Here is a 144,179-nt window from a genome sequence, read left to right as displayed (position 1 = left end):
TTGCCTGGATTGCAGTATCTAGAATACGGAGAAAGATTGAGTAGACTGGGTCTTTATTCATTGGAGCGTGGGAGGTTGAGGGGGTATTTGATAGAGGTATTTAAAATTATAAGGGGGATAGATAGAGTAGATTTGAATAGGGTAGGTGAGCTTGGAACGAGGGGTCATAAGTTAAGGGTTAGGGGGCAAAAGTTTAGAAGTAACATGAGAGGGAGTTTCTTCACTCAGAGAGTGGAATGACCTTCTGGAAGAGGTGGTTGCAGCAGGGTCAATTTTGTCATTTAAGAGAAGATTGGATAGTGCATGGATGTGAGGGGACTGGAGGGTTATGGACAGGGAGCAGATAGGTGGAAATGGAGGAAATCACTTAAATCGGTGCGGACTAGAGCCTGTTTCCGTTTTGTCATTGTTATATGGTTATATAGGAATAGCACGTGAATATGATTCTTTATACCTTAAATGCAGACATTTTTAGCTCTTGGAAGAGGAAGTTTGATAGGTCATTTGGGTAGGCATTTTGTTATTTCTGATTGTGATTAAACCTTAAGACTAAAAGTTTGATAAACCAAGTTTGGTGTGTAAAGCCAATGAGATTTTTATAATAAATGCACAGGTCCTGAAATGCCCATAGGAGGCTAAGACATATCTCTGCTTCCTGTGGGCGCTGCAGTACCTGCCACGTATCTCCAGGACTTCCGTGCACCTACTACACAAGAGGAAACATCTTTTCCCTATTCCTTCCATCAAACCCTTCTATTTAGATCTAATTTCCCCTCTCACTTCTATGTCCTGCGGATACAAGAGTCACACAGGACATTGCAGATGTGGAATGGGGAGCAACAGATTGTCTGTGGCTGCAGTGGAGACAGGCCTGCTCAACTCTTTTCTTCATGAGGCCACTCACCCTGACTAGGTGACGTAAAGACCCCAACAGAGGAAGGTGAATCTTACTTTCTGATCATATCTGCTGGCCAGGGGACGTAAAAATACCGGCCTGCCTTGTTAACAAGTCGTTCCTTTTCTAACAAGGTACACAAAATATTTATTTTAAATCAGTGCATCACTGCTACAATCTTGAGCCAGATTCTTTTACAAGGAGAGAATTTTTTAAAACAATCAACATCCTCCATAAAGTGAAGGAAATCAAGAAAGTGAAAAGTTGATTTTCTACTTTACGTATCTGTCGATTGACCAGAACATTCGGTAAATCATTTAATTCGTGAGATACACTTCCTGTTTGTTGCTAATAAGCCAGCTGCCCAGTCAGTTTTCACCTCTATAAATGTCCCAATTTCTTTCTCAATATGTATTTCACCACTTTTTTTTAGCCCAAGGATATAGCTGTATTCAATAGGACGCTGACTTTAAAAAAAAAATCGTTGATAGCTGATAGTTATTGGAATAGTTGTCTGGAAGCAGCTGCTTTTAATGAACAATAATCTACTGTGCTGAGCAACAGCTTCACGACTTATTTCTAATTTTACTGAGTACGAGACGAGTATAGTGATGTTTTTCACTAACTGGAAACAGCTTTTATTTCCATCAAATCATTACATAGGAGGGGTTTTCAGGAATATTTTTGAGAGGAATAGAATATAATTGTGATTTTTTTTAAATGCGTTTTTAGCTCTGGAAGTTTGATAGGTAGTTTGGATATGATTAGGATTAAACTAAATGTTTGATAAATCGCTGTTACAACAAAGCTCCAAAGTTTGGGGTGCAAAGCAAGTGAGATTTTTATAACAAATACGCAAAAGTGAAGAAATTCAGCAGGTGCCCCAGTGTCCACAAGAAGCAAAGAAACGTCTCTGCCTCCCCTCTGGATGCTGGTGTGACCCGCTGAGTTTCTCCAGCACTTTTGCGTATTTACTCCAATCACAGTGTCTGCAGACCTTCTTGCTTTCACTGGAACTTTTATAATTTCTCTTTCCAATTCAAAACTTATTTTAATTTTAATTTAGACATACAGCACGGTAACAGGCCCTTTTAGCCCATGAGCCCGTGCCGCCCAATTACACCCAATTGACCTACAACCCCAGTAGCTTCTGAATAATGGGAGGAAACGGGAGCCCCCGTGCAGACACAGGGAGAACATACAAGATCCTTACAGACTGCATCGGATTTGTCCCCAGGTCACTGGCGCTGTAACAGCGTTGCGTTAACCACTACACTAGCCATGCTGGCTTGAAACACTATCGAACTTTAAAATGGCACATTGAAGACTTAATGAAGCATTTTCCACTGATCAAAGCCTCAAATTTAATGTGATGAACTGTTTAATATTTTCTCGACATTTAAATTGTCAGGTCTCTTGTGACCCCATTGAGTCAGTGTCATAGAAGAACAGGCCTATTGAGTCTGCACTGATCATTCATAAATTCACAAGGCAAAACTTGCTCACCTGGGAGCAGAAATTCGACAACATTTTGCCCTGCAAACAGTCAGCAGCTCCTCTTGCCAGTAATCAAGAATTTCTCTTTAATTCTCAAGCCTCACAGAAAATGAACGACGATTTTTTTGTTTAGTATTCGAAAGCACTAAGCCAGGCTGAGTTAGTCTGATTCTTCAGTCGAAGAAGCTGTGAAAAGAGGGAAAAGCATCAGCAAATCTCACTCCACATGTATCAAAGCGGAGCCTGGGCTCCTCTAATTTAAGAGGGAGGACTGAAAGATAAGAATGTGAATGATTTCCACCGGGAGAAATAAATTCATGCAGGTTACTGCTTCTGATGTTTTGAGTTTGAGTCCATATGTTGTTTTTCCTTAACATTTCCATAATTGTCCTACTCACTCTTGAGACACTGAGGGAAAACTGAAAGATTCATGATGGATTTGGATATTTTTATTTTGCAATACATTGTAAGAACTGGGTTAAAATGACCTTGTTTTCTTCTGCAGTCAATCCACATAACACTCTTCAAATGTTAATTGCAGAGAGTACCATGACCGTAATTCAACTGCATTTCCAGTAAAGTCCCTTGCTATGTGGAATTCAAGCAACCGGCAGCCTCAAGCCATGGAGCATAAATAGGGAAGTTTAAAACTGGCACCCGTCGCAGTCAGTTCGCCAATCACACAACACACAATCTCAAGCGACTGGCAAATGCCAATCCCCGTAGGAGTTGCCGAATACTGGGGGAGGATAGTGGGGGGGGGGGGGGTTCCTACTGTATTTACTTCACCTCTACATTTTCTGAGCTGGATAAATCTCAAACTGAGGGTGAAGATAATACTGAGTTACCAAGAAGTGATAAAAAGGTGAAACAAAAAAAAATGTATTGGAAGGACTCGACAGATCAGTGGGAGGAATGGAATGGTCGATGTTTGTGGTTAGAATCCTCTATCAAGACTCTCATTGATTCTCCTCACCCCACTGAATTCCTCCAGCAAATTGTTTTTTGCTTCCTTTCTTTGTTGCTCAAGGCTCCTAATTTGCGGTCTCTCCCGTGTCTCTGAAAAGAGAAGGTTTGGATGCGGATGTTGAATGCCGACAGGCACACTGCCATTGAGAATACCAAATAGGAATTGTAAAAGGAGCCATCCCAATGAGACACGGTGAATAACTATCGGGTGTGGTGCTGTCACTATGTGTATAGATCTATATATGTGCTGTATGGGCTGGCCCACCCCATGAACCTGTGATTCCTCTCTCCCAGATATCCCAAACCTCTCCCTCAAGTGCTGACACTTTAAAGTGATTAAAATCTATTGATCACGATAGTGGTTGATTGGTAGTTCAATTTAATCACCTTAATTTTAGATCATAGAGAAGGTAGTATGGGCGGATAGATTAGATGCCGACCCCAAGGATCCGGAGGCCTCGACTAAATTCGACCAATGGACGCGTTCATGAGGCGCGGAGCGAAGGAGACAAGAGGGAAGTGCCCTTTGCTTAAGCCGGCCACCGGGTTTTCCAAGCAATAAGAGACTTTGCTACTTACTCTGAAGCGACAGAGTTCCTGCAGAAGGAGTACCAGGCCCCGACGAACGTCGGGGCAGCCGAAAACAAGCACCAGGCGACTGCCATTGTGCGTGCCAAATAGGAATTGTAAAAGGAGCCATCCCAATGGGAGATGGTGAATAACTATCAGGAAAGAGATGAAAGTGAGCAGCCTACAATAGCACCCCATTATCTGAGACCACAGAGCAGCAACAGTGGTGCTTGCTGTGGAACGACTAAAGTGTACTTGAGGCACAAAAAAGACTCAATGAATATATTCCGATATTGGTGGCAACAAGTCTGAAGTGTTCTAAGCTCTCATTCCCAGCTGAGATTTTCCACTGACTCTCCTGTCCTATCTTGCAGAAAGGGAGTAAACACACTGCAACGACATTTTGATGGAAATATGAGGAATGTGCCATTTCCTATTCAAAGGAGATCATCATTGTATATGACTGAGCAAACGTGGATGAAAGGGAGAGAGGAAACAACAATAAAATCCCAAATGAGAAACTTTCCTCTGTGTGTGGATGTGAATATAAGTTGACTTGCCAGAAGTGCACTTATCACAACTGAGTTCCTGAATGTCTGGTGTCAAAGTTACTGGAGGTGTTTCTAAAATGAAGCAGTGCCACTCTGTATCATAAATTCAATTCCCGAAGACACCAGGGCTGGAAATTTGTGGAGCTTGCATTTATTTGAGGTCATTGATGTGCCCACAGGTGAAGCAATTTCAATGAACCTCATCGATGCTTCACTTAACCAGAATTTCCAGGCTGTTTGTAAATTAGAAGTGAGCGATTTCTGTTGCTTGGAGTAAATTGACACTGATGCTGCGTCCCACGAGGATGTCTTGGTGGGAGGCCGGGGGGTGGGGGGGTGGGGGGGGAGGAAGTAGGCAGCATACTTACCTCCTGTGTCCTGATCAATATTTTTCTTTCACTCAGTATTTCTGGAAGTGTTTCCCTGATCATTATCACATTACTCTTTGTTAGACCTTGACCACGCGCCCACCACCCCCGTCCCCGCCCACCACCACCCACCACGCTGCCCAACTCTATTTCCTTCACTAAAATGGTGACAATGCTTACTGGCTGGAAAATATTTTGGAAAATATTGAAATAGAAGTACAAAAGAAACACAAATTCAAATCTTTCTTTAGGTTATCTCTGCGCTAAGATTCCACAGAAGAAGCCATCTGTGCTTTGCAGGGAAGCTTTTTTCTTTTATCTGAGCTGGCAACAGGCCAATCTGCAACCCATGTCTGTATCCAAATCAGCCAATTCTAATTGTAAAGCTATCTCCACATTAATCAGAAAATCAAAGCCAAGCCTTCCTACTAAACATTTTGTCTCACTGCTCTCTAGCTATTTTACTCTATTATTTCATCCTTTTTATGACATATAACAATTGCAGGCCATCTTGGCCCTTCTTGTCTGTACTGATTTAAGAGATCTCCTCTAGTCCCACTTACCTGCTCCCTGCCCATAACCCTCCCTCATATTCCCTCACATCCTTGCACTTATCCAATCTTTTCTCAAATTACAAAACTGACCCTGCTGCAACCACTTCTTCCAGAAGATCATTCCACTCAGCCACCACTCTCTGAGTGAAGAAATTCCCTCTCAAGTTACTTCTACACCTTTGCCCCCCAACCCTTAACTTATGACCCCTCATTCCAATCTCACCTACCCTCAAGGGGAAGAGCCTATTCACATCTACTCTATCTATCCCCCTCATAATTTTAAATACCTCTATCAAATTCCCCCTCAACCTTCTACGCTCCAATGAATAAAGACCCAGTCTACTCAATCTTTCTTTGTCTTCTAGATACTGCAATCCAGGCAACATTTTGTAAATCTTCTCTGCACCCTCTCTATTTATTGATATCCTTCCTATAATTTGGGGACCAGAACTGCATACAGTATTCCGAATTCGGCCTCACCAATGCCTTGAATAGTCTCAACATCTCCAAAAAAAATAAACAAACAGATGATAACACTGGACAACAATTTTTTTGAAAAGGTTTGCTTCCTTAAAAATGTTTTTGGGATTATGATAGAGAACTTCAAGATGAACACAAAGACCATTTCAGGATTGCTGTACCCCTTAGGAAGTTGGAGAAACATTAAATTAATTTTTATTACACTAGTTCAACTGACCTAAAAATGTTTTATCGCTGATTTTTTGTTTGTACTCAGCATCTGATGCCTCCTGTGTCGGTGTCCAACAATAGTCGGCCAGCATTGATGGATTCTAGTTGCTGTAATACTGCTTTTCCATGGTCACAATGTCCTGGTGGAACCTTTCACTTTGTAGGTCACTTATGTATTCTTTTTATTAAAAATTCCCATTTACACATGTTATGTAAAAAGCTCAGAACCGGAATGTGGGTGTCATTCTGGATCCATCTTTTTTCCTCTTAGACCCCTTATCATTTTCCTGGAGTGCCTGCAGTATAAACTGCACTGCAGACATTCCGGGACCAACTGGCTAGTAAATACAACGTTGATGAAGGTGACCAGCGATATCAGCGCAGAGGTGTTGCACGTCCCATGTACATTTATATGCCTCAGTCGACATCGACGCAGTTGCACGTCCGCCTCTTTATTTACCGCACTGCCGGTACGCTGTCTAAAATCGTGGACAGAAACGGAGATTTGCAGTTTTGGTCATTCCCGTGTGAATGCCGGCACATCAGAGGCTCCTCCCGCGAAGTCTATGTAAAAAACATAAAAGACGGCACCAAGATCAGTGGGGAAGACGTCCAAGGGCGAATGCAGTAAATGAAGTTTCAATGACACGTTGCAGTTTGTGGTTTCAAAGGCTTTGAAGCAGTTTGTCAATCAGTTGGATGTCGTTTGGTGCTCAGTAGTTGGCAAGAAATTTCTCAGAAACATCTTTAAATGCCTTCCATGGTATTTTCTCCAGCTTCATTAGCACCATTCTGAACCTGCCTGCAGTGAGTACATGCTCAACCGTGCTTGGACTGACCAAAACAGCAGCTTTCTGGGTGATATACTGGAGTAGATTTAAAATATGTCAGGAAATTACAAAAGTAGGTTGATCAAAAAAAATGGAATGTGATTGGAAAAATGTTAAGGAGATTTTTATGATCAACAACTCACAATCCATAAAATACACCCAGAAGTGTTCAGGAAGCAAAATTTTCACTGTCCATTGTAATGAGGGTTTATTGTCATACATATTTCCAAATACAACTTAGGATGTGGCTGTGCCTTCTCTATGGTTACCTCAATGTACTGGGCCCAGAGGAGAGGTTGTCCAATATGTAGATAGGTCAGGTAATTACAAACATAGGTTTATCTAAAAAAAACAGAACATGATAGGAAAATGTTAAGGTGATTTGTTGCCCAGGAACTTGAAGGTACGGATACCATTTACAGTTAGATCCCGTTTTACGAATACTCGCTTCACGGAAATTTGGTTTCGCAAAAGAAACTTGCGTTCGCTTTTATGCAAGGGTTTGACTGGGTTTTCATCTCTTTTGAAAATGGCTTCCAAAAGCATTTTGGCTTACGAAAGGTTTTGTAGGAACTATCTCATTTTGTAAAACGGCCATCCTGCCTCACCCACAGGAAAAAGAATCTCAGGGTTGTGCGTGATGTCGTATATGTACTCTGACAATAAATCAGAAATCTAAAAATAAATCTGAAATTTTGATCTCCCCTGAAGGCTAAGAGATGAAATAAACATCATAAGAGTATTCCAGCATTTAGTGGAGCCCATTTAGCAGGCATCCCTTCTTTGCTCTTGAGCCATAATCACTCGTTTTTTTTTTACATACATTGCCTTCGGGTCCACCAGTTCTCCTACAAATGCACAGCTCGAAAGAAGTTAGATAAGCCTTTTACTTCCTCAGCAGGCTGGAAACGTTTAGCATTTCAGGTCAATGAATTTTCATTCGTGTACACATACTCATGATGTGGATGTCCAGGTTGTTTAGGAGAAGTAATAATGATTTACTCTAACTGTGAACCACATTCCAGAATTAGCATCAACAGACTATTATTTTTGATTGTTTATTTAACAACAGGATACACAGGAATTTCAAGTCCAAAGTTCGCCCCCCCCCCCCCCAATGGTTTCAATGAATATAAAACCAGATTTTCAACATTATCACCACATGTTGGATTCTTAAAAGAAACATCAGAAAGTTTTAAAATCAGTCCTGGCATCAAGCAGAACAGGTTTTTAAAAAAAAATCATTAATTTTTCCGGATGCAGGAGATGGCTAGCAATGCCATCTTTTATTGTCTGTTCCTAAACGGTGCTGAGCTACCGTTTCGGAATACCGAACCTGCTTGAAGGTGGTGCCAGTAAACTTATGAGGAGAGAGCTGTAGGATTTAGATGTAGCGAAGGTGATGTACCTCCAAGGCAGGATTGTGCCCAACGTGGAGGGGATCATGCGGGGAGCAGTGTTCCCATGGACCTGCAGATCCATGGGGATGGTGGTGGGAGAGACAATCAAGTGGGTGGCTTTGTCCTGCTTTATGGAGGCATGCAACATTTAGGGTTTTACAGTAATTTGTTTGTATCTAGTCTAACTCAATGAAAGAAGAGATAGTCGACAGAAAGAGGGGGCTTGAAGGGAGAGAAGAGAAGAGGGATGAGTGCTGATGGCCAAGTCAAGTCAACTTTATTTATCATTCATCCCAGCTCGCACGGCAGGACGAGAGAATGTTTCTCCAGGACCACACAGCGTATTTACATAGATACAAGTTAGGCAAGTAGTTAACACATTAAAAAATTGGTTCTCAACCTTTTTCTTTCCACTCACATACCATTTTGAGTAATCCCTATGCCATTGGTGCTCTGTGATTAGTAAGGGATTGCTTAAGGTGGTGTGTGAGTGGGAAGGGAAAGGATGAGAATCACTGCTCTAGACTCAATTGTCACTGAAATATTTTGCTTGAGGAAAAATTGTCAATGGCCCATTTCCTTTGGAGTTATGAAACCGTAAACATAATGAGTCAATTAGGTACGATTAAAATAGTGGTTTTCAAATTTTTTCTTTCCACCCACATACCACCTTAAGCAATCCCTTACTAATCACAGAGCACTGATGGCATAGTGAATACTTAAAGTGGTATGTGAGTGGAAAGAAAAAGGTTGAGAATCACTACATTAAATATTAAATGTATAGAGATGTATACACTGAAAGTCCACGGCACATTATCCACATCTGTACTGGGAGTTCACCTAGCTTTGGGGAAAAAGTTATTTCCCACTCTGGAGGTAAGGGCCCAAGTGCTACGGTACCTCCTGCCAGATGGCAGAAGGGAGAACAATTTACATGTAGAATGTGTGGAGTCTTTCACAGTGTTTTATTGCTTTCCGCCTGCATCGAGTGTAGTGGATGTCCTTCATGCAAGGAAAAGGTTTCCCAGTGGTCTTTTCCACTGACTTCACTCTCCTCTGCAGGGTCTTGTGCTCGGAGGTGGTACAGCTTCCAAACCAGGCAGATATAGAGTTGCACAGGATGCTCTCAATACATCCCCTGTAGAATGTAGTGAGGATGGAGGGTGGGAGATGAACTCTCCTCTGCCTTCGCAGGAAGTAGAGGCGCTGCTGGGCTTTCTTAGCTATGGAGCTGGTGTTAAGGGACCAGGTGAGATTCTCTGCCAAGTGCAATCTGAGGAACTTGATACTCTTGATGACCTCAATGGTCGAGCCATCAATGGTTAGTGGAGCGCGATCTCCCCGGGCCCTCCTGAAGTCGACAGCCATCTCTTTTGTTTTTTTTAAACATTCAGATATAGGTTGTTTGCTTAATTGTCCGTGCAGACAAGGTGGTTCAAAGGCTCAGCTTCTATCTGTATGACTAACATCTTAGTCGGGGCAAGCGAGTTCTTTGTTTAAGTCCTCATCAACATTCATTTGCCAAGGGTGGAGGACTCCAAAGCTTCAATTTGACCTTTTGATTGTCAGAACATTGAAGAAAGGAAGTTCATTGCCACCTTTTCATTGAACTTCTGGGATTGAGCATTAAATGCTGCTCTCACCTACATCTCAAGAATAAAAACAAAAATTGAAAATTGAGGCCACTGAAGTAGGTTATTTAAGAGGGAACTAGATAAGAATCTGAAAAATGTAAAACATAATATTAAAGTAATATATAATGAAGAAATGGCAGTTCTGCCAGAGCTGCGATAACAGCAGCACAGCCACTGGTATGGACCCACAGAGAGCGGAGACACAGTGCTCCCCTACAGGGTCCATTCGCCCAGCCCAATTGCCATCAGTTCTGTACAGGCTTTAACGGCCTGTTAAAGGAGCCAACGGTGATTTAATTGTAAAACACCACAACCGCAAGGTCTGGGCCCGCGATGGCAATGCCTATGTTTGGCAGCGACCTTGAGGGCCTGCAAGACTCCTGGCAAGTGGGGGACTGGTGCAGGGCATGGGAAAACGGGGAGACCACCCTCTGTTTTAAAAGGAGAGGTAGAGGAGATGACCCATGGGACGGTGATCACAGCGGTTCTGAGGCTGAAGAGCATAGCCGGCAGGCTCCTGGTGACTCAAGGTGAGGAACCTATGGCAGCTGCGGGCTGCTGGCGACTGCGGTCCAATGACTCACACCAGGCCACAGACTGCTGCAGACCGGCTCAAGGGGTATCAGAACTGAGATGCGAGACAGAGCTGAGGCTGCCTGATCTTGTCAGAGATGTGCATCTGGAGCTCGGGTGGCCTATGGTTTGGACTGAAGGGTGTGTGGCTTCAGAGGCTGCGGGAGCGCTGGAGGCAAAGCCATGGACATTCTGTGACTGTAGGTGAACTCCTGCTTTTTTTTCCCTCTGGCTGCTAGGGACACTATGAAATTTCTGCTAATCTTAATCTGCTTTATGTAGTCTAGGGCACTACCAGTAACCACCAAGACTAGACTGAGGGAACGATAGGCTTTAATAAACAGAAGAACCTTGTTGGCCCGGAACCAGATATAGGAATGGAGGGAAGGGAGAGGTGGCTCGATCTTTATGGCCCAAGACCACAGGGGAGGAGTCATAGGGTATGAGTCATCAGTGGGCGGGCCAGCTCCCTATATACAGTAGCCAACAATAACTATATACAATGGAGGAAACATATCACCACAAGTAGTCTAAATGAAATTTTGTGTAATGACACATTTTCTGTTTTATTACATGACAATAAAATAATCTTGAATCTAATGGAATAACAAAACCAGGATATGCTAGAACTCTCTACTTCTGCGTTGTAATTTCAAAGACTCCAGTTTTCCAAAGTATTAAGTTGGAGTTGGATTCTCAGCTGTTAATTCTACAGGACATTGGCCTTGTTCTACATACCTGGCACATGGAAAGGCACATCAAAGATACTATCTCCTTGCCAACAACTGCCACTCCCATCCTATCGACCCATGGGAAATAATTAGACGTGTGAATTTTTCATATTACTCAGAGTAATAAACATGTTAAAAAGTACAGCAGTTGGAAAGTTAACCAAAAGGCCAAATCTCCTTGCCAACCACAGCTTAAGTAAGTTCCAATTAAAATTCCGAATGAAACGAGTTTGGATATAATGAATCAGGGCATCTTTGATATTCCTAGGGTCCGATCATGTGAATCTTGAACTATAATTTAAACATTTATGACATACTGACAAGAAGTTAAAAATTAAGAAAGAGAACTTGAATATTTTCTTCACCTTGAGGTAAAAGCCATGTCCAACCCAAAGAAACAACCTGTTCAGTTTCGATTCTGTTGGCCCATCCTACATAAAGCCACATTCTAGGTGTGGTTGAAAACAATGATTCCAGTTTCTGGCTGAGGGAGGCACCTGCATATGAAAAATATAATAAATCATCATCAAAAATGCCAAGAATCTGTTGGAACCAGGTGTCTTTTCAATGGAAAATACAAATTACATAATATTTCTTACTGTTCATTTCCTCAACACCACCTTCTTTACAAAGTGAAAGAGGAAATGCAGAGAAAATATGAAAGTTTGTTATCTTCTTTACATAAATATACAGCTTTGTTGTTGAATATCTGTGTACGGTAACGTTTCTCATATGATTGTATTCAATCTTTGAGCATTCCTAACCTTTTCGGTTACCTTGTGGTGGAATCAGGAATTGGTGAGAAATTATTCTGAGTGTCTGGCATGGATCCCTGGTTATGGGACAAAACAACAAAACTCAGCTCGTGTCTGGAAGAATCTGTGAGCATTTTTTTTTCTAATGAGACTGAACTCAAGAAGGTCTGACTCGATATTCAGGAAAGCTCACTGAAGCAGTTGGCGCTTCGGTTGGCTCGTGTAAAGGTTGTTGCTGAATTTACCAGATCGGTAAGGAAAGCTAACATTTCGCATTCACAACGTCACTAATTCCCAAAAATACAAGACTTTCAAGGTGATGTAAATACACAATGCTAGAGAAACTCAGCAGGTCAATCAATGTACTTTATATAGCAAGGATAAAAGGTACATCACCAACGTTTCAGGCTTGAGCCCTTCATCAAGGTATAGAAAAAATGTCAGCAGATGCCCAAACAAATTATTTCAAGGTGAAAGACTTTCAAAGTGACATGTTTCATGGAAAGTTACTGAAAACTTTCCATGAAACTGAAAAAACTCACAAAGATTAGTGTATACAGAGCCGTTGTCATACCCACACTCCTGTTCGGCTCCGAATCATGGGTCCTCTACCGGCATCACCTACGGCTCCTAGAACGCTTCCACCAGCGTTGTCTCCGCTCCATCCTCAACATTCATTGGAGCGACTTCATCTCCAACATCGAAGTACTCGAGATGGCAGAGGCCGACAGCATCGAATCCACGCTGCTGAAGATCCAACTGCGCTGGGTAGGTCACATCTCCAGAATGGAGGACCATCGCCTTCCCAAGATCGTGTTATGTGGCGAGCTCTCCACTGGCCACTGAGACAGAGGTGCACCGAAGAAGAGGTACAAGGACTGCCTAAAGAAAGCTCTTGATGCCTGCCCCAATGACCATCGCCAGTGGGCTGATCTCGCCTCAAACCGTGCATCTTGGCGCCTCACAGTTCAGCGGGCAGCAACCTCCTTTGAAGAAGGCCGCAGAGCCCACCTCACTGTCAAAAGACAACGGAGGAAAAACCCAACACCTAACCCCAACCCACCAATTTTCCCCTGCAACCGCTGCAACCGTGTCTGCCTGTCCCGCATCAGACTTGTCAGCCACAAACGAGCCTGCAGCTGACGTGGACATTTACCCCTCCATAAATCTTCGTCCGCGAAGCCAAGCCAAAGAAAGAAAGAAACATGTAAGCTCACATGACTTTTTGATGACCAGGGCTTCATTAACTGACGGTTAATTGCCATCCTGGTCAGCCAACTGCGCGTGAATCACCTACTGGTAATAGAGATGAGACTCCCATCTGCTTAAAGAAGCTGCGCATCAACTCATGGGAGCGGCAATCGTTTCTCGTGTGGTGAAGCTGCTGAGACTGAATGCAGTCACAGATGATCGTGTCGCTTCCTTCATTGGGTATCCAGGCCTTAATAACGAGGATTAAGTTACTATAAATGCCAGGCAAATGAACAGCAAGTAGTTGACATGTATATTTGTGAGGTCCATAATGTAGTCATAGTGTCATTTAATCTGATTATCTACAGAGAGTGTTTGAAACCTTGCCAGAACTCTTTAGATCCAATCTCATAAACGTTTTCAGTTGTCCTTTAAGGTCTCGTGAAATCTGACGCGAGCATATTCCTAAAGGCATTTTAATTTAAACAGCAGTGCAGGTTTAATGGTATAAATAAAGCAAGCAAGTATTAGTTTCTTTAATAGTCTTTGAATAACCTGCATGCTCTTGATTTTAATTTCTCAGTGATTTAAAATAGTGCATTCCAAATGCAGAAATACAATATTATCAAAGGACTGTCTTAAGTTTCTCATACAGTCAAAAATGATGATGAATGGTTTCTTTTAATGGACAGAAGTTAAATTCCCACATTTTTGTTGCTTACGTTAACTCAATGAATGCGACCTTTAAGCCCAGGAAAAGGAGGTTATTCAGCTTCTCAACCCCATCCCATTGTTCAATCAGACCATGACTGATCTGTCTTGACCCTATTCCATCTTATGACATTGTACCACAAGTATTAGCAGAGCTCGATCCACTTCTGTACCTCCACTGATAGGTACCTGTCAGATCCATGCATTTACTCAGTTATCTTATTTCATATTTCACCAGACAACCCTGATGCACTGCCAATATTTAACTTTCCACGATGCAATTGTAAATTAAGCTGAAAATAATGTTGTTAAACAGCTTGAAGTTCAGGTCATTTAATTACACTGTGTAATAGTTCAGCAGGTATTTCATGGCTGCATATCTCAATATGAGCAGTCAAGGGAAGATATATCTTCGGTCAGATAATGCAGATTAAATTGGTTAATGCACATAAATGGGGTTCGTGATTAGGATACACAATTAACCTGCACCCATTTGGCCAGGAGTCGTGATGTACAAAACCATGACACTTACTTATTATAATGATTTTAGTATGCAGCTAGCATTAATAACTTGTCTTATTACCTCAGCAAGGTTTCAATTCAAGCTATCCTATGTTGCTTCAGGTTCAGATTTATTGTCAGAGTATGTACTTTACGTCACATACAACCCTGAGATTCTTTTTCCTGTGGGCAAGGCAGAATTGATGGTGCAAAAAACTGTACTCAATGGACATGTAAACAAACAAAGAAATGCAAACAAATTTACTGTGCAATACAGAGATAGAAAATAAAATCAATAAAGTGCAAGAGTCCTTAAATAAGTCTCTGGTTGAGTTTGTTGTTGAGGAGTCTGATGGGGGAGGGGTAGCAGCTGTTCCCGAACCTGATGATGCGAGTCTGGTGGCACCTAGACCTCTTTCCTGATGGTAGAAGCAAGAACAGAGCGTGCACTTGGTGGTGTTGTTCCTTGATGATCGCTGCTTCTCTCCGACGGCAGCGTTTCCTGTAGATCAGTTGTTCTCAACCTTTTTCTTTCCACTCATATCCCACTTTAAGTAATCCCTATGCCATCATTGCTCTGTGATTAATAAAGAATTGCTTAAAGTGGGATGTGAGTGGAAAGGGAAGGTTGAGAATCACTGCTCTTGACCCAATTGTTAATGGAATATTTGGCTTGAGAAAATTTGTCATTGGCCCATTTCCTTCGGAGTTATGAAACAGTGCACATAACGAGTCAATGAGGTATGATTTAAATAGAGGTTTTCAATGTTTTTCTTTCCACCCACAGACCACCTTAAGCACTAATCACAGAGCACCTATGGCATAGGGCAGGGGAGTCAAACTCAAATTCACGGAGGACCAAAATTAAAAACTTGGACTAAGTCGAGGGCCGAACTAAATATTTATTGAAAATTTTCAACAACATCTGCATGTTTTCTCTTCTTTCAACATATGTAATGTTAAACTTTTTCTTATTAAAATAAATGTTTAATAATAGTTTTGGATAAACTCTTTCCAGAAGCATTAACAAATGAGAAATAAAATATTCAATAAATAATATTTCTCTATAGGATTTGTCAAATGTTGCTAGTGTGCTGTCGAATAGTAAAATCTGAGGGCTATTGAGAATGTGGGAGAATAACATGATTCCTGAAACAATCAAATGGGCATGAACTCTAGCAGGGTTATTTGCCATGCCCTTTTTCCATTGGTACAGATATCCTTTGATTTACACACTTTTCAAGTTTTATGCCTAATGAACTTGTATCCAGGTGCAGGACCATTTTTAACCAGGAATATATTTATCACTGTGACATGAAACTATTGGAATATCGTTTTATCCTGAGATTAAAGTTCATAATACTTACTCAGGCCTGTGTGCGGGAGGGCGGGGATTTGCGGGCGATCGGGTTGGACAACGACAGTGCGGGGACATCGGTTCTCGCTGCAGGGCGGCACCTCGGCGGATCAGCGGCCCCGTCACCGTGAGTCACGGGTCGGCCTGCGGCAGGGAGGGGGAGTGGGCAACGGTCCAGGCGAGGTCAGGCCCGAGACCTCCGGTTCCGGGTGCTGGGAAGTGGCCTTGGCTTCCCCTGACACCAGCCAGGCCCCAAAACCAGAGTCCACGGTGAGACCCTGCAACGTAAACAGAGGAGGTGGGGGCGATTAGCGGGCTGACGCCAATACATTCTGGGATTTGTTGTATTACTGTGCATGCGCTATACTGGTGCGGCGGCCAGCGGGCCACCTCTAGTACATTTTTGAAATGATCTTGCGGGCCAAATATAATTATATCGCGGGCCAAATTTGGCCTGCGGGCCAGAGTTTGACATGTGTGGCATAGGGAATACTTAAAGTGGAATGAGAGTTGAAAGAAAAAGGTGAGAACCTCTGATGTAGATGGTCTCGATGGTGGGGAGGATTTTGCCTGTGATGTCCTGAGCTGTGTCCACCACCTTTTGCAGGGCTTTATGCACAGGGGTATTGGTGTCCATATACCAGACTGTGATGCAGCCAGTCAGCACACTTTCCACCACACCTCTGTGAACATTTGCCAGGATTTTCAATGTCATTCCAAACTCCTGAGGAAGTAGACGCACTGTCGTGCTTTCTTTAACAGGAAGTGTAACTGCAGCAACACTTGGAAGTCATTGAGGAGGGTATCCGAAATTCTCAGACCTTCATGAAGCAGAGCATTATAGTACTTTGATTCAGGGGGGAAGGAGAAGATACAGAAAGAGAACATTCTGGAAAAAACTCAGCAAATCAGTATCTATGAACAGAGTAACAGAGTTGATGATTTTAAGTCAATTACCTTTCCTCAGAATTCCTGCAGGATTCAGTCTTAAATCTCACTGTTGGCAAATGCTGTCAAATATGAAATGCACCACACCGAAAACACACACTGATGCACATCCCCATCACTTGCAGGAAAAGGTGACCAGCAGCTAACCAATGAGGCACAAGCATGGCTATATCATTCTCATGACCCCTACCCTTTCAGAGGAGAAAGAGTCCATCAGCATTAAAACAGTCCTTCAATCATGACAGAGCCTGCGGCTTGGGAAGAACTTGAGACAATAGTTGATAGTATACTCACTGGTAACCCTCCTCACTTCCCACTTCCTCTTAATTCCACTATCTTTTGACAATTTAAATACTGCTGACACCGCCAACACTACACATTTTGCAAATACATGTTGGCCGTCTTATTATCTGTAGCACTCAATACACAGTAGAAGTTTGCAGCCCAAGACATGCTAGGAATTGAAAATCCATTTCTTGAGATGCAAATACAAACTTTGTAAAGCAGTTGTAATAATCTATTAATGAACCAAATGATTGACATTAATGTTGGAGAAAGCTCCCGCTTTCAAAGGTTGGTGAAATATTACCCAACAGATTTTGGCTGAAATAGAAACCATTTTTTTGGATTTCTACGGTCTAATAAACCAGCTACCTATCGTGCTGCTAGATCGCAGAACATAGAACATTATAACACAATGCAGGCCATTCAGCCCATGATGTTGTGCTGAACTACATGTACCGACCCCAAAAAGTTAAACCCTCCCTACCTCATAGCCCTCTAATTTTCTTTCATCTATCTGCCTGCCAAAGGGTCTCTTTAATGCCCTGATTGCTCCAGCCTCCACCAGCAACCTTGGCATGCACCCACAACTCTCTTGATATCTCCCATAGAATCATTACAGCACAGAAAACTGGCCATTTGGCCCTTCTAGTCTGTGCCAACCATTTTTCAGCTAGTCCCAATAGCCTGCTCCCATTCCATAACCCTCCAGACCTCTCCCATCCATGTATCTATCCAATTAATTCTTAAAACACAAGAGCAAATCCCCACCCAGCACATCAAATGGCAGCTCATTCCACACTGCCACCCCTCTCTCTAAACCTTTCCCCTTTCATTCTAAAGCATGTCTTCTCATACTTATCTCTCCCAATCTCAATTGAAAGAGCCTACTCGCATTTTGTCTATAGCCCTCATAAGTTTGTAAACCTCTATCAAATCTCCCCTTATTCTTCTTCACCCAAGGAATAGTCCTAACCTGATTAATCTTTCCCTGTAATTCAACTCCTGAAGACCTGCCAATATGTCATTGAAATCCTTCCTGTAGCTAGGTGACCAGATCTGCGCACAATATTCCAGATTTGACCTCACCAATGTCTTAAATAACTTCAACATAACATCCCAACTCCTATACTCAATATTTTGATTTATAAATGCAAAGATGCCAAAAGCTTTCTTTACAACACTGTCCTCCTGCGACGCCACTTTCAGGGAACAATTTATCTGTATCCCCAGTTCTCTTTGCTCTTCTGCGCTCCTCAGTGTATATCCTTCCTTGATTTGCTCTTCCAAGATGTAATACCTCACACTTGCCTGCATTAAACTCCATCCAAGATTACCTCTCCCACAGAATCTCCTATCTGTCCCCCTAAATATCAAATCCCCAATCACTACTGCACTCATTTCCTCCTTCTTAAGGGTCCAGATTAGGAGAGATAAATACATGAGGACGTGGCTTTAGGGTGAAAGGGGTAAGGATTAGGAGGATCATCTTCACTCAGAGAGTAGTGGGAGTGTGGAATGTTGTGGGTGCAGATTCAATCTTGAGTTTTAAGAGACGTGACCACTGCAACTTCCCCCTGGTAGGTTGCCCCAGCAACAGTATCCAAAACAGTATGCCTATTGTTGATGGGAACAGCCATAGAGGTTCTCCACTCCTTCTGCCTCTTCCCCTTGCCTCTCCTGACAGTCACTCAGCTGCCTGCCTCTTGACTCTCAGGGCTAAATACCTCTGCCTCCCAAATGATCCAAAGTTCATCGAACTGCAGCTTCAGTTTCCTAACTCGGTTTATCAGGAGCTGCAGCTGGATGCGCCTCTTGCAGGTGTAGTCATCAACAACAAATGTGTTATCCCTGACTTCCTACATCCTGCAATCAGATCACTAGACTGCCCTAACTGTTGCCTCCATTACCCAATTCCTCAGTTAATTAACTAGCTTAATTAAAGAAACTTACTACTCTTACCTTACATGGAGCAAACTCCACCTCAGTCTCTAATCCTTGTCTGTAGCTATGCTAAAGCTTAGGGAGTTGTGATCACTATTACCGAAATGCTCCCCTTCTGAGAGGTCTGTCACCTGACCAGATTAATTTCCTAGTCCTAGATCCACTATGGCCTTTCCTCTGGTTGGATGGTCTACATACTGTGTCAGGAATCCTTCTTAGACACACCTGATAAATTTTGCCCCATTGCAGTAAGGACGTGCCAATCAATATTTGGGAAGTTGAAGTCTCCCATAACCACAACCCTGTAATTTCTGCACCATTCCAAAATCCATTCTTATCTGTTCCTCAGTGTCTGGAGGTCTATTTGGGGGCTTATAGACTACTCTCAGTACAGTAATTGCTCCCTTCCTGTTTTTGACTTCCACCCACACCAGTAAACAAAAAGTGCTATTTGGATTACTCCATTATCTCACCTGGAGATTGTAAAACTTTTAAAAGAAGGAAGAAATGATAACTAAAGGATTACCACAATTATTGATAATAATGAATATATTTTCAAAAGATTGAGGAACTTAATTTTTAATAACTAGAAATAATCTTCATGCTCTCACAATGCACCCTTGAGGGTATGCATCTTTTTCTATTCACCCAATCAAGGCACAAGTATTTAAATAGGTTCATTTTTTTTTTAGGTTTTAATTCATTCAATATTTTCATCTGGTATGACACCTTTCATTTATCTCCTGGACAATATCATAGAGTGATCTAACAAAGCACATAGGAATGCTTTACATTACAGAATAAATGTAATACTGTCACCTACTGTATTAAATCCCAGGGAAATTGAAGTTAGAGGCACTGTTCCCTCTAAGCTGTGCATGTGTGTGCGTGCATATGCATTTTGCAACCAGCGAACAAAGGAAATTAATGTGCCACAAAAGGTTAGTGACCTAAAAAATGTAGTAATTAATAATTATACTTAGTGAAAATAATCTCTTAGCTAACTGTTTCTGTTAACTAGTTAGCCGGTTTTTAAAATTATATTAAAACGTGCCAGTACAGTTTTATTAGCAATGAAAGATGGGCTGTGCCAGAATGATCTTGAAACAATTTCAAGTTTACATTTGCACAGGCATTCAGTGCGCACATACTTTTGTCGCAGGAAAAAAATGTGCAGCACATAAGATTTTTGCGCACACTGATGACTAAAAATTAGAGGGGACATTAGTTAGAGGACCAACATATCCAACTGTTGTGAATGCACAAGTTGTCCTATCACCTTTAAATGAAGCCAAGTGCAGGGCGAAGTTGATATGTTTTTGTTTCCTAAAAGGACAATGGGGGGAGCAGTTCCAAGAGTGAGCAGAATAAGCATGTATTTATGAATGGAAAATCACATCTGACTGATCACCAGGAGCACTTTGAGCATATGATTCATTGAGTAAATAAGAGGAGGGTGGTGATTTTGCATTTTTGGAAGGCTTTTGAGAAGATTCCAAGCAGGATGTTCTCAACACATTTGGAGTACATGGAATTGGGAGTAATGCTCTGTGATCAGGCAGAGAAGAAAGGATGGATATAAACAGGTCTTTCTCAGATGGCAGGTTATGACAAAGAAGGTGCTGTAATGGTCCCTGGCCTTGGTGATTCAAACTCTATATCAATATTAGAGTATTCAATGATAATGGATTAGCATTCTTGTTAGCAAGGGATATGTAAACAGGAAAATGTCATCAAGGTGGCACACAGCCATGATTTTGATGTATGGTGCTGCAGGTTGAAGATTTCTTATGCCAAAACGTACTGGTTAGTTGGTCAATTGACCACTGTAAATTGCACTGAGTGTAAGTGGGTATCAGGAGAACAGCCAGGCTGCAGGTGTTTATCGGGAAGCTGGAGGAAAATAGCGTCTGTAAATTGATGGTAAACACAGGCATCACAGGTGATGGGGCTGCTTCCATGGTGTATGTCTTCATGATTCCATGATGGAAAGACATTACTGAGCACATGGAGAAAAAAATCTCAAATCTTAAAATGGTCTCTGAGTCTCACAATCACTCAAGGTGAAGCAGGAGCATTTAGGCGAGGAACTCACATGGTGAAAGGAGAGCAGCATCTCACAAACTACTCACTACTGCATACTTGTTAAGACCATAAGGCATAGGAGCAGAAAGAGGCTATTCTTCCCATCAAGTCTGCCCCACCATTTAATCATGAGCTGATCCATTTTCCCACTCAGCCCCACTGCCTGACCTTTTCCCTTTAATCTTTGATGCCCTGGCTAACCAAGAAATAATCTCTGTCTTAAATGCATCCAATGACCTGGCCTGCACAACCACCTGTGGCATCAAATTCCACAGATATACCACCCTCTGGCTGAAGAAATTCCTACGCATTGCTGTTCTAAGCAGACACCCTTCAATCCTGAAGTTGTGCCCTCTTGTCCTGTACTCTCCGATCATGGGAAACAACCTTTCTACATCTACTCTGTCCACGCCTTTCAACATTCAAAATGTTTCAATGAGATCCCCACTCATACAGGCCAAGAGCTGTCAAATGCTCCCGTATGCTAACCCTTTCATTCCCAGAATCATCCTAGTGAACCTCCCTTTAACCCTCTCCAACATCAGCACATCTTTTCTTAAATGAAGTACCCAAAACTGCTCACAACGCGCCAAATGTAGTCTCATCAGTACTTTAAGAAGTCTCAACATTGCATCCATGCTCTTCTATTCCTCATGAACTGAATGACAGTTTTGGTTTTGCCTTCTTCATTGCTATCTCAACAAGCAAGTCTACCTTCAGGCTATCCTGCACGAGGACTCCCAGGTCCCTTTACATCGGTATTTTCAATCTTCTGCCCATTTATTTTTTTCTAACAAAGTTCATGACCGTACATTTTCCAATATTATATTTCATTTGCACTATTTGTGGAATAGTATCCAGCATGGTCTCTTCAACCACTCCAGGACCGACAGACTGGAATGGAAAATGAGTGATCCTCTGTTCTGATGAAGGGAGAGAAGGAAAACTTTTTCCAATAATATTAGTCTGAGGATCTATTAATTATTCAGTCTATCCTTTATTTTTTATTATCATGTTATTCTAACCTGTTCTCCAAAACCAGCCAGGGAGGATTGAGAGATAATGGGTAGAGACCCTGCATGTTTTTTTAAAAATCTTTGTTGCCCTTAACAACCTTGGATACCCTTGTCCAAGTTGTGATTTATCCAGATAAATACCAGAATTGGATTGATATTGAAGCTGGAGGGAGTCTCCAGGTCCATGGAGAGAAATGGACAAACAAGTTTGAGACCCTCTATCGAGACAGATAAATTGTCTGAGAAAGGGTCATGACCCAAAACATTGACTGTCCTTGTTGCTCTGTGGATGCTGCCTGAGCAACTTCTTAGTGGCTCATCAACTTTTAAAGATGCTTAACTTCTCAACATTACTTCAATTAGGTTAATTACATCCAGTATTTCTTCACCATTTTAACCACAATCCTTGTGCTGTCCTCTTTGTGAAGACAAACTGAAAGCGTTAATTTACAACCACACCCACGTTTTTAAACCTCAATAGACCAGTTTGGTCTCTAATTAGCCTGACCCTTCTCATGTCCCTTAGGCGTTTTCGAAGCATTTTTGATTTTACCAGTCTGGAATTTTTCTTGCGCTATTTGGTAGTTAATTTTTTTTAAAATTCCTCTGAGTTTTAAATTTATTTTAGGCATACAGCACAGTAACAGGCCCTTCCGGCCCACAAGTCCGTGCTGCTCAATCACACCCAATTAACCTATACCACTGGTATGTTTTCAACAGTGGGAGGAAACAGGAGCACCCAGAGGAAACCCACGTAGACATGAGGAGAACGTTCAGGCAGTGACACTTATGAACCCCAATCTCTGGTGCTAACCTTTACTCTAACAGGGCCACTCTGTGGCCCTTGATGGTTGACCTTGATGGTTTTCTTTTTGCCTTATCTTGCCCTGCATGTACCTCAGTATAAGTGGTTACAGGTTAGGTCCCTTCCTTGGCTACTCATTTGCCTGCGCTATTCACTGTGTAAATTAATAACTCCTGACCTCCCCATGGAAGGATCTGTGACTTTGGAAGATGAACACAAGGAAAGATGCTGGCTCTGGGTTTGGGGGGGCGGGGGGATGTTGGGGGATTTGGAAATCCTCTGGACTCTCAATAGGGTTTTTTTCCCCCAGTTCACTCTTGTTACATCTCAAACTGGTAACAATCTTAAAGGTTGCATTGGAAATTTTTGCACTTTGAATAGACTAATGGATGTTATGATGTTGTATGTTTAGACTGCTGTAAGAATTTATGACAGACAATCTTTGCCATCAGTGAAAAATAAAAATGAAAGTTGTAATATTGTATATCTCACTGCTCAAGCCTTTTGAAGAAATATGAAGATTTTGAACCTTAATTTAAATCTATAAATCATACTAATCTATTCTGAATCTCTGAAAGCCAACTCTTCTGTGAAATAATTTCTAGAATAACTAATTATCAGACAACTCAATAGGATGTACAATGGTCTGTTATAATTTACTGTGCTCATGTTGACTTCCCTGAGGAATTCATTTCTGCATTAAAATGTAAGTCATTAAAATAGGTTTGTTTTTGTGGTTATGTTAATGCTCTAAAATATCATTAATACATAATTAACTGCAAATTTAAAGAATTGAACAACCGTGTTGTACTAATCTTCTTTCTTTTAAGGACAACAGACAGTGCATAGAGAATTCTAATAAAGCAGTTAACATTTCCTTTAAAATTTAAATGTAATTATTTTTTTTAAGTAACTATTAACATTATATGAGAAGGTGTCTTGTTAACCAGGCCTTAGGACTTCACTTGGCCTTCTTGTGGTGCAATCCTGGCTCAATGAAAGCAAAAGGTGAATTTACCTTTTTATGGAGAAGGCCTTTACGGCTGATCCAGCATGGCCTCCATAGAGCAGCGTTGGGAGTTGTCTTCCAGAGCTGAGAGGTGCAGTAGCGCCGCTCATCACCGTGTTGTCATCCATACGCGCCGGCAAGTGAAAAATTAATAGAGACATTCCCTCCCACCCAAAAGGACAAAAAAACTTTCGCCATCACTAATATGAACTGAGTGATTGATGTAAGTAATAAGTATCTGAACACATTGAGTGCATTAAAATTCACGCTCCATGGTCACGGGCTGACGATGTCATCTCAACGTCAACGGCCCACCCCAGTGCAGCCGCTTTCAGCGGCATTGGCTTTCTGGAGGAAGTGGAGAGAGTCGTCCCACCTCTGAGTGAACCCCTCTAGACGGATCGGAGCTCACCTGCTGAATCTGCCCTCGGAGCTTTTATGAATGCAAGCGAAGCCTTTACATTCGCTTTTATTTTCCACTATATTCTGATGCTGTTTCTAATGAGTTGGTAGGCAATACGTGAGGCTGTCCTGTGGTCTTCTTCAGAGATTTGTAATGCGAAGATTCTCATCCATATTTCAATGTTCTGCATCATAATATTTAGGAGCTACTTCAGCTGTCAAACACAACAGCTATAATTAAAATGCATGCTGTATCAGAGGTCAAGTTCTTGACTTTGATGTTTTTCATTGGATTGTAGGACAGATATATCTGCCATTTGGCCCATTTTAACTCATTCTTCCAGACTACCTTGTGACATTTTATTAGGGCTTTTATCAAATACCTGAATGGACAATGACTGGGTTTCACATGTTGTTGGCAGATCAACATATCTGTGGAAAGCCATATTGACTCAATTCTTCCACTCCTCATATGGGGAATGTGACCATCAGGGGTCAAGCCAAATTCACACATCTTTGAATCATTAAGTAAGTTGAGCTCCTCCCCTGTCTGCCTACCAAGGGGCCTGCTCCCTCTGTGACTCCCTCGTCCACCTCTCCCTTCTCTCCAATCACCCCCTTGGAACCTACCCCCCTCCCTCCCGTGACCACAGGAGATCCTCCACTTGCGCCCACACCTCCTCCCTCACCACTATTCGGGGCCCCAAACAGCCCTTCCAAGTAAAGCAACCCTTCTCTTGTGAATCTGCAGGAGTCATCTACTGCATCTGGTGGTCAGAGAAACTGGGCGCAGGCTGAGAGGTAGCTTTGTTGAGCACCTCGGCTTTGTCCACTGCAATAGTGTGGATCTCCCAGCTCTCCCAGTGGCAACTCATTTCAATTCCCCGCCCAATCCCAGTGGCAACCCATTTCAATTCCCCGCTCCATTCCTTTGCCAACATGTCTGCCCATGGTCTCATGCATGCACACTGCCGGGCTGTGTCAAATTATCACCTTTTGTCTGTTGGTCTGCGCTCCTCTCCATACCTTTTCTTCCCTTCTCCCCTGCCTTTTACTTCAGGCATCCGCCTAATTTTTACTCATACCTTGAAGAAGGACTCAGGCCATAAACACTGGTCCTATAGACGCTGAGTTCCCCTAACATTTCTGTGTTTTTACTTCAACCAATTGTCAAGCGAATATAAACTTAATAATTTCAGTCAAGTTTACAGAGTTTGTCTCAATCAGATTTCACTGAGCCCAAAGCAACTTAAAAAAAAATACTGAGAAAGATACCAAGCAAAAACTAAAACTGCAGATGATGGAAATCTTAAATAAATATGGAACGTGCTGGAGGGACTACAGTGACAGCAACACCGGGCAGAGTTAAAAGTTTAGGTTGATGATCTGTTCTCAGGAAATCCATCAGCCTGAAATATTAACTGCGTCTGTCTGCGCAGCCATGAATTTCCAACATTTTATGTTTTTCTAAAAGCCCATGGCACAGGAAGCCATTGAGCTTGGAAAGGGAGTTCAAATGGCAGAAGCTAGCAGCTAAGAGATTTTAATGTCAGTTTCCAACAGAATTGTCTTTTGGCGGAGGTGGGGAGATAATAAAAAACTGAGATTAGCTTTGAAGCTCTCCAGTGAATGAATGAGTGTGAAAGATGGGACATTCATTGTAAAAAAAATTGGTATAGTCCAACTTACTGTGCATTATTTGAAGATTCCAAAAAGATAGGAGAAAGTAAATGGCAATATTTTAGTCTGATGTTAGTCTGATGAAATCAGTCTTGGTAGAATTGAATATCTATGTATTTGCTTTCACTCTTTATTTTCACACTTCATCTTCATTCTTTATTTTTAATTTATAGGTACAGCACTGTAACAGACGCTCCAGCCCATGACACCGTGCTGCTCACAAGTGTTTTAAAGTGTGTGTGTATGTGACCTACTCTAACAAACCTCCCAATTTATCTCCCAAACACCTCTATATACTCTGTCACACACCCATGTGACTACTTAACCTATTGGCCAGGTACGGCTTTGGAACGTGGGAGGAAACTGGGGCACCCGCAGGAAACCCACGCAGACATAGAAACATAGAAAATAGGTGTAGGAGGAGGCCATTTGGCCCTTCAAGCCTGCACCACCATTCATTTTGATCATGGCTGATCATCCACTCAGTACCCTGTTCCAGCTCTCTCTCCATACCCCCTGATCCCCCTAGTCACAAGTACTAAGTCTTCTTTTCTTTGGCTTGGCTTCGCAGACGAAGATTTATGGAGGGGAAAATGTCCACGTCAGCTGCAGGCTCATTTGTGGCTGACAAGTCCGATGCGGGGCAGGCAGACACGGTTGCAGCGGTTGCAGGGGAAAATTGGTTGGTTGGGGTTGGGTGTTGAGTTTTTCCTCCTTTGTCTTTTGTCAGTGAGGTGGGCTCTGTCTTAAATAATAGCTATGGAACCGGCCTCAATCACTTCCTGTGGCAGAGAATTCCATAAATTCTTACTCATCTCAGTCCTAAAGGACTTCCCCTTAAACTGTGACCCCCCTGGTTCTAGACTTGCTCAACATTGGGAACAATCTTCCTGCATCTAGCCTGTCAAATCCCTTAAGAATTTTGAATGTTTCTATTAAATCTCCTCTTAATCGTCTGAACTCCAGCGAGTACAAGCCCAGTCATTCTAACATTTCTTCATATGCAAGTCCCACCATCCCTGGGAACACAGAGAGATCGTACGAACTACTTACACAGCAGCAGATTCTAATTCGGGTCGCTGGCACTGTAATAGCGTTGTGCTGACCATTACATTAGCCATGCCGTCCTGAGATCATTTGTTCCCGATCATGAAACTTTCAGGGAAGTGCCACGCTGTGGCAGCACCGGCGCCGGGGGTTCAAATCCAGCACTGTCCGTGAGGAGCTTGTACACTGCGTGGGTTCGCTCGGTGTGCTTTGGATTCCTCCCACCGTTCAAAATGTACCGGGGTTGTAGATTAATTGGGAGTTGTCTACATTTTTTAAAAATAAAATCTAAAATTAAAATTTAACTGACAGGGTCAAACATAATGCAGGATGCTACTAATGGAATAATTCGCAAAATTGAACTGTTTTTTTTAATTTAGTCTTTGACCTAAAGATTTGATTCCAGACAAAGGGTTTTCTAAAATTAAAATTCTCATATGGTAGAAGCTTCAGATGAGGAATGGGGAGGGTTTTTCTTATACACTTGTGCGATACATACTAACTTTTTTATTGCCATTGATTATAACACAGTCAAGGGAGGAGGTACGCAGACCAGTGTATTGAAGATGACGATAACTCCTGGAGACAGGAAATAAACAGCAATAGCTTTAGGATTTTATTTGGCACAAGAAAAGCTCACTTGTTTTTCAGCAAACATTTATTTTTGGAACGAGCACAACAATACAAAAGCAGTTGATCTCCCAAGCCTCTTCTCAGTTAAATCCTGCCAGTCAGCATCAGTACACAATGGCAAGATCTCACAACTCAGCATCAACCGTTGACAGCAGCAATTCTAATCTTGGCCGCGGAATAAATGTAAACTAGTGAGGACATTATCAACGGCCACCACCTAACCTTTTGTTGCTTGTGCATTGAAAAGACATTGAGGCACTAGATACAAGTGACAGGCTCTGCCAGAAATATAATAGCTTCTCAGTGCTAACGAATGACTAGTTATGGAGGTTGCAAGACATTTAAAACCAAATGTTACTGCACTTGTGGAAAAAGTTACCCTTTGCATTAGAGGCCTGGAGCTACCGAACGTGCAGTCCTTAATAAAGAATTTCAGCTTTGAATTTTACATTGTAACATTATGAATTAATTTCTCCCAGTGACTAAGCTAGATTGTGAGATCCACCTAACTTGGAATTGTAGCTCTGTAGAATCGGAGAATCTAATTAAGTGACTCTACCTGATGCATTCGTGTCAAAGTAGGTTTAAATATGTGAGGCAAAATAGAGGCAAAAGGCATGTAGTTCTAGTTTCTGTTGACAACCAGAGATTCTTGTAGACAACTACTTTCACAGGACCTGCACATGACCAGAGGCAAACTAAATTTCAAAGGAAATATCTGACTAGTAGAACCCTGTAGAATGATTAGAATGTTAATGGATGATGTGCACATCATTTTGCACAATGGCATGGCTAATTCCTTAAGAAAAATAACTTAACAATTGACTGCAAAATATCTTGAAACAGCTATGTAAACTCACCACGTAAATATTTATTTCACTAGAATTCACAACTGAAAACCCAAATGGATGTAGTTTTAAAGGATTCAAAAGATTCATCCGCCAGATCACGTGTTATTATTGGTTCCTCAGTTGAAATCTTCCAGTTCATAAGGAAATTGAGCTGAGGAAAGGCAGAAAAATGTCCCAAAGAGCTTTACTGCCCAAGAATTAATCTAAAAGTCCATTATATTTTAATGCAATGCTTCTGTGTACATCATGTGATATGTGAGGAGATAAAGTTGAGTTACTGTTTGCAGAATAAATTATATTTAGAATGTCAAGAGGTCCCCATTTCTTTTTCAGATGATGCCTTGGAATTTATGCCTATCTGAGAGGTTTACAATTTAACAACTCATCTAAGAGCCTCCATTCCCCGTGTCTCTTTGGAATAGAGGTCTGAATCCACAGATTTTGAATATAGAGACATAAAGGACTATTGTAAACCAAGTCAGCATAATGTTAACTACCTTGACTGGAGGGCTCGAATCACTTTTCTTTCGGAAAGAAACAAAGAGTGTGTGCCCATTTAATTTTATGGTGTTTGATAGAATATGATGCTATAAAGTCTGTCCTGATTATGTCGGGCTTGGATGTACCTGAAATGGTATTTCTTGAATGCAATCGACATTTAGCTTGTCTCAATCATACAGATGTGGAGTGGAGATTAAATGTTTACTTTCTGTCTCTTGTTGTGTCCAAACCTTGAGACTACTATTATATCCTACAGTCTGGGTCTGGCAGCGATTATTTCACTTCAACATACAAAGCAAGATATTTTCTCTTCTAGGTTGAGGTCTCAGGGCATTATGAGACGTGATTTTTTTAAATAGCAAATTTCGGCCCACAAGTCCGTGCTGCCCAATTTCCAACTAATTAACCTACACCCCCCAGTACATTTTGAACAGTGGGAGGAAACTGGAGCCCCCGGAGGAAACCCACACAGACAGTGCGGGATTTGAACCTGGGTCCCGGTCATTAGCACTGTAAAGGTGTTGCACTAACCGCTACATCAACTGTACCACCACGATGGAGTGCGATTTCCACCCAGAGACCAATCTCAACTTAACAAATGTGCCAAATCCTTTGAATGAGATATTTGGATAAAGGATCTTTCATCAAGCAGAGGTGGTGGGGGCAAAGGGAGGAGCAGTTGTAAGAATAGAACCTGATGATATTTTCCCTCTGTCAATAAGTTGGTCCTGCACCAGGCAATCCTTTGACAATAGAATAGTGTTGCACTTTTCAAAATCAGACCATGTTGATGATCTTCGAGGAACCTATTACTGAGCATATTTACAATGGAATTATCTGAGCCAGTGACATAACCGAACACATTTCCTCAAATCCCCAACCCCACCACCAAGGAAGTATTTTCAACTTGCATGACTGTCCACGCAGAGGGCTGGAGAACTTAGAGCTTTAATCTATTCAGGCTATTAGTTATTTTTTTTCCTCTCCAGACACTGGTTATAGGCCCCCGTACTTCGTTCCACACAAATCACCTCATTCAAATCATCTTAATTTTCTAGCCACATTCCCAGTCACCAGTGTGATATTCAGCACACCTCAATGGATATTTAATCAAATGAAAATGTATACCTACTTATTGCATTATGATGTTCATGTAAGAAAATGGAATATAGCACGAAATGATCCTGGTTTAGAGCTGTTAGGAAGATCCTTATCAAAGACAGATGCTCCCAGCACTCATATTTTCTTCTATAAGAAGCTGATTAGATTTCTGTGGCCTCAAAGTTTGCTTCCATTAATCGCAAGAATGTAAATTGGGCATTAAAATATTAGAAAGGAATGCAATTAGAAAATTCTAAAACCTTTGAAAATTGTGCAAGGATATAATGCATTAGATATTTCATCTCCTTGCCATTGTTTTCTTAATTTAGACTGAAAGCAATCCCTAACTATTTGGAACGGAAATTGGGACACCAAATGGAGAAGTGGGAGTGTGGATTTCTGGCCTGTGGGAATCATGTAGAAGGCTCTCTTTCCTCCCGTGATTTCACAGAGGAATTAGTTGACATCTGGAGATTGCTGATCATTGTGAAGTTTAGATTATTAACAGAAAAGAGCAAGAAGTAATCTAAACTTTTGCATTTGGAGGAGGCTTAACTTCCATGGTAGAAAATGGAACCCAAGATTTTTATAAAAGCTAAAACCTTAACAGTACAATAGATGACTTTGAAATAGATGTTTCAAGTGGAGACAAGGTACATTTTCAAAGGTATGTTTGATAAGGTATTGTGCATGAGACGGTAAACAAGATAGGAGGCCATTGTATTTTGGGAAAGGTGCTTGCATGGATAAAAAATTGCTGACTGGCAGAAGGCAAAGATTAAGAATAAAGGGAGCCTTTCTGGTGTTCCACAGGGGTCAGAGTTGGCCCCACTACTTTTCACATTGTATGTAAATGATTGAGATGACAGCTAATATACAAGGGAACCTAATAGTTTTCGGTGGTGAAATAAGCACATGTAGGTCATAAGAAATGTGGTGGGTTCGATCTGGGGCCGATCATGAGAGATCCATTTATAAGTCTGATGACAATAATAAATTGCCTTGAATCTGGAGTTGAAATTTTTCAAACTCATTTATCTTCTGCCAAATGGAAGAATGGAGGTGGGGGGGGGGGGGGGTGGGTGGGGGAGGTGGTAAAAGGGAAAAGAGAATGCAGCCAGGATGGGATGTGCTTTCCTGAGGCTGTAGATGGTGAAGGTAAAAGTCGACGGAGGAGAGGTTGGTGTGCAAGCTAATTTTTTTTATAATGTGATGTCAAAGGAAAGAAGATCATACTGAGAAAATGGCATTGTCCTGAGCTGTTCAAGAATAGATGAACCAATATGTACACATTCACAGAGAATGCAAATGCAGGAAGTTTATATTAAACCTTAAAAACCATTGATTGGATTTCAATTGGAGCATTGTATCAAATGCTTTGCGGGGGGGGGGGGGGGAGGTGAAGACCCTAGAAAGGGTGCAGGAAATCTTTGCTGAACTAGAAGGGATGTCAGTCACTGCAGTGAACTGGGATTCGCTGACCGTGTGGAGTTCAGATGGCTGGCTCCTACCTTGGCTCCACCCTCACCTACCCCAATATAAACCCTGGTTTTGCCGCCTTACCTCAGATTCACCTGAGGACTATTATATATACCGGCCATTGATTGTAAGCTGCATAAAAAGGGTGAGTATTTCCGAGGTGATGATTTTAATGGAAATCAGAGCATATTTAAAATGTGGGTCCTGCTTTGTATGTGTCCCTGTTACAGCAACAGTAACGCACCAAATAAAAACAAGCCCTGATGCTAGCAGTTATAGTTTCAAATCAACCAGAATCCAGAGTGAAATTCTTTGAAAGAGGAGCAGCGGAGTGCTTCTTGTCAGACTTTCATTCTTGCTTGATCCTCCATCAAATTTAGCAGAGAGCAAGTTTGTGGCCATTTCACCCCAAAGGTAGATGGGCAGAATTCACCAGACAAGTAGTGTAGTGATTACAAACCAAGACTAATATCCAAAGGCCTGGGACACCAGTTCAGGTCTCAAAGGGGATTTAGATGGATAATTCAGGTTCAAATTTAGGAATTATGAATGAGTAACAATGACAAATGACCAAGGAAATACGTAAAAGTCTAAAATTGCTGATGCTTTGTGGGAAAGGAACCCTGCCACCCTTACCTGTCCCCCTGGCCTTTAGGTGTCTCTGGACCCACCCATGAATGCAGTCTTAACCCATTCCTTGATGTAGGGCAATAATATTCTGGCAATGACAGATCCCATTCATAAATTGAAAAAAGATAAAACATTTCAGGAAAAGAAAGTGAGTTTTGGCTGTGGAACAAAGGGCAGTAAAACGTAAGTAACAAAGTAATGAAATAATCCAAAAAGAAAATCAAATGATCAATCAATTTTAGAAGGGACCCTGAAATAAAAGGGGAAGAAAACTGTACGAAAATGAACAAGGTTTTTAATCCTCTCAAAGATCAGGCTTCGGTGAAAGATTAATGATAAGATCAATTGATTCTGTAAGTGGGAAGAGAAAGAAATGGGATTTCTACTAACACGAGCCCATTATTAAATGGAGTCTGTGCACAAGGAGAAAACATGCTGCTCTCAAATTGATCTGTTCCCATTTGAGGGTTATCTGAGACCCATTTGAACTGATTTGCATTGGCAGTAAAAGAAAGCTTTCGACGTCCACAATGCCTTTCAACTTGATTGAAATGTGGCCACTGTAGTTCTGAAGGTTTTAGAGAAAGGAAAGTGCTTTCAAAAGCATCTTCTTTGAGACCAAGGATGTACCTCCTGATCAAAAAGTTGGCAGAGTTCGTGGGTCCAAAACTGGTCTTATAATTCTGGATTGGAAACAAGTCACTTTCATCTCAAGGGATTACTTATGAATTAAGAGCAGGGGTTGATGAACTGGAATACAAAGTCATGGTAACCTACATCACAAAGCAACAATTGGGTCAAGATGAGTGGAAAAAAAAAATTTTTTTTTAAAAATATAATGGACTTTTAGATTTTAAACATTCATGTTTAATGAAGATATTTTGTCCAACTGGCAGTGAGTGTTGAGTATTTAGGTCCTGTGATATATTTGAGACTAAAAGCTTTGTGTCCATACCTCTGGTAGAAACTTAAATTCATTCTCCATGAATGTTTTTATTTTCATTCAATCTTGCTCTACTGAGGCAAAACTCAATCATATTGTCCTTCTGGCATTTCAGAAATTCTGCTCCAAATAAATGGGTCTTTGACATAAATTTCATAGACATACAATATGCACAGCTGATCCCAACTGCAAATGAACAGACCTGTAGTCTTAGTCATTTTTCTCAATGCACAATGCACTCCAATTAACAGGACAATACTGTGACATGCCTAGGAGGAAAAACCCAACACCCAACCCCAACCAACCAATTTTCCCCTGCAACCGCTGCAACCGTGTCTGCCTGTCCCGCATCGGACTTGTCAGCCACAAACGAGCCTGCAGCTGACGTGGACATTTACCCCCTCCATAAACCTTCGTCCACGAAGCCAAGCCAAAGAGAGAGAGAGAGAGAGAGAGAGAGAGAGAGACTGTGACATGCCTACTCATACAATGCATGTACGAACAGGTCACTGCTTCATAACCTCATGAAGAGCAATTACAATGGAATGTATGTGTTGACAAGCTGTCATATACCATAAGTAATCAGGATTTTGCTACAGGGCACATGGGCAAGGAGAGAACAATGAAAATCTGGGAGTGGCTTTCGAATGTCATGTTAATTAAAGATAGGATTACTAGGTAAACTAGGGTTGGGTGACATTTATGCTTCCTCCTTTTCCCCCTTTATGTGAGAATTGGAAAAGGACCACAGAGATAATGTTGAATGAAAGTTGGAACCAGAATCAATAGTGAAACCCTTTGTATCCAATTAACCCATCAATAGATCACTTCTCTTGGTTCACAAGCCGAGACTTGGTGTTATGGAAGGTTATGAAAATGGCTCATGGAGCCAGTTCCACGTTCAAGATACACCATCAAAAACTATGCTGAACCCATTCATAACTCCAATTACTTGTTACAAAGACAGAGGATGCTGGAAATTTTCAATTATGATTTTATTGAAAATGGATGAATATGAGTTTATGTAATGCCACATTCATGTTAACAGGACCTGCTACTGCATTGCAACGATTCTTTAGTTAATGCTTTGATGATTGATGATGGATGATGAGTTTTCTGTAAAATGGAAAACACTAATGCAATTTGGGAAAGCCTATCTATTTCAGTCCAATGCTGGACCACTTACAACATTCTGCAGAAGTTGAAAATATTGTGGGAAGGCTCTGAGCATCGAGTAACGTCAAGCGAGTGAGAAAGAGGGAAAAAAAGACAAAGGAGAAAGAAGAGAGAAGAAAGAGAAAGGGAAGCAAAAGAGAAAAGGGAGAGAGAAAAAGAGTTAAGAGATACGAGGAGAGGATAAAAGAATGGTGTCAAAGTGACCTACTGAATGTAAAGGCAAATGAAGAGAAAAGACGAGAGCAATTTACAGCATTTCTTACATGGAAGGGAATGAACATTGAAGTGCAGGCAGGAGGTACATTCATACTTCCTTTTGGATAGCTAATTTTTTTAATGTCCCATTACCACCTTTTTTACTTTGTATTACACTGGACAACAATCTCTTTCAAAAGGTTTGCTTCATGAAAAAAAATTGGCGATTGTGATAGACAACTTCAATGTGCACACAAAAGATCATTTCAGATTTGCTGTATCACGTGGGAAGTTGGAGAAACATTAAATTAACTTTTATTTAATTTAGCATGTTTAATCACATAATGAAACTGAGTGTTGACACATTGCGTTAGCTCAACTGACCTAAAATTGTGTTTGCCGCTGATTTTCATTTGTACTCAGCATCTGATGCCTCTCATACCAGTGCCCAACAATAGTTGTCTAGCACTGATGGATTCCCGTTGCCCGGATACCACTTTTCCATGGATGCAATGCCTTGGTGAAACCTTTCACCATGCTCATCGCTTGACTGCACCAAGACCAGCGGGGAAAAAGCCCCAAGTGCGAATAAAGAAAATGAATTTTCAATGACGTGCTGCCCTTCAGCTTGAGGTAGACTTAAACTATGACAGGAAATCACAAAAAGAGATTATAGCTAACTTATGGGATGTGATAAGAAAATTTTAAGGTGATTTTCGTGATCAGCAGATCAAAATCCACATTCAGGAAGCAAATTCTTTGTTGTCCAGTGCTATTGTCCTTCTCTTTGTTCCTACCTCCCTTGCCCCCTTCCTTGCATTTTCACTCCTTAGGTGATGTCTGAATCATCAAGTAATACAGCACTTTTGTCATATTTATGCTGAAACACTCAGCTGTGGAGGAGACAGCCCTTTCAGCTTCTCTGCGAAACCCCCCCACCACCACCACTGGAAGAATGAAAAGATGTTTCAGCACTCAGGTCAAGCTCATCATAAAATGATCACACAGCTTCATCCCACTGGAGCAGGCCTGGCGCTGACTGTCGCAGGAAGCTTAGGTTCCCCGTAAAGTCAACTTTGATTTTCCCTTCAGATGCTATTGAACTGAAGAGGTGCCTTATTGGCAAGTTATAGACAAATAGTGAATCTAATGAGGAACTGCTCAATAAGTATTTCTGACACATGAAGAAATTCCAGAACTGTCTTCATAAAGGTCATTCATAAATTACTGCTGCAGATGGAAATCCAACCATTACCTCAAGCGATAAATCCCTGCACAAAGGATGAGCCCATTAACCCTGAGGTAAACATTCTATTTGAACTCTGGTACCAATCATGTAAATATTATATTGCGACAAGACAACGTGAAAAGTGGAGATTAACTGCTCAGCTGATGTCCTGCCACTGCCGCTGGTGCAGACCCGTGGGGAGCAAAAGAGCAACACTCCCGCGGGGTCCAGTTGACTGCTGTCGCCTCTGCACGGGCTTTGGTCGGCCTGTTGAGGGAGCAGAAGGTGGTTTTAGTTGAAATCCCATGACTGCGGGTCTGCACCCAAGATGGCAGCGCCTATTAATCGGCAGCAGCCACGGGTGGGGGGGGGGGGGGAGGGAGGTGCTGCAGACTCCGGGGAAGTGGAGCAGGGCACTAGAAGATCATTCAGCATCTGAGGAGGAGAAGTAGAGGAGATGACCCGCGGCGGACCAGTGAGGCTGATGAACCAGTGCATCTGGAAGGCTCCTGGCGACTCGAGCCAAGGACCCCGTGGAAGCTGTGGGCTGCTGAAGACTCGCGCCGGGCGGTGGACTGCTGGAGACTGGCTCGAACTGGCTGGAGGGGTACCAGGTATCAGAAGCAGGATGCAAGGAGGTGCCGAGGGCACTGAAGGGTTTCTGACTGTGTAAGAGGTTCGGATCTGGAGCTTGGGTTGCCAATGGTTTGAACTGGACTCTGGGCGGCTGTGGAGGCTGGGGGAGCGCTGGAGGAAAATCTACGGTCCCTTGGTGACTCTGGGGGGCTCTCTTTTGCTCCTCTCTCTCTGGCTGTGAGACTGATTGTAAGACAGACTGTATGAGGTGCTTAGGCAATTCCTGCCAGTGGCAAATCTGCCTTGCAGCAGGCAAAAAAAATTTCATGTAACGGGACACTGTTTTATTACTATGATAATAAATTGAATCTTAAATATTGAATCTTTGTAGCAGAAGGCTTTCTGATGAGACACACAACTGTCGAAAACCTGTCCTGCTCTTTTTCTTTATGCTAATTTACACATATCAAATTTTTGACGTGTTCCTGAAATTCAGTTTCTATTGGAGGTTCTAAACAACTAATGTGGTAAGGCGGAGAGATGTACAAAGTGCTGGAGGATCTCAATGGGTCAGGCAGCATCGCTGGAAGGAAATGGATAGTCAAAGTTTCGGGTGAAGCCTCGAAAATCTTTTGCCTTCCGTGGATGCTGTCTGACCCCCAGAGTTCCTCCAGTATCTTGCGTGCTGCTCCATGTTTTCCAGCGTCTGCAGTTTCTTTTGTTTACCAGGGTGGTAAAGTGTGAGGAGCACTTGACTCGAAAGTTCCAATTCTTTAAAGTCAATGGAATTGAATTTCAGAAGCAACTTTAATGCGCGTATGTTACTACTGCACACACGATCAAAGATGAATTCCTATTAACGGGACACAACTTGGTCCCCGGCACTGTTACTTTCCATAGCTCTGGGTAGTTCTGCAACTGGATCAGAAGCAAATCCTCCAATACTAGGTGATGAAGGCACAGTTTGACAAAAGGGAATTTTAGTTCTTTATGTCACTTCTTTATAAGGACGACGAATGCAAAGTCTCCTAATGGATAAAAATTGCAAATGTGCACAACATTCTCTATCAATCTACAAAAGTTTAGTGCAAACACGGGTGTAATGCTAAAAGAATGGGAAGATTATATTTGGTGTGCATTTGTTAGAGTTCTATATAGAGTTTGTTTTAAAAGGCAATATCCAAAGTTACTGTCATACATTTTTTACTTCACAACACAAAAATTATCACTGCCATCAATCTTTCCTACAGTCCCTGTAGAGATCCAGTTCTCAATACAAACAGCCCACATCTCCCTTAGCAACACAGCTTCACAGACATTCAAACACTTGGTTAATCTTCCTCTTCATTAGTTCCTTTCCACAAAAAGCCAACACAGCGACAGTCAATCTGCAATCATAAATTAAGCAACAGCTCCCTGGACTCAGAAATCACCAGTATGAAGGCCGAGGTTCCAGGAAAAAAAAGCGCCTTGGATACCGACCTTGGACTTGGCAACAATCCTGTTGCTTCCGTGCCAGTTACTGTACAAAATGCAGAATAAATACAAATAATTTTGCGTCTGTTCGTCACATTACTGAGCAGCTTTTAGCACGGTCCTTTCTGATCTCGGAATCATCCAGCAAGTCTGTCCTTGGAGGCATTTGCGATACCCTCTTTAATCCCCTCTTGGAATTACTGCGCTTCAGATTCTTTTGCATCTTATTCACAGAAGCCAGGGTTGTTACGTGAAATACATCGCGGACACTGTTCTCAGAGGCTTTAGATGAACATTCCACATAGGCTGTTGCTCCTATCTGCCGAGCCACCGTACTACCCTACAAGAAAAAGGGAGGAGGGTGGGGGAGAGGGATAAAAGTCATAATGTTAACCCTAACAGCATAAAGGAAAGTATGAAATGTGCACTTCACATCCCTCCATATTCTGTTGTCCAATACAAGTAACTTCATCACAGCTGGAAGCAGCGTTATTTCAAAAGCATGTCAAGATAGCTAAAGTAAAGCTAAGCTTCGCTGCATTTTAAGCACTGCTTTTGGAACTAGATAACCTTTGAGGGATTTTTTTCAAGAGAACAGAAGCTCATTTGTGAGAAATGTATTATTGTGAAAATTCGAAGTGAATCTTTCTCTCCAATCAGCCTCTTGTTCCGATTTCTCTGTCCCCTTCAAGAAATGTCCATGCAAACTAGAGTATCATTAAGGAACCATTTGACTTTCATGTGTGATGTAGTTCCATACTTGGGAGCTGCGGGGCATTGACAAAGAGGGAGGAGGACTTTGCGACATTGAACATCTCATTAATCTCACCACTGCCTTTTGCAATAGATTGGGCAATATTTCAAAGGTTGCACTTCAAAATGGATTCTCTCATGACAAATGAAAATTATTTATGTTTAAATATTTGAATAATTTATTTAGACCTACAGCATGGTTACAGGCCCTATCAGCCTACGAACCCGTGCCACCCAATTCTGCCCAATTGGCCTACAACCCTGGAACACCTAGAGGAAAACCACGCAGACACGGGCTCCTTAAAGACAGCTCTGGATTTGAACCCCAGTCACTGGTGCTGCGAGAGCATTGTAATTACTGCTATGCTAATGTAGAGCTCGTCGAAAGAATCAAAGACTTGTTGATCCAAACCAAGGCTTTTATTAGCAAAAGACAGGAGCTCTTCATAGGTGGCCGACCAGTCCGGAATGATCCGACCTGGCTAGGGACACAACCCTTTAAGGCCCAGACAATAGGCGTGGCTTAGCTCTCAGCCAATCGCTGTAAGCACAGTCTAGATACTGTAACTATATACACTATGTACATTGGTGATAGATCTGTACTATCACAGCTAAACATGCCACCCTGTCTCTTCAATAGATTACACTGAAGTTCTATTCATTCGACACATTTTACATCGAATTATTGATCGAATCCTTTGTGAATTCCATGACTGCTAAGAGAACAGCTATTTAATTTCATTCTGATCTGCTGACTTTAATCCAAGTATTAGTTTGTGAACAGCAGTCTGGTTTACAAAGAACCCCCAGCAACTGTGAAAAGAGATTTGGTGCCCAGTCTAACAACATTAGTATAATTAAAGACAACGTCCACCTGTGGACTATCAGGTACAGTTGCAGCTGTTCAACTAAGTAGATGGAATGTAATATAGCCACATGCTTTGTTAATTATATAACATGATAGAACCAGTTCTGCAGTCACAATGTTTTGTGAAGTTTAACAAGGAGATATGAAGCAGTGTGATAAAAGATGGACCTAATGAATTCCAAAGAGACTCACCATTACACATGGTTTGGGACTTTAAAAGTGACAGCAATTAATACAGATGATAAATCTATTTTCCAGAAACTTGATGGCGATTAGCATTCAGTAAATTTGCGGTCATCAATTAAATCTTTCGTTGATGTTATAAATAATACCTTTCATGTAAATAGCCCTGACTCCAGATTTGGCTGGAGTGTAAGAATTGATGACGATTCATAATCCCACCAGAAATTATTGCAAATGCATAATTTAATCTAATATGGTCATTTGTGGCTCATTCCGCAAATCTGGTTGCTGCAAGGGAAGTGGTATGGGCGAGGTGAAGAGAGCCAAATGATCTGTGTGAGGGCTATTGCAGTCGTCCTGTCCTGCAGGGTTTGTGAAGCCAGCCGTGTCATTGTGGTTTCTCAGATCAATGAAAGCAGGGACGTAGCCAGAATATATGGCAATACTTCAAGCGTCCTGAAGCATTTCAGCTTTAGATGCCCAACTCCATCAAAAAAAGTGACCAGACAACCAATGTAAACAAACAATAAGGTAAAGAATTGATTGAAATGTCTGCCCATGACAGATTAGCTCCAGGTACTCAAGGTACTTTCAGTTTTTCCTTCAGCAGTTGAACTGAGTAGTTTAAAACTTTTTAAATTACACCAGATTCTCAGCACTTCCCCATGGGCTCCATTCCCCCCGACTGACTGCTGTCGGCTCTGTACAGGCTTTAAATGACCTGTTAAAGGAGCTGATGGTGGTTTATTTTAAAATATGCTAATAAACTTTAAACTTTTACTGGGTCATTTGCTTTTAAAATATTGTGACAGCTTCACTCCACTGGTCAGTGGTTGGTACAGGACGATTGGGGCAGTAAGCTCTCAGCAGTACAGCTCAAAAGCTACATTTTAAGTGGAAATTCTGAGGTCATCTGCTCACCAATCATCCTTATATGCCAACATATGTGGTATGTTGGCGTCTACAGAATCAAGGAGGGCTTCAGTGTTAAGAAACGTATAATGTCGTCAGCACTGCCCAGTTACTTGCTCATCTCATCCATCTTCTCTTAAATATGTCCCTACCAACAGGATACAAATCTTAGCCTCATTGCCATTCCAGTTATAATAATTAATGTATATTTTTTTACTAAATAAAACTCACTTTTAACACCAGTATATTCCTCAAAATTCAGCCACTTCAAGTGAAAAAAGAGAAAGAATCTAGTGAGGAATTATGGTTTATCCTGCTGCCTCCACACCTTCAGGCACCCCTGCCACCCCAGTATCTGCAGGACCAGGTCTAGAGACTTGGCTCCATCCTGACTTTGGGTGCTGAGTGGAGTTTTCACCTTCACCCTATGAAGGTGAAGGCTCAGGAGGATGGGGGAGTGGGGGGGGGAGTAATCTCATGAATGTATCCACCAACACTCAGTGACTCTGAAAGGAACTCTCTTTTGCTTCTCCTTCTGTCATATTGCAAGGGGTGCCAGGCTAAACAAAGAGGAACTCTGTCTGCCTTACGGCAGGAAAAAATTAAAGTATATCAGGTATGTTACATTCTTAACGCATTATTGCATGACAATAAAAGGAACCTTGAACCTTGAGACCTAACCTGGAACCAATGATCTGAGTGGTCTCCTTTTGTATCATCATCGATACATACCTGTTCGTGTGTAACTGGAATAAGCCTCTGCTTGGAGAGTTCCCTCAGGACATTCAGATCTGTCCTCATGTCGATCTTACACCCAACCACCAACACTTTGGCACTGGGGCAGAATTCCTGGGTCTCACTTTGCCACTGAAAGGAAAAAGAAACAAAATGTTCCTCAGACCATTTGAGGGGGCAATGAAATAACAAATCTTCAAACTCTTCACAAGCAAACCCCAAAAAACCTTACAAGTGATGTGGTAATTTTCAATCTCTTTCAAAATGGGAAGGGGGCACGTGATCAAGGTCACGTCCCAACCTTCCTGATTCTGAATATGAGGCACACTTAGAACAGATTCTATAATGTAAATCAGCGATTCCATATCTTGTGTTTACATAGAGTTGGCAGTCTTGATGAAAACGTTTCATTGTCTGGTTCAGTTAACATGAACTGTGTTTCAACTTTTTTTTGTAAAATTTTATTTATCATTTTAATATATTTAACAATCAACAATCATACCAAATGTAAAACATCAAGAAAACCCCTCCACTTCCTTCCCCTCTCCTAATAAACAGAGAAAGAATGAAGAAAAAGAAAATAAATCATCCCATTGTCAGTGTGTACAGTAAAACACATGGAGACACACTATAACCACGGTGTTAAAATCTTTACAGAGGTCTACTGGCAGGCCAGTAGTAATCGTAACTCTATATTGGCACCAGTGAGGTACATATATGCTCTAAATAAGGCTGCCAGATTTTTAGGAAGGTGTTGTATGCCTTTTTGAGATTGTATGTGACCTTTTCAAGTGGAATGCAGTTATTCATCTCTGAAGACCACCTATCCATGGGTGGATGGGAGACAGATGGCCTGTTTCCATACTGTAATTGTTATATGGTTATATTCTGAAGGATTTTGGCTGAAGGTATTTTATTATACAGTAAAACTCCTGGTATCCGGCAACTATGGGGATTCATAGATGCCAGATAAGTGAATTTTCTGGTTGCACAATTGGCAAACTAACGGCAGAGCAGGCCAATTTTAGACTTCCATATTTTTAACCTATATTTTCCACAATTTTTAAAAAATCGGTTGCTTGAGGCTGCTGGTTGTTTGATAACACAGGGGTTTTACTACATATCACAGGCTAATGAGTGTATGTTGCCATATACCACATAACATTGAGGGGTGGGGGAGGTGAGAGGACTCATCCTTGGGGAGTACTGCTGTGATCATGGAGGAAATGTTGTTGCCCATCTTCAATGACTGTGGTATGTTGGACTGGAGGTCAAGGATGCAGTTGCAGTGAGGACACTGAGGCCTAAATCCTGAAGTTTGGGAAAAAGTTTGCTGTGGTATAGAAGGCAGAACTGTGGTCTATAAACAGTAGCCTAAAGCAAGAGTCCTTGCCCTCCAGATATTCTCAGACCAAGTAGAGACAGAGGGAGATGATATCCACTGGTGGATCTGTTTATATGTGTCCTTTGACTATTTATGGTAAAACTCATGCTCAGATTTCAGATCTTTTCAATGGCCACTTCCAGAACAAGGGAGGCCACAGTCTCAGGGTAAGGAGTAAGGACTGAGATGAGGAGAAATGTCTTTATTCAGAGAGCAGTGAACTAGTGCAACTCCCTTTTACAGAAAATTGTTGAGGGAATTGCATTAGCCTGCTTGCATTTACCATATCTAAACCCATCCTAATTTAGTATGCCTGTATCAAATCTCCCCTTGTTCTCTAACACTCCAGGGAACAAAGTCCTAACCTATTCAACTTTTCCCTTTAACTTATCTCTTCAAGCCCAGACTGCTTGGTCTGGATTTTCAGATTTTCTGGATTCTCTAGTAGTACATTTTAAAATTCAAATTTAAGGAGGAATAAAGAATTTATGAACAGGTAAATCCTGAAACCTTATTCATTGGCAAATACAGCATGCTTCATTTTTCAAAACGAGCAGTCTTAAAGAAGAATAAAATGGTCGCTTGTTGCCGCTGTGCATCTGTGGCCCTTACGCACACAAAAGCCCGCTAAATTTTAAAAGTTTGAGAGTTTTTGAAAAGTCCAGATTCTCAGGTGGTCCGGATTTCTGGCATCCAGATTTTTGGAATTCTACTATATCCTTATAAAATTTTCTCAGCACTCTTTTAATCTTATATGATATTTTCCCGACAGGTAGCCAACCAAAACTGCATGGAAATTTGGCCTCACCAAAGTCTTTTAAATTTAGACATACAGCACGGTAACAGGCTCTTCTGGCCCAGGATTCTGTACCGCCCAATTACACTCAATTGACCTACAACCCCTGTTCGTTTTGATGGGTGGGATGAAACCTGAACGCGCAGTGGAAACTCACGCAGTCTTGAGGAGAATGCACAAACTCCTTACAGACAGCACCTTATACAACTTCAACATGACATCCCAATTCCTGTACACAATGCTTTGATTTATGAAGGTCTCTGTAATGTGTGCAGGGCCATGAACTTGCTGCTCTTTTACCTCACTTCTATAGACTTCGTTTGTCCCCTTAGTGAATACAGATGTAAAACACACACACAAGATCTCCCGCATCTCTTTTGGCTCCATGCATAAATGACTACTCTGGTCTTCGAAAGGACCAATGCTATCCCCTACTATCCTTTTGCTCTGAATACATCTATGGAAGCCCTTGGGATTTTCCTTCACCTTATCTGCCAAACCCACCTCTTGCCTTCTTTGAGCCCTCCTGATTTTCACCTGAAACGTTTTCTTGCATTTCTTATACTCCCCAAGTACCTAATTTGTTCCTCACTGGCTCCACATGCTCTTCTCCTCTTTCTTGTGAATCTGGGCCTCATTATCTCTCATAAACCAATATGGGTCAGGGGGGAAGCTGGAGGCTAAGAAGAGGAATTCAGAATCATCTCCCTCATTAATATACTGTTCTGCGGCCAATGTACACCTCTCTTATTTCTCATCTTGAAGGAGCAATTCAACTCATGGAATTAATATGACAGGTTCAGGACTGAAGAAGCTACTCTGTTACACATGTTCTGGTCTTGCATTTTTCATACCTTATCTTTAGTCCTTAATGTAAATTTGAGACCAAATCCCTTAATTACCCTATTTGGATTAACTAAGATAACTGACTTGAGTTTAACAGTCTCTCAGTCCCATGTAAACTCCTTTGCTTCCCTTATTGCTAAACGTTCAATACTGATGAGATGGAAAGATGCTGTCCCTTCCACTCATACTCAATGGCTACCCAATATTGATGGCATGTTTAACTTTGGAAAACATCAGATGCTCTACCAATGTAACGGGTTTGAATTATTTTAATTTATGGGGTCCTTTATCAACTATTTTCATAATTTATAAGATGATTCAGATATTGTTTTGTGATTTTAGACTTCTCTATATGCTAGTAAATTATTTGCAACTACCAACAACTTTGGAAGGGAACGGGGTAGATTTTGTAGAACAGTATCTTCTCAAGCTCACTTTCATACACAGCGTCTTCTGTTCCAACTCAATCTTTACTGGGTCCACAGCATTTTGGAGATTCGTGATTTTTTTTTCATAATTTGAAACAAACAAGTGCCTGAGCTACAGGCTGTCTTTTGTGTCTTAAAGTTCTCCTTTCACCTTGGGTCCCTGTGTTAAAGAATGAGCATCCACTTGAAGGCTTGAAGTGCTAAGAAGCAAGTTCAACCAAGGAGAGAGGTTTTAAATCTCAAGATAACAATACAAAAACGTGCTGGAGAAACTCAGCATCTGTAGGAAGTAATTGGTAATCAACCTTTTGGGCCTGAGCCCTTTGATTACCCCTTACCTCTACATGCTACATAATCAGTTGAGTTTCTCGAGAGTATTTGTGCATGGCACTTGACCCCAGCATCTGTAGACTGTCTTGTTTAAGACCAAGATAACAATATCTTTTTTAGTGGTAGTCTTTTTTAATTAGCTATTTTATGTTTGTTTAAGTGTGTAATATACTTTTTTTGTCTTTCTTTTAATCTGTTTGTTCAAGTACTTTGTTTATATATAATTTGTTTATTATCCACATATAATTACTACACCTGTATATTCCTTTTTTATGTGCTTACTCTGTTTAATGGCTTTTACGTTCATTATTATTGAAAATTTAATAAAAAATATTGAAAAAGAAAAGAACGCCATTCACTTCCATTACCCCACTTTCCTCCATGTAGCCTATTCTCTCTCATGTACCCATCAATTCTTCCCAATTTTTCAGACATGCACTTACTCTGGGACAACTTACAGTGGCCAATTAAACTACCAGCGTGTCTTTAGGATGAAGGAGGAAAGTACCACGTCATCACAGGGAGAGCACAAATTCCATACACAGACAGTCCCAGATGTCAGTATCTGGAACTAACTCCCCACCCATTGTTATCTTGGTCTTAAACAAGACAGTCTGCAGATGCTGGGGTCAAGTGCCATGCACAAATACTCTCGAGAAACTCAACTGATTATGTAGCATGTAGAGGTAAGGGGTAATCAAAGGGCTCAGGCCCAAAAGGTTGATTACCAATTACTTCCTACAGATGCTGAGTTTCTCCAGCACATTTTTGTATTGTTATCTTGGGATTTAAAACCTCTCTCCTTGGTTGAACTTGCTTCTTAGCACTTCAAGCCCAAGTGGATGCTCATTCTTTAACACAGGGACGCAAGGTGAAAGAAGAACTTTAAGACACAAAAGACAGCCTGTAGCTCAGGCACTTGTTTGTTTCAAATTATGAAAAAAAATCACGAATCTCCAAAATGCTGTGGACCCAGTAAAAATCGAGCTGGAACAGAAGACGCTGTGTATGAAAGTGAGCTTGAGAAGCAGCCCGCAGCTCATTTGCGATTCCAGAGAATCAAGCCAGAGCGGTTGAGGGCACCATTCACAGTTGCACTGGAAAACCAGGTCAAATGTTATCGTCTAGTCCACAGTACAGTTCTGATGCAAATAGGACAAGGCTCATTTACTTGCAACCAGAAGGTTGAACTAAAGTGATTTAGGGATCAGAGGGAAAGGATATGGAGAACAAATCTAACCATTGTCTGTTTCTGGTCTGCTTGATCACAAGGGGAAGTAGAGCAATAGCCTCATTACAGAGCTCAGGCTAAATCTAGAAAGCAAGCACCAGCTGTAAAGGAGATTAACACGGAGGGAAAGGTGATTCACGATTGCCAAACCAGAGAGTTGGGAAAATATACGTCCGCTGCTCATTTGTGACCTTTTCCCCTTGCTTAGACAAAGTCGAAACTCCTAATCGAACCAATCCTCAGAAGACTCCAACAAACCAACCCAGCCATGGGAAAGCAACTTTCTGACCACACACTGGCTTGCACTGTTGGTGGGAATTGTGCTTCACACACAGTTACCCGAGCAACAGTTTAAGCCCATGTTTATGTATTGCCTTTGCTGAGCATTATGGGGATATGCAAAGCCTGAAAGGGATGTGCTGGATTTAGAATGGAGAATATTATTTGCAGTAAGCCCTTATTATGCTTTCAGTGTGAAGTTCTGGCACAAATGAAAAGAGGTGTCAGGGTACTTGGAGATTTCTGTGGCATAATTACTCTGAATGAGCTGAAGCCAACAAATGATCTGCAAGTGACAGTGAAGTGCAGTCAAGTTAGTGAGAAAAGCAAAAACAAAACAACTCAAAAGGTCTGAGAAAATGCTAATTTTACAACAGCGAGCCAGTGCACTTGGTTTTAGATCTTAGTCGTGAAAATTAATCAAATAAAACTTTCTTCTCATTGCTTCCCTTAGAGACTGGAGACTCAGAGCGGAGCCTGTAACACTGCAAGGTCTCCAAGCAGCAATACACTTGAGCGTGGACAGAGCTTTGTAGGCAAGAGACATCTGGAGCAGCCTGTAGAGCAACTTTACGATGCATTTCAGACTTGTTTGTGGGGTGATAATTACTCTGTGCTTATTGCAATAGAACTGTTAAATATTTTCCCAATATGCCAGTCTTTTCCTTGTAAGGTTAGCTTCATGATTGGAAATGCAGGTAAAGAGGGTTTCCCAGGTGGGTTTCATGTGTTTAGATGGGGGATATAATCCTATTTATTATTTGCCATGTTATTAAAATTGACCACCTCAAGTGGTGAGCAGGGGTCAGTACTGGGCTCGCAACTATTCAAGATATATATAACCATGTTTGCTGACGACACTAAATTGAGTGGAAAAGTAATTTAGTACCATCACCACTAATCTCCGCAGGAGGGATATAGATAGGATAAGTGAGTGGGCAAGGGTCGGGCATTTGGAGTGTTGGTACATGGGAGCTTATCCACTTGGGAAAGAAAAATGCAAGATCAGATTATTATTTAAATGGAAAGTGATTGGAGCATGGTGCCGTGCAGAAGGACTCGTGCATGAATCGCAAAAGGTTAGTTTTGAATCAGCAGGCAATCAAGAAGGCAAATGGATAGAGGGATTGAATTTAGGAGCGGGGAGGTTATGCTGCATCTGTACAAGGTAGTGGTGAGACCATTTCTGAAGTACACTGCCTGCAGTTCTGGCCTCCTTACTTGCAGAGGAGGTTCACCAGGTTGATTTCAGAGATGAAGGGTTTAGCTTATGAGGAGAGATTGAGTCAATCTGGGACTGTTCTCACTGGAATTTAGAGGAATGAGAGGGGATCTTATAGAAATGTATAAAATTATGAAAGGCACAGATAAGAGAGGGAGGTAAGTTGTTTCCATTGGTGGGGGAGACTAGAACTGGGGGACATAGCTTCAAGACTCAGGGTAATAGATTTATGACAGAGAGGAAGAGGAACTTCTTTTCCCAGAAAGGAAATGGAATTTTCTACCCAATGAAGCAGTGGAGGCGACCTCAGTAAATACAGGATTGGATAGATTTTTACATAGTAGGGAAATTAAGAGATATGGGGAAAAAGCACGTAGTTGGAGATGAGCCTATCATCAGATCAGCCATGATCACATTGAATGGCAGAGCAGGCTCGACGGGCCAGGTGGCCAACTCCTGATCCTATTTCTTATGATGGGCTTCGGGAATTTTAGAATGGCACATTCCAGAAATGCAAAAGGACTTTTTTCACTGAAGAAGCACACTACAGAAGCAGCTGATACCGTTTGTAGATCCAATTTTCAACAGGGACCAAGGCTTTACCTGAATCTCCAAACAACATCTGCCCAGGGTAGAAGGTATCAAAAACTCATTACTGGCAAAACTTACATAAAAAGGTCATAAACGCACTCAATCCTCAGCACTGCTCGTACCAGCTGGGAATTTCAAGTTCATAATATTTTTTTTCATGTTTCTAGACACATTTAATGGGTATAAAATCTTACTACAAATGACAGGGAGGAAAAGGTCCTCTGCCCATCCAACCTGTCCCACATAATTGGAATGCCTTCAGCATTGCAATAATTGCACTCTCCACTGCACACTAAAGCAATAGATATTTTGGCAAGAAATGGTAATCCATGGGAATTGTTGGAGGTGGAGACAAAGAGGATAGATTTAAAACCTCCACTGCGACCTCCTTGACCAATCAAAACCAGGGCAGAAGATCAGTCAGGGCCAGATCAATACACGAATGGGTTTTTGCAGTTTTAAAACATGAACAATTAAAACAGTGGCAAAACCTTCCTCACCATTGAGAACACCTCCAGGAAACGTGGCCATCAGAAAACAGCAACAATCGTCAAGGATGAACACCAGCCAGCACATGCTCTGTTCTCGCTGCTGCCATCAGGAAAGAGGTCGAGGTGCCACAAGACTCGCCCCACCAGGTTCAGGAACAGTTGCTCCCCCTCCACCCTCAGACTCTTCAATGACAAACTCAGTCAGGGACTCTTTTAAGGACTCTTGCTTTTGTACTCTATTGATTTTTTTCTCTGTATTGCACAGTCAGTTTGTTTACATTTCTTTTTTAACATGTGTACATTGAGTACAGTTTTTTTTTGCACTACCAATAAGTGGTAATTCTGCCTGGCCCACAGGAAAAAGAATCTCAGGTTGTATGTGATGTCAAGTATGTACACTAACAATAAATATGAAATCTGAGAGCTTCATTGCAAAGAACTGCTCCTCACTGCTGACGAGACAAAGCATTTGGAACATCCTGAGTTAATACAATGCAATTCTTCCTGTCTGTAAGGAGTTTGAATGTTCTCCCCATGTCTGCATGATTTTCTCTGGGGGTTCTGGTTTCTACCCACTGTTCAAAAACTTACCAGGAATATACATTAATGGGGTGTTAATTGTGCGGCATGGACATGTGGGCCGAAATGGCTTGTTAATGCATTTAGGTTTAAATGCAATTTTTTAAAATTTAATTTAAAAAATTTTAAATGTAAAAAAATGTTCATCCAGAGGTTACAAGTCTGATTCAACCAACATAGGAAAGCCCCAGCAATTTGCTCAATACCAGTAGGTGCTTGGATGGGGTTATGGAAATGGAATTGTGGGATGGGGAATGCCATCCACATCTGATATGCAAATGGGTACCCTTTGCAATTTGGGGTTTCTGGACCTCTCACAGAATCAAGAAACCTGGCCATTTTCCACCATTGACATCCCAATCCCCCACCACCATCTTCATCTCCGATACCTGAAAATCTTCAGATGCTGCATTAGGCTAACAGTAGAGTGAATCTCTGACAATCAGGTGCCATTTGGAATTTGCTGGGGCTGCACTAACAGATTTTTTTTGGGCTGTTGGATGTTGTCTCCACCAACACACCTTAATTCACCTTCGTTAGATGTCACTTCATACTACAATAAATCATCAATGAACCAGGCATGTTTAAAGAGAATGAAACACAAAAGTCTGCAGATGCTGTGATTGCAGTAAAAACACACAGAAATGCTGGAGGAACCCAGCTGTCTCTCAGCGTCCATATTACTGATGTTTCGGGCCCGAACCCTTCTTCAAGGAATAAGCAGAGAACAGGAAAGGATAAGAATAAAGACAAGAGGGGGGGAAAGAGGTTTAACAGAAACGGAGGGCACCCAATTTCCAGGTGGTCTCAGTCTGAGAAGAGAGAGAGCATAGGAACTAGGAAAAGGGAACTGAGTCTTTGATCTAAACCATTAGCTCGATTTCCCTTCCCACAGATGTGGCTTGATATGCTGAGTATTTCTAATATTTTCAGTTTTTATATAAGGGAAGTGGGGCTCTGGTGAGTAGAAAGGGAGCAAGGAAAACAGTGAGCCAGATGGGATTTTTTGATGTTCATCTTACAGGGGTTTTACTAGCATCTCTGTCATGGCTAATTTTTGTCAGGTCTGAGATCAGACTTGTGCCCCGTACAATGCCACTTAACCCAATATATTTTCCTTCAAGCATTTGCAACAAATTTTCATTGCATGAAATGAAATAGTCGATTGGCTTCAGAGCAACTTTATATATTCACTAGTTTTTGCAAATTTAGTGTATTAGTACCGTGCTAACATTTTAAAATCAAGATTTAATTAGAATTTCTGCAGCAAGAAACAATGGCTTTCATTTTTAGTATGATGGTACTAACATCACCAGTGGAACCTGGAAAGACTGCCAAGATTTCTTTTCTCATCAATTTCAATGGGAGCAAAAGCCCTTTCAAATTCAAACCATCCTGACCATCAGTGCAGCTGGCATTTACAATAGAAATTCTCAGTAAACACTGGCACCATTTTCAAAGGGGAGATGAAGGAGGTAGCTTGGGTGTTTTTTATCCGCTGGAGAGATGACTGATTTGATGTTGTTCATATACACACAATCAAACAAACACATCCCACTGTATCCCCCACCTCACCCAGCCCCATCAATGAAAGAACACAACTTCCAAACACCTCAATAAAACAACTCCTCATTAGTGACAAAAGGAAGTTACAGGAAATGTGGTATAATATCATCGACATATTCATGATGTACTGGAAAGTGAAATGCACAGTTATCACCACATTAAGTTATAGGCTCACTTCAAACTCAATGCTTGCTGATTTTTCCTCAAATTTCTCATCAAACACTTTGCTGTCTGAAGCTTAAAAATTCTTTAGGTAAGCCTTTTTGCATCTACTGAATTCTGACTGTACAATGCAGTTAAACTCACATTAGCGGGACTTCCTGGCAAGTTATCTGAATTAATCTGACTTCAGTATTGCGTCTTGAAAGACTGGAAAACATTGCACTCTTCCTGTTCAAACAATTCCACTTAGATAAGGTGGCTGTAAGACATGATTTTTCAACATATTTCAACATCCATATTTTTAGAATATTCACAAAGGATGTTAGCACTGTGGCATTTACAGTGATTTTAGATTAATGCAGGTTCTGAGACCATCAAATGTTAACACGCTATGTCATTACTGTGCTGTCAAAATTTCACTAAAGAGCAAGATAATCTTCAGGGAAAAATGAATTTCATAAAAAGCAGGAAGATATTCTAGACATAAGATAATGAGCCAATATTATAAGAAAAAAAATGTGTTCTCAGATTTTGGTTGTGTAAGGAAGTCTACCACAACTCAAACTATTAATCCTAAAATGCCTATCACAAGGGAGTTGTATTCTCTCATGTTTGAAGCATACATCATTGATCCGAACACTCTTTGTCTGCTGCTTAATATCACAGTTTTTGTTTGTAAAACACAGTACAGCTGGAATGATTGGGCAAGAAGGATTTTCTACCGATTTAGCTGGCAGGATTAACTATCAAGATTCTGAAAAGCAGAATATGGGTTGATTTGGATTCCATGCTTTGCACTTAAATGCAAGGTATTTCCTAATATACAAAAAGTTCCTTTTCATTTTTTTTTAAATCTGAAGCGTCCACTATCTCTGCAGCTATTTCCCTTAAAGCCATTGGGCTCAGAGATTTGCCTGTCATTAGTCTCAAGAATTTTTCTAATAATACTGATGACAAAGATTTTGCTTCCGGAACACTTTTGGGTATAGTTTATGAATTTTTGGCTGCTGACCACCATAAAATTCTCCTATCATGTACTGATTGTTAATATTTTGTGATTTCTGTCATATTATAAATCTATTTCAAGCATACAATTTGAATCATGGTGCAACATAGATGTCTTTCCTGCCGATCTTAGTGCAGTCAGTGACGAACATGATGAAAAGTTTCACCAGGACACTGCGGCCATGGAAAAATGCTATCAGGACAATTGGAATCCATCAGTGCTGGCCAACTGTTTTGGGCACTATATCACAAGAGGCATCAGATGCTGAGTACAAATTTTAAAAATGTTTTTAGGTCAGTTGAACTAACATAATGTGCCAGCATCATTATTTGATTAAACATGCTAAATTCAATAAAAGTTAATTTAATGTTTCTCCATCTTCCCACATGATACAGAAAATCTGAAATTATCTTTGTGTTCAGCTTGACGTTGTCTATCGTAATCCTCAATTTTTTTTTCAGGAAGCAAACCTTTTGAAAAAAAATTTGTAACTTATCCCTTGTAATTGGGATTTTTACTAAGTCCTCTATGATATTTGGAATTATCCCATCTCGTCTTGTCCCCCAACTCTTCTGCCAGATTGGGTGATGGGATGTCTTACTGCCAGATGGTGCCTTATTTCCACATCTCCTGAAATTGACACTCCCTCAGGCAGACACTGGGGCATCTGCACAAAAACTGTGCTTCAGTCTACAATCTTCCCACTGAGAAGCAGAAGGCAAGATTAATATCAATAAGCAAAAGCTCATTTCTATGCCTGACTCTTTCTTCTGCCCTGTAACAAACCATTTGATGACTTAAGAAGGTTTAAAAAAGGAGATCATATTTCCGATGAAAACAAAAAGAACCAGAAATCCACAGATGAGTGCACATCTGTACGAAGAGAAATTAACATTTCTAATCTGACCTTTATCAGAACGCAGCATTTTCTGGTTTCTAGCCTTGGAGTTTTTACCCTTATTAAAGTGGTGACTGACACATTTGAATGCCAAGGAAATCATGGACCAGAATCAGAGAGTATTACAAAAAGCTTACAACATGATCCTATAAAAACGTCATTGTTAGAGCAGAGTTTGAATTTTGCTTTGGAATGTGTCATTTGTCATTCCTTTTCACCAGTTATCAATTTTTATCTGTCTTCTCCTGTGAAATACATTTAAATATTAATTTTCTTGTCTTATTTTATTATCTCGTCTAAATGACAGCAGCTCAGACAATGCTGCACTGCCTCAGGCCAACACAGGATTTAATTTATGGGGCTGTTCAAAATTAACATTTCAACTTTTCATTAAAATGTAAAGATTTGGCTTCAAAATAAGTTTGGGCATATTTGGGCATCATGGGTACTTACATTATGTTTGATGGGTTCCACAATTATATTGTAAAATTTACTTCCACTTCACACATGCAACGTTTCTCTCAGAAAAGATGATACTTTTAAGTTTGAAATGTTGTTTAAAAGATTCTAAATGTTAACTGCAGAAAAATTGAAGTAGCAGTTACCAGTCTCTTCATTCACTGACATGTCTAACCACACACACACACACACACACACACACACACACACACACACACACACACACACACACACACACACACACACAATTAATGTGCGCGCTGAAGGTTAATTACCTAAAATAATGTCGTAGTTAATAATCATACTTATTAAAAATAATCTCTTAGCTATCACACTTGTATTATATTAAAGCTTGCCAGAACAGTTTTATTAACCATGAGAGATGGGCTGTGCCAAAATGATCTTGAAACAATTTCAAGTTTACATTTGCACAAGCATTCAGTGCACACATGCTTTTGTCACAAGAAAAGAAATTTGCACAACATAAGGTTTTTGCGCACACTGACTACTGAAAATTAGAGGGGATATTGCCTGAAAGGAGGAAGTTATTTTCTTTTATGTCCAACTTTTCGCTTGTCATTTGTCTGGATATGAATGTGCTTCTGTGTTGGTCATTAGTGAAAAACAGTAAAATCCCTAGTATCTGGCACCTATGGGGATTGGTAATGATGGATAAGTGTATTTTTCTGGTTACTTGAGACCTACTGTTACAATGTCTAATACTTCCGCATTAAGACAAAAAGGTTTTTAAAATAAACAAATATTGAACTTAATTTGTACTGAACTGAACGCAACTCAAATTGTACTTACATTAACAAACTTCACTTGCATGAATATGTCAGTCACATTCTTTGAAAACATTAAACCATCACTGCATCTGCAGGTTCCTCCCCCTCCACGGAGCCACCCAAAAGATAAACCATAACTTTATAGATAATTACCCCCTCCTCCAAAGTTTACAGATAAAGCCTCTGACCGGGGCGACTCTTATAAGCAATGGAGACACTTTAAGAGAGTCTCTCCAACGGTGAGCGGCATCAACCAGCTCTTCATCCTAGGCGATGCCAGTTTCTTCATACACAACTTTATTCAAACAGGTGCTATGAGAAAAGCATGACCAAGGCCCTCCGCTGGCTGAATACTTGCTCCCATCTTCACCAAACGTTTATACTGTATTACAAAGAACATTTACTTTTACAATTTTAAACTTGTGTATTTTTTACTTATTCTTTTTTTTTCTCCTTTATTTTTGCTCGTTGCTTGCTTGAATCCTCAATACCAGGGGTTTTATTGTACTCTAATATTTGCGGAAACTGCCAAAATGTTTGGCCTGGAAGTCAGCCTGAAGAAAACTGAGGTCCTCCATCAGCCAGCTCCCCACCATGACTACCAGCCCCCCCACATCTCCATCGGGCACACAAAACTCAAAACGGTCAACCAGTTTACCTATCTCGGCTGCACCATTTCATCAGATGCAAGGATCGACAATGAGATAGACAACAGACTCGCCAAGGCAAATAGCGCCTTTGGAAGACTACACAAAAGAGTCTGGAAAAACAACCAACTGAAAAACCTCACAAAGATAAGCGTATACAGAGCCGTTGTCATACCCACACTCCTGTTCGGCTCCGAATCATGGGTCCTCTACCGGCACCACCTACGGCTCCTAGAACGCTTCCACCAGCGTTGTCTCTGCTCCATCCTCAACATCCATTGGAGCGCTTACATCCCTAACGTCGAAGTACTCGAGATGGCAGAGGTCGACAGCATCGAGTCCACGCTGCTGAAGATCCAGCTGCGCTGGATGGGTCACGTCTCCAGAATGGAGGACCATCGCCTTCCCAAGATCGTGTAATATGGCGAGCTCTCCACTGGCCACCATGACAGAGGTGCACCAAAGAAAAGGTACAAGGACTGCCTAAAGAAATCTCTTGGTGCCTGCCACATTGACCACCGCCAGTGGGCTGATAACGCCTCAAACCGTGCATCTTGGCGCCTCACAGTTTGGCGGGCAGCAACCTCCTTTGAAGAAGACCGCAGAGCCCACCTCACTGACAAAAGGCAAAGGAGGAAAAACCCAATACCCAACCCCAACCAACCAATTTTCCCCTGCAACCGCTGCAATCGTGTCTGCCTATCCCGCATCGGACTTGTCAGCCACCAACGAGCCTGCAGCTGACGTGGACTTTTTACCCCCTCCATAAATCTTCGTCCACGAAGCCAAGCCAAAGAAAGAATATTAATTAACATTTTCAAAGCTTAAAATTATTAGAAAGAGACTGCACAAAAGTAATACATTAAAGATTACTCTGCAGGAATTAATTGGCTCCTTGTTTGATTAGGTGTTCATTATCTTAAGGATGTTGTCAGTGAACATTAAGAGGTAGCAAATCCAGAAATTTCACCCAAGTGTATAAATCAATGTTGCTAAAGCATATACAGATGGTCATTTCTGCCTTTGAGCAGGGCTAATACCTTTTCTTTCAACTCCTTTAAAATACAATCCAGCGTCTACTTCCATCAAACAACCAGATACCAACCTTCTTTAAAACGCTGTCTAGAGTCTCTGGACGACTGATGTCAAAGCAGATTAGCACTGCATCTGAGTCAGGGTAGGCCAATGGGCGAACATTGTCATAATATGTCGATCCTGGAAGGGACACAACAAAAAGCAAAGCTGTCAAAATAGGATGGTGAAAGCAAGTTATTTTATGCAGGCTCTGTCATGACAAATTTATATTCTGTTTCTTAATAAAACAGATTTTTTTCCACCCACCGCAGGACATAAACATCACCAAAGCAGAGAAATGCTGGACATAGAATTTGTAACAAAGCTTTATACTTTGGGTGAGTACACATGTAAAAGCACCAAGTGAGGTTGCATTAGATGGGCTGGCTAATAGATGCAATTGTTTATAAGAGAGAGTTTGAATAATAAGAAAGTGAAATAAAATCTACAGTGTGGTGGATGAAGTTTGTGCTCATACGTCATCATGTTGAAATAACGAGACCATGCCTAAAGAGACAAGCGTTTATTACAGTGTTAGTAGACCAGGGCATCTCAGTAGACCTAGGGGTACTGCTGATTCACTGTGCCTCATGGCTGTAGTGGCTAGATGCCAGTAGATAGGAGGCTGTTGTGTCTGGCTGTCAAGCTGTTAGCGCTGGTACTGCCCACTCCCTCCAAGCGTATGGCTACAACAGGATCAAATCATTATTCATTTTCTACCATTCATCACAGCAGCTCCAGTGAAGTCGTGTTATTGAAGACCTACAAAAGTTCTGCTCCAAGGACCATCTCTGTGGATTCAGTAGCTCATCGAATTCGCTCTGAACTAGACCAAGGTAAATTAAAGGGTGATTGGGTTGTGGTAGAGGGGAAAGTAGCCCAAGAAGTTGAAGGCTCTTGAAAAGAGAACCAGGGACTGGGAGAGATCAGATCCTGCACAAAGCTGTGCATCAGTGATCCAAACATCCGAGATCACTGAAGTGATGTCAGAGAATGTGTGACATGCCTCTGCATCTCCTTGAGCATCTCTGAAGCAGGGTACACCTGGAAACATAACACCTTCTCTCTGTACCTAATGTTTTGTTGAATCTGATGCTACATTATCCAACTTCCAAATGCAGTGACCAGATCCAAGTCCTGCTGCTGTAAACAGTAATATTTTGAACCTTAGGAAAACTAGAATCAATTTCAAATAAACCAAACACATCATCTCTTCAAGGACAGAGGCAATTAAAATGTCTTTCAATCTCCAGCCGAGAGATTAAAGATGCCAGATACAGGTGGGCCATCCACATTAACAGGTATTTTGTAAACAATAAGGGGGGGGGGGGTCTTTCCATTAGGAAAACAAATGTTTCTCCATTGGTGAACCACAACCTTGTCAATGTCCCTTGGCTTTATACCACTCAGAAAATGACACCAGCCACATTCTGGTGGGTTCCCGTTGCTGTGGTGACGAGATCTCTCCATCAGGAGTGCGTAGGTTGACATCATTGCCACATCATGCTCTTTTACAAGTACCGCAAGGGAATTTGGGCCACATTGTCCCACAAGGAGTCATCAGTGGATGCTCCTGGGATGCTGAGGTCTTGGCAGGACAAAATTAAATGGGAGGGGCTGTCAGGTTAATGGAATGATTAATGACTGGTATTGCCGGCCACAGAATATTGATCCAATTTGAAAGATGCTGTACTCTGAAGGTGAAAGGGACATTCATTCCCTTAAAGAAAGGATTGGTAGTCCCAAAAAATATGGGTGAGCAGTAGAACCTGCCATAATTGATGGAAATGCAGAGAGAATAAAACAGGATAAGGGAAAAACTAGTGTAAATGAGTGCTCGATAATCGGTGCAGGCTTGATGGGCAGAAGCGCCTGCTTCCATACTATGTCTCAATGGCTCGAACTATTAGAACCTAAAAGTAGAAGCCAATAACTGGAGATGACAACATTTTCTGCTCATCTGCACTAAAGATTAATCTAGTTCTATGGTTCAATGTTAGCAACATTCCCCGGTGTTCTCAAGTACAAATAATTCATAAATTGGCATTCAGTGGAAATGGATGAATGTACTGCAACATAAATAATTTGAATGCAAGATGAATGTACTGCAATGTAAACAGCCCTATCAAAGCTGCTCAGAATCCTTCCACTGATCAAATGCGACCACCAAAAAAAAATGAAGCTGAAGCTGATATTGAAAAGATGACCCTAGTGTTATCAGGGGCTCACGCGATATCTTGACAATGAAGTACTACAGTGCATCCCTCTTCCCAGCACCAATGGATTAAAATAATTCTGCAATTTTAAATTATAGATACCAAAAATTCTTGTTTACTTACAACTTTATGAAATTAGAAAGGAGATCTTTTTTTAAAAAAACCAACATACACAGTATTTCCTTGCACAAAAAAGAAACCTTGATACCTTTAAAATGAAAAAGTAAAAAACAATGCTGTGTTATTCTTGTTCAAGGTTATTTTTGACCATCGCCAGGGAAGGCTGCAGCAAAAAAGGCCAAGTTCCAGGCAACTTGCTATTTACAAAGAATTACTGGATATTGGAAATCTTCTCAAAAGAAATCTTGTCTGTATTTAACTCTGACACCCACTTTGATGAGTAAACTGACATACGAATGATTCCAGTAAAACAAAATTAGATCAAATTTTATGAGGTTCCTTCCACAGGAGATTGAGGTTGGGCAACTAAATAGATAACACTGGAGAGACACATCTTTGACATATCTTCAAGTAACTTTAGACATATCTATCTGAGCTGTCTCACCAACTGGACGGAAAAGTCAAAAGAGATTTTAAACCTTCTTGCATAATCTAAAAATTAAATGGAAGGTGAATTGACTAATTTGGGGAAATAATCTGAGTTGTTCCCTTGCAGAAAGGATAGAGAATAATAAAAATACATAATAATTTACAATAAAAACAGAAAATGCCAGAAACAGATCAAACAATATCTGAGGGGAGGAAAAGAGATGATGACTCTACAGCAGAATGCTTTTGTTTGTAATATATAATGTTAATATATAAGAAAAGTGCAGAGAACAAAACAAAGGACTCTACATCACCTTTGTTGACCTCACCAAAGCCTTCGACACCGTGAGCAGGAAAGGGCTTTGGCAAATACTAGAGCGCATCGGATGTCCCCCAAAGTTCCTCAACATGATTATCCAACTGCACGAAAACCAACAAGGTCGGGTCAGATACAGCAATGAGCTCTCTGAACCCTTCTCCATTAACAATGGCGTGAAGCAAGGCTGTGTTCTCGCACCAACCCTCTTTTCAATCTTCTTCAGCATGATGCTGAACCAAGCCATGAAAGACCCCAACAATGAAGACGCTGTTTACATCCGGTACCGCACGGATGGCAGTCTCTTCAATCTGAGGCGCCTGCAAGCTCACACCAAGACACAAGAGAAACTTGTCCGTGAACTACTCTTTGCAGACGATGCCGCTTTAGTTGCCCATTCAGAGCCAGCTCTTCAGCGCTTGACGTCCTGCTTTGCGGAAACTGCCAAAATGTTTGGCCTGGAAGTCAGCCTGAAGAAAACTGAGGTCCTCCATCAGCCAGCTCCCCACCATGACTACCAGCCCCCCCACATCTCCATCGGGCACACAAAACTCAAAACGGTCAACCAGTTTACCTATCTCGGCTGCACCATTTCATCAGATGCAAGGATCGACAATGAGATAGACAACAGACTCGCCAAGGCAAATAGCGCCTTTGGAAGACTACACAAAAGAGTCTGGAAAAACAACCAACTGAAAAACCTCACAAAGATAAGCGTATACAGAGCCGTTGTCATACCCACACTCCTGTTCGGCTCCGAATCATGGGTCCTCTACCGGCACCACCTACGGCTCCTAGAACGCTTCCACCAGCGTTGTCTCCGCTCCATCCTCAACATCCATTGGAGCGCTTACATCCCTAACGTCGAAGTACTCGAGATGGCAGAGGTCGACAGCATCGAGTCCACGCTGCTGAAGATCCAGCTGCGCTGGATGGGTCACGTCTCCAGAATGGAGGACCATCGCCTTCCCAAGATCGTGTTATATGGCGAGCTCTCCACTGGCCACCGTGACAGAGGTGCACCAAAGAAAAGGTACAAGGACTGCCTAAAGAAATCTCTTGGTGCCTGCCACATTGACCACCGCCAGTGGGCTGATAACGCCTCAAACCGTGCATCTTGGCGCCTCACAGTTTGGCGGGCAGCAACCTCCTTTGAAGAAGACCGCAGAGCCCACCTCACTGACAAAAGGCAAAGGAGGAAAAACCTAACACCCAACCCCAACCAACCAATTTTCCCCTGCAATCACTGCAATCATGTCTGCCTGTCCCGCATCGGACTTGTCAGCCACAAACGAGCCTGCAGCTGACGTGGACTTTTTACCCCCTCCATAAATCTTCGTCCGCGAAGCCAAGCCAAAGAAGAAGAAGAAGATAATGTTCATAATAACACACAGACAGTGAGAACACTGAACAACCAAAGGAACTGCTCACTCTAGCCATCCGAGACGCTCATATTCATGAAACAATATGTTGTTATTTATTTATTTGTGTAGAGGAATACTTGTCCTGCATATCTATCGTTTGGCTGTATGCGTGTTATGTCAGGTTGTGTGTCTGCATGTTTTGCACCAAGGGCCAGAGCGCACAGTTTCGTCGGGTTATATTCGTGCAATCAACAAGCATCATTGATAAATCTGAAAGCATCATGCAACTTGCACAGAGCATTTAAGACAGCATTGATTTATTAACTTTTTATACACTTTGGCTCTTGGGGAATGATTTTTGCTTTTGCTGCCTGGGTCTTGGTTGGAAAGAGCAAATCGGCTTTGCATACTGCATTAAATGGAGGGAATGCACTCTGGCTGTTTAAAGTCTTAATTTTTTTAAATATTTAGACACACAGCACATTAGCAGGCCATTCTAGCCCATGAGTCCATGACTGGCCAAATAATCAACATCTTTGGAGTGTAAGAGGCAACTGGAACACCCAGAGGAAATCCACAGGTTCACGGGGAGAGGTACAAACTCATTACAGGCAGCACTGGATTCTAACCCGGGTCGCTAATGCTGAGATAGCATTACGCTCACCTTGCCAACCTTGTTAGGGATTCCAAGACTTTGCTTAAGAATTTACATACCACACTGCCATCAGAATAGAGACAAAAGCCTATTTATCAAGTCTGACCATTGGAATCTCAGGACTTCATAGTTCAGAGTCATAAATGCAGCAACAAAATATTTGTGAGACCCAACAATGGTATTTGGAAGAAATCACGTTAAAGATAAGGATTCTAACACAAAACCAAATGCAAGACAAGGGCAGAACTAAAGTTGTGCGGTGGAACCACATATCAGGGCAGCATCAGTCAGGGTGACATATCATAAATTATCCATTTATTCACCTTCACTGAAACTAAAGTCTCTGCACTGACATGGTAGGTTACTGGGCATTCAGCCAAGATTTCACGTGCAGGGTGGGTGCAGAAGAAGGACAATGATTAATTTCACAGCAGCCACTAAAATATACATACTGGATACCCAAATGTTCTCTTTCCAGTTCAAAATCCTGGAGGAACTGGTTCTTTAAAAAGGTCAATAACACTGGACAATGACGAATTTGCTTCCTGAACACTTTTGGGTGTATTTTATAGATTTGGGGCTGATGATCGCGAAAACCACCTTAAAATGTTCATACCATATACCATTTTTCTTGGATACAACCTAATTTGTGATTTCCTGTCATATTTTAAGTCTACTAGTATATTGCCCACAAAGCAAGCTATTTTGATCAGTCCAAGCATGCCTGGGCAGGCACTCAGTACAGGTACTATGCAAATGTTGTCTTAGGCCTGAGCATGCTTAGTCAGGATAGATGCAATAAAACAGCACACATATACAGATGCTGTGCATTACATTGATATAGATTGAACACAATGTTAATGCGCATGTTCTTCAGGCAATAGCATAGTCAGTGCAGCATTTATTGCCTTCAGGAAGATTCAATGTATCAGAACTGTTTTAACAATGTCGCCACAGCTGCGATACATTCCGTTACGTTTGTGGCTTAATGTTAAATTCAAAAGTTAATTTAATGTTTCTCCAACTTTCTACTTGATACAGCAAATGTGACATTATCTTTGTGTTCAGCTTGAAGTTGTCTATCTTATCCCCATTTTTTTTTTCCCCAGGTAGCAAACCTTTTGGAAAAAAGTTGTTGTCCAGAGTAATTTGTCTTTTAAGAGAGAGGAAGCATCAGAATATGTTATGACTGTATTAAAGCTCAAAGTTATTTCCATCTTAAATAATTTTTAAAATGTTATACCTCAATAAAATAAACAGGACATTATGGCATTAGCTATTTGTCATGGTTTTAATGGCAATAGAGCTTAGGAATTTGCTATAAAACTTAAAAATGATTGAGTTCCAAAATGTAATGCATGGAAGGAATTGATAACTAATGGAAATCTTGCTTGAGAGGCAGTAAAATATACAAGGGACAATGAAATAATTCCAGTCCAAGATAGTAGCAGCTAATAATTTGATGGTGTTTTAGTTTGTAAACCACCAGTGGAAATATACTTACTAACAGTCGATTTAATTTCAATTAATCCTTAAATATTCTATTTTTCTGCATTAGCAGGAATTTAACAAAAGCTAACGTTGATTGAATTAACCCATTCAAAATAGATGAGTTTGCATTTTTAAAACAAACACAAGAGGTTCCTAAATCTGTTGGGTGGCGAGATTAAGAAATGCTGCCCCATACTAGATTTATTTTTATTTACAGAGGGAAATCGCTATTACAGAGGAATGCAAAGCGCTGAGATATTGTGCGTACATATAATTATATAAAACAAGAACTGTTAACAAATCTTTACTCAACTATTCCAACAATAATGGTAGAAATGGCTGCCAGTTAAATGGCTGTTATCAGTGTCATCTCTGTATCAATTTTCTTTCTCCCTTGGACCTATGAAAGTCTCCGTGAAAGGAATGGAGTGAGAAAATGAAGTGAACAAAAGAATTCAAAATGTGGCATTGTTGAGTGTAATTTTTTTTCCCCCCTATTCTGTTAACGATTGAACAAATGCACAATTTTCTACATATTATGCTTCAGATTTCAATAGTTATTCATAATATGCTAATGGAAAAAGGAGCTAATGTTAGCCGTGTTGCAGCATCTGCCCCATGGTTTTCATTCTATTGTTAATCTTCTTATAGAAGGAATCATTGCTGAACATCGTCACTGGATGGAAAGAAGTAAATAATTATTGGCATTTCTATAGAATCCTTGATAAACTCAGCACATCTGAAAGCATTTTATAAATCAAAGAACAGCAACATTACGAGATAATCTGTTTCTGGTGACAATTAAGGGATTAATTTAGGTTAGGGCACCAGCAGTAGCTCCACTGTTGTCTTACAAATGCCACCATGGGATTTTTTTCTTAGAGCAGATAAAGATTCAAGTATGTGTGATGCCCCTCTGACAGGACAGAACTCCTTTCAAAACTAATGTGCATGAGTGGGACTGAAATCATTAACCCTCTGGTAAAATCATCGTACTTTGCAAAAGTGAAAGGGGAGTTCTACCTGCCACACAACTCTTAGGTGACTTTTTTTCAAAACCCTGAACTTCCCCCCCCAAATGCTTCCCTTACATCTTACTCCGCCAGGCAGAGATTAAACTCTGGCTGACCCCACAGTTCTATTTGCACAGTTCCTTGTAGTGGGTACCCAAGGTGTGGTCTCAAAGAAACTGAGCAGGTTATCGGTTAAATAACAGCAAGCCACGAATCACCTGCTGTACCCCAAGATGAAAGGTTTGTGTACAAATCCTCCACCTTGCTGGGGAGCTGCTTGAAGTTCATCTTTACAGTGTCAACCACCCTGTGCAGCAACGCTGGAGGTCCTGGAGGGACTAGATTGGAATGTTAATAGTTTTTTCCATTCTTCAGTGGGCAGCACTTTAAGGCGTGGCCATTTCTCACTCATTGCATGTCGAATTTATACTCTTTACCCAAGCTGCAGAAAAAGCCAGTCAGCACCAGGTAGATTTTTCCTGGAACAAAACAAATCTTAGAACCTTTACCACCATAACTAAAGGATGGAAGAAATACTGCGCAGTCCAGCAAAACACATGGTTGGTTGACAGCAATTTTGCTGATGTATTGTGTATTTTCATTGTTCCCCTGGCTTTGTTGAATGGATCCAATTGTCTGTATTGTTATTCACAGATGGCTTCAGACTGGAGAAGTTTTCTTGATTGTTTACATCTAAATGTAGGATCGATAAGGTAGAATCCTATCCTCTGTAGTAACTTTTTTGACATTCCCATTGATTTCAAAGGAAACAAATTTTGAAAGCTAAGCACAATGTACGTTGTATATTTGGAGCAAATAACAAAGAATGAATTTCTTCCTTCCCTTTCATGGAGGTTAAAAAGCTGTGTACCCAATACTGGATAGTGAATGAAGAACATTTCATTACAAAATAATTGCAGTGGAAAATTTGGGAAAAGATAAAGAAAATTTCATGGCAAGCAGCCTATAATACAAAACATATGTAAATAAAATTAAGAGCATTAATTACACAGAAAATTAAATCCTTTAATATTTAATTTCCATGCATTTAGGTCTCTATGATTATTGAGCTCTCCACTGGCCACCGTGACAGAGGTGCACCAAAGAAGAGGTACAAGGACTGCCTAAAGAAATCTCTTGGTGCCTGCCATATTGACCACCGCCAGGGGCTGATCTCGCCTCAAACCATGCATCTTGGCGCCTCACAGTTCGGCGGGCAGCAACCTCCTTTGAAGAAGACCGCAGAGCCCACCTCACTGACAAAAACCAATTTTCCCCTGCAACCGCTGAAACCGTGTCTGCCTGTCCCGCATCGGACTTGTCAGCCACCAACGAGCCTGCAGCTGACGTGGACATTTACCCCTCCGTAAATCTTCGTCCGCGAAGCCAAGCCAAAGAAAGAAGAATTAGACATTGAAAGCGAGAAATCAGGGACAAACAGTACGAGGTTATGTACATTTATAACGTGGACTATATACTAGAAATATCATTCAGTGTGGGCGATCATGTCTCTCCATCAGTCACAATCTATGTAGTTGTTGCCTCCCTGTTCTCCTTCGATGAAGGCTCCATCTTTGAGCTGAGATCGTAGTCGACGTTGAGTTCAGGATTATACAAGGGAAAAATATTGAAGTGGTTTCCCATTGCCTTCTTCAGTTGCAGTGTCCATACATGGACGGGTAACCTTAGCCATTGATTCATCTGCCCAGCGTTTTTTGTTTTACAATCATAAATTCCAATTTGTAGAAACTGCCTGTAGAAACCACCCCCCATGGCTTCATGTGACCCTGATTGGGAGGCTAAACAGGTACTACACCTTGCCCAAGGGTGACTGGTAGGCTATTGGACAGAAGGAGCAATTGCACAGAACCAACACTGACAGCAAATTATTGTAAACAAGGACATTGGGATGATCAAAAATTTAGGTATCCATTTAGATGATCAATGGCACCCATGAACACAAATCATTAAAAGCCTGTAAACTACGTACATATACTGTAGTAATCAAAGACTAATGAAATGTTGCCCTTTACCTCAAGGGATTTGGAATCCAACAATCAATAAAGAATCACATTAATCCCTTAGAAACAGGGTCAGACACCTTTGAAGTATTGTGTTCCACTTTGGGTGGGGAACTTTGGGTTGGATGCATTGGCTTTGGAGAAGATAAACCACAGACACCAAACCATTATCTCTGGAGCATCAAGGGTTAAGTTATGAACCCCAGTTGTTCTCCCTTGAGTTTAGAGGGGTGAATGCAATAAAGTTTGGTGAAATGTTCACATTCTGGTTGGGCAAGAAATAATTGTTGCCTCTGACAGCGATTCTAGAACAAGAGAGTATAGGCCCACTCAGAATTCAAAAACAGAAACACCAATAGAAATCAAAGACCTCACTGTGGATATCATGTCCATTAAAATATCAGAGAAAGCATTTTACAGATTGGAGGACTTCTTATTCAAGGTGCTGGAAAAATGTGAGGCTCGGTCCAACTTTTATTAAATTGGATAAGGGCATTGTACCACGTGCCCAAGGCAACCAATGGGTAAATTTCTTCAGCCTTCCCACTGTCAAGAACCAGTAGGCAAGGTTGTCCATTATCTCCAGCTCTAGCTGGAGTACTAGCTATGGAGCCATTGGCCCAGGCCATTTGCCAAAATCCAGACATCAAGGGACTTAGGGCAGGCCAGGAGGAACACAAATCAATCTTCTTGCTGATGGTGTGCTGACATATCTGACAGACCCAGTAAACGCGCTGGCCAGGCTCCACTCTACTCTGGAAGACTGCGGAGAGGTCTCTGAGTACAAGATCAATTGGAATAAGAGCAAAGTCAGGCCACTTACTAAGGGGGATTATTGCCAATATCGAGAGAATAGTCATTTGAATTGGCCGCAAAACAGGATCAAACATCTTGGAGTTAGGGTGGGCAATAACCTAAATAATTTATATAAGCTCAACTATAGCCCTTTGCTCAGGAGAATCAAGGAGGACTTAAATAGGTCCATGGCCCTGCCTATCACACTGGTGGGCAGGGTCAACTATGTTAAAATGAAGGTCTTGCCGAGACTTGTGCCTCTTCCAGACTTTGCCTGTGGCGCTGCCCTGGGGATTCTTTCAGAACTTACATGTTAGAAGGTTTTTGTGGAAGGCAGCCAGGGTCTCTATGGAAAAACTAACCTGGGAATTTAGTCTGGGTGGCTTAAGCTTACCAGACTTTAAGAAATATTATTGGGCAACCCAGTCGAGGTACATCGCCTCACTATTTGAGGGGGGAGGTGTACCAACCTGGTACAAATTGGTCTGCACATGGTGGGTGAGATGGTAACAGGAGACTGTTTACAAGTGGGACATTAAATTATTATCTGGTAAAAAAGACCACCCCATATTAAAACACAATTTCTTCCTGGAACAAAATTAATCAATACATAGGGTCTAAAGTGGGGATGTGCCCACAAACACCCCCGACTCTGAATAGATTAATTACATTGACAATAGACAACAAGATCCTGGACACCTGGTGCCGAAAGAGGGTCAGGTGCATCAAGGATTGTTATGAGTAGGACAAATAATGTAATTTGAGTGACTCAACATGGCTTGTCAAATAAGATGTTCTTCTGCTACCTTCAGATAAGATCTATCTTGAGGGACAAATTAGGTCCATCCATGACTTTACCAATATGCAGTGACAAAGAGACCCTGATTTGAAAGGGGAACACAGGGGAGTTCATCTTGGTGATGCATTTTTTACTCCAAAGGGAAGGTCCTAAACCAGGACTTCATAAATCAAAGCAAAGGTGGGAGTCAAAAATGATTGATGGGCAGTGCTGGTCAGATCTGTATCGGAACAACATGACGATGATTATTAACAGCGCTATAGAGGCTGGTGACAGTATAACTTTATTCACCAGCAACTTTTGACACCGCAAAAAATTGAATAAAACTAAACCAGAAATTTCAGACCAATGCTTTAAATGTGGCATTGCAACAGGAACCTTTGTGCACACAATCTGGATTGTGTGCACACCCCTTCTGGGTGGAACTAAGCCAAGCCCTAGAGAAGAAAAAAAAATCATAGGTAAAGAATTCCCACAGAACCCAGAACTGTTCCTATTGGGAAATAGGAAGGCTGAAGATGAAGCCGTCCAAATTCCAAATCCAATTTGTAATGATTGCATTGGCAGTGGACAGGAAATGCAAGGAGGTTACCTGGAAATCTGACTCTCCTTTGGGCACGGTGTGCTGAAAATCACCTATAACTTAAGGGAAAATAATAACCTTTTTCTAAAAGTTTGGCAACCATATTTAAATTTTAAAGGAGCACAGTTATAGTGTGGACCTGCATATCTCACCACCCTGCCTTCCCCCACCCATCCTTCTACTGAGGGAGGGGTCCGTTCCAGCCCTAACAAGTAAAATGCAACAGCCTCGGTGCCGGCCGTCAGGCTGTGACAAATTCCTGATGTGCTCCCGACCTTTGTCGTGGGGGTCTTGAATGTTGTGCGTAATTGTGCTCTGAGTGGGGGAGGGGGATATGGCTCAGACTCAACCGTGAATTTTGTTTATGATGGACAACTGTGATTTGTGATTGATTGCTTGAGTTTGAAAATCTAGAAATAAAATATTCAACAAAATAGTCAAAATATATTTAAGTCTGTTTTTAGTGACTAGGGAGCAAAGGGAACTAAACTGCAGATTAATCATGGTTTAACCAACGGTGAACAACTACAGGGAGTTGAATGGCTCAATGCACTTCTTTCATCATTGAATTTTCTCTCGCAACTGCAGATCATTGCTGCGTTACACTGGAATACCAGCAATAGTGGTTAACCCCCAAGACCTCCCCTCGTACTGAGGGGCAACATTCTGTTAGTCAGCATTTTCTGTACCACTAAGGATCGCACCACACTGTAACATTGAACTTCATTAACCATTGCCCAGAAATACAAATGCCTCTCATGCTGCGTTAATCAGTTACCACGTGGCACTGCAGAGATGGTTAAGCCTGGGGTCTACCACTTGCAAGTTCAGTATTCTCTGAGCACCAGTTCAGGAAGGAAGCACATGTAGGAAAACACATCGTGGCTAGGGTAGAATCTGACAGATGGGAGGCAAGGGAAGAGAGGCAGGGATACAAAGGAGAAGGTGTGGTTGGTGAGAGAAGATGTTAGTGGATCGACAAGGCTGATGGAGGGAAAGGGACTTGTTCAAAGCATCAATTTTCAGACATGCACTTCAATATATCTGGAGTCATGAGAGGGTCCGTAGATATCAGAAACAGGAATCCTAATGCAATGCGACACCAGGTGCAGGAGATCCAAGCATCACAAGACAATTAGGGCACCATGCAGACAAAAGAGACTGCAAATGCTGGAATCTGGAACATTAAAAACACGATGTTGGGATAACTCAGTGGGTGAGGCAGCATCTGTGGAGTCAAAAGTTGTAAGGTGATGCTTCTGGTCAAGTCCCTGCACGTGGATCATGTTTAGCAGAGCTGTCAAAGTTTGTCAAAGGCCAATGGTAAGATATGCAGCACCAACACCAATTTGTCAAAAACTAAGTCCAGGTCTACCTTCCATCAACTAGTGCTAGAGCCTTTTCTTTTAAACGATTCCATTTACCAACCCATATCTCATTGAAATTTACCTTTACAATAATGAAAGGTTTCTTCTTTTCCCTTGAATTAAGAGAAGTAACATTTATTTCACCATGATGGTGAGAAATGTTTGCTAGTTTATAACATTATTTGGGAATGTTTGTACCACTTTGCAATGAAAGTGAAGCCATGTCAGTGACATACTGCAGATCCAAGTAGTCTCTCCCAAAACAGTGACTGAGTGGAATCATTTTAATCTACTGTACCAGTTAGAGCTAAACTATTCCGTGAGAACAGCGTCTGAAGTTGATCCAGCATAAAATAAATACCCAGCACTCCAGTCACAGACCAATGACACAAACCAATAGAGAGAGAGAGAGAGAGAGAGAGAGAGAGAGAGAGAGAGAGAGAGAGAGAGAGAGAGAGAGAGAGAGAGAGAGGAGATAAAAAGAAAACAGAGAGGGGGTTAAAAGAGGGGGAAGAGAGAGAGGTGCGGAAGAGAGAGGGGGAAAGAGAGAAGGGAGAAAAGAGAGGGGAAGGAAAGAGAGGAAGGAAGAAAGAAGGAAAAGAGAGGGGGGAGGGAAGAGGGGGAAGAGGGAAAGGAAAGAAAAAAGGAAAAGAGAAAAAGAGAGAGAGGGAGGGATAAGGTGGAGAAAATGTTTTTTAATCAGTGAATATCTCTGCAAATTCATGAGTTTACCAACTTCCAATAATTAAATTAAGCACATATGACCTATTATCATTGCTGAGAGAGAGCTGGTCTGCTTTGAGTTACTGGACTTATTCTACGGCATACCATAGCAACGCTCCTTCCACCGTATAATAATGTCTCAAATTGTTCCTTTGTGGGAAGATAGTCATGAATAACGGAAGAGGCTGGGCAGAATGGAAAATAAGCCAACATCCAGTGAGGCCATTCAGCTGAATAATGGCAAAGTATTAGCAACCAATCGCCATAATGTCACAAGACACTGCACAAGCAGTTGGACCCCACTTACCAAAGGAAGTGCGTTAATATTATAGATTGGTATTTAGCTTTAAAACATTTACCATTGTGGCGAGCTCCTTGCCATCCCCAAATGAAATCCAGACACTGGCAGATTTCACCAAAGTTTCCATTTCTGATGCTTTTTCTGATGAACTTTTCGGAAGCTGAGCTATGATTTCCCCCTCCTTAACCTCTCGATTCACAAGCTCTCCCTCCTCCTTGGGTCATTTCCTCACCCAAACGATTATCGGCTCTTGGATTGTACTCACTGGAGTACTTGCTGGAAAGATGAGGGGGGGGGGATCCTCATAGAAACATTTTGAAAGGCCTGGACAGAGTAGATGTGGCAGGGATGCTTCCCATGGGAGGGGGTACTCAGACAAGAGAGCCCCCTAGAGTGGCATGGTTCGCGTAGCAGTTAGCGCAATGCCTTTACGGTGCCAGCAGTCGGGATTGGAGTTCGAATCCCGGTCTGTCTGTAAGGAATTATGATGTTCTCCCTGTGTCTGTGTGGGTTTTCCCCGGGGGTTCTAGTTTCCTCCCACTGTTCAAAATGTACCGGGGGTATAGGGTAATTGGACTGCACAGACTCGTAGGCTGAAATGGCCTGTAATCGTGCTGTAAGTCTAAATTTAAAAAAAAAACATTATAACATTTTAAATTTAAAATTGGACATAACTTCAGAATAAGAGGGCATCAATTTAAAGCAGATATGTGGAAAGATTTCTGTCATAAGTCTAGAGAACTTATTCTCACAGCCAGCTATGGAAGCGAGGTCAGTGGGTGTATTTAAGGCAGAAATTGAGAGGTATTCGATTAGTCAGGTTATCAAGGGTAACGGGGAGAAAGCCAGGGAGTGGGGCTGAGTGGGAGGATAGATCAGCTCATGATTAGAATGGCAGAGCAGACTCGATGGGCCTACCTGCTCTTTTATCTTGTGTTCTCCCTAATATCAAGATTTTGCACAAAAAAAGACTTTGGGACAGGCTTTTATGCAACAAACTCGCGTTACTGATGCAATTTGTTGCTGCAGCAGTCCACTGATTGGGGTGAAATTAACAAAAGCAGGCCAGTTCCCACACCCAGACGAGAGTTGCACTTCCCACATCGATGCTTGAGGCTGGATTCTCCTTCATTCTACTGGCCAGAATTAGACAGTCCAGCACTGAGATGTGGAAATGGAGTGGTGAGCCAGTGTCTGCTCCTCAATACAAGAGGCAGAGAATTTTTCTCTCGAACTTTTGCCCTTGCCTGTGTTGCTTTATTAAATCAACATGGAAGCAGGGCCTGGGAAACTGGACTCATTCTGTTGCCTCTTGGCTCAACCTCTGCTGCCTCCTCAGGGACTCCAAGGAGGAGAGACACTGGAGCAAAAATCACAGTGTCTCAGCCTGGCAGTTCCTTTCCCTTCACTGGTGCTGTGTCCAGCCTGCTGAGCTCCTCCAGCAGATTGTTTTTACTCTCCAGAACAAGAGAGGGTGTTTGTCGGAATGGAAGGACTACATCGCTTCTTCTGCTCAGGTTCTTCATCTTCGGCTGGCTCGGAGAACCTCCACGATGAGGAATCGCCCTGCTTCTTTTAAACAAATAAAAAATCTAGCTGCTTTTATTTTTTCCCCCCAAAGTAAACTTTATTCTTAATAAATGGAAAAATTGCTACCAAGGATCTTTGCATCCTTAGTGTCCTTCGCTCTAGACCAATGGTTCTCCACCTTGTTCTTTCCACTCACATTAAGTAATCCCTATGCCATAGATGCTCTGTGATTATTAAGGGATTGCTTAAGGTGGGATGCACGTGGAAAGAAAACTACTGTTTTAATCGTACCTCATTGACTCGTTATGTGCTCGTTTTCAGAACTCCAAAGGAAATGGGCCAATGACAATTTTTCGCAAGCAAAATATTTCAGTAACAATTGGGTCTAGGGCGGTGATTCTCAACCTTACCTTCCCACTCACATCCCACCTTAAGCAATCCCTTGTGCCCTCTTCACTCTGCTACCATCAGGAAAGTGGCACGGGGAGCCGGAAGGCGAGCACCCACCGGCACAAGGCCAGCTTCTTCCCCTCTGCCATCAGATTCCTGAATGGACAATAAACCACAGTCAACACCTCACTTTCTCCTACTTTCCTGCACTATTTATTTATTTTGATGTGTCATTTATCGCAATACTTGCACTCCGACGCCGCCACAAAACATTGCGCTTCATGACGTTCATGATTCTGATGATGTTCTGAATTCCAGAATGTTCTGGTTCTGATTCGGAGACACCCACACAGATGCATTGAACATAAAAATAGATAAGTACATCAGGGAGCAAGAAATGGGAAGATAAGGTGCCAGGTTAGAATGCGGAAGATTGTGAGAAGGTAGACATGGATTAACTGGGCCAAATGATCATTTTCTACTATAAATTCTTTGCAAATTACTTGAACCCTAGAGTACAATATTTCTCCTTTCTTGAATGCATTAATTTTGTCCTGCAATTCCATGGTTTCTGAACACTACCTACCATCACCAGTAACCATATCGAAAGAGTCTTGGAAGGCAATTTCAACCCACGTGCCATTGCAGCTAAGAATGATGCAATGCTTCAGGGACTCTTCAGCAGGAATCAAAGCTACTGATAATTTCACCCCATTCTGGAGAAGAAACCATATGCACGCAACAGTAATAGCAGAGTCTCTTTTTGCACCCCTCACTAAGATCAACAACTCAGTGCCAACCAGGTGACTCACCCGGATACATTCATTGCAAAATTCAGACAATTTAAATCACTCATTAAAACAAAAGAGTTCGTCCCAGCCTGCCAGTTTTATTCAAATAAGGCAGTCACAGCTGAGACATGATTTAATACATCATCAACAAACTCATTTCTTGAACGAAATTAATGTTAAAAATTATTTTAGAGCTGTGAAATACAAAATATAGAAATTCCCCATTTTTAATCATTTCAAAGCCTGCTTTCATTACTGCAAAAACTCACCCCTCCCTTCACCTAGTGAACGACAAGATAAAAAGCATTACTCTGAACAAACCTGAAAATTACATGTCTTGGCGGAAAAGTCCTATCTGTCACTCGGCAAAGTTGCAAATTGCACTGAATGACAGAGAGACAAGTTTTTTTAAAAAAAAATCACAGACTAATTACAATACGATTGAACAGTCACACCAGAACTTGTCTTAAAACTAAATGCGTAAGGTGTATCCATCTTGAGTGTGCGCACATATTTGCATTGGTGTGGGGAAGAAATAAATAATAATTCAAATAATCTTTAAATTTGGCAATTGTCCAAAAAGCATGATTCAATTTGGCTCTTGTTATCAGTCCCTAATGGAACCAGAGTGTGTGCTGGGAAAGCAAGGCATCCACCTGAACATTGTGAGAAAACACAGTCTTGATGGAGAAAGCTATGGCATCTAGTAGCTCCCCAACAGCCAAAGCATTGGGATTTTTTTTTTAAATACCAAATAAGGTGAGCTGGTAAAAGAAAATATCGAGATACATTTAAGCTATTATTATGATGGGGATTTTAATCAAAAGCAAACTGCAGTGTTCCCTGAGTGTATCAACAGTGTGTTTATGGTATAAAATTATGAGAAATGTAAATAAATATTCGGTCTTTTTCCCTCCCAGTCGAAATGTTGAATACTAGAGGCCATAGCTTTAAAATGAGAGGGGAAAGTTTAAAGATTTATGAGGGGGTGCAGAGAAGATTCACTAGACTGATAGCAGGGATGGAAGGTCTTGCGTATGAAGAAAGGTTGGATTGACAAGGCTTGGATTCTCTGGAATTTAGAAGATCGAGGGGGGATATTATAGAAACATATAAAAGTCTTAAGGGTTTAGACAGACTAGATGCAGGTAGGTTGTTTCCAATGCTGGGAAAAACCAGAACCAGGGGTCACAGTTTAAGGATAAGGGGGAAGTTGTTTAAGACTGAGATGAAGAAAGATTTCTTCTCTCAGAAGGTGGTGGATCTGTAGAATTCTTTTCCACAGGAAGTAGTTGAGGTCGGTTCCTTGTCAATATTTAAGAGTAGGTTAGATTTGGCCCTTGTGGCTAAAGGGATCAAGGGGAATTGGGGAGAAGGTAGGAACCAGGTACGGATCAGCCATGATCATATTGAATGGCAGTATAGGCTTGAAGGGCCAAATGGCCTACTCCTGCACCTATTTTTCTATGTTATACAGAGTAATAGGAGTGCTGGAATTTGGATACAGATACGATAGCTACATTCAAGAGGCATTTAGAGAGGCACATGAGCAAGGGCCTGATCCTGTGATGCAGGTTCTACGACGTTTGTGAGGTAAGACTAGGAAGTTTTCAGGAATTCATGCAGTAAATCTATTGTGCATTTATCGATTAATTTCAAGATCCAAGAGTGGGACAAATGAGAAATGGCTGGGGATTAGAGGTATACTTAAAAATAAATAAAACATATCTTAATCTGTTGAAAATTTTCTATTTTTCTGATCTTGGGTCTCTCTCCTAATTAGTGTTGTACAGACACCAGAAATCATTTTAATGAAATACACGAGATAGGAAGCAAAGTGTGTGCTTTCCATACAATGGTGTGCAGCAATTGTACTTGGTCAATAATAGTTTGATTGAAGTTTACCACAGAAAGCAGGTGCCAGTTTAATCATTGTTCTGGTAAAAAGTTGTCTTTCATGTGTGAATGTTACTGTCAAAAACAGTTGGCAATCAAATCTCATTAAAGCCAATTTTCATAGCACAATTACGTCTCTTTTCCTTACAATGTTCTTTTTTTCAATATTTTATTTGTTTCCATACATGGATTACTATCCAGATACAAAAGGCAACATTCACATAAATCAAATTATTATATATCCCCCGAATCCCCCCAAGCCCCTTCCCTCAAATAATAATCCCCAAAGAAAAGACAAGAAAATATAATATAATAAAAGAAAGAAACAAACAAACAAACCACCATTCTTGTATCTTTTCTGTATTATTCATTTACTTATCCCACGGAGTTGACAAGCTTTCATGAGGTTCAGGGAAAACCCTTTATAAATTAATGCCTATAATATGTAAATATGGGCACCAAGTTTTAAAAACAGTATCATACTCATTCCCTAAATTATATGTAATCTTCTCACAAGGTATACCACTATGCATTTCCGCATGCCATCTTTCCAAACCTAAATGTAAATCTGATTTCCGTATCACTCCTGTACATTTTCTTGCATCTGCTAATCAATTTTCACAAATTACTTTGATAAAAAATTCAATTTCATATGTCGGTCTTACCCAATTAAAAAGAGCATGGGATCTTGTGGAAATTTAACTCCTGTTGTTTGTTCTAGAAATGTGCCTACAGTCTTCTAATGAACAGCTGCCAACATTCATGCTATCCTGTCATCAAGAGCCAAATTTGCAGATGATACACACTATTTGAGTTCATGTTGGTTAAAATTCCCACCTCGAATGTTCTATCACTTTTAACATTGGGCTTACTGTTCTTCACTCCAAAATTGGTGGCAGGTGTTTAGAGTCGTATTGGTCCAAATCTTTATTTCAACTTCACAGAATCCAAATGTACATTTTCTCTCATTTCTCTTTTCATGGTTTCCTGTTGTTTTTATTTCCTGATTCTATGAAGAGTTTTGGAACCTTTCCTTAAAGATGCTATATAACTTCTTCCAGATGTTGGGTGTACCTGAACAATTGTTCCATAGATATCAGAAAAGCCTGGAACATTTGTGTGTGTGTGTGTATAGTGTGTGTGTGTGTGTGTGTGTGTGTGTGTGTGTATGTGTGTGTGTGTGTGTGTGTGTGTGTGTGTGTGTGTGTGTGTGTGTGTGTGTGTGACCATATGCTGGTTAGTTAGTACCTGCATTAAAAATGCATGGATTTGCCTTTTGTAAATGGATATTGTTTTACTTTTCAAAAAATCAAAAGCCCGTCACGTTTAGTCAAATAGCCACAATGGTCATCATTCAACAACTCATCAGAGGGAGGTTTGAGGGAGAAGATACCTGTACATTCATTGGTGTTGATCATTTCAAGGAGCTTGGAACAGCTACAATACTTTGACCAGTGGACATAACAAGGGCATTCAACGCAACTCTGGCTTACAATAGGATCACAAATAATTTTTTGACTAGAATCATGAGATTTTAAGAAGTCCTAGAATTATAGTGACCTCATGAATTCAGAATGTAAACCATAGTCTACCATCCTCACCAAGCTTCTGGAAGGTCATAAAAAGGCAATCCAATCAGTGCTTACCACTTTTCTCAAGGCTCTGCCTGTTCTGGCCTTGTATTTTGGTTGTGCATTACCAGAACACTGGCATTCATCCAAATAGCCTTTAGTATTATACCCCACTCCCACAATATACACGGGGGGGGGGGGGATGTTGGGGAGAATAGGCAGAGTTGTCTGAGGGAAAATATGATGTTGATGGAGGGTCATGGCTTCAGTAGAATGGAGAGAAGTCCTTGCCAAAAAATTTGTCGTCTTCCCTCAACAACAAGCAAAGAGACACCAAAGATTTCACCCTCCACTATTTAGGATTCTTGTGCAGATTCACATGATTACCATAAACAATCCTGTTACTGAAGATTAAAAACTGACAAAATGCCAAAGATAGATCTCAACATGTATTGAGGGCCCACCTTGCATTCAGTCACAGTAATTACAGATGGTGTTTTGCTCAGCATACTCCTGCTGGATTGTGATTTTTTTTTGGTAATCTTCGATCAATTTATTGACACTGAAGAATAGCATGGCCACAGCTTGGGGTGGGAGAAAAGATGCTTCGTCTGTTTCACTGCTGATGATGTCTTGCATCCTGCAAGTGCTTGGTGTACTAGAGATTCCATAACGAGAATTGTCAGTGGCTTTGACAATGGCGCAGGAAAAGTACAATTTGTCACATTTGTTTTTAAATATAGAGTGGCCTTCCAAAGATCTGTCTTTCAATAGCCTATTAGAAGTGTTGTGATTACCATAATTGTGTCCCTTTTTTAACTTGACATTTGCCTTTGGAGAGCAACGATTTGCAGCAAAGAGAAATCTGATCACAACGTGAAACAAAAAAATATAATGTGAAAGGTATTTTTTTTTTTACTGCTGTCAAAACTCAACATTATCCAGGATAAAGCGTTTCATTTGATTGGCAGCCAATTGTCCCGAAGCAATCATTCCCCTTATTGCGTACCACCTTCATGATAGATTAGGAGAACGGGCAAAGAAGCGGCTAATTAAATATAATGTTGGAAAATGTACAGTCATTCATTTTGGTAGAAGGAATAAAAGGGAAGACTATTATTTAGAGAGGAGAAGGTCTAAAATTTGGAGTTGTAAGGGGACTTTACTCAGCAACATCACGGGCACCAGACATCAGTCTGTCGAGGGCTTCTTCACGAGTCGGTGTCTCAAAGAAGCAGCCTCTATCTTCACCACCTTCACCCTCTAACCCTCTTCACTCTGCTATCGTCGGGGAAAAGGTACAGGAGCCTAAAGATGAATGCAAGGACAGCTTCTTCCCCGGCTGCCATCAGGGCTCTTGTGCAGGATATCCTAAAGGGTGAGACAGTGGCGAAGAAGGCAAATGTTCGTATCCAGAGAAATAGGATACAAGATGTGGAAGCTTTCTAACTCACTGGTGAGGCCTCATTTGGAGTGTGGGGGTCCTTATTTAAGAAAGGATGTTCTGGCACTGGAAAGTGTTCAGAGAAGAATGATTCCTGGAATTAAGAGATTAGCATACGAGGAACATTTGATGGCTCTTGGGCTGTACTCCTTGGGGAGTTCAGAAGAACGAGGGGGTACCTCATAGAAATATTTTGAATATTGAAAAGCCTGGACAGAGTAGATATGGCAAAGTGATTTCCCAGTCAAGGGGAGTCTAGGATAAGAGGGCAGAACTTGAAGGGTGCCCATTTAAAACAGAAACAAAGAGTGGTGAACCTCTGGAATTTGTTACTGTGGGTAGTTGTGGAGGCCGTGTTGTTGGGTGTATTTAAGGCAGAGATTGATAAGTATCTGAATAGTCAGGTTTTGGGGAGAGGGCAGGGGAATGTGACTGAATGGCAGAATTGCTCAGCTCATCACGGAATGGCAGAGCAGACTCAATTGGCTGAATGGCCTACTTCTGCCCCTAAATCTTAGGGTCTGCACTTGCCAAGTCTTCACCTCCTCAAAGTTTGTGGGCAATAGGCACATGGAATATTACCATCTACAAGTTCCCTTCCAATTCACTCGCCATCTAAACTTGGGAAAAAATATTACAGTTCTCTCATTGTTCTGGGATCAATTTAAATTTGAAATAAAAATCAAAAGGCAGCTGCTTTACAAATGATTCATTTGATGGAACTGCAGAAATTCTATCAAAACATTCTTGCACACTTCCTTCTTGTGGCTCAGGAGCATTGTTGGAAAATTCCTGAGGGCTGCCTTTTGTAGACTAGGATTTATCACATGATGGCTACAGTCTTAGCTCTCACTCTGACGAGTCCTAGACTCAATTCCCAAATCAGCAAGGTGCTGAGGGTATGACGATTCCCTATGTTGCAAGCAGGATCAAATTGATGCCTTGCCTATCCTCTCAAATGGATGCAAAATATTCTAAAATCCTATTGAAATAGTGCAGGGCAGTTTCTTCTGATGCCAACGAATGCCAAAAATAGATGATTGATGCTGATTGTGGGGCCTTGCTGTCCAACAACGATGACACCAAAAAATTATTTCTTTGCTAGTGGAATTGTTTGGAATAGTTGTGAAAATATCCGACTGCAGGTTCAATGTTTACAGCTCTAAATTATTTTCTTAATTTAGGCATACAGCAGTGACAGGCCATTTTGGCCCACGAGTCCGTGCCGCCAATTTATACCCAATTAATTTGCACCCCCAGTTCATTTTGATTGGTGGGAGGAAGCCGGAGCCCCTGGAGAAAACCCATGCAGACACTGGGAGAACGTACAAACTCCTTACAGACAGCACAGGATTCAAACCACGGTTCCATTCGCTGCTGTTGTAAAGACATTGCACTAACCACTATGCCAACTGTGTCACCCCTTATGCCAACTGTGCTGCCCTCTGTTCTGATTGAAATATGTAAATTCTGTTCATTTTCAACGGTAGTGGATGTGGACAAACAGGAAGTTGAATGATTGAATGAGAGTATTGTCACATACAGATCCTATGAAAGTTTTACTTGCTGAAACTTCCCAGTTACATAAAACAGACTGGCAAATTAAATATAATTAAAATCCCATGAAGAAAAAAAAGAATAAATGTTTAAGGTAGAGAAAAATAAATAAAAATTAATAATATTTATAATTGGTTGGTATATAGATATTATGGTATATACACATCCACCCATGATACTTTGTACCATGTACATCCATTAAGTGTTAGGGAAGGTTTCCTTCAGGCTTCCCTGAACCACATGTATGTGGGGGCTATAGAATAGACTTTCAGCCTTCGCTGATGCCCAAGAGCGGCATGGTTAGTGTAGCGGTTAGTGCAACTCCATTACAGCGCCATCAACCCAGGTTCGAATCTGGAGCTGTCTGTAAGGAATTTGTACATCCTCCCAGTGTCTGTGTGGGTTTCCTTGGGTGCATCAGTTTCCTCCCACCCTTCAAAACGTACAGTGGTTGTAATTGGGCGGCACGGACTCATGGGCTGTTGCCATGCTGTACATTGAAAAAAATAGTTGAACATCTGATCGGGGGATCTTAAATCAGGACACGCAAGGAATCTAGTGGAGGTCACCCAATTCCCATTCTTACAAATGTGTGAAGCAGAAGCCCCTGCATCATGCCCTCTGGTATGATGGAATCACCTATTTAATTGTAACTGCCTCTTCCTTCCCTTGTATAGTCATTCCAAGATTGTTTTTAAACATTTGTCATTCACTCATGGGATTTGGATGTCAACGGGAAGAAACCCAAGAAAATATGATCAGGATAGCCCACATGACCGATTAAATTTTCTCCAAACTCCATTTTCCTCTCTGGTTTCCATAACTTTCGTTCATCTATTGTCTGAAAATCTATCTTGAATGGTCTTGAATGTCTTCAATGACCTATTAGCTCCTCAGGATAGAGAATTCCAAAGACCCCTCCCCCTCCCCATGAACTATTCCTCCTCATTGCCATCTTAAATGGTCATTCCCTCTTTCTGAAATGATCAGATACTATTTATTGTCATGTAATAAAGCAGAATTGTATTTTTTATACAAAATCGCCTTTAGTCTGCCATAAGTCAGACAAAGATTCACCATTAGCATTGCCCTTAACATCAGAGAAAGAGAAGCAAAAGAGAGTAGCCCAGAGTCACTGAGTATCCATGAATTTACTTCCAGTGCTCCCGCACCCTCCAAAGCTGCACAGGATTCCAGTTCAGTTCAAACCATCGCCAACCTAAACCCAGATCCAAACCTCCAACACAATGAGGAAGCCCTTTGGCACTCAGGGCCCTTTGGGAGCCCTCCTATATCCTCTTGAATCTCGGTTCCGATACCTGGTTCTCATGAGCTAGTTTCCAGCAGCCCGCTGCCTGGTGCAAGCCCTTTGACCTCAAGTCACCAGCAGCCTGTGTGGGATCCCCTGCATACAAGTCACCACCACCTTGCCACCTGTGTGTGTCCTTCAGCCACGGAGCCCTCGCCGGTCCACCACCATAGTCACCATCTTTAGGGTTGTGCTTCTTCTCAATGGGGTGGGGGGGGGGGGGGAAGGTGGTTGCTCTCCCAGTTACTGGTGCCCTCTGCTGCTCCAGAGTCTGCAACCCTTCGGTGCCACTGCCAAACTCAAGCTCTGCCATCATGCGCCCAGACCCTGCAGTTGCAGAATTTTAAGTAAAATACTGGCAGCTCCTTTAACGGGCCATTTAAAGCTTGTTCAGAGCCATCGGAAATCAAACTGGGCATTAGAACCCACCGGGGAGTGCTGTTAGCTCCCCACTCTCTCTGGGTCCACACCAGCACCACCATGGCCGTTACAGCAACTCAAGCGGAGCTGCCACTTTTTTGTTGTGTTCTCAATTTCTAGATCAAAGGAAACCTTCCTCCAGCATCTACACCTTCACCCTCTCAGGACTTTATACACTCCAATCAGATGTGGCTCTTTTTTGTAAACTGCAGAGGATGTAGACTTGCTCTGATACATCTTCAACCCCTTCACAGCTGGAATCAACTTAATGAACTCTCTGCATTCTGCCTCCTTATCGATAAGATTCATGTAGAGAGCGTCAAAAGAATCAAAGGCTTGTTGATCCAAACCAAGGCTTTTATTAACTAGAAGAATGGAGCATATCCATGTAGGTTGACCAGTCCAGAATGACCTGGTCTGGTTGGAGCAATCCTTGAAGACCTGCCAGTAGGTGTGACTACACTCTCAGCCAATCACAGTCATCCTACACTACAATTTGTATATATACACATGGGTGATAGAATCTTTACTATCACAATTCATTCTTAGTAAGGAGACCAAATTGTGCAAGATACTCCAAATGTATTGACTTCATGACTTTTGTGCATTACCGCTCTTTGCAATAAAGTCCAACAGTCTATTTGTCTTACTAATTACTTGCTATTAAATCAACTTGCTTTCAAATCAATTATTGAACAATTCTTAGAGAATGTGGCACCTTGCTAATTGTCGAGAGAAAAGCAAGAATGGAATCACGTGTGGACAGACCGGATAAGAATAGTAGATCGCCTTCCTAGGAGGACATTAGCTAAGCAGGCAAGTTATCAATGGCAATCCAGTAAATTTATGGCTACGTTAGGTCCTTTTACAGAGAAAAAAAGGCAAATATGAAGACAGAGATTCTTTGTCTTTACATCGCTGCACTTACCTCCATAAAAAGACCGAAGGCGGATAGACTGCTGGAATACACTCCAGCTTCCATCCACCTGGGGGTGGGGGGTACACTTAAAGGTGGAGTATAGTCACTTCACCTCCTCCATAAAAGGAATGCCGCTGAAAGCGGCTGCAAAGGGGAGGGCTGATGACGACGTCAGCCCATGATCCAACCACAATTTTTAAAGTGAAAATGCACAATGCTGGAGAAACACACCACGCTGGACCTATCTGCGTACTCGGCGCTTTTACTTCTCAGCGCATATTCCTGATGTCACTGTGATGGGCGGCACTATTGCACCACTCGCCCCGCCTCCCTCAGCTCTGGAAGCCGGCTCCCGACTCTGCTCTCCATAAAGACACCGCGGGATCCACATTATAGGTCGTGACCATCAAAGGTAAGTTTGCCTTTTTTTTAAATCTTGAGCCAGCTTTAATGCCGGGTTTCACCATAAAAAGGCCTATTGATTGAGAGCCTTTCACTTCTAGACTTAAGTCAATGACTTGAATTTTAAATTCTGCCCATTGTCAACTCATCTCCAGAATCAATTATCCCAATTCGTTCTACTGGTCCAATAAATGAACTTGCTATTTTACAATACTCAGATGTGCACTGATCCACAAATTCTTTTAATCCTTCAATTTATTTCCCAATCTCAGTCACAATTCCATAAAAAGTATTAAGTTTAAAATATACATTTATAAAGGCAAATCAAAAACTGTGATATTTTAAGTCCAGAAGACATGTTTTTCTTCACAAATATTTCATTCCCACCCCGCCCCCTCCCCCATTTCTATCACTGCTTTTGCACCACAAAACTCTTTTGCGCTTGAATAGCATCTAATGTGTTTGTACCATCTGAATCCAAGAAAAGAAAGCCACTGTTCAGGCTTGGATTATAGGCAGATGGATTAAGTACCTGGCAATCATCCCAATACTCCCTAACAATCACAGCCATAGCTGCCCCTCTTCAATCTCAATGTAAATACACCACTTGAATCAGAGTTCCAAGCTGAGTTTCACTCAGAATTTCCTTCACAATCATCTCTACATTTCTGGCTGCCAACATCAACACAGATCTTATTACTTTAGATCAGCATGGGGAGGTGTAGATCTGACAACTGAAAGCAGCACTTACCTCCTGAGAGAGGGGGAAAAAAAAAAAGAGTGCTCTGGCCCAGCATACAATTCCTTCGAAATGCTCACAGAGTTGATGTTCAGGCATGGCAGGAAGAACAAAAGAATAATTCTGTATGTGCCCAAAAACAAGCTTTCAGAATCAGTAATGCGAAGAAAGTGAAGAGATTTGATATAGCGGAGTAGATGGACTTGGGAATGCATATCCATGGGGTGCTGGTTAAAAACATGAGGTTTGCGACATCATCTCATTAACTATGAGCCAGAAGATGGCCACTCTGCCCACTCACCCAACACTGGTTTGAACAAACAACCCAATTTGTTACCCCCAAATTCCTTTATTTATTTCACCTTCAAATATTTATCCAATCCCCTTGTTAAAAATGTCCATTTAACCCTTTCAGCCAGCACAACCCAGATCGCAATGAGTGCAAGGAAAAACATTCTCAGGCCTCTTTTGCTCATTAGGTCCATGAAACTCCAACCCTTGATCTGATGGAAACTCATTCTCTCCAAAACCCTGCCTGTTTTTTTTTATTAACTCCTTCAAACTTCTTGGCTGCATAATAAAAGAGCTAGAAATGATCTTCTATCATTATACACAACAAGGTAGAAATCTCTTGCAAACCATACCATTTCATATTGTTACTGTGTCACCATATTGTTTGCATTCATTTTGCACCATGGACCAGAGAACGCTGTTTCGTCATGTTGTACTGTTACAATCGGATGATAATTAAACTTGAACTGGAATATTGCAAGGTAGAATTTTCTTGCATTCCATAATATCATTGAGAAGGGCAAGATAAAATTCTCTTACATACTGTGATTTCATTCCAGATGGAGTAGAAGTTTCTTTTGGTGCTGTAAATTCATTACTCACTACAAGGTGGTATTCTTCAAAAAACACGTCAATGATGTGCAGACAGAATTAAGCAATTGGCGCATTCAGTGAAGTTCTTACAATCAGAATTGAGACCCATTTCAATGTTGCAAAGGGGATCTGATCACAACTGGTCCACTGTTGGTGTATGTGAGATGTTCATTTTGCTTCTTTGTGTTCTTTCTAAGAGGCAGCTACCATCCAGCCTCTCTGCCAACATCCTTGGGTACTTACATCCCATCCTCACTTTCCTCACCTAATCATCTCCCCAAATAAACCAAACCCGACTGCTGGATATACTTCAAAAAACGTAGCCCCAAAATTAAATCTCTCCTCATTTGCATCTGCCTCATTCTCATCTACTCCAGAGCTAGCCTTTTCTTCCATGTCCTCGGTTCAGGTAATGGAAGCTCTGAGGTGAAAAACTTTTTTTTAAAGAAAGAAACCAGTGTTGTCTATAATTTCATGCTGTATAATATTTCCTTGGGACTTGACACAAGAGTGAGGTGGGCTTCCACTGACCACCTCTTTGATGAGCTACAATTTCTAGGCTTGGGCATTTCGATGAAACTCACATACACTATCATCAAATTTTCCAAAACAAAACATTTGAAAAGATAATTGTCGTAATTTTCTTTTTACATCTGAGGACCTCACCTTCGCCACATGCATAGATGTAGTGGCTGCTGGAGGGACAAGTCTCAGTAAAGGAGAAACCCAGGGTAAAATCAATACACTTAGTTGATCACAATGGAATTGCTACTTCATTAAGCCCAGAAGAACAAAATGACTCAGACCCAAGTATGTAACAGGTGTGCTGTCTGGCACATTTACACCTGCATTTACAATAAATCACACCCAATGCAACTTTATGCTTGAGGGAGTTTGGAGAGGCTTTTGGATTGATTTCAAAGTTTCATAAAGGTGTATTAATTCAAATAACATCATCATCAAGGCTTGGCTTTGCAAACAAAGATTCAGGAAGGATCGTAGACATGGACATATCCTTCAAGACTGCACAATGGAATTTTTTTAGGTGGAGTGCAGTGTGCGCAGTACTAACCCCATCCTTTACACCTGGTGTTTATCTGTCAAGGCCCAGTGCACTGGGACGGTGACAGCCTGGTCCTTGAGTGTCGTAGGGTGTAACGTCAGAGTGTCCTTCTCCTAGTTGGATGGCATGACAAGGCTAACGAGCCCCATCTGCCCGAGGTTTTCTTCTTTTAGGCTGGATGCCAACCAAGGCTAACGAGCCCAGCCTACTCAACCAGTTATACCTCCGGACACTCAGTGGCCCCATGACATAGCAAATACAGTGAAAACAGGGGACACCACGAGAAGGTGTTGCTACAGATGCAGTAATGTAGGAGAGGCCATTTTCAGTGACATCCTGCCTGGCAAACCAGACAGTGACCACGCGGTGATCACTGCACCAAGAAAGGAGAGGCGATGTATTACGCGTGCACTTTACCCGGTTGAGGCCCAGACCTCACCTGCCCAGAACTTTGTAAAACTTATTCCATATGATTTAACATCCTGCCTATAAACACAATATCCATTCAGATATTTTGCCACGATTTGCATTAATGATAAGAGAATGTTTCTTCTGGTAGGAGAATCTGAGACAAAGTCTCAGGATAGTTGATCTCTCAAGACCCAGCTGGAGAAATTTCTATTCTGAAATGGCTGTGAATCATTGGACCTTTGCATCCTGGAGAGCTGTAGAGGTAGGATCACTCAGTATTATCAGGATGAAACCGAATTTTGGAATAAAAAAGAAATCAAAGGTTGTAAGGAGATGTGGAGCTGAAGCCATGACTGGATCAGCAATGGGACAGTGGGCACAAAGGCCCAATGAAGAACACAAGAAGCAGGAGTTGGCTGAAGAATCCCACACTACAGATGTTCTCCACATCTTCAGTATGTCCCTCAGCACATATTCCTGCAACCTAGAATGTGCCAGTCAACAGCATTCCTTATGGACATCTCATTATACTGGGAGACCAACAAGTTTTGGGCAGACCGAAAAGCACCTTTCACCAAGTTAATGATCTTCCATTAAGCAGCACGTCTATCCTTATATTCATCTCTGAGAACAGCCCCTCTCTTCAGGTCGAACCACAAGAATTCATGTTGTATTCTTCTCCAAACCTTTTTTTTTTTGCAAAGAGGTGGGTAGCCATCTCCTCCTCATCACAGTCATCCCAAGGGCAGGGTGCACCCACAACCAACCAAGTCAGTCGTGGATTAACAAGTCTCTGAGTGAACTAGTGAACCCCAAGCTCAACACTCTTCAATGAAGCCGGAATGCAGTTTGCACCTTGATTATCAATTGTATCCAAACTGGATCTTCTTGGGCCACCATACTTCAGCATATCGGTTTTTTAAAACTCTTCTTTGAATGTCGGTCAGACTTACAGGTTGAGTAAAACACAATGATTTATTTTGAATACCAAAGAACATACAAGAGATTTAGTTAATGATTTTGAAATGAACAAAATGTAAATGGAATTTAGCTTTCAATTCTCTTCCCCTGCTTTGACAGTCCCTCGGGTAAGGATGACTTGTATCCACAGCATAGAAAACATGAATATTATTACTAGGAGATTGTTTTTGTGTACCAGTTAACACACCATCTTGTCAGAATGGTCTACATCTAAAGACAAGACAATCCATCTAATGAATGGGTAGTTATCAGAACAGAACAAGTTATTAGATCATTCTGTTAACTTTGGAACCACCCAAGAGAGACAAATGTACCCAGATTCTCTCCCCTTTATCTTAAAAGGTGCAAGGCATTTACTTTTTAAATTTGGTCAAAGAGAATGCAAGTGTGAAGATTTACCTTTTGTCTGTGTACTTCTGTAGAAATTGAAACAACCAGCACTTTGGTAAGTTCTGAATGATCTGCTCCTTTTTCATTTTGAAGTTCCAAGGCAGCAAAAAAAAAAAAACTACCATCCCTTCTGAGGACAATGTTTTGACATTAGATAACTGAAACAATTGCAAAATGCACAAGGAGGCATTTCTGAGCTATATGTCATCTAAATAACTGATATCACAAACAAATTAAATAGTCATTATCACATTGAGAAAGGCTGCAGAGGGAGAACAAGGGAAGGATGGGTCAGTAAGTTTGTGGATGACACGAAGGTTAGAGAAGTTGTGTTTTGGAGCTGAAAGTTGTGCAAGGTTACAAGAGGATATAGACAGGATGCAGACTTGGGCAGAAAAGTGGCAGATGGAGTTCAATTTGGATAAGTGTGAGGTGATGCACTTTGGAAGGACAAAACCAGAAGGCTGAGTACAGGGTTAATGGTCAGTTACTTAAGAGGGTGGATGAACAGAGGGACCTTGGGCTCCAAATCAATACATCCCTCAAGGTCGCTACACAGGTTGATGGGATAGATAAGAAGGCCTATGGGATCCTGGGCTTTATTAATGGGGGGATTGATTTCAGGAGTAGAGAGGCCATGTTGCAACTCTACAAATCTCTGGTGGCTGAAACATTGGGGGCATTTAGACAGACACGTGAAAGAAAAATAGAGGGTTATGGGGTAGGAAGGGTTTCATATTTTCTTTTCTAGGAAGGAACACATGGGTCAGCACAACATCAGGTGCTGAAGGGCCTGTACTGTGCTGCATTGTTCTTCTTCTTCTCCTTCTGGCTCTCCATCCCATAGGATGACGAGGGTTCCTTTCAGTCAGTTCGTGGAGTTTGATACGAGGATACCCCTCTCCTCAGAAAGGAGCAGCATGTGCGTGAATGAATTTAGGTGAGTAAGGGGCTGCACAGGTCCAGACCCACCCTCCTGACATCCCCTCCCAGATCCAGCAGCAAGGTGAGGTCCAAGACAGCTGGGGGAAGTTCTGCTGCAGTAAATGGCCAGACCAAGCTTCGATGCAAGGGATGCCCTTTCCGCGCTTCACAGCACGTGTTTTCTAGATGGCCGTTGACCCTGTGGGAGAGTTCATCTGCCCTTTATTAGGTCATGCTTTTCATCCTGCAAGGTATCTAGCCACCCTCTGTACCAGGAAAGCCTGGTGGGGAAGCCAGTTTAGTCTCCGACCACCCGACAGACAGTATTAGGTGACATGGTATCAGTAGCATTTAGGCGAGTGACCTGACCAAAGTCAGTGTATTGCTCTATATCTAAGGGGAAAGAGCAGATTGTCCTCCAAAGGGATGGCATGGTTTTGATGGGCTGAATGGCTTCTTTTGTCCTGAAGCAATTATTGTGAAACCTTCTTCTGCACAAATTGGTTTGCCATATTATCAACCTTGCCACACTGACTATGGTTCTGAAGCATCCCCCCTAACTATAACATAATCAAGTGTTTAAACGGGGCAGGAAGAGAGTGAGAGTGGGCAGATCCATTTGCAGAGGCAAGCAGAGAGCAGGCTAACCCCGGAACCTCAGCATGAGTGTGATGAAGGAAGAGTGAGAAAGCTTGTTAAACTGAAAGGCGTTCTATTGAAGATACATACACTGTCAAGAGAATGGATGAGAGACATCTGGAGCATTACTTCACTTCAAGCCAGTGAAAGATCAGTGTGCGTCTGTTGCCTTCAGGCAGAGGGAGATTTAAAACAGAGTTTGGATGGAAGTGAAAATACTGAACAGTTAGGTGCTGAACTCAGAATCCTTCCAGAAGGGCGAGTCACCAGATTTCTTTGTTCCTAACTATCCTTTGATCTTAAAGAAAGTCACAACTGAAGCTTGCAGGAAGTTATTGGGGCATTTGAAATTTGGCCAAGTTTCTGAAATTATTTGGAATGTGGAAATAGAATAGTTTCTTAGTTCATTCTCTGCTATCATGCTAAAATTGTTAAATCTATTTGTCTTGTATTTGCATGAGGTAAGAATTAATTTGAATTAAGTATACTAATGCAGGAAATAATCATTCTAGCTGTTACATGATTTTTTTTTAAACATTAGAGACTGCTTAGTAAGTGAAGTCTTCATATGTGCCAGGCTGTTAATTGACGTTCATTCTCATTTCTTTAAATGATAATATTCTTCAACACCATTCCACCCACCCAACTCCAATTGTTTGCCGATGGCCTCCTTCTATCTGGGCAGGGGTGAATTGCTGCTCTGTTCTATGTTGTGGCCCGTGCACAATGAAGCCAGTCCATTAATCTTCCTTCACACCATCTGCACTCTCCTACGGTGCGCACAGAAAACACATCACCCTGCAGAAGCTATCATCTTTAATTGGTTAAGACTTCATCTATCAATTGCTTTCTGAACAGGTTAGTTCAAACCCCACTCAAGACACCTACTGAGGAAAGATTACTATTTCAAGGGGTGGCTTTATAAATGTCTTTATCGCAAGAATCATTTCACCCATGTAGTTTGAGGTTCTCATACAAATTTTAAGTCTGAAATTAGACATCGTAAAATGCTGTAAACCTTACTGAAATCATTAGGGGGTTCAGCTTCACTAAAGCTACAGATTCAGGCCAATAATTTGGATCCTTCTGATTTAGAGGCACCAAGACTCTGCAGCACAAAAGTCATTAAAGCCGCTGAATATGTTACCATCAACTTCACATTTATATATAATTAAAATACAACAAATGAGAAACTGCAGGAGAAAACACAAATGGTTGCGCTTCATTACAATTCCTTTATTGATTTTTAATGTCTGTGAGCTTGGGAAACAGGGAATCAATCATATAGTGAACGGAACGCTTTCAACATGAGAAAACACAATGTTCCTTTCCCAAAATCCTATGGCTTCATTAATGTCATAATGTTCTTCCACAGGCGAGATAACCTGAAAGGGTGGGTGAAAGATTTCAGGGGTAAAATCTTCTTGCAATGTAAAGCTGTGCGACCAATGGATGCTTTTCCAAAATTTGTTCCCAAAAAGAAAAGCCCACATCAGCGTTATCATGACAATCTTTACTGGACAACCTCAGGAAAATACCAGACGGAGCTTTTCACTTTTCCCAGTCCAACTATATATAGAGAACTATTTACAGCGCTGCCCACTTGATTCTCATGATACTCGAGAATACTCAAGCATTCTAAAATTCCAGTACAGCATTTTTAAAATCGAGTATAAATAGCTGACAGTGATAGATAAGGAAAAGATATTGATAAATAACACTGAGCTACATAACTAAAGATCTCCACAAGCACGTGGATATTAGCCTGCTACTCTAAAGAGATCGTATTATCTTTTGCCAGTAGTATTTTAGAGTCGCAGTTTAGCACTTTTGTTTTTGTACAATTTTCTATAAACGGCTTAGGTCTCCTACATCCATAAAACATCAGATGCCATAACAGTTTTTCATGTACCCAACAATTAGAAAAAAGGAATGTTCCATCAATAAACTAGTGAAAAGTTGGATCGTGGAAGCCAAACCTGTACTTTTAACTTTAGCCTCTTGGTAGAAAGCCTATTTATTTCTTTAATAACAATATATTCTATTCAAGACATCTTTTTAAAGCTTAAAACAAATTCACAATCTGCAATGGTAGGATTCTATGCAATTTATGACTGAGAAGAGCGTAGTCATTATATACAAGTATATTTGTCAGTACTCTTGCTCAAAGTCATTTGCTATTCTCTGGCATCAGTATGCAATGTATTGGTTCATCTAGGACCACGCCTGATGCATGGAACCTCCGTTTGCAACGCCTGCAGTCTGGTCGTCACCCGAGGCAATAAAAACCACCAGCAACATCTCAGTGATCAGTGGTTAGCATGGGAGTCAACGCAACTGTATTACTGCCCCAGCAACTCAGGTTTGAATCCGGAGCTGTTCGTGAGGAGCTTGTACCTTCTCCCTCTGACTGCGTGGGTTTCCTTTGGGTGCTCTGGTTTCCTTGCATCCTCCAAAAAAATCATCCGGAGTTTGTAGATTAATAGGTGTCTTTGGGCGCCATGGGCTCGTGCATAGGAAAAGCCTTTTTACTGTGGTAGATCTCTAAACAGTCTTAAGCCTCAGGTGATCTACTACTGAGTGAAACACAAAAGTCTGCAGACATTAAAAAAACCCACAGAAGTGTTGGAGAAACTCAGCAGGTCTCTGTTTACTTTTTCCATACCTTGAAGAAAGGCTCAGTCCCGAAATGTCAGTGATCTATCTTTACCTCCTATGAATACTGCGAGACCTGCTGAGTTCCTCCAGCATTTCTGTGTTCTTGGTCGATACTGAAGCTGATTCTCATATTCAGAGACACTTAATAATCCCTAAAATTAAGGTCAATAGAAAAAAGAAACTAAAATTTAAAAAAAAATAAACAAAAGTAAAATACCTTTCAAAAATTGTACAGTATACCTATAACTCTATCTACTCCTGTTTAGCCTGGCATAGAATTGGAGAAGCAATTTCACGGCATGAAGTTGGGGAATCCCAACAAGACTGGGCTCCTCTCCTGAACCATGTAGAGTCTATCAGTGAGAGATGCAATGCCATCTGTTTCTCAGCAAGTCTCATTCTTCTATGTTCAACTGTGCATGCACAGAACTCCCAAGAGTTACTGCAGTTTCCATGGCAAAATTCCATCAACTCCTGCAAGCAAGATATTCCCCCATTATTTTAAACCAAAAGTGACAGAGCCATTCAAACTCATTAATTTCAATCTGAAGCAGGTATCCACACTGCTGATTTGCTTTTCAATGCAGTATCCACAAATTAGTACTATCCCTGCATGGCGACAAACTCTACACAACTTCAGTGAGGATTCACGCTTTTCAGTTAACGTTAATTAGGATCTGACAGCGTAAACAGCCAGACAGCCTATTTACAGAATATCTGTTGCCAAATCAATTATAGACCAGACAGCCCTCATGATAACTTTAGTTGGGAGACACCCGAATCCTGTGCAGTCATCTGGAAAGAGTCTGCTGCCATCAGGAAAGAGGTATAGGTGCCACAAGGCTCGTATCACCGTTGCAACCCCTCCACTTTCAACAAATCCATCCTAAACAACAAATTCAATCAGAGATTAGCTATCCCTCCACCTCCAAGTCAACAAACCCAATCATTGATTCATTTCAGAACTCTTACTTCGCACACTATTTATTTTCTGTGTGGCACAGTTTGTTTGCACTTTTTTTTTGTTTACATCTCTCTTTTTTGTACAGGCAGTTTTTTCTGAGGACAGTATTTTTTTTTGCACTACGGACAAGTAGAAATTCTGCCTGGCCCACATGGAAAAAGATCTCAGGGTTATATGTGATGTCAGAGATGTACTCTGACAATAAATCTGAACTTTGAACTTCTGAATAGAACGAGGAATACAGCTGGCATTCTACCTCCCTACCCCTGTCTAATAACTCTCTGAGATGTCCAAGCTCTTTTCATCTCTAGCTACTTGATTATCACCAAATTTAGTTGCTTCAACATTGGTAGACGTGCCATCAAGACCCTTTCAGACCCTTTCAGCTTCTCATCCTTTTCTCTCTCCTCCAGGGTGCTCCTTAAACCTACCTGTTTGACTGAGGTTTGGAACATCTGCCATGACCTATGTGACTCCACGACAATGTTTATTTAATGAAGCATCTTCATTAAAGGTGTACATAAAAACGGTATGAACACCTTTAACAATGTCAAAGGTGGTATCCAAACTAAAGTCGTTGTTGCATTTCACCAATAGAAATGCATCTTTCCCCTACCATAGATAATATGGCTCAAGTTATGCTCTGGTTTGGATGAAGACAAATATTGAAGGTACAGAAAAGACAAATAAAAATTCTCCAAAAAAAATTCCAAACCTTAGTGAGAATTTACCAGCAAATAGGGCATTAAAGAATGCAATTGAACAGAGACATCTGAGAATAGTGGTACACAGTTCCCTAAAAGTGGAATCTCAGGTGGATAGGGTAGTGAAGAAGACCTTTAGAATGGTGGCCTTTATGAATCAGAGCATAGAGTACAAGGGTTGGGAGGTCATGTTAAAATTGCACAAGGCATTGGTGAGGCCAAATTTGGAATATTGTGTTCAGTTCTGGTCACCAAATTATTGGACAAAATAGAGAGAGAATAGAGAAGATTCACCAGAATGATACGTGGGTTTCCGCACCTAAGTGATAGAGAAAGGTTGAACAAGTTAGGTCTTTATTCCTTGGAGCATAGAAGGCTGAGGGGGGGATTTGATAGAGCTCTTTAAAATTTTGAGGCGGATAGATAGAGTAGATATGGATAGACTTCTTATAATGAGGATAGGGGAGATTCAAACAAGAGGACATGAGCTGAGAGTTAGGGGGCAAACGTTGAGGTGCAACACTCTTTACTCAAAGAGTGGTGTCTGTGTGGAATGAGCTTCCAGTGGAGGCAGGTACATTTAAGAAAAATGTGGATAGGTATACGGATGTAAAAGGTATGGAGGGTTATGGGCAGAATGCAGGTCCGTGGGACTAGGAGAGTATAAATGTTTTGGAACGGACAAGAAGGGCCATGATGGCCTGTTTCCATGCTTTAGTGATTAAATGTTATATAGTTTATATGATTACATATTGGAGGGATAATGTCAGAACCTTTGACATGAATTCAAAGCCTTCGGCCATGTTCAGTGAGATTATGGATCAATGGAAAAACCATTCAGATTTTTTAAAAGATTGGCACTACTAAATCATATTTTTCCTGTCACCTTCAGTCTCCCGGCGCCACGCACTGGCAGTGATTAATTTCAAAAAGATGCTGGGGGTCATTTAGAGCAAGAGAGGAGTGGGGTTTTTTCTTTAAATTTAAAACATCAGCCATTAATTCTAACTTGGTTAAGGTAGAGTCCCTTCAGATTAACTTGCTGTGGAATAAGGATTGATAACTCACTGGGACTGGCACATTGAACAAGGCCAAGGCTGCGCATCCCCCTCTGCATCTGTGTCTTTCTGCCCACCTGCAACTCAGTTCCCAGACACCACATTACACAGTGACAGATGCAAAAGGCTTCTGAGTGCATATATTACTCCAGCTGATCCAGACCTAGGCTGAAGAAATACTGAGCTGTATAGATTAGGGATAAAGAATTCTCTCATTATAGTTACATCCTTATTTGTTATTTTAGAATCCAAAGAGTCTCATGCACCCAGGAATGAAGCTGCTTCGAAACACTCAAAGCAAAAGCATCCAATATATTTGAATTATTTGAAGTTAGTTTTAATGTGATTGTAAATTGGATCTACAGCAAGCTTCCTTTGAATGAATAAATTGGTACATTCAACATTTTTTGTGCAGACAGCCTGTTCAATAAAATAATGAAATATCCAAAGGGATGGCGAGAGACTGGAAAAATGTAGCGTTCAGCAGGTGTAAATTAAACCATCACTGTGCATGCTATAAATGTATAGCAGGTCAGGCAGCAAGTGACAAGGCAGATTCCATCCCAAATTTTATCCCACTGTCTCACTTTCATATACCAAACAATCTCTTGAACATTTAGGGGATTTTCTATTTTTATTGCAGATTTCCAGCATTCCTAACTTTTTTTTAACCTTCCAAACAACATTGACACAAACGAAAAAAAACCGTAACCACCTCATACAGTGAAGGAAACTGAATCCAAGTGTAGTCGTCAGTAAGGCAATGAAGCCAATTAATGGAAAACCCCATTGAAGACTGATGCCTTGAGTCTATTCCGTGGCCATACACACAAGCAAACAAGACCACTAACCTGGATTGAAAATTCAGACATCGATAATTGTTGGCCTCTGAGGCTCTGATTTCATTTAACTTCTGAATTGTTGTAAAAGATAGGACTTAACATGGCCGCTAACTGACCTATGATTAAATATTTTAAATTTCTATTTAGACGTTGTGATAGTACAGATTCTATACACATGTACAGATGGTAGTGTAGGATGACTGTGATTGGCTGAGAGTGTAGCCACGCCTACTGGCAGGTCTTAAAGGATTGCTCCTAGCCAGACAGGTCATTCTGGACTGATCGATCGACTCCAGTCTTTTAGTTAATAAAAGCCATGGTTTGGATCAACAAGTCTTTGGCTCTTTCGACGCGCATAACAGACATACAGCACAGTAACAGGCCGTCCAGCCCATGGGTTTGTGCCACCCCAAATACACTAATTGACCTCCAAACCCTGTATGTTTTCGGAGGGTGGGAGGAAACCGCAGCACCTGGAGGAAACTCATGCAGACACGAGCGCTACACCCTCCATGTCACCCTATATTATGTTGGACAGAAAATTATAGTAGCATCTCCACAATCTTCCAATATGTACATCATTACAGATATATTTTTGATGTACTGGAAACTGATTGCTATGTATGGCAATGCTGCAGTTATATTTGTGAAAGTTTCCTTGGTTTATGATGTCTGGCAAAAATTATTCAGTACAGTGTATTTATGACTTTGCAGTACAGTAGGCTGGAAATAATTAATGGTCATGTTAATAGAGATCTAATATATTAATAAAAACTTTCTTCCTCTGGCAGTTATGGGTTTCAAATTCTCTACAGTCACATTAAAAAATCCAGGCCTTTCCAGTGCAGTGCAGAGGACTGCAGTGTCAGAGAAGCTACATATTACATGGCCTCAATTTATACCAAACTGCGTCACAGCCTATGAATACTTTTGAAGTATTGTTATAGAAAGAACACCTAATTTTTTTTTTTTTGCACACTATGCCCTTAGAGCAGAGTTTCCCAACCAGGGGTGCAAGATAGCATTCCAGAGGGTGCGAGATAACATTTGTTTTTTTTAAATAAATCTATACTCCTTCAATTTGGATAATATGTTGGATGATGAAGAGCTGAAGGAAGATCTTATTGAACTACGCACAAATCGTGTTCTTGAAATCCAATTTGAAAGCCAAACTTTGGAACAAGATTGGTGTTCGGCAATGGACAGGTTTCCAAGACTTTGTGAAAAAGCACTAACTGTGCTCATCCCATTCGCGACGACCTACTTATGCTAGTCTGGATTTAGGGCCCTTTTGTCAATCAAGACAAAATCTAGAAATCGCTTGGGTGCACAGGCAGACACGCGGACTGCCGTCAGCAACAAAGTGCCACGTTTTGGAAAAACTCTTAACCAATAAACAGGAACAAAAGAGTCATTAAATTTAAATTGGCTTATGAACATTTGAACTTTAGTTCTTTAATTTTTTTTAAAGAAATTTCATGGATGGATGAAAATTAATTTTTTTGAAGCTTTATGCAACTTTTAATTTGTTGCAATATTTTTTCTTTTTCATATGTTTCATTTTTGTTTATATTATTAAAAATTGATTATACAGATTTGTTTTGGTCCTCTTCATCTTTATTTTTTTTTCATAACTTTATAACAAAGTTATTACATACAATAAGAAAAATACATATTATGAACGGTAAAAAAAATTCTTTATATAAAAAAGAAATAAGAACCCCCCCCCCCCCACCTCCCGCTCTCAGCCAACTCTCTGTAGGAGAGCCAAAGAAAGAGAAAAGAAAACTGAAATATATTTACTAAAATCTAATCAAGGTAAATCTAAATGTAAATATTCTAAATATAAAGACTACTTATTAAAAAAAAGAATTATCATCTAAAACATACATAATTTTTTCCATTACTAAACAAGTTTTCATCTCACTCTACCATCTATTAATATCAATCACATTAGCATTTTTCCATGTACTTGCTGTATATTTCACCTTTATTCTTAAATGAATTATTACTTTATTTCTGGAATACCTGTATAAGATTAAAATACGGTATTTTTATTGGGCAGTTTGCAACCTCTGAAAGGTCTGGGATTAGATAAATTTCAACTTGCTTTTGTATATTAAGCATTATCTGTAGCGAAAAAATGTATTGCTAGTACGTGGAAAGTTACGAATAGGATTGATATTAATAGATGGCAGAATGAGATGAAAACTTGTTTAATAATGGAAAAAATCACATATGTTTCACGTGATAACTATAGTATTTTTATTAATAAGTGGTTGTTATATTCAGAATATTTACATTTTGATTCACATTGATTAGATCGTAATATGCATGCTTAATTTTTCCTTAATTTTTTTTTCTCTTTATGGCTCTCCTTAGGAGAGTTGGCTGAAAGGTGGGGGGGGGGGGGTTTCCTTTTTTTCTCTTTTTCTTTTTTTTCTTTCTTTTTTTCTTTTATATATATATATATGTGTGTATGTATATATATATATATATATATATATATATATAAATAACATATATCGTTCATGCTTAGTTTATTGTTATATATGTTACTTATCTGCATTTTGAACAAATAAATAAAGTTTTTAAAAAAATAAATTATTACTTTAAGGGGTGCGAGAACATATTAAAAAATTTTTAGGGGTGCGGGGCATAAAAAAGGTTGGGAACCACTGCCTTAGAGAGAGCAGAACAAAATTACCAGATGATATTTTTAATCGCATCGATTAAAGGATAAATATTGCCAAAGTCACCTGTAATACATGATTATGCCCTTCTTCAACCTGAGAGAGGAGCTAGGACCTCTTGTTCAATGCATCTCTGAACTGCCTCAGTACTGGAGCCTCCGTCTAAAGTGGTACGGAGAATGATTAAGCACAACTATCTGAGAAAGAGTTATCCATCGAAGCTAAAGGTGCTCCCATTCAATAACACTGGACAACCATTTTTATCATAAGGTTTGCTTCCTAAAAAAAATTGTGGATTATGATAGACAATTTCAAGATGAATCTCAGATGTAGGAAGTTAGAGAAATATTAAATTAACTTGTATTGAACTTATCATGTTTAATCACATAATGGGGCTGACACATTGCATTAGTTTAACCGATTTGCACTCAGCATCTGATGCACCTCGTGTCAGTGTCCAACAAAAGGCAGCCGGCATTAATGGATTCCAGTTGCCCTGAAACCGGTTTCTCGTGGTCACAATGTCCTGGTGAAACCTTTCACCACTGAGTGCAACGAGATCAGCCGGAGAAAATGCCAAGAACGAAGGCAGAGAATGAATTTTCAGTGACACGCTGCACTTTGTGTTTTTGTAGGGTTGAAGTTATCTTAAAAAATGACAGGAAATCACAAAAATATTTTATATCTGAAAAATAATATGTGATAGAAAATATTTTTTTAAGGGTTTTTTTTGTAATTAGCAGCTCAAAATCCATAAAATACACCCAAAAGTGTTCAGGAAGCAAAATCTTAGTTGACCAAGGAGATATATTCACTTCATATGCCACTAAGATGTCAGATGGAGGGACATGATCTTCAGTGCCCACTTGCAAGTGTTACTATGGTCATATAGTTAACCACAGGAATTCCTGACCCTTGATTTCATCTCACAAGCTCAAGTCTCAAGTGCAAGAGATCTGCAAGATACTGCCTGGAGGATTTTTTTTAACTCCATGGGAAAATACGGAGACCAGTGAAAGCCATAACACGGGCTGTATTGTCCCTCATGACATTTCCTGTGTGGGTGAAGGTTTGGAGAGGGGTCATTGCTATTAAATTAATATTGGTGTCATTTTTTTTTCCTGCCAAAGAACTATGATTTATTAAAATAAAATTCATTCTTTTCCAGTAAGTGGTCCATTGACTGTGTGTGGGTTTGTGCTGCTTCCATTGCACTAGTAGCCAACCCATTGTTTGCAGCATTTGTTACCCCTTTATTAATCTGCATTCCTAATCCTTGATCAATTCATTGGGATCACTAATCAAGAGGGGGAAAAAAAAAACTCAGTCAGTTATCTAGCTTCAGAATGACACAAGCCACATGGAGGGATCAAAGGGTTGTGACCCTTGTGGGACTTCAAGCTGACAAGACATAGAAGCAGCTTGTGTTCAAAATCCTTGATAAATGTGCTCGGAGAGCAAACTGCTAACACAGCTTTGGGTTTCTGCCAGTCTTGATCAATTGAATGAAATAATTGTTGTGGGGGGGGGGGGGGGGGTGGGGGGAAGAAATCACGGTAGCAAAACTGAAATAAGCAATGAATTCATTCCACACAGATCAGAGAGTTGGCTTAGAATGCAACTGCACAGAAATTATGTAGGAGGCTGATTCACTTTATTATAGAAAAAATATAAGCCACGCGATGCCCTTGGTTGGATTGAACTGTGGAGAAGCTCCTCGATACAAATGGAACAACTGCCTGTCCACTAAAGATAACGGAGAAGCTTATTTAAATAAATGCATCAATCGAGCATTAGGCTACCTTAACATCAGGTCAAAGTGCTGCTTTCGGCATCGTAGGGAGCTTTGTTTAGGAGTTGGCCATGTTTCTTGCTTATTTAAGCGTGTGAATGCTACCCAATTGACCTCTCTCTCCATTCCCCCTGCACCTACCATCCACGGCCTCCCAAGTGTAATTCAGAATAGAATCAAGGTTACTGATGTCACTAATGTTTAGAAAAGAAGCTTTTAAAAGGCAGTGAATGGTATTGTTAGAGGAACAGATTGCATAATGATCAGCATTTCCTTGTATTTTAAAAACAATGAGTTTTGGCAAACTATGATAAATGGAAAGGACAGAACTAGCCATTTGTTTAAATTGTAAGGGTTTAGACAGAATATCTTGTTCACCTGAGAGTTCTGGGGATTCCTTGTTCTCCCATAAGTAAGAGAGATAGTCTCATTAAATGTATTTAAGACATGGATAGGTAGATTATTGAATGGTAGAGGTATAAGGATTAAGGGGATCAGGTGGGTAGGTGGAGCTGAGTCCACAGCAAGATCAACATCGATCTTACAAATGACAGAGCAGCTCGATGTGCCAGATGGGCCTATTCCTGAGCCTATTTCTTATGTTCTTATGTCGCAATTTTAAAATCAAGTTAAATTTAGACATGCAACACAGTAACTGGCCATTTCGGCCCACAAGCCCCTGCTGCCCAATTACACCCAATTGACCCATTTTAAACAGTGGGAGGAAACCCACACAGGCACAGTGAGAACATACATACTTCTTATAGAGAGCATGGGATTTGAACCCTGTCCCAATCGCTGGCGCTGTAACATGGTTGCGCAAACCACTACACTAAATGTGCCGCCACTTTTGGATATTGGATTTTGGATATTCTGATTTTTGATTTTGGAAATCTCATTAATTGGCCTTGTGACGTTCTCCCATTTTTCAGTTCATTTTATTGTGTGGGACTGTCCCTTTAAGAGAATAGATTTAACAACCTTCCTGCAGGATTTGAAGTAACTGTGCTAGCAGCGAGCTTTGAAGACATCACATTCCTAAATGGATACATTTGAAGAGAAGCAAAGCAATGTCTCTAAAACACGGTCCAGAGACCATGTGACCAACAAATTAAGACTGAATACACAGGAGTGGCTGGAGGCCATTTTGAGGAAGTAGCACAAGCGTCAACAGCTCTTCAGCCTCCTTTGTGGGAAAGAGAAACCCACTTGGCCTCATTATGTGCTAAAAGACAGAATTGTCAGATTTCCTCCTTTTGCTTAGAAAGGAATGAGAGACCGCTTTTACTGACCCACAAAAGGGGTTTTTAAAGTTGCAGAAGAAATACTGCCCCAGAAAAGGGTTCTAATTGTTGAAGAAGGCACTCATCTAAAAAGGACATTTCTCTGAAGCACCTCAACCAGGGTGTCATGAGTAATCAACATTTTATCACCCCCCCCCCCATCTTTTTCACCACTTCATGAACTCCTCCTTCCATCTAAGTGCGTGTCTCACCATTTAAGGCCTGCATGTCACGACCATCTTAAAGCCTGTGTGTCTCACCATTCATCTAAGGCCCGCGTGCCTCAACCATTTAAAGCCTGCGTGTCTCCCCATTCATCTAAGGCCTGTAGGCCTCAACCATCTAAAGCCTGCATGTCGCATCAATCTCAAGCCCACGTATCATCACTGAATTTCTGAATTTTGAACTTGAAACTGCCTTTCAAGAATTGAGCGTTGAGCTGTGGTGGCTTGGGGGTATGCCACACACACCAATATATTTGCGCGCAGTTATTGAAGTTAGATAATTGTACATAAATTTAGTTAAGTTTAGATAAGTTAGTTAAATTAGAGTAAGTGTTATATAATTGTTGAATAAAGTTAAAAAATATTATTTTTAATCTGTTCTGTCATGTACATAACAGGCCTAAATTGATTTCTGGAATTCATGATGACAAGCTGAGTGCACAAAAATAGGGAATCTATGTCAAACCTAAATAAGAACCTCAGTTATGTTCCAATTGGAGATTTATATCTAAATTCCAATCATCCAACTTTAGGAAAGCTGGAGAAACTCAGCAGGTTCGTCAGTGTATGGCAAAGATAAAGGTACATACCAACTTAGTTTAACCTGCTGAGTTTCTCCAGCATTTTATTTTTTCTTCAACCACACACTTACCTGTTTTACAGGTAGTTCTCAATTTATGACCTACGCGAGTTACGTCTACTCACACATACAACCAATTTTTTTTTTTTTTTTTTAAATACTGTACATATTCTGAAATTCTTCATTAAAGGTTCATTTGTTCAAATTTTTTTTGAAAAATTGCTTTAATACCTCGTTAAGACATGTGAATCCGACACGAACAATCCGAGTTATGACCAATCCTTTGGTCCCAATTATGGTCATAAGTTGAGGACTACATGTACTTCAATTGCTTTGGGGCCATGCTCCTCCACCTACCGCTCCTCCTCTACCATTTTGTTTTGGCACCTGATGACATTTTACCATATCTTGACATTGGTCATGTCTTTTATCTTTGCTACATAAAGATCACTATTTGACCTGATGAGTTTCTCCAGCATTGTATTTTTACTTCAACCACGGTATCTGCTGACTTTCATTAGGAAAGCTGTGAAGGTTCAAGTAAGAGGGTAGAAAACATTTACCAGAATAGGTCTAGAGATGGGAAATTTCAGTTTCCTGGAAAAACTGTGGCCTTTCGCCTTGGGACAGAGAAAGTCGAGGGGGGATTTGATAAGGTGCGAAAGATTAGGACTGGTTTAGATGCGAATAATAGATGGAAGTTTCCCCCATTACCAATTAATGAAACAGAGGGCATTGCTCGCATTTTTTAGCAAAATACACAAATGAGGAAAAAAAATTAAAATTGCAGCATGTAGTTGTGGAACTCAAACTCTTCAAGGGCAGAGGAGGCAGAGTCATTTATGTTTTTTAGATAAAATTTACATGATTTTAACAGTCTGAAGAATGTCAGAGGTCTTGGCATTGGTCGTTCACACACAAATTTCCAAAACTTGAAATCTCTGTTTCCTTACATGCGTTTAGACAGCGTGCCAGGAGTGCAGTAATTAATTCCAACATGCGTCATCGATACGTGCTATTCGTTAGCCTGTTGTTCACGGAATGCCTGAAGTTCAGTTTAGACTGCAGGCGTTCCAGGAAATTTACTCGGCGTCCAGGAGGTACAATATCTGAATGGGAAAGGCCACCTCATTCCCGTTCTGACCTTTTTACACAGACTGCATTCCGGGAAAATGGCAATAGTTTCCTGCAACACAGCGGCTGTGGAAAAAAAACATAATGGTGCCTTCCAGAGGAAACTGGAAAGACGCTTGATAGCAAATAATTTCCAGGACAATCAGGAGAATGAGGGAGATGGAACTGATTTTGCTATAAATAACAACAGCATAAAGTCAGTGGGTCAATTAGCCTTCTGATGTGCCACAACAATTCCATGATTCTGTACAGGGAGGATCAGAAGAATTAATCAACCATCAATGCTGATGAAGAATAATAGCAAAGAAATGGATCTTTTTGTGCTCAACCAGGTGCCTTTTCACCACGTTGAAGGTTTCTGCTGCACCAAATATTCAGGGAGAATAGAAGACTCCTGACCACATACCCTTCAGATGTGCATCATTTCCTCAACCCTCCTCTAATCCAGCCACCAATGAATTTAAATCCTCTGATTATTGACCTATGCAACCTAATTACAGGAAGGACATCAAAAAGATTAAAAGAATGCAGAGAAGATGTTGCTCGGACTTCAGGAACTGAGTTACAGGGAAAGGTTAAACAGGTTAGAACTTTGTTCCTTGCAGCGTAGAAGAATGAGGGAAGATATGATAGAAGAGTACAAAATTTATGAGGGGTACAGTTAGAGTAAATGGAGGACATGTGTTTCAGGGTGAAAGGTCAAAGGTTTAGGGGGAACATGAGGGAGAATTTCTTCACACAGAGTGGTGGGAGTATGGAACAAGCTGTGGAAGTGGTGAATGCAGGCTCAATTTTAATATTCAAGAAGAATTTGGACAGGGAGAGAAGGACTTCAGACTGGGTGGAGGTCAGTGGGACTAGGTAGAATAATAGTTCAGCACAGACTAGAAGGGCCAAAAGGCCTGTTTCTGAGCTGTAATGTTCTATGGTTCTATATAGATCTACCATGTAACCATATACAGCACAGAACAGGCCAGTTTGGCCCTACTAGTCCATGCTGGAACAAATTCCCACCCTCCTAGTCCCACTGACCAGCACCTGGTCCATACCCCTCCAATCCTCTCCCCTCCATGTAATAATCCAGTCTTTCCTTAAATGTAAATAGTGTCCTTGCTTCAACCACCTCTGCCGGAAGCTTATTCCACATCCCAACCACCCTTTGCGTGAAGAAATTTCCCCTCATGTTCCCCTTATAATTTTCCAACTGCAATCTCAAACCATGGCCTCTGGTTTGAATATCCCTCACTCTTAATTGAAAAAGTCTATCCACGTTGACTCTCTCTGTCCCTTTTAAAATCTTGAACACCTCCATCAAATCTCCCCTCAATCTGCTACGCTCCAGAGAAAAAAGCCCCAGGCTGCTCAACCTTTCTCTGTCACTCAAACCCTGACATCCTGTCAACATTCTCATGAACCTTCTCTGCACTCTCTCTATTTTGTTTATATCCTTCCTATAATTTGGTGACCAAAATTGCACACAGTATTCCAAACTTGGCCTCACCAGTGCTTTGTACAATTTCATCATAACATCCCAACTCTTGAATTCAATACTCCAATTTATGAAGGCCAACATTCCAAATGCCTTCTTCACCACTCTATCTACCTGAGTATCAACTTTGAGGGTACTATTTACCATAACTCCTAAATCCCTTTGTCGCTCTGCACTCCTCAATTGTCTACCATTCAATGTATATGACTTATATAGATTTGCAAGGACATCTTCCCTGTTCACAGGAAAAGCTGCAGTCAACACCAAAACTGCAGAGCGGGAAGTTATGTGGATATCTGCTTGTTTCTGGTCTAAGCTTCCTGGGATATTGTTTTCCAACGTACTCCTGAATACACTGTGTGCAGGTCATCACTTCCTCTGAACTCGTCTGACACACGTTCTCTCTTACAGCTGTGGTTGAATCAATAGGTGATGATTCCTGCTGATCCCAAGGCTCCTGCTCTATTCTTTCTAAGTCCCACAATATTATGGCATGAGCAGCACCGCCTTCAAGTCCTCTTGGAGACCTGTCAATCGCAGGCAACAAGTTTCAAGGCAAATGTAAAAGTGTGGACCCTGTACAACAATGCTTACCCCAAAATTTACTCCAGGGTGGGGGGTGGGGGGGGAAATAGCTCAACTCATTTTATCATCACTCAGGGGAGCAGACAAGAAGCTGAAAGAGTGAATGCCAGATTACTGCAGATTTTCAGTTTCGCAATTCCCATCCAAAGCCATTCTATTTCGAGTGAATTTCACAGAGTTTGGGGAACAATGTTATTCCTAATAAAGGATTACTTTATTTAAATTCACAACCCACTTCCCTGGCAGGAATTTCCCATTTGGTGTCAGATATACTCAGGTTAAGCCTGAAAGCCTGTAAAAGCATATCCTGTTTGCTAGAATTTAATCCCCTTCTATTTGAAACCCACCCACTCTGCAAATTTAAGATTCCTCACTGTTTTCCACCAATGCCAATTAATCAATTCCTGAAGCAGCCAAGATGTGATACAAGGCCTAGTTTGTTGAGAGGGGGTAGGGGACCAAGAGAGAGGGGAAAGTAGGTTTTTTGGGGAAATTATCCATTCTTAATAAAGTAATTTTAAAAATCTAAGTATTATATTGTTTGATTTTTGTTTCTTTTTTTTCTTCTATGTATGTTGCACAACAAAGCACAACTAGAGGTTCTAGTCTCTCTCCAAGGCCTAGCTCAAGTAGCAAGGCCAACTGCATACTAGGCCTCTGTTGATCTATTACACCCTAAATTTTTCAATTTTGCCCAACATCCAGCTTCTTGCTGGTAAAGACACACCATGTGGCTCAGGGTGGCCATAGAAGATGACAATGTGTTGGTAAGATTCCAGCCAGCTGGTGGAACAGTACTGATGCTATCTCACACTATTAGAGATCCAGGTTCAATCCTGACCTCAAGGGCTGTCAGGCACCACCCTTCCCCCCTGCCATGACCGTGCAGATTTCCTCTTATTTTTCCACTTTCATTCCAAAGACAGGGTTGTTGGTAGGATAACACACCAATGGCATTGTGAAGAAAGCACATCATTGCCTCTACTTCCTCAGGAGTTTGCGGAGGTTTGCTATGGCACCAGAAACACTGTGAAACTTCTACAGGTGTGCGATGGAAAGTGTGCTGACCGGCTACATCATGATCTGGTATGGGGACACCAATACCCCTGTGCGCAAAGCCCTCTAAAAAGTAGTGGACACTGCCCAGGACATCACAGGCAAAATCCTCCCTACTATTGAGTGCATCTATAGAGAACTCTGCCATCGGAGAACAGCAGCAATCGTCAAAGACCCACACCACCCAGCACACGCTCTGATCTCACTGCTGCCATCAGGAAAGAGGTTATAGGTGCCACGAGACTCACACCACCAGGTTCAGGAACAGCTGCTACTCCTCAACCATCAAACTCAATCAGGGACTCATTTAAGGAGTCTTACTTGGGCACTTTATTGATCTTCTTTTTGTTCTCGCTGTGTGGCAGTCAGTTTATTTACATTCGTTATCTGTTTACAGTTTTTGTTTACTTTTTACACTGTGAACAGTTTATTCGTTGCACTTCCAATTAGTGGTAATTCTGCCATGCCCGCAGGAAAAATAATCTCAGGGTTGTATGTGATACCATGTTTGTAATCTGACAATCAATCTGAAATCTGAACTGACCACTGTAATCACCCCTAGTGTGTAGATGAGTGGTAGAATCTGGAGATAATTTTTAAAAATGGGCTGAGTAAATGACAAAGTGATGTCTGTTATGATTTCAATGGGCTGAAGACCCTGTTTCTGTACTGTAGCTCTCAATGACTCTTCTTTGGAAATTTAGAAGGTCGATTTTATGACGACTTGAAATTTTTCAGAGCGAGACAGAATATGGATAATTTCTGGGTCGTTTTGGGTCACTCCGGAAATTCAACCCGGTACTTCCATGTGTGAAGCAGTCTTGGTACATACACCCCAGGTTGACTTCAGGGACCTATAGGGTGGCCTCATTAAAATTAGAATTCTAGGCCTGTTGTGAACTGAATTTAATTAACACAAACTCTTTCAAACCGAGCTGCTATTTCAAATTCATATTAAATAAAAACTTACAGTAATGTAATTTAATCTCAGTGTATTTTGAATTCCAAGGTCAACAGAGGGGAAAAAAAAATCCATGGCATTTATAATGAAAACAAAAGTTAGTGAAACTGACAAACCTAATGGTTATTCCCAAATAAATTGCTGCATCAGGTACCTGCTAAATCCTTTCAAGGTTAAACTTAATAATTTCAGAGAAGTTGCACGATGATTTTGCATCACTCTGAATGCAAGTTGAAAGGAACACGGCGAAAATGGAAGAGGTGTTTATTAGCATCCTCTTTCAATCAATCTTCTATCAACACTGGGTGCCTATAGCTCTGGGAACTAACACGGGGTCAGAATTAAGCTCTAGTCTATTCATGTACCAAATCTCATCAACATTCCTCAGCCTGCAGAGAGGGCGAGAAAATTTGTTATCAGAAACCGCAGGTTCCCACACTATAGAATCTTGTGTGGTGCAAGGGCCTGTCTCAAAATAACCTCCTTGTTTACAGAAAGATGAAAATACTACACGCAAGTGAACCGGTACGGACTTGAAGGGCCGACATGGCCTGTTTCCGTGCTGTAAACGTTTATATGGTTATGTTCATCATAAATGATGCAGTGCATTACCAAATTCCCCTATGGAACTTTTAAGTTATAGTAGCACCTTTTTTTAATTCAGTTGGCTTTACTCCGGCTTTTAAAACATCATGTAAATGAATACCATAGAGGTTTTATTTTCTGCAATGTTCAGAGAATTTTTTAAATGTATGTTTTCCTTACACAAAATGCCATTAGATGTAGCTGGCAGACTAAATCACAGTTGTTTTTAAATAATTTGGAATGGTAGGCAATGAAACAATTTGTACAAAACTTATTGTATTTCAGGGAAAGCCACTGGTGTAATTATTAAGAGGATGAAACTGCAAAAATTAATAGCAAAAGCTAATGGGTTCTTTTAATAATATCATTGAGAAAAGACAGCCCAATATACAAGCCATGGACACACAGAACTGACCTATTTAACTCCTATTAACCAGATGTATATTTTTAGCATTGTCAGATTATACCTTAAACTCCACAAGATAAATTCATATTCTAGCTTAAAGGAAGTAGTTACAATCACTGAATTCTGATTATTCCTCTTCTTACCATTACAATAACGAGTAAACATTTTATAAAGTTTTGGAAATAGTAAGAAATTTCACTTGTAAGAATTTTGTTAAAAAAAAATAGAGGGTAATGGGTGTACGGTAGAAATGAAACATGCAAGTCTGCAGACACCATGGTTGAAGTAAAAACATGACACAGGTCAAATAGCGTCCTTTAGAGAGCAAAGATAAAGATACATAACTGACGTTTGGGCTTGAGCTCTTCATCAAGCTATCGAAAAATGAAAAGGTGTGAGATAGGGAAGGATTAGCTCAACAGGGAGTTGGTTTACGTAGGTCAGTACAACATCATGGGCTGAAGGGCCTGTACTGTAATGTTCTATGAAATTGAGTAACCAATCCTAAGTAAATGTTACCAAAAACAAAAATATCAAGTTGTCTTTGGCTTCAATAAAAATTCCTATTGGAAAAAAATAGCTTTATAAATCTATTCAATTTAATTAGAACCTTGTTTTATAAATCAATTACTACTGCTGTAACTCACCCTATTAAACATGCCTGGGTAATACAGTATTTCCCCTCTTACAGTCTTAACAGATTTTATGGTCATTGAATCCAAGTAAATCAATGCAAATCCTTGCAGTTCATATTTCCTGCAAAATAAATCCCCAGCGACAGAGAAGAAAAACATGGAAAAGTGCAGCCTTCGTTTTCAGTGTGACACACATCGCGCGCTTTAAACATGAAAGATGATCTTCAAGGGCAAAAGCAGTGGTTTCAAGCTCTCTTTAGGCTATTAATGCAGGAATTTATCTTTGGAAAGGCTCATTGTAGTTTCAGACAATGGTCCTCATATGAAAGAGAGCTGAAAAGGACAGCAGGGAGCTGCTATGCTGGAAGAAACCTCCGCTGCGTCCTAATTCCTCTTCCCCAACCAGATTGCAGGTCTCTTTATGGTGAGATGCACTAAATAGCAACCACTAGAGAGGAAAATCATTCACTAGGTCACAGTGCATGAAAATAACCATTAAAGTCAAAAATCATTCTTGCAGCTTTGCTTATAGATTAAAAAAAAACTATATAATGAATGGTCCAAAATACATTAAGTTTCCCCGAAATGGAAAATCTCTTTTAAATAATTTATTCAGCTTCCAGAATGAAGGACAAATGGACACAGGAAAGGGATCCAAGGTTCAAAATATTTTTTTTTTTTTTAAAAATCAATTCATTGACTTGAGGAGACACCGAGTTTTAGTATTCGCAGAGAGTGGATTTTGTATCCCCATTGGGAAACAAGTCTTTCTCTTGGTACCACCTTTTCCAATTTAGTCTGTAAAGCTTCAGTTGTATATTATCAGCCCCACGGCAACAAAGAGCATTGTGATACCGTACAGACCCTTCACCCAACGAGGTTGTGCTGACCTATGGAAACCTAGGCATAACCTCCACACACCTATTACCATTTATTGTTCTTACATCCAAGAGTCTTGAAAAAAAAATCTGGAAAGAAACATGGATAGGAGAGGTCTGGGGGGTTATGGAATGGGTGTGGGTCAGTGAGACGAGTGGAATGATGTTTTTGGCACAGACTAGAAGGGCCGAACAGCCTGCTTTCTGTACTGTAGTGTTCCATGGTTCTTTTCAATGTCCATGTTGTACCAGCTTCGCCATCTCTCCCAGCAATGCATCCCACCACCTTTCTGACATCTCCCCTAAACTTTCTTCCACTCACTTTAAACAGATATCATCTGGTACTTGCTATTGTCACCCAAGGAAAAAAAAGAATTTGCTGTTCACCCTTTCTATGCCTCTCATAATCTTATATACTTCTATTTAGTCTCTTCTCATCCTTTGTCACTTCAAAAAGCAAACCCTAACTGTGTCAACCTTACTTCATAAGGCATGTTCTCCAATTTGGCAACATCCTGCTAAATTTCCTCTGCACCCTCCTTCAAACCTCTATGCCCTTCCTGAAATGAGGCAACCAGAACAACAGGCAATACTTTGCAAGGTTTTATAGAGCTGCAACATTACTGCATGGTGCATGAACTCAATTCCTCTACTAATGAAGGCCAGCACACCATACAGCTTCTTAACCACTCTATCCACTTGCCCAAGATCCCTTTCTTCCTCCACACTATTAAGAACCATTGCCTATTTTCTATATTATTGTGCAATACAGGCATTGACCCATTAACAAATTTTGGCTTGTAAGTCATTGAGTTGGGAACATGAGAGCATATTATTGCAATAAATCAGAGTATTTGAACTTTCTCAAACTAAAAATGTACCTGCAATGTTAAAGGTCATTGGTAAATTGGTTAAATAGTAACATATCCGGTTGCCAGTATAATTTTTACCTGGCTGAAACATTTGAATCAACAACTTCAGTGATACCAATAATCAAATCCATCTTACCACAGAACAGAAGGGTTATCAGGAAAAGAAAATGTTGAGATTGGGCTTTGAAGCAATTGCAGGATGACAGGGCAGGTTGGGAAACTCATGGTCTTTATCAGAACACACCAAAAAATTAAATCATATACTTACTGTGGTTTAAATCATCAATTCTCAACCTTTGATTTGCTATCGCCCTATTAGGACTCTACTCAAACTTTATGGGGCCCCCTTCCCTGTGAAGAAGTCAAGTTTTGTTGGCTTCTTCCATATTTCTCTCCAACCGACTACATAAAAAACACAAAAAATACTTAGGATTTCAATTTGTGATCTCCTTAAATGTGCTGTGGCTCAGAGGGGCTATAGAGTCACAATTGTGAATGGCTTGTTTAAATGATGGCTATTACCAAAAGGCTACTATATGACACTAGATTGTGGGCAAAACCCTTGGCAAACATCTACAAGTGTGCAGTAGAAATTGTGCTGACCGGCTGGCTGAATCACGGCCTGGTATAGGGGCACCAATACCTCTGAGCAGAAAGCCCTGCAGAAAGTAGTGGACATCACCCACTGCAGTGTATCACAGGCAAAACTCTCCCCACTATCCAGAAAATTTACAGGGAACGCTGCTGTTGAAGAGCAGCAACAATCATCAAGGATCCACACCACCCAGGACATGCACTGTCCTCGCTGCTGCCATCAGGAAAGAGGTCTAGGCGCCACAAAACTCGCACCACCTGGTTCAGGGACAGCTGCTACCCCTCCACCATCAGACTCCTCAACAACAAACTCAATCAGGGACTCATTTAAGGTCATTATTTATTAATGAATATTTATTTTCTGTATTGAACAGCTTCTTTACATTTCTTTTCTTGTTTGTATTTCTCTTTTGTATATGTATCTTTTCTTGAGTATAGTTTTATTTTCACTAGAAATTCAGCCAGGCCCACAGGAAAAAAAATCTTAGGGTTGTATGTGATGTGATGTATGTACTCTGACAATAAATCTAAAGTATGAAAGGAGACTCCTGTCTCAGGTCACCTACAGCTGAAGGCCTCAGCTGTGAACTTGTTCCCACTCTCTTCTGACCAGCCTCCAGGAACTAAAGGTTCCCACAACCTCTGCACCCCTGCTTCAAATATTCTTCAGTACCTGACGTCCTTCCATACATGAACTGGCTCTCTGATTGGCAACATCAACTTCTAAAATCCTCTCCTTGCTCTTGAATAGCACTCCCACTTTCCCACTGGGGAAAGTCCCTCCAATCCAACAGCACTCTGAGGTCACTGTACTCACTTACGGATTGTCAGCCATGTCATCAGCTGCCTACACCTCTATGCCCCTTTTCCTCCAATAGCACACTCCTTCGAACCTACTGCCTTGTCATTCAATTCATGTCACCTTTGGCGATTTGGTTGTTTATTAAATAGTAAACTGTGAGGCAGTTTGTGATTTTCTACTTCTATAAAATGCATTTTTGGTGTTAAAAGTATTTGTTGTGCAATATGTTAAACAGGTTAAGACTTTATTCCCTGGAGTGTAGAAGAAGGAGGGGAAATTTGATCAAAATTATGAGGGGGATAGACAGAATAAATGTAGATAGGCTTTTACCACTGAGGGTAAGTGAGATACAAACCAGAGGACATGGGTTAAGGGCGAAAGGTTAGGGGGAATTCTTCACACAGAGAGTGATGGGAGTGTGGAATGACCTTTAACATTGCAGGTACATTTTTAGTTTGAGAAAGTTCAAATACTCTGATTCATTGCAATAATATGCTCTCATGTTCCCAACTCAATGACTTACAAGCCAAAATTTGTTAATGGGTCAATGCCTGTGTTGCACAATGATATAGAAAATAGGCGATGGTTCTTAATAGCGTGGAGGAAGAAAGGGATCTTGGACAAGTGGATAGAGTGGTTAAGAAGCTGTATGGTGTGCTGGCCTTCATTAGTTCATGTGCCATGCAGTATCGTTGCAGCTCTATAAAACCTTGCGAAGTATGGATGGGAGGGGTATGGATGCAGGTCAGTAGGACTAGGCAGGTTCGGACTAGAAGGGCCGAATGGCCTGTCTTTGGGCTGCAATGTTCTACATTTTATAGAGCTGGAAGAATTTAACAACCCAGCACTATCCAAAAGTAAAACACGAAAGTCTTCAGACACCATAGTTGAAGTCAAAACACATTCAGGAGGTCAAACAGCGTGCTTTAAAGAGCAAAGATCAAGATACCTTGACAACGACCCAAAACCTTGGTTATGTGTCTTTATAAAGTGCACTGTTCGACCTGCTGATTTTCTCCAGCTGTGTGATTTTATTTTTTTTATTAACCACGATCCAGGTCGGTGAGATTTATTCACATTTCTCTCAAGTGCGAGAGGAGGGGAGCTATGGATGTGACGCACAACCCTGTTTGTAGGAAGGTCCAAGAGTGGCAGGAAAGGATCATGAGTTCCTGGGTTCTTCGTTCCCAACCACGCTCGCACCCAGAGATTTAAGGTGAGTGGGCAAAGCGCTGGCACCATCGGAGTTTCTGCACAGCGCACCCAAGTCATCTTTTTGCTGCGCTTTCGTCAAATGGGTTGTTTGACCAAACTTTTCTTCCAACTTTCCGCGAACGGATGAGAGGTGGGGGGGGGGGGGTGGAGATTCCAGCATTTGCAGGCTTGCCCTGTTTCGGGACGGGCATGGAAACGCCTTGGCCCCTTTGGCAGCCCAGAATGGAGCTGACAGCGTGGCCCCCTTCCGTCTCCTCCGGGAGCCTTTCATTGGAAAGGGGTCCAAACATTTCAGTCTCTCCCCCCCCCCCCCCCCCCTCAACACACACTTCAGTTCCAATGTGGTTCCCCCACCAACACACACTGCGGATAAGAAAACAACCACCTCGTCCTATTCCCTGGACCAAACATCAGGCACCGACACCAACTTGAAGCCCAAACCGTCCGCTTTCTACCACTCCCAGAGATTATTTTAATTCATCCCTCCTGATTGTCCATGCTCATCTTTGTTGCACGTCTGTTTGAAACCCGCTCTCGAATGCAGTGAAGCACAAATGATGGATGGACTGCGTTCGACAAGGGAGAGTGGCGGCGTCATTCTTTGCCTTGCAAACATACGATACCCAATCGATCAGAACAAGCGGAGATCTTTGGAAGGTTACGGGATTTGCGCAGTGGCCCACATGCGCTCCGTTGAGTCAACACAACCCATCCTTGGGGAGGATAAGCACAAGGGCGAGAGAAATGCAGCCGGTCGAACTGCATCAGTGGGACAAAATGAAACGGTCAATGTGTCTTCCTTTGCAGACTTTCGCATGTCCCTAACACAGACACTGCGTGTGGGTGCACTCGTCCCAATTCATGTCAACAAAACAGTTCACTGACCTGAAGTATCCCACATGTTCAGTTCGATCCTCTGCTTGTCAATTTCAAAACTCGCCGTATAGTTCTCAAACACAGTGGGGACGTAGTTCTGGAGTGAAATACACAATGCCTGGCATTAAAAGGTGACTTTAGAAAACGAGTGAAATACTTCGCAGCTAAATTCATTGAACACCTGAGAGGTAGTGGTGCCCCCCCACCCCCCCCCCCCTCACCCCATACCAGGTCCCAAGGAGTGGTTTGGGACTCCTTGAGGATAGAGGCTGCTTTCTTAAGGTGCCGTAAAATCTGTTGACCTCGTGAACATTCTGCTGGACAATGGGCTATTTGCAAAATGTACACGAGGTCAAAATTTCAACCCCAACTTCCACACGCTCCCCTCGAGGTTTTTGCCTTGACAAAGTTCTTGGGTGCAACTAACATGCGCGCATTAAATTCACTGGGAATGAAACGTCCTTGCACTCCTGTTTTGGGACGCGTTAATTCCACCAGCCCCCTTCCAGTGCAATGGGAAGATGAGCTCTTGAATGCTCTTCACCAGGTCGTGCGCTCCAAGCTCAGTTTATTCTGCGCTAAGAATTCTAGATTGTCTTTAAATACCAACCTCTGGATAACAATCTTTGGCAAAAACGTGCAGTAAAGTAGTTTTTCCACACTGCGCGTCACCAACCACAACAATCTTGCAGCGAGCGATCTGACTCTCCATGGTGCCTTTTGTGGCCGGAGCCCCCCCCCCCCCCCCTTTCAATAATGAACAGCTCGTAGCTCTCCAGCAAAGATCCAGACCGTGGGAGAGGAGCTCCCCTGTACCTTCCTGCTTCAATCTGACCGACCTGCTTGCTTTCTCAGACTATGAGCCGGGAGCGCCTCGTTCACTGCGAATCACCAATCAGTGCCAGGGACCCAGAGATATGCAAATCAGGAGCGGCATCTGGGCGTGGCCTCGACTTGCAACATCATGAGATCGCCATGAATGGACGAAGGTAAATTGTAACAAGTCTCCAACTTTGTTCGAAAAACTGCGACCAGCGTAAAGTAGTAATTTTGATGGGAAATGTTTCAGAACCAGGACGTATCGTGACAGACAACCTGAGCTGGAATTTATCGGAATGGAATAAAATGATCTGCCTTTTTGATTCCAGATTTTGCAATGTTAATGTCAAGGGCAACGCACGTAGAAAAACTGCAAAAAAAAAACCCCAATCGTATTATTAGGTTCTCCTGCGAGCTTTTCACGTCCATTGGAAAGGAAACAGACTTGGTATAAAGTATTTCTGCACCAATGTACAGCGCCACAAAGTGGTGTAAGATGGATTTACGTGTTTTATTCCCGTCTCGGTGGCAAAATTCTAGAATTTTACATCTGCAAGAGGCAGCGACTTAAGAAAGCAGCCTCTATCCTCCATCCCCTCCAATCCACTCCTTGGGACCTGGTATGGGGGCACCCCTACCTCTGAGTGAAAAGCCCTGCAGAAGGCAGTGGACATTGCCCACTGCAGTACATCACAGGCAGAACTCTCCCCACTACCCAGAAATTTTACAGGGAACGCTGCCATTGGAGAGTGGCAACAATCACCAAGGTGCTCAACTTGCGCCCGCACTTCCTCCTTCACCACCCGTCCGGGTGCCCAAACAGTCCTTCTAAGTGAAGCAGCATTTCACTTGGGAATCTGCAGCGGTCATCTATTGAATCTGGTGCTCCTGTTGTGGTCTCCTCTACATCGGAGAGACTGGGTGCAGACTGGGAGGCCGCTTGGTTGAGCACCTCGGCTCTGTCCGCCACAGTAGTGTGGATCTCCCAGTAGCCACACATTTCAATTCCCCGTCCCATTCCCTTGCCGACATTTCTGTACATGGTCTCATGCATTGCCAGACTGAGACCACCCGTTAAATTAAAGGAACAATCTTCCGACTGGGAACCCTCCCATCAGATGGTATTAATATTGACCTCTTACTTTCCTTAACCCCCCCCCCCTCCCCCACCCCTTCTTCCCTTGTTGCTCTCCATTTGCTGTCTCCATTTGCACCGACATGATAAATTGTTACCTTGTCTCTTCTCATATCCAATTAACATCTTGTGTTGGTCTGGAATCCCCTTGTTTGAATTCTGAGACTTTCTGAGATTTCCTGCTTCTAGCTTATTCTGGCTATTTCTTGAAGAAGGGCTTGGGCCTGAAACATCACCCATGTATCTTTGTCTCCTATAGATGCTGAAAAGACCAGTTGAGTTCCTCCAGCATTTTGGTGTGTTTTTTATTTACTGTGGATAAGACGACCTTTGAAGCTCTGAAGAAACACCCCCAAAAAAGGGGGTCATCTTGTACGCCATAAAATTCTGGCCATTAAAGCAGACTGGTCCCAACCACCTCCCCACTGCCAGTTCTGACACCTCCCCACCACCACCACCAGACACCTCCCCACTGCTGCCTCCGGACTTGACATCTTTCCACCGCCGCTTCTAGTCCCCAACCACCATAACCCCTCCAGACCTTTTACAAATTGTAAAAGAAAAATCTACAGCCCGAGGTCCCCACTCCTGCCCGGGAGCCCAAGGCGACTTCTTCGATGCAGACGGCACCACACCCAATGTTGAGAATGGAGTTGCCATTGCCGACTCCAGCTGCAGGTGATGTTGAAGACTTGGACCCAGCTCATTTTTGCATCTTCCCGGCCAGAAGCGAAGATTTCTGTTTTTTAAACTGTTATTGTAATCGCTTGTTTAATTTACAGATTTGCTCCTTGGTAATTGGGGTGTTGTAACAAGTTTGGATTGTTGCTGGGAAGTCAGACACAAGTCTCCAGCACGTTCCTTGCAGCCACTCTGAGGCGTTGAACAGAAAATTGGCGGGTCACCTTATGTGACCAATATGAACTAAAACTATGAAATTTCGGCTGAAATTGGAATCCAATCTTATCAGAAGGTCATTTATCCACCAAAATATATGGTATTTTGTAATATGGTTTATATAAACATTTGCACTGCCGCAAAACAAAAAATTTTGTGACATGTTCAAGACAACAAATTCTGATTCTGAAATTATGACCTAGAGGGAGTCAGAAAGTGAAAACTAAAGATAGGGTTTGTTCAGTCACCTATACTCCAACAAGAGAAAGTATAGACAATACATGTATGATTCTTCTTTCTTTGGCTTGGCTTCGCGGACGAAGATTTATGGAGGGGGTAAAAAGTCCACGTCAGCTGCAGGCTCGTTTGTGGCTGACCAGTCCGATGCGGGACAGGCAGACACGATTGCAGCGGTTGCAAGGGAAAATTGGTTTGCAAGGGAAAATGTATGATTACCGCTGTCTTAAACTGGTACACACATGCTTCTGAGTAAAGGGATAATATAGTATCAATTTCAGATGAATATAAAAGCAGCATTACTTATTTACAATTTACATCATTTGTAATTAGAGAATAGTCCCTTGGTGGCTCACGGTGGAAGAAGAGAATTTGAGTTCTAACAATCTTTAGAGAGAGTTTAGAAGCATCCAGTCCTCATCAAGGGGTCAGTAGTGGAGATGGTCAAGAACTTCAAATCCCTGCATGTCAACATCTCTGAGAATCTGTCCTGGGGCTTCTGTGTCGAGGCAATCATGAAGAAGGCTCACTAGCAGCTACACTTTGTGAGGAGTTTGAGAAGATTCGGTCTGTCACCAAGAACTCGCGAAAATTCCTACAGGTGGACCATGGACAGCATTCTGTCTGGTACGGAGGTGCCAATGCACAGGAAAGGTAAAAAAACTCCTGAGAGTTGTTAACTCGGCCATCGACATCACGGGCACCAGTCTTCACTCCATCGGGAACATCTACAAGAGGAGGTGTCTTAAGAAAGCAGCCCCTATCCTCAAAGATACCCCAACACCCAGGCCATGCCCTCTTCATTTTGCTAACATCAGGAAGGAGGTACAGGAGCCTAAAGATGAGCACCCAGCAGTACAAGGACTCCTTCTTCCCCTCTGCCATTGGACTTCTGAATGGACAATGAACCACGGACACTACCTCACTTTCCCCCATATTCTTGCACTGTTTATTTTTGAAATGTAATTTATAGCAATATTTGCACACCGTCAGAGGAGATAACACCAAAATGAATGTCTATAAAATTTTTGTGCAGTGTTTCAGCAGAAATTTATTATTTTTTATAAAAATATCCCTGGAGTTAGTTATTACAACAGAAACATTTTTCATAAGTCCAGCTTACATGTTTCAATACACCTACAAGGCTAAATCTCTATATTAATTTACTTTTTGAACCTTGTAATGTACTCCAGTCAGAATCCTCCCCCAACCCCAATCAGTGACACTGCTTCCGCTCCCACGCACCTGCTCAGCGCTGCCGCCATCACCCAGCCCCTTTAGCACTGCCACCCACCACCACTCAGCACCACTGCCACCGCCACACTGGACATACAAGGAGCACTTACATGTTTCTTCTATGCTTGGTACACTCAAGCATGGTGGTGGTGGGGGGAGGGGGGTGACATCAAGTGTTACTGCACCAGATGACACCAACCCTATTGAAGCCACTGTCAGGGATTACCAACAAGTGCATATACTCTGTGCCCCCATTTTCTGAACTTGTTTTATACCCAACTACCAGTTGGTTCATACACAGTCCAGAGTGTACAAGCTCCTGTTTCATTTAGTGTACAGGCTTCAACCAGACACAGCTTTGGAGAGACTGGGTGGCAACACCTTGTAAAGGCAGTACCCAAATTCACTACTTTGAAGAGGAGAAACAACATTTGTTGCTTTTTCCAGGGACACAGGTGGTGAGAGAGTCCTGTGTGTGGAACACTGAAGGAACAGCACTTTTATTAACCAGCGGCCATCTCATCAAACGCGGAGCAGGAATGACTCTGTATGATAATAGACCATTCAACTGATTCTCCAATGTCAGGGGAATTAGTGAACCCCCACCATGACCAAAGGAAAGGTCACTTTGATTGACCCATACCTGGGTTTTGGAAGCATCGTGGAAGTCACGCATTTCATTTCCCCTACTCAAGGAACAGAGGAGTTGTGACAACAGTTCATATGAAAGGTTTTTTCTCTGGAAGAAACTTGACAAGGATTCATGAGTTTTCATCAGTCCGGTCACACAGTCTCTCCCATCTCCTTCATGATTACTTCTGTGAATCAGTTTAAAAGTCTGCGTTTCATCAATGGATTTCTAAGATTGAACTTTGGAATAACTTTCCAGAATTGTGCCTAAGCTGTAATGGTTTGGGTATATCACACACACACACACACACACACACACACACACACACACACACACACACAGATCAAATGATTTTCGATTTGATTGATTAAAATTCTTTTTTTGAAAACCAATTAAAAAGCTCGTGGGTGTGTGGAGAAACAGCAGCAATGGATATTGATGAGTTTTTGAAATTGCCATCCTTTGTGGTTTGGCAGAGGGTGATAAAGAATAAATTCGGCATTATTGCCCAAATGTTGGACTTGTTGTGATAAAACCATCTATGAAAAAGATGGAGATCCAGAGAATTATAGTAAAAACTTGTATAGTGGCGGGCAAGTTTGGAGAAGAGTAATTAGAACAGTTTCCCAAGAGAAAATCCTTGAGCAGCAGCTAATGTTGGAAGAGGTTGAGCTAGAAAAATGTAGACTTGAGGAAGCAGAGAAGCAAAGGCAGTTTGAGCAATGTGTATTTGAGGTAGAGTTAGAAAAATTTAGATTTGAGGTGGAGGAGGCAAAGGCAGTTTGAGAGAGAGAAGATGTGAAATGGAGATCCACCCTCTGGCCCTAGTGAGAGGTTTGTGACCAGTAGGGAGGTTAGGTTAGTTCCTCCATTTGATGAGGCTGAGATTGATAAATACTTCCAGCATTTTAAGAAAGTTGCTGAGAATTTAAAGTGGCCACAAGATCACTGGTTCCTCATGTAACAAAGTGTGACAAAAGGGAAGACCCAGCAGGCTTACTTTATCCTTAAAACCAAAATTGTTTCTGATTTTGAGACTGTAAAGCAAGCTGTGCTTAAAGCTTATGAATTGGTTCAAGAAGCTTATAGGCAAAAATTCAGGAATTTGAGGAAATCGGTGAACCAGTCTTATATGGATTTTGCGTTTGACAAAGCTGTGTGCATATCAAAAAATATAAATAATGATTAAAACAGACTGAGAGAGCTGGTGTTAATTTGGGAAATTAAAACATGCATTCCTAATGACATAAAAACATATTTAGATGAAAAGGGTGTGGAAACTTGGCAGGAATCTGATACATTAGCAGATGAGTATGCTTTAACCCACAAAGTTAAGTTTGTACCAAGTAGAATCTTCCAAAAGGGTAATATGGACTATACAAGTAAGTTAGAAGATAAATTGGGAAGTAGTGCCAGGGGTAAAGATGAAGGGAAGCAAATAAAGAAAAAAACCTTTGGGTCTCCTTTGCCACTATTATAAGAAACCTGGTCACAGGATAGCAAATTGTTCCGTGCTGAGAAAAAGAAAGAGAAGGAGACAGTGCCAGATGCCTGTATTCAAAGAGATGAAACACATTGAGGTTCCAGATCTGCTGATGACATTAGGGACTAATTCAAATATTTTGTGTCAGAGGATTTTGTTACTGTAATGGAAGGGTCACCACAACTGACAGTGAAAATCCTTTGAGATACTGGGACCACCTAGTCACTTGTGTTGGACAGTGGTTTGGCGTTTGGTGATGCGACTGCTGCAAGTCAGATAAATATGATTCGAGGTCTGGGAGTGATCCAAAGTCAGTAACTCTGCACAGGATAGTTTTGAAATCAGTATTAGTTGATGAACCTGTTATGAGAGGGATCTGATCAATTTAACCAGTGGACAGAGCTTCATTGTTATTAGGAAATGACCTTGCAGAGGGTAAAGTTGTCCCTGTGGTGCAGTTGGCACAGTGACTAAAAAGCTTGCCAAAGGAGATGGTCCTGTGAAAAGTGATTTCACAGGAACCAGAATCTGTGATAACAGCACTCAGGTTGTAATGACCTGCCAAAGCCTTTACCTCCTTCTTTATTGGACCAGAGTTCTGGTGTTAAATCTAAATGTAAAGATTTGTCATTATCCCAAAAAGTGTTTAAAGTGGGGTAGAACAGAGATCCCGATCTTACTGAAGTGAGAGATAAGGCTCTCTCTGATGATGAAATTAAGAAAGAGCCAGTTGGCTTTTATTTCAAGGATAGTGTGTTGATGAGGAAGTGGAGACCACCTGATATCCCTGCCAGTGAAGAATGGACAGTTGTTCACCAGGTTGTAGTTCCTAAATCCTATAGGAGACGAAATTTTAACCTTGGCCCTTATCATTCCCTTGTGTGGTCATCATGGTGTAAGGAAAACTATTGATAAGATTACAAAACAATTCTATTGGCCTAGCTTAAGAAATGATGATGTGACATTTTGCCAGACCTGCCACATTTGTCAGGTTGTGGTTAAACCCAATCAGATTCCTCCTCTTTGGCTTGGCTTCGCGGACGAAGATTTATGGAGGGGTATGTCCACGTCTGCTGCAGGCTCGTTGGTGACTGACAAGTCCGATGCGGGACAGGCAGGCACGGTTGCAGCGGTTGCAAGGGAAAATTGGTGGGTTGGGGTTGGGTGTTGTGTTTTTCCTCCTTTGTCTTTTGTCAGTGAGGTGGGCTCTGCGGTCTTCTTCAAAGACCTTTAAAACCTATTCCAGCATTTGACGAACCCTTTTCTAAAGTTATTGTGGATTGTGCTGATCTATTGTCCAAGACAAAAGCTGGGAATGAGTAATTGTTAACTGTCATGTGTACAGCCTCCAGGTTTCCAGAAGCTGTAACACTTAGACATATTAAAGCTAAAGCCGTGTCAAAAGCTCTTATAAATTTTTTCACTTTAGTCGGTTTGTCTAAAGAGATTCAATCAGACCAGGGAACTAATTTCATATCGGGACTGTTTCAGCAGATAGTTTATAAATTAGCAGCTAACCAAATCACATCATCTGCATATCATCCAAAATCTCAAGGTGCATTGGAGAGGTTCCATTCAACCGTCAAAACCATGATGAGGACCTATTGTTTTGAGAATGAGAAGGACCGGGTTGAGGGTGTCCATTTGCTTTTGTTTACAGCGAGAGAGTATGTATAAGAATCATAAGGCTTTAGTTAGCCCTTTTGAGCTGGTGTTTGGACACCAAGTTAGAGGACCTTTAGTGTTGTTGAAGGAACAATGGATTAATGAGGATGTGCAGTTGAATTTGTTAGATTATGTTTTAAAGTTTAAAAATTGTTTGCAGAAAGTATGTAAATTAGCTCAAGAGAATTTGAAAATGGCTCAAGGCGAAATTAAGGTCTGGTATGATAAAAAGGATAGGGTGAGAACTTTTAAACTGGGAGATAAAGTGTTAATTATTTTCCCAACAAATATCAATCACCTTTGAGCTAGATTTTCAGGCCCATATGAAATAGAGTCAAAGGTGAGTGAAGTCAGCTATGTAGTTAGAACAGCTGATTGGAGACGTAAAACGTAGAGTTGCCGCGTCAATATGTTAAAACCTAATGTGGAGAACTTGGCTTTTAGCAAGGAACAGCTGTCACCAGAGGTATTGGGTTGTTGATAGAACTAAGGAGTCTGGGGACCATGAGATGGTACAAGTTGACTCTTGTGAGGGTCACTTCAAACAAAACATTGTCCCAGTATGTCTGTCTAATTCAATTGTTTTGCAAAATTTGGATACTAAGTTGGCTCATCTTCATCCCCAGGAAAAGGAGTAAATGAAACAGCTACTTTTAAAATTTAGGAACATGTTTCCAGATGTGCCTAAGAGAACCCCAATAACTTGTCATGATGTTAATGTTGGAAATGTCAAACCTACCAAACAAACATCCCTATTGATTGAATGTTGAAAAGTGTAAACTGGTAGATCAAGAGATTGAATATATGTTTAAGAATTATATTATTAGATGTTCTGCCTCAGTTTGGAGTTCACCTTGTGTCCTGGTACCTAAACCAGATGGGACAGTTAGACTTTGCACTGATTATAGGAAAGTTAATACAATAACAAAGACAGATGATGGATGATTGTGTGAATAGGGTTGGAAAAGCTAAGTTTCTTACGAAGATGGACTTATTAAAAGGGTACTGGTGTGTTCCCTTAGCAGACATGGGTAGGGAAATTTCTGCATTTGTGACCTCGTCAGGGTTAGATGAATTCAATGTTTTATCATTTGGAATGAAAAAATGCTCCAGAATAATTACTTCTGTGATTTAAGGTTTAAAGCATACAGATGTTTATATTGATGATTTGGTTATGGAGAATGACATCTGGGCAACACATATCTCTGAGTTAGAGAAATTGTTTGACAAACTTTCAAAACCAAACCTTACTGTTAATGTAGCTAAAAGTGAATTTGGCCATGCTTCAGCGACTTATCTTGGTTATGTTGCTGGTCAAGGCAAGTTGGCGCCTGCTCAGGAGAAATCTTAGATGATTTCGGAGTTTCCCATTCCCACAGGTTAGGAGGTTTTTGGGAATGGTTGGGGAAAGTTCTGTTAAAAAAAAGGTTTTCTGATATCGCCCTTCCTTTGACTAACCTTCTGAAAGAAGGTGAAAAGTTTGTTTGGACAGAACTTTGTCAGGAAGCATTTGATAAACTGAAAGCCATTTTATGTCACCAGCCTGTGTTCAAGTCACCAGACTTTGAGAAGCCATTTTCTTTAGCAGTAGATGTTAGTGATGAAGCTGCGGTAGCAGTGTTATTAAAAAGAATGGTTGTGGTGATATTTACCATCCAGTGGCTTACTTATCCAAGAAATTCAATGAACATCAAAAGAATAATTCTACCATAGAGAAAGAATTATTGTCACTTGTACTGGCTTTGCAGCACAAAACAGGCGCTTCAGCCCACAAAGTTGTGCTGAACATGTCCCTACCTTAGAAATTACTAAGCTTTTCCATAGCCCTCTATTTTCTAATCTCCACATACCTATCTAAAAGTCTCTTAAAGGACCCTAATGTATCTGCGTCCACTTCCGTTATTGGCAGCCCATTCCATGCACCCACCACTCTCTGCATAAAAAACTTTCCCCAACATCTCTGTACCTACTCCTCAGCTCCTTAAACCTGTGTCCTTTTGTGGCAACCATTTCAGCCCTAGGAAAAAGCCTCTGACTAGCCACATGATCAATGCCCCTCATCATTTTATACAGGTCACCTCTCATCCTCTGCCACTCCAAGGAGAAAAGGCCAAGTTCTCTCAACCTGTTTTCATAAGGCGTGCTCGCTAAACTGGACAACGTCCTTGTAAATCTCATCTACACCCTTTCTCTGGCTTCCACATCCTTCTGGTACTCCTGATGGGGCCTGACCAAGGTCCTATATAGCTGCAACATTACCTCTCGGTTCCTAAATTCAATTCCACAATTAATGAAGGCCAATACACCGTATGCCTTCTTAACCACAGAGTCAACCTGCACAGCTGCCTTGAACCTCCTATGCACTCGGACCCCAAGATCCCTCTGATCCTCCACCCTGCCAAGAGTCTTGCCATTTATTCTATAGTCTGCCATCATATTTGACCTACCGAAATGAACCACTTCACACTTATCTGGGTTGAATTCCATCTGCCACTACTCAGCTGGGGTTTTGCATCCTATCAATGTCCCATTGTAACATCTGACAGTCCTCCACACTATCCACGTCACCCCCAACCTTTGTGTCATCAGCAAATGTACTAACCCATCCCTCCACTTCCTCATCCGGGTCATTTATAAAAATCACAAAAAGGAACACCACTGGTCTCTGACATCCATGCAGAATATGACCCATCTAAAATCTCTCTGCCTTCTGTGGGCAAGCCAGTTTTGGATCCACAAAGCAATGTCTCTTGAATCCCACGTCTCCTTACTCTCTCAATAGCCTTGCATGGGGTACCTTATCAAGTGCCTTGCTGAATCCATATATACAAGATCTACTGCTCTTCCTTCATCAATGTGTTTAGTCACATCCTCAAAAAATGCAATCAGGTTCGTAAAGCACAACCTGCCCTTGATAAAGCCATTCTGACTTCTGTAGAGTGCGTCGAAAGAACCAAAGACTTGTTGATCCAAACCAAGGCTTTTATTAACTAAAAGATTGGAGCATATCACAAGTAGATCGACCAGTCCAGAATGACCTGGTATGGCTCGGAGCAATCCTTTAAGACCTGCCAGTAGGTGTGGCTACACTCTCAGCCAATCACAGTCATCCTACACTACAATCTGCACATATACACATTGGTAATAGAATCTGTACTATCACAACCTCTCCAAATGTTTGTAAGTCCTGCCTCTCAGGATCTTCTCCATCAACTTACCAACCACTGACGTAAGACTCACTGGTCTATAATTTCCTGGGCTACCTCTTCTACCTTTCTTGAATAAAGGAATAACATCCACAACCCTCCAATCCTCCAGGACCTCTCCTGTCCCCATGGATAATTCAAAGATCATCGCCAGAGGCTCAGCAATCTCCTCCCTCGCCTCCCACAGTAGCCTGGGGGACATCTCATCTGCTCCCAGCATCATCCAACTTGATGCTTTCCAAAAGCTCCAGCACATCCTCTCTCTTAATATCCACATGCTCAAGCTTTTCAAGTCAACACTACAACCACCACGATCCTTTTCCATAGTGAATACTAAAGTACTCATTAAGTACCTCTGCGGTTTCCTCCCGTCCCACACACACTTTCCCACTGTCCCACTTGATAGGTCCTATTCTTTCACATTTTATCCCCTTACTCTTCACCTACTTGTAGAATGCCTCGGGGTTTTCCTTAATCCTGCCCTCCAAGGCCCTCTCATGGCCCCTTCTGGCTCTCCTAATTTCCTTTTTAAGCTCCTTCCTATAACATTTCCTAACTCTCTGAATCTTCTTTTATTTTCTTCTTGACTAAATTTTTTACAGCCTTTGTACACCACGGTTCCTGTACCCTACCATAACTTCCTTGTCTCATTAGAACGTACCTCTGTAGAACTTTGCACAAATATCCCCTGAACATTTCTTCCATACTTTGCCCTGAGAACATCTGTTCCCAATTTCAGCTTCCAATTTCCTGCCTGATAGCCTCATAATTCCCCTTACTCCAATTAAATGTTTTTTTTTTCTAAATTGTCTGTTTCTATCTCCCTCCAATGATATTCCAAAGAAAATAGATTTGTGATCACTGTCTCCAAAATGCTGAGAGATCTGACACCTGAGCAGGTTAATTTCCCAATATCAAATCAAGTACAGACTCTCCTCTTCTAGGCTTGTCTACATATTGTGTTAAAAAGGCCACCTGAACACTCCTAACAAACACCTTGCTCTAGGGAGATGGGAAATTAAAATCTCCCATCACAACAACTCTGTTATTTCTACACCTTTCCAGAATCCGTTTTCTTATCTGCTCCTGGATATTCCTGCTCGTATTGGGCAGCCTATAAAATACACCCAGTAAAGTGATTGACCCCTTCCTATTCCTAACCTCAGAAAGTCTGTAGACAATCCCTCCATGACGTCCACCTGCAGGCATGACACTATCTCTGATCAACAGTGCCATGCCCCTTCTTCTTTTCCCTCCCTCCCAGTCCTTTCTGAAACATCGAAAACCCGGCACTTGAAATAACCAATTCTGACCCTGAGTCAGCCAAGTCTCTGTAATGGCCACCACATCATAGCACCAAGTACTGATCCACGCTCTAAGCTCATCCGATTTGTTCACAATACTCCTTGCGACACATCTCAAACTGTCCATCTGAGCGCATCCCTTCCCTATCACTTGCCTATCCTCCCGCACACACTGTCCCCAAGCTTTCTCAATTTCCGACCCAAACTCCTCTTCCCCAGTCTCTTCAGTTCAGTTCCTACCCCCCAACAATTCTAGTTTAAACTCTCCCCAATAGCCTTAGTGAACCTCCCTGCCAAGATATTGGTCCCCTTGGTTTTCAAGTGCAACCCATCCTTTTTGTACAGGTCTCACCTGCCCCAAAAGAGGTCCCAATGGAACAGAAATCTGAATCCCTGGCCCTTGCTCCAATCTCTCAGCCACACTTTTATCCTCCACCTTATTCTATTCCACCTTTGCGGTCCTGCTTCTCAACACCCTATAATCTTCCTTTTTCCTACCAAGGTAATACCAATATGTACCACAACCTCTGGCTGTTCTCCGACACACTGAAGGACATCTTGGATGTGATATGAAATATCCTGGACCCTAGCACCTGGAGGCAAGCCACCATCCGTTTCCTTCCTGTGACCACAGAATCACTTGTCTGACCTCCCCTATCACTACCGCCCTCCTCTTCCTTTCCCTACCTTTCTGAGCCACCAGGCTGGACTCTGTGCCTGGGGCACTGTCATTGTTGCTTCCCCCAGGTAGGCTATCCACCCTCCCCAACAGTACTCAAACAGGAGCACCTATTGTCAGGGGGCACTGCCACATGAGTATCTCTCTAGTCCCTGTTTCTTCTCCTTCCCTCTCCCGACTGTCACCCACTTGTCTGTCTCCCATGGCCCTGGTTTAACCACCTGCCCATAACTCTTCCCTATCACCTCCTCACTCTCCCTATCCTATTGAGCTGCAACTCCATTTCTCAAACACGGCCCCTTAGGAGCTGCAACTCGACACATCTGGGAGACTCCAGGACTTCCCACATCTGACACTCAACACAGAACACCAGCCTCACACTCATACTTCCAGTCCCCAAATTAACATTGGTAAACCTACTCTCCTCTATTCTGCCTCAGCCCATTGTACCCCTAACCTTTTCACTTCGCTCTCCACTCCGAACGCACCACCGACCAGGGGTAGGCTGCAGGGTCACGGCACCACTGACCTGAGGTAAGACCTATCATCCTACTTGTATATTTAAACTGAACATTGTTGCAATGTTTAGAATTAGATGAGGTTCTTTCAACTAGAATATATTACAGCCGGAAAGCACTTGTTTCCTTCATTCTTTATGCTTTAATATCACTTTAAAAGTTGGTGGCATAGCAATTTGCAACAGTAAGTATTTTCAACCACTTGCTGAATTAAAAATTAGAAAGCAAAGCATTGTGTTTGGCCAGCTTTTATTGCATCATAAGGCAATTACTTAAATTTGTACTGCAGTCAACATATGGCAAGTTTCTGGAAATGGTCATTGAAATAAATAATTTGGAAGCAAGTTGTACCTAGTTTCCAAACAAGATGCACCATTAATTTCCAGAAAAATGGTTGCGTGGTATTTCAATTTAGCGACATGATCATTTGCATGGCTTTATCTAAACTACTGTGCTGTTCTAAATATAATTTTAAAGTTTGAGTAAAATCCAATGTTGGCCTATTTGTTTTGAGTGACTGTTCAATCCAAACTTACGTATTATTTCTTGGCTTTAACTTGTGTGAAAATATCAAATTAATTCTGTTGTGAAAAACACAGTTCAGTCCCTCAACCAAAAGAATATTCAGTTTCATACTCTTCCTGCGATTAGTGAAATTCCTAGAAAATACTGCTCATTCAAAATGGAACAAAAGAATTTGTGGAATGTTGTGAAGTACAATTTCTTACTGTTTTATGTACAATAGAAAATTCTGTTATACAGCGGTAGATGAAATGAAACAACAGTCTGTATGTCACCCTTGGTATACTGTCTCATTGCACAAGTGAACTTGTGTTGTATGGCCCATGAAAAAAGCCACTTGTTTAACTTGAGGTGTTACGTAGTCTCAATTAAAAATCCAACCCAAAATAAGTCAATTAGCAAAAGATAACTGGATAGAATGCTGAATACAATGAGGGAAGATTTAAAAATGGTCTCAGTTTGTTAATCTCAATTTAAACCCATTTTTATTGACTTAAAGGTTGATCTAGTCCAGATATTGTCCAAGCAAATGAAGAAAGCAAGAGTCTTTCCATGAAATTGCAGACACTAACATCACTAATCTACAAAATGAGTCATTTTATGAAATATTTGGAGTTTCAAATGAGATGAACTCTGTCAACAGAGCTACGATCAGTTTCTTAAAGAAAAAAAAATGGAGAGAGCTACCAATAATTTTGTTGCAAAAGATGAAATGTGTTCTTGGGGCCGTACACTTTGGCAAGAAATCCATCCACGTCCCTCAGATAAAAAAGAAGATAATGATAACATTAATTTATTCTAAGGGGTTATTCAGAGATAAAGTAAATTACTGTAGCGGCGGCTACTCTGCTCCTGCAATAACACACACCAGACTCCTTTATTGCAGGCTGTTGGGCTGCACTTATACTCAGACCTGACTGAGAACCGCGCTGGAGGGCGCTGACGTCACCTGGGTGTCACGTGGTCCCCCAGCGCGGGTTTCTGAGTCCTGTGCTGGAAGGAAGGGAAACCCCCCCACCACAACGGTGCCATTTTGGTCGGCTGCCCCATTTCAGTTTACAGGAAATACTTGCACAGACTCCCAATATCTGGGGCCAGTTCGCCTGCCTTGTGGTGAGCCGCCACACATCCCCCCCCAGAACCGGCGCCAATGTCCTTTTTTTGCTGGGCGGTCTAGCTTCTTGGGCTGGGCAACGACCACAGGCTCGGTGGGATCGAGGTGCGCTGGCTTCAGCCTGTCCATGGTAAACAGCTCCCGCCTGCCGCCTATGTCCAGCATGAACGTTGAGCCGGAACGCTGTACAACCCTGTATGGCCCCTTCAGAGGTGCTGCGGCCAGGCCCCGCCGAACGAAAACATACTCCGCGGAAAGCAGTTCGCCCTGAACATGAGACGGGCAGGTGCCATGCCTGGGCGGCGGTGGGTTTTCGAAGGAGTCCAAGCGTGCCCTGAGGTGAGGAAGTAGTTCGTGCAGCAACTGCTGGGGATTGTGAGGTGTGTTGACGAACTCACCAGATAGTGCCAGCAGTGCATCGTAGACCAGCTCAGCTGATGATGCCTGCAGATCATCCTTGGGAGTGGAGCGGATGCCCAGGAGCACCCAAGGCAGTTCGTCCATCCAGTCGGGACTGGTGAGGCGGGCCATGAGCGCTGACTTAAGGTGGCGGTGCAGACATTCGACCAGTCCATTGGTCTATGGGTGGTAGGCCGTGGTGCGGTGTAGCTGGATCCCCAACCTGTTGGCAAGTTGTGCCCAAAGCGCAGATGTGAACTGAGTTCCCCAATTGCTGGTGAGGTGAGCCGGGATGCCGAACCGGGTGACCCAACCATGCAACAGTGCTTGGGAGCAGGAGTCGGTGGAGGTGTCTGGCATCGGGATCACCTCGGGCCAGCGAGTGGTGTGGTCCACCACCGTAAACAGGTAATGGTTGCCCCGGGAAATGGGAAAGGGCCCGACAATGTCCATGTGAATGTGGCTGAACCGTTCCCGGATGTGCTCAAACTCCTGTATGGGCATCCTGGTGCGCCTGTGCATCTTGGACGTCTGGCAATGGGTGCATGTTCTGGCCCAGCCCGCGATCTGCTTCTGCAGCCCATGCCATATGAACTGTTCTGCCACCATCCGGACCATGGACCTGATGGACAGTGCACCCTGAGGACATCACCAGATGCGCGGATATCACCAGATCCCAGTGCACCCTGAGGACAAATCCAAGATGGCCATCATCACCCCTTTGGCTTGTTCGAATTCCTGCACATATTGTTCGGGCTCAAGAATGCTGCTCAGACCTTCCAGTGCCTCATGGACTCTGTGGGCAGGGACTTGGAATTCGTCTTTATTTATTTGGATGACATCCTCGTCAACAGCAAGGACCGGGTGCAACATAAGGCCCACCTACACGCCCTTTTCTCCTGGTTGGCCGACTTCAGCCTTACCATCAACCTGGCCAAGTGCCAGTTCAGGAAAGAGTCCATGCAGTTCCTGGGCCATACCATCACGGCCGAAGGAGCCACGCCTGCCACTGCAAAGGTTGACGCTATCATGGAGTTCCCACGCCCAGACAGCCTCAAGGATCTCCAGGAGTTCGCGGGTATGGTCAACTTTTACAATCGCTTCATCCCAGGAGCTGCGCGCATCATGGAGCTGCTGTTCGCCCTCATCGCAGCCAAGCACAAGATGCTCACTTGGAACCAAGCCTGCATCGCATTCGAGGCCCACAAGGACGCCCTCGCGAAGGCTGCCATGCTCGCCCACCCACACACTGACCTGCATATGGCACTCTCTGTTGATGCCTCAGCCACAGCCATCACTGCCATCCTGGAGCAGCAGGTGAATGGACATTGGAAGCCATTGGCATTCTTCAGCCGCCTGCTCTGCCCGCCGGAACGCAAGTATAGTGCCTTTGACCACCATCACCGGGCTGCGGTTCCGAGACCTCCCTACTCCAAACGGCGAAGGCACCATCCTGTCCAAGGCACCAACCTTGGAAAAGACCCTCGCGCCATGCAGGTTGTCCGTAAAGTCCTGGATGTGAGGGATGGGGTAACTGTCAGGAATGGTTGCCTTGTTGAGCCGTCAATAGTCTCTGCAGGGACCCCAGCTGCTGGAGGCTTTTGGGACCTGGTGGAGCAGCAAGGCCCATGGGCTGTTGGACCGCCGAATGATCCCCAGCTCCAACTAGTGCGAAACTCCTCCTTCGCTACCTGAAGCTTGTCAGGCGGGAGCCGGCATGCCTTCGGCGTGAACCGGCAGGCCCTGGGTAGGGATGTGGTGGAACACCCCGTGGCGCGGCGAGGCAGCAGAGAACTGTGGCTTGAGGAGTGTTGGGAACTCGTCCAAGATCCGCTGGAACTAGTCTCTGGGCGTGCTGATCGTGGCCATCTGCGGTTGCTCCGAGCGGGAGGCATCGAGCCAAATGGCCTGTAAGGTATGGGCATCCACCAGGCGCCTACCTCAAATGTCCACCAGAAGCCCGTGTGCGAGGAGGAAGTCTGCACCCAGGATGGGGCGAGACGGTGAACCTTCCACACAAAATTTCGTTGGCCGATCTGGAAATGGACTGTCTTGATTCCATATGTCTGTTGCATTGGCTGCACGGAGGGGAGGACCACGAGGTCAGTTCCAGGACTCGATGGCCGTGGCCGGGATGATGCTGATCTGGGCTCCAGTGTCAACGAGGATCCGCCAGCTGCTGACTGAGTCCTGCAGGAAGAGAAGTGTGTGTCCTTGGCCAGCCGCCGCAGCCATTAACAGCGGCCAGCCTGGTTGTTTCCCTGGAATGAGCAGGGCTGACTACACTTCCGAGCCTTGACTCCCCAGCGCTGGTGGTAGAAGCAGAGGCCTGAAGCAGATGCTGTGGCCTTGGTTATGCTCTTGGGGGCCCCTGCAGGAGCCAGGAGCTCTACCGCAGCACTAGCGGCGGGCTTAGTATGGTCGTACCCGTGCCTTGTGACCTGCTGGACCACTGAGCCTTCCGAGAATTGTGCAAGCCATAGCTCTTGGGCCTTCTGGGTGACCTTCCTCGGGTCAGTGAAGCTCTCCTGGACCAGCAGTGGCCGGATGTCCCTGGGCATATGTTTGAGGAAGATGCACTGGAAGAGTGGGCAGTTGGTGCATTCACCCATGAGCGTGAGCATCCCGTCCATCAGTTCCATCAGGGACCTGATCCCCAGGGCATCGAGATGCAGCATCCGTGGCATGCCTGTGTCTGGATAGTCCATGCTGGAAGGAAGGGAAATCCCTGATGGCGCCATTTTGGCCAGCTGCCCCGCCGCGTGGCTTACAAGAGGGGCCGGTTCGCCTGCCTTGTGGTGAGCCGTCACATTACTCCATATTGTGGTGGTTCACCACCGGCCTACTGCAGGGGGAAACCTCTGTACCTGTAGGAGTATAAGGGGACAGGACAACATCTGGCCGGCTGTCAATCACCCTCCAGGATATAAGCCTGTGCCGGCCTCCCGAAGCTCACTCAGAGTTACTGCAGCTACAGCTAGCCTGGCTCTGTGGAAGTCTTTGTGGATTAAAGCCTGTTGTACAGTCTTTACTTTGTGTGTGTCTGATTCTGGCTAACAGCGCACCACACATATATTATATCATAATCTAGAAAACCTATAAGGGTAAAGAGGTTGAGTGATTTTAACAAATTCTTCTGACAAGTCAGCCCAAAGTGTGTTTGGCAAAGAGATGATGGGAGTAACTATTTTGCATTTTTGGTTGTGTCGAGAGTCAGAAGAGAATCAAAAACCACAGAAAGGTGCTGGAGCCAGTTTACAGGAAATACTTGCACAGACTCCCAATATCTGGAGTTATTGCTGAATGGTTACTTAACTTTTGTCTTCAGTGCAGAATTCTGATAGATATGCTTGATGTCAAAATGGGCTCTGTCGAAACGTGCAAAATTAGCCCTTGCTGAGACCATTCCTTTTAAAATGGACTGAGTTTTAAATCACAGATAATGCTAATCAGTTTTAAGTGATTGTATTATGGCAACTCTTCCTGTTTCTGCTGGCCTCATGTGTTCCGTAAGTGGGGGCTGGAACCTATGTTGTGCTGAGTTCAGCTTTGACTCAATTGGCAGCAGTTTTATCTTTACTGACTAGGTTAAGGGTCTAACAGGCTTTATCATTAAAAATTTAGGTGACCATAATCATCTTGGTTGATTATTGCAATTCCAGCTCTTGTTGATGAGCACCTAAAATCTTGATTCACATGTAATTCTGAAGTACAATAAAACACAACGCTGGAGAAACTCAGCAGCTCGAAATTTTTGCAGCAAAGATAAAGGTACATAACCAACATTTTAGGCTTGAGTCCTTCTTCAAGGAATGGGATATCAAGGTATCGAGACAGAATTGTGGCATCTTGGGTAATGTTTATCCCATAATAAAATTAACGAAAGCAGATTATTAGGTCATGGCAGCATTGTTATCTGTTGTAACTTGCCGTATGAAAAATAGTTGCTTTGTTTCCCAAAACATTGGGCACTCAGCAGAAAATATTTCATTGGTTGAAAAGTATTTTGCGATAAACTGAAATCATGAAAGACGCTCTTATATCGAAAGACCCTGTAATGACCTGTACCGCAAAAACCGTATCTGTGCCATCCTCAAGGCTGTACAGGAGCCTGCAGCTCCTGTAAATCCTCCATAAATCTTCGTCCGCGAAGCCAAGCCAAAGAAAAAAAAACAGGACATTATCAGATGTGGAATGGCCCTTGGGAAAGGAATTCTTCTATATTTTGACTCCTTACCCAGTGGGGAATGGGTTTACTTAGAAATCAGATGCACAACCGTATATATCTGTGAAAAAGACACTGAGAATGAACATCTAATACAAGATTTAAGGTGAGAGCGGAGAGATTTAGGAGGGATCTAAGGAGCAACCTTTTCGTTAAGAGGGTGGTCTGCGTCTGGATTGAGCAACTGTAGACACTGGCACAATTTAAGCACTCAAAAGACAATTGGAGAAATATGTGGATAGGAGGGCTTATATGCACAAAATGTAGGCAAATCAGACAAATCCAGGATGGCACGCTGGTTAACGTGGATGATTTGTTTGATTCTAGTGTGCCCACACTGTGAGATGAGGGATTTTTATTGCTTTGTTGCTCTCTCAAATGTTCAAAGAACACTGAGAAAGGGCACATCACTGAGACCCGTGCAATGTCATCACACAACATAAAAATATTCCTTTTTACTGGAGTGACTTATCATTCCTGCAGGAGCAGACTTCCAATAAAATTGTCAGGGCTGCCTCGGAGTGACTCCTTGAGCAAATAGGGAACCTGGCAGAGGTACATCCCCTTCAAAGAACTCAGCAGGCTCCAGAGTTCGGTAGCAGATTCCCATTCCCTTAAATTTGAAACTTTAATCTGCTGCGCGTACACACATACAAATGTGCACTCACACACAAGCACACATCCATACACAAGCACACACATACAGAGACAAATACACGCATGCACACACACACACACAAGCACACACACACAAGCGTGCACTCACACAAGCCCACACACACCAATTAAGAGACACAATTCACTGACAACCACATCTCCAACTCTTCACCGGTGGACCTTCCTGCTACCACCACCATTGCTGAACAGTGAATCCCTGACCCAACATCCAATCCTGGTGCAGTTCAGCTTGTTAACCTGCAGATACTTTGAAATGTGTCAAGTTGCATGGGAAATGTTTTGCCTCATGAAGCCGATTTGGAGGAAAACTACACATTGGGCCTCAGATACTATGAATTTCTAAATGATGGAGCTACGGCAAAAATAGTTGGCATTTCCATGCCCCAATCGTTTAACATCAGCAAATAGAGATGGACAATTAATCCCAGTAATAGTTAGATGAATATAAAAGCTGAGAGAAGCTAGATGTGATTAGTGCATTAAATGAATGAAATTACCTGAAATTTGCTGAATCACCTTTGTGAACCAAATAATAACTCCCCAGTGTTTATTTTATGAATTTCCCTACCACCCTCCCTCCCTACCAACATCCCCCATATAAGGCCCATATTTTTCCTCTTTGTTCCTATTTGGTCATTACCTGGGGAGGGTTTATATTAGCAAGAACAAACTAGGCCAGTGGTTCTCAACCTTTTTATTTCCACTCACACACCACTTTAAGTAATCCCTATGCCATCGGTGCTCTGTAATTAGTAAGGTGGTCTGTGAGTGGGAAGGGAAGGTTAAGATGACTGCTTTAGACCCAATTGCTACTGAATTATTTTGCTTGAGAAAAATTATCAATGTCTCATTTCCTTTGGAGTTCTGAAACCATGCACATAACGAGTCATTAAGGGTCGATTAAAACAACCTTTTTCTTTCCATTACCACCTTAAGCAATCCCTTCCTAAGCACAGAGCACCTATGGCATAGGGAATACTTAAAGTAGTATGTGAGTGGGAAGAAAAAGGTTGACTGATCTAAATAGATCTGTGGCCCCAGTGCCCTTCTTTTTCAATTTCTCATGTTTTAAACAATGCATTAAACAATAGATGAAATTGTTATCCAGCTGCAAAACTTCCTTTTATATTTAAAATTCTGTGTCAAATTTCCATTTGATCTTTCAGTTAAAGCAGAATTGTAATAATGATTCAAATGCATGTTTGGATAGGTCTAGCTAATCAAAGGTAATGGTAGATCAACAATGATGAAGGTAATTTTCTTCCTATATTTGGTCCCATAGATTCACAACATACCTGAATATTCTACAATTGCAAGTTTTTCATGTTAAAAGATTGTATTTAAGTAACCTCTAAACTGTGGAGTAGTTTTAACCAACCAGATGTGCTTTCAGTTAACCTTTATACCAGACAGCAATATAATAACTCCATTTGTTATGGAGTTACAACTCCATTGTAAGATCCTACTGCATGCTGGTAAGATCCTATGATGGTAAGATCCATGCTGGTAAGATCCTACTGCATACTGGTAAGATCCTATGATGGTAAGATCCATGCTGGTAAGATCCTACTGCATACTGGTAAGATCCTATGATGGTAAGATCCATGCTGGTAAGATCCTACTGCATACTGGTAAGTCTGGAAAAATGCAGTGAATAAGAGACTGTTACATGCACAGCTTCAATTTCAGACACACAGTAACACAGTCACCATCCTCGAAATGACAATGGAACTGCCCTTTGTCTTTTGTGAATGAGATTATCTGTATATGCCATATTCTCACAGAGACATGGTATGGGGGACACCAATGCCCCTGAATGTAAAGCCCTGCAAAAGTTAGTGGGCACAGCCCAGGACATCACAAGCAAAACCCTCCCCACCATCGAGAACATGTACAGGGAACGCCGCTGTCGGAGAGAAGTAACAATCATCTGGGATCGACATCGCCCAGACCACGCTCAGTTCTTGCTGCTACCATAAGGAAAGAAGTATAGCACAACAAACTCACATCCCCAGGTTCAGGAACAGCTGCTCCCCCTCCACCATCAGAGCCCTCGACAACAAACTCAACCAGGGACTCATTTAAGGACTCTTACTTTTGCACTTTATTGTTTATTCTCTCTCTGTATTGCACAGTTTGTTTATATTTCTTTATTTGTTTGCTTAGTGTACAATTTTATTTTTGCAGTACCAATAAGTAGTAATTCTGCCTTGCCATCAGGAAAAAGAATCTTAGGGTTGTACGTGATGTCAAATATGTACTCTGACAATAAGATGAAATCTAAAATATGAGATTGAAATGACCCTTTGCCTTCTGGTGTAAGAAGAAAAACAATATTGGGCACATGCTTTTTTCTTAAAGAGAAACAGAGTAACATGTTAGAATTGTTTAAAACTCTGAACATTTACATGTGATAGAATGGATACTATCACCAATGTATACATTTGTATATATTTACATAGAGTCGTAGTGATTGGCTGAGAACCATAGCCACACCCACTGGCAGGTCCTAACCAGACCCAGGTCAGTCTGGACTGGTCGACCTCGATGTAATACGCTCCAGTCTTTTGCTAATAAAAACCTTGGTTTGAGTCAACATCTTTGGGTCATTCGACAGGCTACATTGTGATAATTTAATTAGAAATAATTATTGATTATCAAATCAATTCTCTTTTCAGCATTTTCTGATTTTACTTTAATTAGAAGCAAACCATTTCCAACGGTTGAGATTTCTAGAATAAGGAAATGAAAATATATAATTTTTGGTTTCTGAGTGACACAGCTATATATATAAAATGGTGATAAATTGAGTAGCAGTTTCTGCTGTTAGGATCAGTGATTTGATTAATGGGAAATTGGGCATTTTCTGTTAATCTTATAGTACAAATGACCGATGGAGCTCCATTGAAGGTGATTAATTAGCATAAATCCATGTCAAATGCATTGAGTTTTGCATGCACTAAAATTTTTAAATGACATTTTAAATGTTTTCATATTCCTTGTGTGAGTGTTTGGGTTTCCATTGGGTGGTCCAATTTCCTCCCACATCCCCAAATATTATAAACTGTCCCTGGTGTGTAGTGAGTGAATCTGGGAGGCATTTTTTTGAGTATAAGATGGGTTGGGAATCAGACCATTCTTCCTGTGCCTGCTTAATCTCCCATCACACCTGATTCAGTGATTCTTAATGTTTATTTTTTGATCTATGAAAGATTTGAGTTACAAACAAGTTTCTTTTGTGATCCAGGGACTGTCTATATGTTCTGTGCTTTAGGTGACCTTTTTACATTGCTGTAAACATATTTTGGACCTGTCCACCAATCTGTTTTTTTTTAAATTTGGACATGGTAACAGGCTCATCCGGCCCACAAGCCCATGCCGCCCAAACATACCCATTAACTTACAAGTCCTTCGTATGTTTTTTGAAGGGTGGGAGGAAACTGGGGTGCCAGTAGGAAACCCACACAGACTAACTCCTTACAGATAGCGCTGGATTCGAATCCAGGTCGCTCGTGCTGTAATAGCGTTGTGCTAACCGTTACGCTATCCGTGTCGCCCAATCTCACCAGATGCACAGATTGAAATTATGCAATTGTGCTGAGTTCATGAAACCACGTATTTTCCTCTGTGCAAAGGCACATCTAGGCAGATTTAAAATCATTGCCATAATAAAATGAACAGCATTTACCAAAATATTGAATGAGCAAGATCCTTATTTTTCAAACCAGGCAGCTCATTACTTCTGACAGCCACTACTGGATTTAAAACATTGTGAAGAATGTTTAGAATGGTGGTGAGAAAAGGGAGCATCAAACAGAAGGCTCTCTGAGCTGGGATGGACTAAATCAGAGTTTAGACGCCTTTGACCTTTGCTGTTGTATGAAGTAACTTGGCACAATCAAGTTTGAGTCATTTTACGAAGGAGGCAGATTTATGGAGGGCTGGATGTGTTCCTCTTTGCTGATGGAGTCATTTTCTTCCTTCTCAGCACAACTGGATGTGTTACCACTCTCCCACGTGGCAAAGAAAATCTATTGACAGGAGGCAAAATATTAAGTTGTGTTATTTTGCTGATTGCAACATTTTTGTAACATCTTTGGTCATCTGACTCACCAGTAAAACAGGAAATTGCCATAAAATCCAGTTTTAACTTTATTAGGTGTGGTTTTTCACCCAGAATCTTGTCTAAAATCTCTATCTGCAAGGTTGCTAAGAGCAGTGGTGTCCAGAGGTGACAGCTCCACGTGGAACGTGAAAAGGCAATTAAAGAGCCTCTCTCCATGGGAGCCACACAACAGATTCAGAGAGAGGGAGAGAAAGAGTTGAGGAAAATCATGGAAAAGGGGCCATGTGTGATTCCAGTGTGTATGACCCTGCCCCTCCCCTCTAATATAAGATTGTCTACACAGACTGAGTCCAGCACAGAGAGTGGCTCGATCTCACGGCATCGCATGTGCCCATCACGCGGGTAGAGATCACAGCTTGTGGCTCTGCAGTGAGTTACATGGAAGTGTTGCTGTGGCAGATCTGGCAAAATGCTGTTTGAATAAAAAGGAAAAATCAGGCAGTTGCAGAGAGCAATACATCAATGCACAGTGGGAATCCTTTAAATCACATCCCTGTGCTGAAGGCTTGCAGGTTCACTCCATGTTTTAGTTTTGAGTGGTAACTGAGGATAGCTAGGTTGTACTATATAATTTCTGTAGAGGAAAATGCAAGAGTGGGCGTTGATACAGGACTGAGTGCACCTGATGACATCATTAGATATGCCTCTAACACCATGAAAATGTCTGACATTACGAGTCCAGAAGGGCCCAGGTCTATTTCCCAATGTTGACCAGTTGAACCAGAAATGATTTCTAGCACCATTTAATACAATCAAACAGCTTTAGTATGCAATCTAAAAAAGGGTGTGGAAATAATCATGCAAATCTATACTTCAGCAGAAAACAAATCTGTAACCAAGGCTGCAGCAATTCTGGCTGCTCTTTGAGAGAAATTTCTTGATTTTGCCAACAGTCCATTCCTCCCTTCCCAATGGGTCTGTAACGTTCAATAGTCCCATAGATTAGGGGGAATTTGGTGACCCAGTTTAAAAAAATATACTACTAGGTGGTTCAAATGAGATTGAAGCTGATCATGTTTCATCCTGGATACAAATTGCACTCCCTAAAAGAGAAGGTATGCAGTGATTTTATTTATAAACAAAACTCCAGGATTAGATCCAGCAGGACAGACAACCTTTACTGTAAAGAACTTCATTAAAATATGGTGTGAGACTCATGGAGGTTCTGGACTGAAAAGGAGATTGCCATCAAAAACACCTTTGAGACAAAATGAACTCATACCCATGACTTTAAACAACAAAATTCTGGAGACTTGGCATCATAAAGGGATACAACATCTGGAAGACTTCTACGAAAAATGTCTTTTTATGTCATTTGCACAGTTGAAGAGGACATACGATCTGCCCAACAAGACCTTCTGTTATCTTCAGTTAAGATCCTTTCTTAGGGCCAGCTTGGGCCCTGAAATGAATTTATCTGGACTCAATGAAGTGGAGAAACTGCTCAATGAGGGAAATGTATATATTTATTTCTAGAATGTATTTCTTACTGATGAATGAACGCCCAAAGCCAGTTTTGCATAAATCTAGAGTGAGATGGGAGTCAGATTTGAACATAACAATTGATGAACAACTCTGGTCAGATTAATGTCAAAGAAGTTTGTTAGCTAGGTTCACTATAATATTTTCCATCAGCTGTACCTCATCCCACAGAAACTACATAAATATAAACCTGAATTGTCAGAGATTTGCTTTAGGTGTGGTACAGAGGTTGACTCCTTTTTTTGCACTCTACCTGGCTTGGTACAAAGGTGAGACTCTTCTGATACAACCTCCATGACACCCTGGCGTCACCTTCCCAGTGGACCCAGAGCTTTGCCTGCTGGAGAACTTTAAAGCATTGGTAGATAGTTAACTAATTTCCAAATTAAATTTACAGAAATTGCATTTTGTGCGGCCGGGAAATGTATAGCAGTGACATGGAAATCTGACTCCCTTCTCCTCATCAATAGATGGTCTTTGAAAATAAACAGCTCCGTTCCTCTTGAAAAGACCACAAATAATCTTAGAAAAGGATATACACCTTCCTGAAAATATGGCAGCCTTATCTACCACATGTAGGCCCTTCACTGATGCCAGTATATGGATGTGTTCATTTCTGGTTAAAGAATACAACATTGTGGTAATGACATGGCTCTGTGTGTTTCACTGTGTTTAACTGGGTTTAGATAGAAAAGGGAAGGAAGTAGGGTTCTTGATGTGTTTTGTATAATTGTTAATTGTTAAATATACTTAAAAATTAAAAAATAAGATATTATAATAAAAAAGTCCACTGATACCTCACAACGACACCTCACAAAATTACTTCCTTTAGCTTGATGGTTTGAATGTTAATAGGTGTGAACTTTATATTACAGCAAAACACAATGGGAAAAATAAAAATATCTATGCAGTTGCATTTGTGCAAGATAAAACTTTCCTCTTTTTACTTTCAAAGCTCAATTTCAAATACTGGGAAGCGGCAGGAGGTGGGCACATCCCTAACAAGGCTGACATTAGTCATTCTATGCATCGAGAGTATGGGGACAAGAGCAGCAGGAGTGCATTGGCTCACTTGCACAATAGAGCAGCTTAAAGAAGCCAATAGTTAATTTATTATTCCAAAAGACAATCAGATTCATATGTTAATCTGCCGAATCAAACATCCTTTTGAATTGTGAACAATCTGATTCCTAACCACTGTGCTTCGTCCCCTTTTCATTGTTCATGGTTTCCTTTACTTCTGTGCTGCAGTTACCGCGCTCAGATGGAGATCCTGACCTCTGACTGTTATTTTCTCTGGTTTCCTTTGCAGGGCCACTAAAGAGGGTGATCTTAATGGCAAATCTCAAATGGCATGAAAATTCATGGGTTGGATTATCTCACAGGCATAGAGTTTGTTTGCACTGCGGAGTCTAATGCCATCTGCACTGGGGGGTGGGGGGGGGGTACCATATGGGTGACGATCGCAGCAAAAATAAACCAAACTGATGCCAAAATCATTAAAGCAACCTAGAGTTTAGGAGTTCTTCATCAGCTTCAAAGAGGATGGGATTGTGCTGTCAAATCTTGTGCCCCTGGAAACATAGTTGCCACCTCCCTGAACGAATGTCCATATGTCCCTACATCTGCTTCATAACCTTATATTACCGTACTTTGTTTCTTAATCAAGTTTGGCAAAGTCCTGCAAAAACAAACTGCAGTTTTAATTCCCACAGAGGTAGGAAACTCATAGAGGGAAATACAAATACAATGACAAATGTAACAGCATCAGTAGTCCTCTCTTTCTCTCTCACATTTACACACACACACACACACACACACACACACACACACACACACACACACACACACACACACACACACACACACACACACACACACACACACACACCCCCAAAATCAAGGATGGTTCCATTTTTGGGGGTTTGGAGGGTAATAATGAGGCCACCATCTCTTCAACTTAAAATGATGTGTTTTCTTTCTTTTTCCAATTCCAACAAGGAACCTTGCACATGAAATATGAACTTTGTTTTTCTTTCTGAAGATGATTCATGGTCTTGAGATTCAGTGGTGGCCACTATTGCAACAATTAAGAAATAAAAAGTGTAAATCATACAGATGATTTTATTTCCATGTTGCCACATGGTAGGGTGGATCTAGAGAGATGCTGAATTTACACTGGACTTAGTGTATTACTGATAATTTAGAGAAAGTTGATGCTGAATTATTAAATGATAACATAACCACCTTATATTGTACCTTAGGGGTGAACTGAATCATTTTTACAAAGAAAGGCAGTCAATCTGTGGTTAGAGATTAGTCACCCCACAGTCAGATCAAACTCATACTAATGTCAGGCACAACTGGTCAGTAGTCAGTTCACATGATGGTCCTCAGTCAGCCCCAGTTAGTCTTCAGTCAGATCACAGAATACATTCAAAGCACAGCCAGCCACTGATTGTCCACAGTTAGTTCCTGGTTGATCTATGGTCAGCTCAGAGAGAATTACAGTAAATCTGCTGACAACTTGCACTTCACAGTTATCCATGGCTGTCCATTGTCCACTTGGCGACACTGAGTCGGAAGCTTCACTTGCGCCCAGACCCCCTCCCTCACCACCATTCAGGGCGCCAAACAGTCCTTATAAGTGAAGCAACACTTCACTTGTGAATCTGCAGGGGGTCATTTACGGTGCTGCATCTGGTGCTTCCGTTGTGGTCTCCTCTACGTTGGAGAAACTGGGCACAGACTGGGAGATCACTTTGTTGAGGATCTTGGCTCTATCTGCAGTAATAGCGTAGATCTCCCAGTGGCCACCCATTTCAATTCTCCATTCTATTCCCTTGCTGACATGTCTGACCATGACCTAATGCACTGCCAGACTGAGACCAACCGCAAATTGGAGGAACTACACCTCATCTTCCGTCTGGGCACCTTCTAACTGGGTGGCATTAACATCGACCTCCATTTTCCAGTAAACTCCCCGCCCACCTTCTTTCTCCCCCCGTCACCTTTCCCCCAGCTCTGCCTCTCACTCTCTTCCCTTTTCCTTGTCTCCTTCCACAGAACCAAAATCAATTCTCATGTTGTTATCAAATCCAATTAACACTTTTTGGATTTTGGTCTGGACTCTTCCCCCCTTTCTCTCTCCAGTCTTTATCCAGCCACCTTCCTGATCTTTGCTTATCCCTTGACAAAGGGCTCAGGCCCGAACTGTTGGCAATATATCTTTACCTCCAGTGGACGCTGCGAGATCAGTTGAGTTCCTCTGGCATTTGTGTTTTTACAACAATCACAGCATCTGGTAGACATTCGTGTTTCACTCAAAATGACCGCAGGGACAGCCTACAGAGAGTCCAAGTCAGATCACAGACAGACCAGAGAGAGCACACAGCAGATAATTCATGTGCCATACAAGTGGCAGACTGACAACCTCCTATAAGAGAAACTCCACTACTTCTCCTTGACAGCAACTCTCCAATATATCTACCATATATTTATGCATACGTCGAGTCATGAAACCCAAAAAAAACTCTCACAAAAACTTGTAAGCCAGATATACTTCTGAGACCTTAAATTCAGCTCAAAATCCAATCCACATCTATCCGGTGAATAAGTCGACTCATGAAAAACCAATTTGGTGTATAAATCGACGCATGAAAAGCAGATTCAGCATATAGGTTGACCCTTGAAAAACAAAAAACCTAACTGCAACAGATTTTCATTGAGATTTTTATTGAAAACAGTAACGCATTTAGAACCCTTCAAATTCACTCTCAGTATCATCGTCTGAGGCAAAGATGGTGGCAAACACATCCCCATCCTCACTATTTAAACACTCATCAAATAGGTCCCAATCTATATCTGATGAGGCGGTTTCAGCTTTGTCGTAGGGTGCCACAATAAACGATCTTCCGTGCCATCAATTGCACAAGAGATTCTGCACTTTTTAAATGATTTTAGCACAGTCTCTTCTTTAACTTTGTCCCATGCCTTGAGCATGAAGTTACACAGCACATCAAGCTATGCAGCACACATTGCCCCGCCATTTGTAAATGACTTTTCTACACTTGACATCCATGTATTCCATTCCTTGTGCACATGGTCTTTGAATGGATTATACAAGCAGAGATCGAAAGGTTGCAACCACCCGGGATAACCATCTCGTAATTATTACGTAGTGGTAATCTACTTTCAGTCTTCTCAGTTAAATGGGTACGAAATAAATATCCCAGACCAGCAAATTCCATTCTTTGTGTAAACTGCCGGTTCCACACATTGTCTATCCATAGTTTTACACCATTTTCATCCATCCATCTTTTTTCATGAAAATGTACAAAAATAATTGCAGAGAATTTTATTTTAGGTTTAATTTTGCATTTGAAGATAACCATGGGTCTTAACTTTGTCCTGTTGGCCATGCTCGATAACACCACAGTAAACCTGGTCTTTTCGTGGCCTGTACTTCTGG

At 41.7% G+C, this 144,179-nt stretch overlaps 1 protein-coding gene across 1 annotated transcript; it reads right to left on the bottom strand.

Moving 5' to 3' along the window:
* Window positions 1-37,436: 37,436 nt before the first annotated feature.
* On the bottom strand, window positions 37,437-114,195 carry rnd2 (Rho family GTPase 2). The gene is made up of 5 exons (XM_069907334.1): window positions 113,963-114,195; window positions 113,362-113,449; window positions 56,044-56,153; window positions 41,233-41,367; window positions 37,437-38,124 (listed from the first exon to the last, which is right to left on the bottom strand). The coding sequence occupies exons 1-5, from the start codon at window positions 114,062-114,064 to the stop codon at window positions 37,876-37,878; spliced, it is 684 nt and encodes a 227-aa protein (XP_069763435.1). The 5' UTR covers window positions 114,065-114,195; the 3' UTR covers window positions 37,437-37,875.
* Between the last annotated feature and the right edge of the window lie 29,984 nt (window positions 114,196-144,179).

The sequence above is a fragment of the Narcine bancroftii genome, chromosome 12 (genome assembly GCF_036971445.1).
Source record: "Narcine bancroftii isolate sNarBan1 chromosome 12, sNarBan1.hap1, whole genome shotgun sequence".
Lineage (NCBI taxonomy): Eukaryota > Metazoa > Chordata > Chondrichthyes > Torpediniformes > Narcinidae > Narcine > Narcine bancroftii.
This window is presented reverse-complemented; position numbering and strand designations above follow the sequence as displayed.

Excerpts from the sequence above, each read along its gene's own strand:
- rnd2 (XM_069907334.1), bottom strand. The coding sequence starts at position 114,064 with ATGGAGAGTCAGATCGCTCGCTGCAAGATTGTTGTGGTTGGTGACGCG. Across the intron at positions 41,368-56,043 it reads TAGACAGCGTTTTAAAGAAG|TGGCAAAGTGAGACCCAGGA; the intron begins GTTGGTATCTGG and ends TTTTCCTTTCAG. Across the intron at positions 38,125-41,232 it reads TTCCAGTTACACACGAACAG|GGTAGTACGGTGGCTCGGCA; the intron begins GTATGTATCGAT and ends TTTTTCTTGTAG.